The sequence below is a fragment of the Centroberyx gerrardi genome, chromosome 4, assembly GCF_048128805.1.
Source record: "Centroberyx gerrardi isolate f3 chromosome 4, fCenGer3.hap1.cur.20231027, whole genome shotgun sequence".
Lineage (NCBI taxonomy): Eukaryota > Metazoa > Chordata > Actinopteri > Beryciformes > Berycidae > Centroberyx > Centroberyx gerrardi.
Window position 1 is genome coordinate 29,945,495 of NC_136000.1, and position 144,179 is coordinate 30,089,673.

Below are 144,179 nucleotides of genomic sequence, written 5' to 3' on the forward strand. Positions count from 1 at the left end.
ACCTTATGAGGCCCAGTAAAGGCAAAGGAAGCTCATCGTCTTCACTTGTACATTTAAATATTATTGTCCTGTGTAGACCTGGGTATCGTATCTGGGTAAGTATCAGTGCTGATGTTTGAAATTCGATTACCGGTTTTAAAACAATACTTTTTTTTTTTTTTTGGGTACCTTCCTTCTGTGTTAGTGTTCGCACATGCCATTCACCTGCAGCAGTGCCTGTGCAATCTCTGGGTTCTCTGGGCTGTCAAAGTGCAGCATCTGGGATCCCAGGCCGTAGTAGTAGGGTCCCATCTTGTGCAGGTCCACCACAGTGGGGTCGGCGTTGAACACTGTCCTCCAGCCTTCTCTGTACACCTTAGGGAGCTCGACGGACACCACCCTCCTCTTCCTCTCATACAGGCCCTTGGCCAGCCACAGGGGAAGCTCCATCTTTGTGCCCTAAGATGAAGGAGACAAACTGTATCTAGAGGTGGTGGAGACCCCAGCCGAAACTCTGGGGTACCTAGTGCAGGTATATGTGCGTGTGTGGGCGTCCATTTGAATCCTGTGTTGTGGTATGTATTGTGACACCTGTGTGTTTAATGCACTTTGAATTGGATTCAATTCAAAACTGAATTGTCTCTCCTACATTCTTTCTAAGCCCTCCTACTATGTCAATGGCCACATAGTTAAAAGAATGTAAATGATAACAACAAATATTAAAAGGTTTATTGATAATAGTGAGTAGGTGAGTCAGTGCTATGATGTGGTTGTCGCAACAGAAGTAACGTTAATAATAAAGGTTCCCAAAACGGTTCAATGATAGTTTTGAAAGTCTGTAACTGTGTTAGTTATACGGACTTGTAAATGTAGAGTCTTGGGCAAGTGTTATATTTAGAGTCATTATATAGCTAAACTTCCAAGATTTCCATTGTCACAATTTTCTTTCATTACATTACCTCGGGTATGTCCCGTGAGTCACTCGACTTCTCGAGGAATCCAAGCCGTGGAAAAGCACACTCCGTCCGGCTGGAAAGTCTTTCGTGAGAGAGCAAAATATCATCGAGAGAAAAGAAATTCTCCTCCATTCCCACTCCGGGTGGCACGGAGAGATACGACTGCGTATCCATTTATAATTGAATGCGACAAAAAGTGGCTATGTACCAAATAGGTTTGCTCCGACGTTAACCAGAGACTCGTCCTGTTTACACTTCTTACTTCCTCGTTATTTTGGCGCCAGGGCTTGTGAACCAATCAGAGCCCTGCTGTAGAGTCTCGAGCAATCGATTCAGTCCGACTCAAAAAAATACCTATCCTCCACACGTTTACGATGATTTTTTTTTTTTTTTTAGCTTTATTTTGTTTTATTTATATGATGTTTCAATGACATCATGAAAAGGAAAAGTGTTTGGTTCTTTAGTCAAAAAAGTAACACATGATGAGTCATCACCCGTTTCTCATTTCAAAAGTAATACTATATCTTTACTTATTATTCCCAGGGAGTCGTACGTCATTACATTACTCGTTACTTTCCGTTACACCCTTCAAAATTGTCTGACAACGGACATAACGACTTATTTTTAGCTGGTAAAAACTGTACTATTACTACTGAAATTGAATTTGTTTAAACTACTCATTACTGGGGAAAGGAATGGCATTACTGTGCGAGTGAAACGCAGTTTCCTCGCAAAATAAAATGAACTTTTCCACACAAAAAAAAGTCCGCTGCAATTACCAATCCAGCCACCAGAGGTCGCCACATTACCATCAGAAACTGAAAGAGTTCCCTTGTGGCCTACTGTATGCTTGGCAGACATTTGGGCCTGACTGAACTGGCAGACTGGCTGGAAACTAAAAGGAATGATATAATACAGGCAGATGATAATGATGACAAGCATTTCCAATGAACACTTGCAAGTAAACCTCGAATTCCCATTCAAATTAAACGGCAAGAGTAAAGCAAAACAAATAAACATGCTATGGACACTTCTCTCTTCTACAGAACAGGAAGAACAGGACAGTCATCGTGCTTATTTTGACGTTTTTAATATTATAGATTGTTATATATATCATTATCATTACTCATCCCACAGATTGCACATCAAAATCATCAGACATGTTAGTCGGCGCCCCCCAAAAAAGCAGGCAGCCGTTCACATCCTGGGAAAAAGTAAAAGAAGTCGTGAAAGAAAAAGGAGTCAAATGAAATAAAGCCATAGTAAATGAAGGTAACTGTATTATTGTAGCGGTGTATCCGAGCTGAGTGGGCAGGCAGGCGGTACAGTGCCGTCGACTGTAGCAGGAATCAGAGAGACTCGTTGGACATTTTCACATTGTTCGTTCAAAAGCGAAACCGGACTGGAGCGGGCGTCATTTCCCAAAGAGATCATCTCCCCTTCCGTTCGCTTCGGGCCACGATGCACAGGCGACACTTTGAGTCACACGTTAACAGTTACCAGTAGTATTTATTTCCCTTAGCCTGCTGTTACGCACCCTGATGTCGTCCCAGGTGACTCTGCCTCAAAAACCCGCCCAGTGTCATGGCCTTAACAAAGGAACAAGGATGATCTCAGCACTGAGAGGCTTGTAACACTTTATTTGAAGTGTTGCTCATGAGGCATCATAACCACATTAGGATCACATTACGAGCGCATTAAAATCAGATCTGATATAATATAATGAGCAGGCGGGGGGGTGGTGGAATACTTTCTGGGGTAACTGTGTAGCTAAAAACAACCTCATACTAGATTCAGAATGTATTAAAGCTGCACTAGGCGACGTCACACAGTTGGCGCCTCCAAACGGCAGCGGGGGTTAACTGAAAAATTTGCACTTCAATACCCAGAAATCCTCTAAGGTGTTGTCAGTAAACTGCACACAGCATGTTCATGTTTACCGACCCGGCCGCTCTGTGATGCTTTACACCAAAGATACCAAAGAGGCAAGAGAGGAAAAGATCTAACGTCTAGCTTTCTCTGGACGGTTTGGATTCATCGCTTCACCTCAAGTTTGGGTTCATAACGTCCTGTGGGTGGGAAAGTCACCATACCAACACCGGAACTTAATTTGGGCAAACGGGGAGAATCTACAGCGTCTCAATTAGCGGAGATGGGACGCTCTTCTCTATTCCAGCCCCACTTTCTGTTCATCGCGCAGGCGGGATGCGCTTATGATGCCTCGTTCACGCACTTCGAGTAAAGTCTTACCAAGAGGCTAAGAGTCCTCAAGCCGTACTGCACCGGCTTTAACGTCCATTCACTAGAAGACGTAGAAACGCCTATGACCGGCGCAGTACGAGCACAGATCAGCCCTGCTGTGAAAACTTTTGACTCGTAGCGTATCGGAACAGAGACACTTTTTTCCTCTTGGCTTCAGAGCGCTAGGGGCCCCCCTTGGGGACTCGGGGGCCGCATTCAATTGTGTTCAATTCCTTCCTCTGCTTCCTGGAATAAATGCCTATAAAGGGCGACTACAGAGCGATAAAACACAGGGGGTAAAAGCAGTGGTGTCAACTTCGCCGCTCGCCGGATAGTCATTGTTTTAGGTTAGTGAAAAGTTAGAATCAGGATGTGAGTGATAGCTTAAAGAGATTGAAATCGACAGTAGATGGCAGCCAGATACCCCCCCACCGGCGCCTCCTAGGGTACTGGCTGAAATCCTTGAGTTCCACCCCAGGACAATAGATGATAGATCGTCCAGCATCTGTTGTCGGTAAAATGAAAAATAGCCCTTGCGCTCTGAAGCTATTAGGAAGCTTTCGGCTCTGATCGGTGCCTTTCCTGACAACATCCAAGATCTGGTCTGAAAAGTCTCCTGAAGTCTGGGTTTCCCCCAAAAGCATCTTAGCAGTGAGTCTTATCTTCTTTACCCATTGACTTACAATAGAACTGCGGTCGACAGTGTAAAGGATGGGACAACGTGCAGAAGTTTGGCGTTTTTGTTGTAACTGTTTCAACACCGTTTGACACTTTTGCCTCAAGTTGAAGGAAAAATCCACCCTTGAACACTTTAACGCTGTTGGCTATTGGCGAAGTACGTTGCATTTCTGGGTCCATGTTGTTGTTTGGTGTATTTTTCATATTCCGGTGGATAACTGGCCAAACGTGGATGATGTGACGTCATGTTGAGATATTTCCAGCAGCTACAATGCAGATTAATATCAGATTTTCTATCTAAAACATCACGGTAAAATTTTTGGTGTCAGGTTTTGGTGTCAGAATCAAAGAGCGAGGGCTTCTTTCTAGAGCCGCCATTTTGCACCAAGAGACGTTCAACAATCATACAGGGAGAAATCCAGGCTACTGACAGTAGCCTCGATAGACCAGAATGCAATGCAACTACAGACATGTTGTGTTTTTGAGTAAGGGGGTTGGCCGCAATCAAAGATATGCCCCAATGTTCATGAAATAGTTGACTAGCTGAGGGAAAGTTGGCAGGTTGAGGGAAAGTGGGTTCACCCAAAAAGTAAATAACAACACTTCATCACAAAATAACTCCTGGAATACACTGAACATCACAGATTTGATGCTATAAAACAGCATCAGAGGATTGGAGGGTGGACTTTTCCTTTAAGTCAGCCATGTTGCATTGTGGATGATCCCACAGCAAAAAAGACCTACTTGAACGACGTGTCCCTTTAATTTGCACTCTGCACTGTATAACGGCCTTAACACTGAGACATTTTGTGGGGAAACCCAGCTTGATAAATGGCATCTGGGTCACTAAATGGAATATTGATAATAGTGTCTGTCATCTAGCACAAATTTATTCCACCATTTGTTTACAGTAGCTTTGTTGTTGTTGTTTATGCAGTTTGTATGTTTCTTTTGCAGTAGTCATCATCATACATCAGCTCTTCCATATACATAAGAAGCGTTCTGAGGAGTGAGTTACATCTCACATGATTGGAATATTAAACAAATATTGTTAAATATGAATGAATGAATAAATAAGCCCCGTTTAGTGGATCCACAGTGGGACTGAGAAAGTCCTTTTTAGGGTCTATGAGTGGCGTCTTCGGTTAGCCACACACTCGGCCAGACCTACTCCAGCAGAAACACAACGCGGGGGGAAACCGACAGTAGCATAGACCAAGAGGCGCCTCTTAAAACACACACACCCCACACACACGCACGCACAAGCCAGCGCTCAAACACACGTACACGAATACGCGTTTCACGGTTCTCGCGGGGAAAAATGACTATGGAGAACGATCGGTGTCTGGCAGGTCTAAAAAGAAGAAAGGGGGAAAAAAACAAAAAAACGACAAACCAAGAGAGGTTATGTCCTATACAAGATGTCATGTCGCTTCTCTGCAGCTGTAAACATCAGCAAAGTAAAGGGAGGACTGCCAGTCGCGCACAGGGAAACATGGACATCTAAGACTGTAAACATTTCAATACACGGACCAACACACACAGCACTGTCCCCCGTCAGCCCTCTACGATGGCCTTTCAGACTCTCTCTCACACACACACACACACACACACACACTTCAGCATGCACACACAAGCTATGACTCGCCATTCTGCACTCACACACACACACACACACACCAAGTGAAGTCTGACACTGTAGCATCCCCAACGCACACGTTACACAGTAGGAGCGTAAACTACATTGCCTGCCCCTCCCTCCCTCCCTCCCTCCCTCCCCTGAACTGAGCATGCCCATACCGCCCCCCACCCCGCCCCGTCGTCCATCTTCACACACCCCCACCCCACCCCACGGCGCCCTACCCCACCCCTCCCCCACCCCGTAGATACAACAACAAGCTGTTATTCCCCAGTGTCTTTCCCTCCCTCCCCGCCTTCCCCCCGAATGCGCACCTTTGCGGTTTTCCCCTCCGGCCGGATCTACAAAAAAAAAAAGCATGGTGGGGGGTGGGGGGTTGATCGGTGGACAATGTGGGCCTACATATGGGCGGGGGGAGGTGGGAGGTTCGATTCGATTCATTTCGGTCCAAATCGCGCGAGGAGGAGGAACGCGAGGGGGGAACGCAGAAGTGCGCGAGGGTTACATAAGAACAACCGGGGGGGGGGGGGGGGGGGGGGGGGACAGAAACTACAACGACACAGCACACCGGGACCCAGTCTTTGATGAAGGGGGGGGTGTGGGGGGGTGGGGCGCTGTCAGAGTCTGAGTCCTGGCGAGACGCCCCCCCCGCCGCGTCGCGTGTACAAGGGTTAGTCCAGTCTTGTCGCTCCCGCTCCTCCTCCTCTTCCCTCCTCTCGCTCTTTCCTTCTTCCTCGTCGCTCGTCTCCTTCCTTCCTTGCTCCTTTACCGGTGTCCCATCTCCTCTCCTCCTCTTTTCCCAGTTAAGGCCGTGGGAGGGCTGGGCAACAAATGATTGGACACAGGGGCCCGGCTGCGTCAGGGGGGTCAGGGGGTTTGAGACCGACGAAGGCCCCTTTAGGGACTCTGTTAGCCTGGAGGAAGGGGATGGTGGTGCGGTGGGGGTGGCAGGTAAGCAGTCTCTTGAGCAGACGGGCAATTGGGTGGGCGGCGGGGCAATTGGGTGGGGGTGGGGCGGGGGGGCTCTTTAATGTACGATGACGTTGCGTTGGTTTTCGACGATTCACGTTTTTTTTTGGTTCAGTTCACAAGGAATAATTCTCTCGGTTAGGATGACGGGTTTTTCCCGCAAGGATAAGTATGCGTCGGTTTTGCTTCGATTGTTTCGTCTGATTTGGTTTTGCGACGGCGTCCAGATACCCACGGCAGGACCATGAGATGTCCTAGAGGGAGAGAGGGAGAGAGAGAGAGAGAGGCGAGGGAGGATGTATTATTCGTGACTCTAATGACAATGAAGATGTTGAAATGATTGAAAGCGCTGTACTTTTTATATGCTTTATTAAACAACCTATTAATGGATGAACAATTGTCTCAGCGGCTCCGATGACAGGACTGGGTGTCGTCATACAGATATAGTGTGTGTGTGTGTGTGTATGAGTGTGTGTGTGTAAGAGCACTCCCATATGAGTGTGTGCGCATAATGCATGAGTGCTGAAGGTTTGACCGATGTTTTTCAAGACCGATACCGATACTGTTTTGTTGTTTTTTACTGATGCTGACGATAGCCAATACTTTGTGCTGATATTCAATATCTTTAAATGTGACCATTTTCATGCCAAAAAATGTCCAAATTCCAAGTATTCAGTGTTTCCCCCAAGAATTATATTCTTGTCAGGGTGGAAAAGCCTCTGAAACAGCATTTAGACCATCATGGGACACTAAAACTCTCCACTGAAACCCAGGATACTAATTCTAATAATACAATTCCTGCATATTTTTGTGGAATTAGATCAAAATTTGAATCAGCTCAGGTTTGTGCAGAATTTCTTTAATTTTCAAAAATGACAAGTATTCAGTGTTCAGATTCAGTTCAGGTTAAGGTCTTCCCAGAGATAACCAGTGTAGTATTGATCAAGTCTACAATAAATATATAATCAATCAAACTGCATCATATCCATCAAATCAGAGGTGGAGCACACTGACTGGACCAGATCTGATAATTAATTTTAAAAAAAGGCAATATGGGCCTTTATCTCAGTCTAACCCTACACATGCTTCTACTGTATGACAATGCACTTGCAGTTATTTTCATTTATGTGTGTGTGTGTGTGTGTGTGTGTGTGTGTGTGTGTGTGCGCGCGCCTTGCGTCTCACCTTGAGCAGTATTCACAATGGGCCTGGTGGTCAGTCAGTCAGAGGGGTGTTCGGGGCAGGACCGATTGATCTCGAACCATGAGTCTATACAGCTGCAGACACACACACACACACACACACACACACAGAAACATTCAGGGTTTTCTTGTCAACAGGGATCGAAGGGGATTACAGTTAACAAAATAATAAAACGGTATGTAAAGAGGAAAAATACTATAACACATTTGATACAGCTGTTGACACATCAGTCATAAATGCATTCAACAGGTGCTAAAATAGGCATGCTGGAAGGCACCCATGCATTCCCACATAAGTAACATACATGCTATATATAGGCCTAAGCAATTTAGACACAGAACTTTTTACATTTCTCACTGTTCTGTATCACACTGTCTACCTATCCGTCTGTTCTCTGTTGGTATTTTTGTGCAGCCTATATACCTAGAATCTGTCTATAAAAGCAACAATATAAAGGTTATATAAGCTTATTTATATTTTGTGTTGATGGATCCACTCTTAAAGGTGCTATGTGTAGCATTTCAACATCAATAAATCAATCCCACATTAATTTTGAGACAGTGTAATTACCATTATTATAACAATCGAGACCATTGCTGAGAAGACTGATAGCCTCTACCAGCCTCTATGCTGCATTTTACATTGTGTGACACTGGGTCGGATTTACGGCACAAAACAGGAAGAGGGCGCTGGAGCGAAAGCTTTTAGAGTTTCTGGCAACGGCGGATGGTGGAAGGAGCGAAAGGCCGATGGAAAAATCACTTCCAACATGTTGATCCTCTTCAGTAAAGACAAAGACACCGGGGAGGGGGAGGAGGGACAGAAAACGACGGGGTTTATGGGAAATGTAGTCTTCATTTCGAGTAAAGCTAACACTACCACTAGCATGTGATGGAGGCTGCCAATCGTCTCCACCATGGTCTCAGTTATTTACGGTAATTATACCGAGGCATCGCGATTAACTTGACAATGATATATCGCTGTTTAGAAATGCTACAACTCGCACCTTTAATATCCAATGATATACTATGAACAAGCTCTAAATCAAAGCCAATGGGAACATTCCATTTTCAAGCAATATCTTTATTGGATTGCAGTGAGTGGATTTAATTAGAGGAAGTGCAAAATCATAGAATGGGCAGGGATTCATATCCTTGTGTGTGTGTGTGTGTGTGTGTGTGTGTGTGTGTGTGTGTGTGCGTGTGTGCGTCACTCTCACCTTTTGTGGTAGATGCAGAGGCACGGCAGTCTGGCTATGGTGTCCCCTTGCTGCAGTTCCTCTAGACAGATCACACACTCGCCGGCATCCCTCGCCAACACATCATCTGAGGTGGCACGCGCACACACACACACACACACACACACACACACACACACACACACACACAGAGCAGAACACAACAGCCCATCAGTATGCACCAAAAACAGCGACAATTTCAGAGACTTCAACAGCATATCAAACGCAGCAGTGAGCAGTAGTGAGGGCAGACTGGCGCATTATATAGATATAGTGGATATCTACTGCTTGTACCAATGAAAATGCACAGGGAAGAGAGTCAAAATGATTTAGGAGCATTACTCCATACAGTCCTGTATGGAGAGTAAAAACATCTGATATAAAGCAGCACTTGTCGTTTTTGTTTTGAGGATTGGAAAACGGTTGTCTTTTTATGTTATACTATTATAAATGATACAGTATGTTATCATCAATTTCAGGGGTCGCTTACACTAAAACTGCCACAGTAGCAAAACAGACATTTATTTATATGAAAATCCTGTTTGAGGGATGTGGCGGACTAGCAGTGGTCAACTTTTCCTATCTGTCAGCTAGAATATGAATGCTGCTGAAAAAGATGTTAAAGCAGAACCAGTGTTGCTGTAAATGCAGTGCATCGACTTCTCCGGGTCCCTATAGCTCTGCTTAGCAGCTAACAATTACTGGATCGACCACCAATCCCTGGGTTTCAGTTTGAGAAACGCCGATCAGAACATCTCCATACTGACTTTAAAATCATAGACAGATAGATAGATAGATAGATAGATAGATAGATAGATAGATAGATCCGTTGCTGCTTTACAGACAGGCAGTGAGAATATGGGGCAGATGAGGAGGGTGGGGTAGACAGTGTGAGATGAAGTAAGAGACAGAAGACATATGCTCTGACTGCAAATCAGCTTAGTTCCCCAACAAAGTCCCATACCCCCCCCCCCAACTCCTCCCTCTCTCTCCTCTCCTGACCCCCCCCCCATTCTCCTTTTTACTGACTATACAGTACATCCATCCATCCTCTCCCGTCCCCCTAGAAACACCCAGCATCCTTCAACTATTCTCTCCTCGCGTATGTTAACTAACTATCTCATTACCAGCTCTGGCTTCACATGCACATGTATTTAGGTAGGTTGCGAGTTTGGGCATGTATGTATACTTTTCCACCTGGCAGTAAGGTGCATCCTGGGTGATGGGATTGTGTTCGGATAGAGCAAAAATGCATACAAAACCTAGAAAAATGCAGCTAAGACGCACTGAAGATCCAAACATCCAAACCACATCTGCAGAGACTACACTGACTTTTGGGGAGTTTGGCCCACTGGTCACCTTACCCCATATTTTATTAGAGGACTGGCACCAAAATCATCTCTGTGAGTCCAGTAGACAGCTCTGGCTGATGTGCATGCTAACGCTTTAGCATACAGTATGTTAAGTAATGCTAGGCGACTAGCATCATCCAAAGTATGAAGGTAAACCTTTTAGTAATCCAAAGTTGATTTTTATTCTACGGCCTGTAGATTCATAACTCCTGAAAACAAAATCTCACTCTTGATCATGAGAGAAGTCCATAAGGAATCAACAGCGGAAAACTTTAGCTGTCTGGCTAACTTCACTCACTTCCTGTGTAAACAAAGCTAGTTACGCTCAAAGAGATCTTCTGCCTTTGAAAGTGCATTCTTTATGTGGAATTTTATTTGTATTTTACCAATCCCCTACACAACCCACTTTACAGCTTCTAGAAGTTCTCATTTTCTCACTTTTAGGACAATGCTAGTCGCCTACCATTACTTAACATACTGTATGCTAAAGCGTTAACATGCGCACTGGACAGGGCTATCTACCAGTTTCACAGAGATGATTTTGGAGCCAATCTTCTCATCACATATTGGGTAAGAAGACCAATGGGCCAAACTCCCAAAAAGTCAGCGCAGTCCTTCAAAGAATATAAATATTACCAGTGAAACTGACGTGCGCCGCAGTCTGAGTTTTGGCGAGGGAAAGAGGAATCCAATTTTTTTATGTTTATACTGGTATTTTAATGTCAGGTGTAAATGTTTTAAGCTAAATCATATCCAGACACAATCCGGATACAAGACGCATGTTAATGACAGGTGTTCGTTGTTGTTGAAGTTTAAAGAGAAACGTCACATAATAATGACATTTTTGGGCCCAAATCAGAGATTCCGGATCCCGTCCCTTTTCAGTTTAACGTGAAAACAAATAGGGGTGTAAAGGGATTGCCTTTAACTACATCCAGCGCTCATATTATATATTTTTGCTTTCGAGGGTTCCTCTATTATACGTTTCTTTATTTACTGAGATGGATTCTGCTGGATTGTGAAGCTGCAGTGAAAAAATGAAAGAAAAAATCGCTAGCCATACTTAGCTTAGCATTCCAGCATTCGGTGGCTTTGTGAAGCGAGGAAAACGACACTTTCGCACCATGGTTGTTCGCAGAATTATTTTTTTTAAATTCAGCAACACATTAAAATATGTTATAACTTTGTTGCATGTCATTTCTACTTACATTATTTCGCCTATTTTAAGAACAGAACGATAAACGATGGCAAACAGGATCCAAAAATCCCATTCATTATCGCCATAGACTGACAAAAAAAAGAGTGTGTGTCCTGTGTGTGTGTGTGTGTGTGTGTGTGTGTGTGTGTGTGTGTGATGTATATGTGCATGAGTGGGTGTGAAGGAGGTGAGGGTTAGGTAGCGGAGCGCGCTCGGTCCACGTGAGCTGACCACCAGATCTTTTCTGGGCTTCGACTTTGCATGATGATATTTTAATGCCTGCCACTAAATATAGCCCCCCTCTCGCAGAGAGAGCGAGAGGGGGCCACATGCAGAGACAGAGAAGTGTGTGTGTGTGTGTGTGTGTATGTGTGTGTGGGGGGGGGGGTGACACAGAAAGCAAGAGAGTATGTGTGAGAGAGAGAGAGAGAGAGAGAGAGAGAGAGAGACAAACAGTTTGGCTTTTGCAGCTCAGGTCATCGGAGGACACGCAGACAGAGAGACGAGAAACGAGGGGGGGGGGGAGCTGTGATTCAGGGAGCGGCGAAGCAACGACTCCCTTAACTCATAATTGATGCGAAGGTGTTGCATGCCAAATGTCTGTTGGCACGGCGGCGTAATGCAAACGGAGAGGCGGCTGAAAGTCAAGGGGGGAAACGGGGGAGGGGTGAGGAGATAGCTGATGACTTAGAGACCTGCAGAACCTGAGGATATGAGCATATTTTTGTATATATGTTGTCATTTCACATAGTGTTTTTCCTCATATGTTCTATTATATAGTGCATACCTAATGTTATTTTTAAAGGTATATTTTCTATATTGTACATTTGCTTTTCTTTGTCTCGGTAAGTTCTACTGCTGTTATTTTGCCTGCATACATGCTTCAATCCATTCTTTTTTCATACTTTTCCTCCTGCATATGTTTATATACATTATATAATTTGCTATATTCTCATTTCAGTCCTATACTCTACGCCAGTGGTTCTCAACGTGGGGTCCAGGGACCACCAGGGGTCCTTGAGGGGGTTCCACAGGGTCCCCAGCAAATTGATGCATTTTTAAACTTAAGCATTATTTCATTCATTCAGTTAACACAATTAGAGAATGTAGAAGAATGACTGTTTTGATCATAGTTTCACTGTTATCTCTCTACCTGCAATACAGATAGTCATGGAATTCTGGACAAAATCATATCTAACAATACAAATATTTTCAGATTTGGGTCCGAGAGACAAAATCTCATCAAATGGGGGTCCGTGGCTCTGATGTGGACTAAATTAGGGGACCTCGATATGAAAAAGGCTGAGAATCTCTGCTCTACGCTAAAGAGCTATCTACCGGAGACACAGAGATGATTTTGGTACAAATCTACTCGCCTAAAAGTCGGTGTGCTTCTTTAAGTGTCTGATTATGTTTCTGCATCTATTGCATGTGTGTGTGTGTGTGTGTGTGTGTGTGTGTGTGTGTGTGTGTGTGTGTGTGTGTGTGTGTGTGTGTGTGCGTAATGGCCTTGCTCAGAGATGTGCTGATGTGTGACAGTCAGTCGGCCCAGGTGATTGACAATAGACCCCTGAGCATGCTGGGAAACGAGATAAGCTGTGGCTCAGTCCGTTTTGTGGGTCCCGAAACCCAGGAGAACGGAGAGAGAGAGAGGGAGAGGGAGAGAGAGAGGGAAAGAGACCTAGAAAGAACATTACGGAGAGATTACACACACCGGCTACAGAGAGAGAGACAGATCGACTCGTAGGGGGAGAGCGGGACAGAGAGCGAGAGAGGGAGAGAGTCATTTGCCAGAAATAAAGAGTGACAGGACAGACAGAGCCGTGGTAAAAAAAAAAAAAAAGAAAGAAAAGAGAGAGAGAGGAATTATGGGAGTCTTTCTCCTTTTACCCTCTCTCCTCTCGTCCGTTATCAGCCATCAGGGTACTCCATCACTCTGTATCCCATCTTCCTTCAGACAGTTTCACTCTCCTCTCTCTCTCTCTCTCTCTCTCTCTCTCTCTCTGTCACTCAATCTTCTTTTCCTCCCAGTCGGGATGAAACTTACATTCTTTCTTTTTTGCACGCTAGTCTGGTGGTTCTAGTCGACTGCTATTTGCGGAGCAGTAAAATTCTCTTAAAGTATTATGTGCTTATCATTATCATCACTGGTTGATCCGACACCCTCCCCACACACACACACACACACACACACTCCTACAGGGTGACCTTCAGGCCCTGGGCCAGACACACATTTGCAGACAGTTTTAAGTCAAACAAGCAACTGTCAATCACAGAGTGGCTACAGGCAACAGACAGACATGGCTGCTGTCAATCATGTGTCTCCAAGCAACCGGGGATGGCAGCCCCGGCCGTAATTAAGAAACCAGCCTGCTGGGGGGAAATAAACAGTTAGCTAGTAGGTAGAGAGTGTTATAGATAGTGTTAAAATGCACGTATAGTATTGCTGACTCATATCCTTGCTGTTTATGCACATTATCATATCGTGATGAATGCAAACGTCCCTGTATATATATGAATAAACAGAATACTGAAGGTTAGTATGGACACAGAGCAGCAGCGGTAAACATGTCGTCCTCCGTGAATGATGCAGGCGCCCCTTGGGCCAATCGGTAACAAGATGCATCAGCAGTCACCGTCGCCAGTCAGACACCACTGCTCTGATTTTGAATGACATTTGAGTTTAAAATGTTGACCTTTAATTATAGTGCCCTCATTAGGCCAGTCAGTGTAATTAGTCAGGATAGCTAGATGGGTGTGGTAAGTTTCTTGTCAATCAGACCTAATGGAGTAGGAGTAAAAACTTTAATTGTAGTGCCACCAATAGGCCATTCAGTGTCATTGTTTTAACATGATTTTTTTAAAAGTAGAAGGTGACTGAAGTTCTGATGATAAATGACCTGACTCAAACCTGAACAATTAAATGAGGAATTCAGCCAGACCCAACCCAATCCCAGTTGGGTCCAGGCAGCTCTAGTCAGATTCAAGCACAAATGTTAAAGGAATACACCTTATTTCTGGTAGATTGTCCTGTTGGTCAACTTACCTGTTAAGTGATGAGAACATAGACACCAAAATCATCCAAGTGTCAAGTAGCTCATTGGTTCCAGTGCTCCATGCTAACACTTTAGCATACACTATGTTGAGTGATAGTAAGCTCCATGCTATGTTGAGTGATAGTAGGCTCCATGCTAACACTTTAGCATACACTATGTTGAGTGATAGTAGGCTCCATGTTAACACTTTAACATACACTATGTTGAGTGATAGTAGGCTCCATGTTAACACTTTAACATACACTATGTTGAGTGATAGCAGGCTCCATGTTAACACTTTAACATACACTATGTTGAGTGATAGCAGGCTCCATGCTAACACTTTAGCAGTGATAGCAGGACGCTAGCATTATCTCAAAAGTGAGAAAATGAGAACCTGTAGTAGCTCTAAAGCTAAATGGTTACTAATATTAAATGATATGCAGCTAGGTTTGGCAGTGTTGGGTAGCAGATTGGTAACATTTACACAAAATACGATATAAAAATAATCACCTGTTTTGAACTAGCAGGGACTACTTTCCCTGTTTCCATAGGAAGTAAAGGTGGTGGCGATGGGAGACTGTGTACAGCTAAAAATCACTGTGTAGTGAATGAACACGTGGCTGCTCACCTGAAATAGTTCCAAAAATAAACCTGGTGCCATCAGATATATTGAATTAATGACAAGGCATGAAATTAAGCTTGCCCGCACTAGCCCAGTTTGTAAGTGAGATTGGGCAGCACATTCTCATGACTTAACAGCTAATTTGACCAATGGGCCAACCTCCTAAAAACTTGGTGTATTCCTTTAAGATCTACTACAGCAAGTATATGGATATCAGACCCCACAAGAAATGTACTGAGGAGTAGTAGATTAGTCTGTGCCTACATCATATACAGACGACACAGAACAGTGCATCAGAACGCCGAATCACTCCAATGGTGGGCGAATAACGGGGAGAAAGAGAGAGGGGATTGTGAAAGACTGTGAGAATGAGCTAACAGAGTAACACAGAGCAGTACTACACAGACAATCAATAAATCAAAATAAAAGACCTTGACCTGCCTGGCTCCACTGTTAGAGGTGCATCTCAAAGCACCGCGACTGTGTTCAGAAGCCTATAGGAAAGTAGCGGAACCAAGCTGAGAACTGATCTTTGAACAGTATTGAAGGTAAACTCGATTTCATGTGTTTGATGGTACACTAAATGTAGTTTGTAAACCTTGTTTGGACTCATTGTTAGCAGCAAGAGGCAATGGACTCTGGAGCCAGTATTGTCTGTGGGTCCAAGTACTACAGGTATGTAAGAGACAAATTCTATATAGGTCCAAAATCGCTGAATCCTTTACTTATACTTCTGTCTTTGACTTTTTTGACTACTATGTATAAGCTGATTACTGTTGACTGCTACTAGGGTTAGAGCAATATATCAGTTTGCTGCTCCAATGGAATTAAACCTTATACTAAAAAAGACAGACGCTAAACGGCCACAGAGGGGACCGGCAACATCTTGTGAAACCAAAGAGGTTACATGTTTCAGGGAGAGCCGACTGTCACTACGAGCCTTAGGAGCCTCTGCAGTTGGTGTTTGTATTTCAAAAGTGCATTACTGTATGTTTCGGGGCGTGTAAACTCAACTATGAATATTGATGATTTTCCTCATTTCCCCTCATTCATATTTATCGTGATCGTGTTTTGGCGGGATTGACTTGACAACACACATCAGTATCTAGCCCCCCCCCCCCCCCCCCCCCCCACACACACACACACACACCTAGTCATGAATATTTATCAGAACAGAATCTCATCATCTAAAGTAAAAGAAAAACCACAGAAAGAGAAAGAGGCGTTTCTCACCGTTGTAGGAGAGGCGGGGCTTGCTTAGACACATGATGAAGTGAACTTCCATTTCATTGGACGCCACCGACTTGGAGCAGACAGGACACTTGAATCCTGAGAAGAACAGCAGAGGATCGGTCAGACCAAACGGGCAGTTAAAAAGTCCAACATATACACACATAACTCATAATCATCATTGTTGTCATCATCTTTATTTGTACCCTCCAGAGTGGTGTGTATGTGCTTGTATGTGCTTTTGCAGCTAGTTTGTTGTTCTACATGTCTGTTTATACAGTCCCTATCCTTTGATGAAGCCATAGAATTAATATGAATGCCAAGTCATATCCTGGCAAACGCTAGATCTGTCATCTCCATACTGATAAATGCCTCAGTATAAGTGCTTGGGCATTGATTGAGCTGTTGTTTGCATTGTACACTCACATCCAGTCACTGTGAATTTGCAGCCTATTTTTTAAACCGTTCTCTCTGTGCAACGTTGCTCATGCTCATTCTCTTTCTCTCTCACACTTTCCCATGCAATCTCTCTTTGTTGTTTCAGAACGTTTGAGCCGTCTCACTCATCCCCTCCTGCGTTGTTTGGATGGGACCCATTAGGCCTAACTGTATTAGTTTAGCGCATAACAGATAATTAGAACCACCGCTGGGCCACATGAGCCGAGTTTGCGGAGGAGAATTCCAGTCAGATCAGCAGCAATCCTTTGGTAGAAAACAGAGGTCCAGGCTGACATCCTCTAACCCTAAAGCGCCCTTTCCAATTGGAGCATTTTCTGATCTGATCTAAGATTCTAGGATGGAAAACCCTCATCTGGGCCTATCGACCCTGTGTAAACTTTGCCGATGCTTGTGTGATGATTGGAAGAGAACTAGCCCATGCATCTCAGGCCAAAATAACCATGTGGATATATAAACGTAGTAGTGAAAATGCTGCAGACCTTAAATGATACTGGCTTCATGATTGGAAACACTTTGAAATGTCTGTGGTTTTCCTCTCAACAGAGATACACATGCTGGACGACGCTCAATACAATGGGTTCAAAGTCATGAGGCAGGTAGGTAGTTTGATCATTTGATAGATTACACGCAAACAGACACATTTGCCATGCACAGACGACACCCCCCCCCCAACACACACACACACACACACACACACACACACACACACACACACACTCCTCCCCCCCCCATAGCAGCTGACCCACTTTTCCCCTGGCTGCTATTTTCAGACGCTCCATAGGGACGAAAAGACAGAGAAAGGGATGGAGGAAATGAGTGAAAAAGAGGTGCGGAAGAAAGGTGAGAGAGTTCAGGCATTCTAGGAGAGATGAAGGGTTATGATACATGGGTCTGGTAGGATTATGGCAGTGCAGTCGAGGAGGATGTGTGTGTGTGTGTGTGTGCTGTGTTGTCTGTGTGTGTGTGTGTGTGTGTGTTTGCAGTCAGCTCAACCAAGCACCACAAATCCTTGGGGACATTTCGAATTCAAGGAGCGCATAAGGTCAGATAGGGACAAAAATAAATCACAGGACTGGATCATAAATTAATTACGGCGGTGTGTGCGTGCGAGCGTGTGCGTGTGTGTGTGTGAGCACACAGTGGTAGGAATACTATATACTCCAAAGAGCTGGTTTACGCCAAATTGGAACAATTCTCTCGCATTTTTCTTGATTCCCATCACTGTGTAGTTAACTGCAAAAAGGCTTCATGAGTACTTTTTGAGTAACCCGCCAGACCTAGACCTTCGCTTATCACCATGTAGGCCTTCAGCTTTATTTGTTTGAAAGGTTCTTCTTGTCAGTAAATCTGGCCCCAAATCGAACGTCACCTACCTGGTGGGCGAAAGCTAAAGCCGAAAATCACACTTAATCCGCTGAACGCATTGTCTCTGCTAGAAGTTCATCCCAGGGTCTGACCGATATACCGACGCTTTTGAAGGTTGATACAGATATTTTTAGTTTTATAGTGTGCTGATATTCAGCATCCTAGACCATTTTCATGTCAAAAAATCCCAAGTGTTCAATGTTTCCCCCTGGAATTGTATTCTTGTCAGGGTGGAAAAGCCTCTGAAACAGCATTTAGACCATCATGGGACACTAAAACTCTCCACTGAAACCCAGGATGATGAAATTCTTTTAGAGTTAGCAGCTCTTTAAGGCAGGGTGACCCACCACACCTATTCAACGGTCGCAAAACTCTGGGATACATTACAGTCCGTTACCACTGCATCATTGCATTGGGATGCAGGTGTTGCATGCATTCTCCTACTTAAGCGTTGAAGACACACGCTTGAACTCAACTGAATGTTGCACACTCTCCTAGCGCTCTGCGATGTTTTAGTGACGCGAATCAAAGTCTCTAATGAAAACGTACTGTACAGTATGTCGTCATATTAGAATCGCCATTCACCAGGCGGTGGTGTTCAAAGCTGGATAATGACTCGTGCAGAATCGATTCGATCGTTTAGTCATGTCTGCAGCTGGCTCGTCTCTGGGGGAGATAACTCTAAAGTATGATTTCCGTCAAGAATAACATCACATGATCGGGAACCACGCCCGATCTGTTGCGCAAATACATGATCTATGCAGTGTGATGACGGCGTTAGGGAGAGATTCAACTGAAGGGAAAGGAAAAGAAATCATATCATTGATATCACTGTTTTCAACACAAGCATTATGTTCTCTACTGAACAGCGGGCATCCCAAAAGGGGACAAGAAGCACTTATAATAATAGAATAATGCAAATGAATTTTATATAATACGATATTACAGTTATGCAAACAAGTTCTTTTCTTCTTGACTCTGAGGATTGTTGGGACCTTCGCTGGCTTCGACTAGCTATCTACCCACTTATTCCGTTTAAGGATCAAGGGGGGCTGGAGTCTATCCCAGCATGCATTTGGGTGGAAGGCAGGAAGACACCCTGGACAGGTCTCCAGTCCATCACAGATAGGCAGACACTTATAGTCATAGCTGTGGGCAATTTAGAGTCTCCGATCCATTTGACTGTAGGAGGAAACAAGGAGAACACACAGAGAGAACTGGGAATCAAACCCATGACCTTCTGGCTGTGCTGCCCTATATTACTTACAGCAACACACACACACACACCTTGAATGACTATGCAGTAACAACAGTGAAGGAGGCTGAATAGATAGAGCCGTCACACACTGGTGCTATTAAATGGTCCTATGGAGACTTATTCTCGTCAACCCCTGCACACACATACACACACACACATTCTTCAAGCGAGGTCACTCAACTCAATCTCTGGTCTATGCATATTTCATCACCTCTTGGCGGCCTAGCCCAGCAGCCCAGACCCTGACACAGCTCCCCATATACAGTAGCCAATGGTCACTGATGAAGACTTCACCGCCAACAAAGAGACTTGTGCCTGTGAGCGGCAGGTAGAGCCATAATACGGCACAACAAACTCTCCTCCAAGACGGAATATTATTTTTAAAAATGATGTTCAAGTGGCGGTGGTGTGTGTGTGAGAAAGCCAAAGCGACAGAGCAAAACAAGAGGAAAAGAACGAGAGTACGGCTCGAAGAGAGAGAGAGACAGAGAGAGAGAGAGCAAGCCGAACCATTTCTTTTATTCATCTTAATTCAATTTCAATTCAGCAGAATACGGCTTTATCTCTCCCCCGAGCCACAGTTAGAAGGGGAATAGCAAGGCTACACACTTACAGTTAATGGTATCGTACTCCAGTATTACAGCTGAGGGCATAAAGGTTGTCTTCTAGAGTACATAACAACTGAACTCACTGAGCATTCAGGTTCAGCACGACGCTTGTTGATCCACACCTACTAGCATTGTGGTAGCATTAGCCTAAAACAGTTAGCAAACTTTCTAATGTCGAGGACCCCAAAGCAGATCCACTTTTGACCTTAGATAACATTTAGCACACACTATGTTAAGGAATAGGCTCCATGCTAACACTTTAACATACACTAAGGAATAGTAGGGTCAATGCTAACACTTTAGCATACACTATGTTAAGGAATAGTAGGCTCAATACTAAATCTTTTGCATACACTTTGTGTGATACTAGACTCCATGCTAACACTTTAGCATACACTAAGGAATAGTAGGCTCCATGGTAACACTTTAGCATACACTATGTTGAGTGATAGTAGCTCTATGCTAACACTTTTGCATACACTATGTTGAGTGATAGTAGGCTCCATGCTAACACTTTAGCATACACTATGTTGAGTGATAGTAGGCTCCATGCTAACACTTTAGCATACACTATGTTGAGTGATAGTAGCTCCATGCTAACACTTTTGCATACACTATGTTGAGTGATAGTAGGCTCCATGCTAACACTTTAGCATACACTATGTTGAGTGATAGTAGCTCCATGCTAACACTTTAGCATACACTATGTTGAGTGATAGTAGCCTCCATGCTAACACTTTTGCATACACTATGTTGAGTGATAGTAGCCTCCATGCTAACACTTTTGCATACATGTTGTGTGATAGACTCCATGCTAACACTTATATACTATGTTGAGTGATAGTAGGCACTAGCATTATCCAACATAAGAATACTTACCTTTAGGTAATAAAACGTTGTTGAGGAAGGGATAAAGTATTCATTATTCATTACTGCAAAACAAGACCCTGAAGTGATTTTATTAAGCTAAAGTAATTTACAAGCTTCCACCAAAAAAAATTGTCCAGCAGGACTGCCTGCAGTAACCAAGGATGTGTTTTTGGCACAAGGTGTTGCCAATTAATTTGATTAGAAATCAACAGAATTGTGTGTTCTCATCACTTAACAGTTAACTTGTACACTTGTACACACATTTTGCTGGGGATCCCCTGGAACCACTTCAAGGACCCCTGCTGGTCACCGGACCACAATTTGGGAACCATTGGCCATAAGGATAGAGAAGCAGGCTCGAGACCTGAGGGTTTCCCATTCTCCTCCTCAGACCAGATGAAAAAATCTGAGTGGGCAAAACGAACAGGACATGCTCTCACCTTCCTTGACAAGAAAGGACTAACAACAACAGCCAATAGCGGCAACAACAGAAGGTGTGAAGGTGTGTAACTGTGGCAAGTGTGAAGTGGGGTCTCACTGAAAAAGAGCAAGTGCGCTCAGTCTGCCTTAATAGTTCAAGTGGAAACTGAACCCTGCAGCAACGTTTGGGTTTTAAATTCACCCTGCTCTAGCGTGGACTGTGTAGCAAAACCACAGATGCATTGCATTCCCTGGTTTTAAATGAAGAGGGAATACATCAGGTGACTGATTCACTCGTTCATTTACCGATTGACTGATTTTACGTCATTAAAATGACACGGCCACTACAGTCGGAGGTAATAATACCTACAGTACCTAAAGAAGCATGTGAGCGATGATGGGAGTCGGGCCAATACTGCAGCAGACAATGTGACTAGAACATGGATCAGCCTGTCTCATAATGATAAATAATGTCCACGAAGAGGAGGACTGGACTCTGGATGGCCACAGTCGTCGAGAGGAGCCGGTCTAAATCAAACCGGCGCTTGTAAGGATAATGGCTGCACAAACAACTCAGATGGAATCAATAGCGCAGTAAAATCCTAACTGTATTCAAACCTCTCGTAAAATATCCGGCGGGACGATAATTACTGAGGAGACGCAGGCTCGGTTATTGTTTCCGATCCGGGCTCTTATCTGTATCAACTGCGGTTGATACGTGTCAATACCTGTGGAGGAAAGACAGACGTCGGAGGAGGGAAAAAGGGGGGGGAGTCCGGTTGAGCTGTGCAGTATAAAATAAGGATCACAACAGTCCGGGGGCAGAGAGAGAGAGAGAGATGAATCATCCAGCCGTCTACTTTATGGTGCAGGGGAGTGAGGAGGAGAGGACACGGGGAGATGAATAGAGGGAGGAAGGTGAAGGAAGGGAAGAAAGGAGGGCAAGAAAAATGAGAGACAGAAAGTTGAGAGGAGGGGGGGGGGGGGCAGGGGGGGATTGATGAAAAAAAAAAGAAGAAAGCGGCACAAGGGAGCCATCGCAGACTATAAGACTAAGCGGAGAGAGAGAGTGCGGATGAATCATAGGACGGAGCGGGGAGGGAAGCGAGAGAGTGAGAGGTGGAGAGACACCGAGCGGCGAGATAAGGAGGAGGACGACAGAAAAAGGGCGGATCGTCACAGAGGGAGCGAGAGGGAAGACGGAGAAAATGAGACAGATAAAAAACATACAGGAGAGGGAGAAGAGAGCAGGAGGCCGACACAGAAATCATTCCTGACTCGCATCTGAATCCCCCTTGTTATGTGCTTGCTGCGGAGCTGCCAAGTGACCGTCACTCCAGAACGGCACTCGGGCTATTTCCTCCAATCCGTCACCACAGCAGGTCAGCGATGACAGCTGTGGCATTCTCACATTTTTCAAACGCTATGACTGCAAGCGCCGATCTAGAATGTCTTCCCCGTGTCAAATTTTTAGGTATTTGTACTAGATTCTTGAAAAGTTTGGCTTGCTTTTTGGCAACTTTCATAACCCACACTCAAAATACAACAACAATATATCGCAATTCAATATATCGTGATACAAAAAAGTGACGATACGTATCGCAGGGCAGAAAAATTAATCGCAATATTAGCTCATTTTATTCTGCTGTAGTAATCACAAATGACACGGCTTAACCATCACAATTGCACAAGCTCTCCATCCAAATTATATTATTTACATGCTTTGTCATGACTTTTACATTATTGTTTACATTCTAGCGAGCCAATGCCATCACTAGAAAGATTGGTGGCTCAGAAATTAACATAATTCTGCACAGTCAGACTTTGTTGTCATTGAACTTTTATTTATCACATCGCATCGTGGTTGCATTGAATCATGAACCCCATATCGCGTATAGAATCATATTGTGATAACTGCGATATTTGGAGCTTTACCGCAGGATTACGAAAGCCTACCACTAGAACCCATTTGTTCTCCCCTTTCTACAAACATAAATGTTTTAAAAGCAATAAAACACATTTAAAACTCATGCTAAGTTGTCACATACTGTCTGTGTTTCAGGGGCTGAGGCAATCAGTTTGAGAGCGAAAAAATGTCTTCCATCCAGCGAATTCATTCATAAATAAAGACCTTCATTTGTCAATGGGACCCGCATATGGGGAGATTTTTAGTCGTTGTTGATTTAGCATTGAATTATATAACTGTCCACACTGTACATGGGGAGATAATAGTGGTGAGAGTGATGATTTCTAGTGAATTGAATTACAGTGAAATTAAACTATTCCTCCTTTGCTGAAGGAAGGACCCTTGAAGCCCTCAAGGACCCCTGGAGAGCCCCAGACCCTATTTTGGGAACTCACAGCTGTAACAGGGGGCATACGTCAGCTAGGGATGGGTACTTTAATAGTAGAAGTAAGCACAGTGATACAGCAGCAGCAGCTACAAGTTGAACAGTAAAGGTCATGGTACACAAGTCAAATTTAGAGGCAATAGGATAGTCAATATTGCCTTTAGTGGAGATGCAGGAGAATGGTTAGGTTAATGTGGGTAAAGTCAAGTAAAAGGAAGAATTTATTGAGAAAAATGCTGTTGCAAATAATTATTGGCAAAATTACTTTTGAGGCAGTGTACGCAGACAATTGTTTCCAATAATTATGACCAAGAGTATATTTCATTGGATTTGTTCTCTTTATCTCACTATGTTATCCAGATTGATTTTAACAATTTTGCCAATATCATCCACGGTTAGAGGCAATATTGCTCAATTCCACCGCCTCATACTGTTTCCCCTGTACAAAGAAAGCATAGCCTAATGGATAAAGAAGTGGGTCTGTGACTGGAAAGTTGCTGCTTTGAAACCCTTGGACCAACTGTGGGAAAACTTGGTGGGGGAATCAAATACTTAATGCTTTCCCCTACCTGAACAACTACTGCTGAATCGCCCTCAAGCAACACACTCAACCTCCAACTGTGTCAGTGGAGCTGCCGGGTGGCCGAATGTATGAGTATGAAGTTGGGCATGGATGAATAAAAATTCCGCAGCTGGGAAAAGTATTCGCCCCTTGACATTTTGCACATTTTCTTGGGCAAAGTTCAAATAAGTTTGCAAATAAATCTATGGAAAGTCATCTTTTCTATCAAATTTGGAATGGAAGTTCAAGAAGTTAATGTTCCATAAATAAAATTCCAACAACAGAAAAATCTAATTTGCAAAAGTATTAACCCGCTTTACTCACTCGGTCTAAATTGTCTCGCTGGCCAAACTAAAATAAATAAATAAATAAAAAATTCCACAACATATATTATTCATACTTTCATTTTAAAATTTGTATAATTTTAAAATGAAAATATATTCAAAACATACCAGACCCTGTTCAATAGACAATAAAAAATATTTAAAAATGTGTCCTTTCTGTTTTCATATATAGTGAAGGAAGAACAACAATTTATTGTGACTTTGAAGCCCCAGGTAACAGAATCAAATGTCATCTATATGTGACACGGGATTAACTACAACTGAATGTATGAATATGTACAAATGTATTTTGGACTTAATTTGTGGCACACGCAAATATGGATGTGAACTGTTTCTGTGCAAGAACAACAAAGCTGAGAACAAATTCTGCCGACAGGTTGAGCTGAGGCGCCACTGTGAGGCAAGTACACAAAACCAAGTCACTCAAGTCAAGGTAAGCTAAGGTTCCGGAAGTTTTGAAATGTAGCTCTATGGCAGGCAAACCGAGCACAGACTCCGGAAGCTCACATGGCCTCTCCGGAGGTTTTTTAGCGCCATGGCAGGCGAGGCGGAGACGGATTCCGCTCCAGAAGCACACATACCGAGCCACTCTGAGATTTAGCTCTATAGCAGACAGGCTGAAGGCAGAGATTCTACTGCAGAAGCACAACAAAGCCACTCTGGGGTTTTAGCTCTGTGGCATGGCAGACTGAAGGCGGAGATTTAACACACAGAGGCACTCCAGGCAGGCGGTGTCAGGCAGACAGATCAGAGAGGGGGAGAGAGGAGACACCATTAATACTACAGATGGAAAAGTCTGAGAGCAACTCCAGTCATACTGGTTGTCACGCTGCAGAGACGACCAGACGGAAGGAAGGACGGAGGGAGAGGTGCGAAGAGAGAGAGAGGGAGAGTTTGACTTCTGATGTTCATTAATGAAACCTTTTTTTCTAAAATAGCAAACAATACATACAACATGTATGGAGAGATGAAATCTAATGAAATGAAACGTGAGATGAATGAAGAAAGCAAGAGGGGGAAGAGAGAGTAGAGAAGAAAGATACCAATAGAACAGATAGGAAGGTTAAAGAAAATTATATATGCTATATACAGTATGTACAGTGTGTATATTATATAGACTTATATAGCTATATAATTGCATCTTTAAGACATCTGGTTTTAGAACAATGCACAGCACAAAGACTGTGCTCATTAAGATAGTAAATTATATTCTTATGGCAGAAGATTTGGGTGCAAGTTCTATTTTCATCCTTCTTCTTCTTCTTCTTCTTCATCCTTTGACACTACAGATCAAAACATCTTAATTGATCACCTGCGTTGTTATGAAGGACACTAGACTAAATTGGATCAGCTCATATCTTTCTCTCAGAGCCTTCACATTGGAAACTCGACATCCTCAGCAGAAATACCTGTGGCATTCCTCAAGGTTCAATTTTAGGTCCCTTCCTTTTTTTTTAAATATACATGCTCCCTCTTGGCCACACTGCCCATAGACACAATATCTCCCTCCGCTGCTATGCTAATAATATGCATCTCAACCTACCCTTGAAATCCAGAAAGTCAGATAGCGTTGGATGTCGCAGAATTTGAATGAAAGCAAATCAGAAATAGTATTATTTGGCCCTCATTATACCATAAATTTGATTCAAGATGAACTTGGCACTATATCCGCTAACATAAAGCCAGCTGTCAGAAACTTAGGAGTCATCTTTGAAGCTGACATTACCTTTGATGCCTGAGCAAAGAGAGTTGTACAGTCCTGTTTTGTTCAGTTAAGAACCTTATCTAAAATTAAGCTGTTTTCATCATTCAGCAATCTGGACTTTTATTTCCTCTCACCCAGACGACTGCAACTCTCTTTATTGCTGCCTAAATCAAAAGCCTCCAGTGTCTCCAGCCTGTACAGAATGCAGCAGCCAGGATTTTAACTGGTGCTGACAGAAGAAATCACATCACCCTAATTCTGGCGTCACTTCAGTGCTTACCTGCTAGTTTCAGAATTGATTATAAGATTGCTTTAAAGGCACAAATAGCTTTGGCCCGAACATATATCTCTGTGTTTCTTAACCCCTTTTGAGCCTCAGTGCAAACTGAGATCCTTGAGCAAGGGACCTTTGGTAATTCCTAAATCTAGACTTAAGACTAAAGGAGACTGGGCCTTCTGTTCATTTTTTCAAATCTAGACTTAAGACTAAAGGAGATTAGATCTTCTGGTCATTTTTACATCTAGATTTAAGACTAAAGGAGACTAGATCTTCTGGTCATTTTTAAATCTAGACTTAAGACTAAAGGAGACTGGGCCTTCTGTTCATTTTTTCAAATCTAGATTTAAGACTAAAGGAGATTAGATCTTCTGGTCATTTTTAAATCTAGACTTAAGACTAAAGGAGACTGGGCCTTCTGTTCATTTTTTCAAATCTAGATTTAAGACTAAAGGAGATTAGATCTTCTGGTCATTTTTAAATCTAGTCTTAAGACTAAAGGACATCGGGCCTTCTGGTCATTTTTAAATCTAGACTTAAGACTAAAGGACATCAGGCTTTCTGGTCATTTTTAAATCTAGACTTAAAACTAAAGGAAATCGGGCCTTCTGGTCATGTTTAAATCCAGACTTAAGACTAAAGGAGACTAGATCTTCCGGTCATGCTTAAATCTAGACTTAAGACTAAAGGACATCGGGCTTCTGGTCATTTTTAAATCTAGACTTAAGACTAAAGGACATCGGGCTTCTGGTCATTTTTAAATCTAGACTTAAGACAAAAGGAGAACGGACCGTCTGGTCATTTTTAAATCCAGGCTGGCAGAGTCAGTGTCATCTTTGAAATTACTTCTTAAGACCTATTTCTACAGATGTGCTTTTATGTAACGATGTTAGACTTTCTACTGTTGTTCCACTGTATTGGTTTGTTGGTTCCCCATCATCCAGTACCTTAACCAAAGTTTGTATATCCCACCCCCACTCTTAAGGTCTTCGTTTACACCACTGTTCTCTTCCTTGCTTGTGTAATCCGTGTCCCTGTGTCTTTTGTTTGTCTTGGTTGTGAAGCGCTTTTTAAACTTGGCTTTTTAAACCTTCTTCCAGCTCGCAATAAATGGTTTTTGCACAGATTTTGAGTGTGCGGATGCATTTTTCAAATCTATAATTCTCCAGCTCCAGCACCTGAACCAAGCCTTATACCAGATGAGCGGTATCTTCTCTTCAGTTTAAACTTGGTTTTAAAAAAAGTGCTGTGCAAAATAAGACTGTTATTCCACAATATTGGCCTCTTGGGTATAATTTTACCTGCTTCCCCACCTCATTTGCCACCTCCAATTTGTTTCTGCTACTGTGTTCTTTTACCTTGACTATGAAGCACTTGGTAAATAACGCTATGCACATAGATATTTAGAGCTACGTATATGGTATTTATATGTAGGAGTATCTGTGAGAGAAAATTTGTCTTTCTCTCACACACACTGCTGCACACGCACACACACACACAATCACCCGCCAGAAAGCCTCTGTGTCCCACAGTCAGACAGGAGGAAGCCTGAGCGTCAGCAACCTACCACTGTCATGACCATAAACGGCAGCCCTGGAAACTGTTGGTTTGATTACATCACAACTTACACTCCGAACGCAACTCCCTCCAACAAACTCTCTCTTTACCTTACCGGAAAGACCAGCAGTTTCCATGGGAACAGGACCGAATGAGAGAGAAAGAGAAAAATAAAGAGAGAGAGAGAGAGAGAGAGAGAGAGAGAGAGAGAGGGAGGGAGGGAGGGAGGGAGGGAGAGAGGGATTCAGAGAAGGAGCGAGGGATGGAAGTTGGGGGAGGAGAGAGAAGGGTTAGCTTACAGAAAAAAGAGAGAGAGAGAGAGAAAAGCAAGGAACGGGCCTATTGTTTTGTTTTTGCATTTCATCCCGGAAGGTAACGTGGCCTCAGATGGAGGTGAGATTGTCAGCACAAGGGAGAGGGTGAAGTGCGAGTGGGAGGGCGAGAGAGAGAGATGTATAATTAGAGGCAGAATAAGAAAGAATGGGGCCACAGTGCAAAGACGGTGCGGACTGCGCTCTGGGTCCGCCTGATCCGGCGTCACCGGGGGATGAAATTATGATGTTTGGTAAGAGAGAGTCCCTGAATGCCCAATCAACCCCTCAGAGCCCTTCTCTCTAGAGAATACAGCGGTGCCTGGCAAGGCTCAGTAAACAGCACTGAGAGAAATAACTCAATCTGCATGAACGACGGTCACAGCGGAGCTACATGCATGAGGCAGTTGCTATGGTATGCTGTTCCCTCTACAGCGACTGGGTAAAGATGAGGTATCACATGAACAACCCCTCATCCATATGAAGCACAGAAATGATGGCATAACATATGCATCTATTGTAAAAAAAATACCTTGGCTGCTAAGAAATTAAGATTCATTGGCCAGAGGTTTTTTGCCATGATTAGACTGCCACTGTCTTAATTGTTTAAACCCAGACTGAGCTTAATTTCCTTTTAGGTGTAACCTTAAGTCGATTCAAAGGTAAAAAAAAACAACTTTTTCTGTATCTACGTCAGTGTCACGCATTGTCATGAATATTCAATTGAATTGAATGATGTATTTTAACCTGAGATGCCATTTTGCACCACCATTATAAATGTGGATATTTCAGTCAAGTACGGACACTCTTTGGAAATGCTGTTGCCCCACTACTATCTTCGTTTACAAAGTGAATAACTGGATTAAACCATTTTTTTTTATACTTGGAGCTGTTTGAGCTTTTGATACAAGTATACTGACAGTATGTGACAGATAAACATGGGTTTTGGTTTGTTGACGGTGGTGTTAAATCAGAGGTGAAAGAAGAGCAGGGGAAAGTTCTCAATGTCAATGTCATTGGTGGAGTTCTTGCATACCCAAAATGCCACCGATGTGGCAAGTACAAGCTATAGTAGAATGGCTGCGACAACACAAGTAGTAATGAAAATTGGCATCTTGCTTTGCTTTAGGAGCAAACAGTGGAGGCTGCATGGATTTCTTCAAATATATCAGTGGTACAGGGATAGACAAAGAGTAATGAGATAAAGGAGAACCCAACCCAAAACTCTACAACTACTGGCAATGTAATTCTGGGTCCATTTCCTTGTTTGGTGTATTTTTCTTATTCCTGTGGATAACTGGCCAAATGTAGATGATGTGACGTCACATCGAGGCATTTCCAGTGGAGAAACAATGGAATTTAATATCAGATTTTTTTGTAACTATCTAAAACATCAGCGGTAAACGTCAGGTTTTGGTGTCAGCCCTCAGAATCAAAGAGCGAGGGCTTCTTTCTAGAGCCGCCATTTTGCACCGAGAGACGTTCGACAATCATACAGGGAGAAATTTCTCTACGGACTGTAGCCTCAATTGACCAGAATGCAATGCAGCCACAAGGCAAGGCATTTTGAGTAAGGGGCTTGGCCACGATCCTAGACACGCTAGTAGGCCAGCTAGCTATATTTTTATGCCCATATGCCCACCTTTGATAAACAACAACAAGTTCGCGCCCCATTTCGCGAAATGTATGAAATCACTAACTGAAGTAGAAGTAGACAAGGCAGGTTGAGGGAAAGTGGGTACCCCAAAAGAGTAAATTACAACACTTCATCACAAAATCACTCCTGGAATGCATTGAAGATCACAGATTGATGATGTCTAACAGTTGAGTATCTGTGGGTGGAATTTTCCTTTGATATTGCTGATAAAAAGATGTGAAAATCAGTCGGGTCAGGTGCGACACAGCAGTCCAGCCTGTATCATCAGGCAACACGAACAGCCTGTTTGAATGCCGCTGCTGCTGTGCTTGCTGCAGAAGTCAGAGGTTTATCTTTAGAAAGTCTCTTTGCTCTGCCGTGACGCCATTTAGGCGCTGTCCATGGCAACGGTCGCCGTGCCCACCGCTATCACGGTGACCGCCAGGGCGCTCGCTGCTAGGTAATTGTCCTACCACTTGCAATTACATATGGTGTTGACACGCACACGCACAACTGATGCACCCTTGATGAAGCCTTGAGACAGAAAGGTAAAAGGGAAGCAGCAGAAGAGTTTTTAAAACGAGGACCTGTAAGGGAACACGTCAATAATCTACTCTCTTTCAGACTGTCTGTCTCAGATCTCTCCCGGTTTACCTTACTCGCTCTCTTGGTGCCTCTCTCTCTTTCTTGCCTGACCTCATGCTCTGCTTCTTTCTCTGCAAATCTGTGTGTATATAGCATTTGTGTGTGTGTGCGTGCGTGTTCATGGACAAAGTGAGGATTGGAAGAAAGGGAGTTGTGAGGGTGGAGGCGACATTTGCAAAGCTGAAGGGAGCGTGCATGTGCAGGTGTGTGTGTGTGTGTGTGTGTGTGAGTGAGAGAGAGAGAGCGTGCACGTGGGCGCGCGCGTGCTCGCACTTCTTGAAAACAGCAGTGATAGGCAGCTACGTGGTTGTCACAGCAACCGAAAACCTCCCTAAACCTCCCCTTGTAGTCTCTCTTTCATTCAATCCTCTCTTGCTCATCCTCTCATTCTGTACTCTTTTCTGTCCTTTTTTGCCCTTGCATGTATGCAGAATGTGTGTGTGCGAGAGTGTGTGTGTGTCTGTGTCCTCACACGCCTCTGCTTCCTCTGTGTACCCACTGTGCTGAGCTAACAGGGAGGAAAGAGACAAGGAAAGATGGAGAGAGTGTGTATGTGTGTGTGTGTGTGTGTGTATGTGAGAGAGAGAGAGAGAGAGAGAGAGAGGGGAGAGGAAACAGAAATAAATTGCAGCGCTGACCTATATTCTTGAATCCCGCAACCAGACAGTTCAGCGGCACAGATGTTCTCCAATCCCCATGTTCCTAAAAGACTTGGCCATGAAATCCAGCCACAACACCCAACTGTATGGATCTGAGTCGCTCTAATTGTGCCTGTGTGTCCTTATGTGTACCGCGTACATCACGCATCAACAGTCGCATTTACTTGTTGTCTGTGTGTGTGTGTGTGTGCTGTTGCAGTATATATGGGAGGATATGAGGACCAAGTTAGATTATGTAGAATAGGTCATAGATAGATAGATAGATAGATTGTCTGGTAGATTCTCAGCAGGTAAAGCGGTCTAGTCTGCCTAATGGTATTTTCAGCGAAGACGAAAGTGGTTGGAAGTGAGAACTACGGCTTTGCCTGCATACTGTCAGGGAACTGGAACAAGTACGGAGGAAAGCTCGGTACTCACCGTGTCGAGTTTGTGCAGTTTAGCTTTCATGTTGAACGCATGAGGTGAACGTTCCCTCCCAGGAAAGTTGACTATTTATGTCCCTTCATTCCCGAGGGAAAATGTTTCATTCCTTATTTTTCATTATTGAAAAATGAAAAGAGCAAAAAAATAAATAAATAACCAATTTGGTACCAAAAGCTTGTTATGAAAACAGATGGTAAAAATAGTTTCTGTTGACTTACAGTATATTGAGATACTTTTTGTTTACAATTTCCATCCTCAGTGGAATGAATGACTTCCGGTCTCTATCAAACCAGCGGAGCATGAAGTTGTGTACAATAGTTTGACTCTAAAGTTCTAACGTTAGCTAAACTGTCACTAACTAGCTGATCAGATGTTTTATTGACCTACTATTTAGCTTATTCATTTGTTCATATCAAGGTAAGAATATTTAGATCTCAAATATTGTAGCCTATGTGTCTTTCAAATTCAATTGATCCACCATGGAATAGGAAGCCGATGTTGATGTCATTTCCGTCAACCCTACATCAGTGTATAGGAGGTTATTTCATATAAGCAATATGGTTTTAATTGTAGTATGCATCAACACATCTCACTTGGCTTCATTTAAAAGTTGGAATGTTCCATCTCCATCTTCATCACCAGCTAGCTAGCTAGAGCTTCAGGCTACGGTAAAAAAAATGTTGGCAGCTACTATCATGAGCCTGAACTCACACTTTAGTGAAGTCCCAAATTGCATCTCCCTACTCAGGCGGATCAGTCTGCTATCAACAGTTGGTTACTATGTTGTAGTTCGTTACAAAGTCTTTTCTGTATGTTTCTCCGCCATAAAATGAGTTAGTTGCAGTAACAAATACTACTTTGTGGTCAATGGAAAATCGCGCTAGTCACTTAGCTGCTAGTCAACCTTCGGCTCCCTATAGCTATGTGAGTCGAGGAAGTAAAGGGGAGGTGAGAATTGAAAAAATAAGAGAAGAGAGGAGAGGACGAATAAAACAGGAAGAAACAGAAGAGAGGCCAGGAGAAATTAATGAAAGGGGGAGAGGAGGAGATTACAGTAAGAGGAGACAAGAGGGGAACAAAAGAGTTGAGAGGAGAAATAAAAGGAGACGGCGGAAAGTGGAGACAAATAACCAGAGAAGATAAAAAGAGAAGAGTATAAAAGGAGAGAGGAGAAAAATAAAAGGTGAGTAGGCTAGGTCAGGGACAGAAGAGAAAAGAAAAAGAAAAAAGAGAACATAAAGGAGAATTATGAAGAATATGAGGGGAAAGTGTCAAAGAGGAGAAGAAAAGGAGAAGGGAACAGTAGCAGTGGAGGAAAAGAAGGAGAGGTGATAAACCACTGAATAGGGTGAGTTACAATAGTGAGTGAATGAGGGAGAATCTAGTTTTCAATAATCACAAGAGCAGTACATTCAAGTCTCTAAATACATATAGGCTACTTACCCTAATATAATAATATAATAATTACTAAATAATACTAAGTCATTACTAAATTACAAAAACAAGTCCAAAATCGTATCTACATGTCAAATTGCAGGAAGTTGCTAACACTTTAGCAAACACTATGTTGAGTGATACTAGGCTCCATGCTAACACTGTAGCATTGAGTGATAGTACGCTCCATGCTAACACTTTAGCATACACTATGTTGAGTGATACTAGGCTCCATGCTAACACTTTAGCATACACTATGTTGAGTGATACTAGGCTCCATGCTAACACTTTAGCATACACTATGTTGAGTGATACTAGGCTCCATGCTAACACTGTAGCATTGAGTGATAGTACGCTCCATGCTAACACTTTAGCATACACTATGTTGAGTGATACTAGGCTCCATGCTAACACTTTAGCATACACTATGTTGAGTGATACTAGGCTCCATGCTAACACTTTAGCATACACTATGTTGAGTGATACTAGGCTCCATGCTAACACTTTAGCATACACTATGTTGAGTGATACTAGGCTCCATGCTAACACTGTAGCATTGAGTGATAGTACGCTCCATGCTAACACTTTAGCATACACTATGTTGAGTGATAGTAGCCACTAGCATTATCTCAAAAGTGAGAAAATAAGAACTTGTATTAGCTCTAAGGCTAAATGGTAAGTAATTTTAAATTATATGCAAGTCTGGCGGTTTTGTGTAGGAGAGTAGTAAAATTCACACAAAATATGACACATAAGTGGGTGTTTCCAGGGTGCTCTGTTTACATGAAGCAACTCCCACTTGTGATTGGTTGAATCCATTCAACAGCTAAGTGAATGGCGGATATCTGGTATAGCGTGCTACATACTGTTTGAGATTAACTATGACTCAAAATGGGCATCCTGGTGGCTCGCATGTCATCCCTCTCTCTCTCTCCCAATCTTTCCTGTCTCAACTTTGAACTGTCTAATAAAGGTTAAAAATGAAAAAAAAAAAAACTCTTAAGAAAGAAAAACCCCAAAACTATGACTATGTGTCCCCGGCCAATGATCTACCGGGGACACACGGGCGATTTTGGTGTTTATGTTCTCATCACTTAATGTTGAAATTGATTATCTCCCCAAAGCTTGCTGTATTCCTTTAAGGTTAGAATCAGTTTTAGGTTAGGGTAAGGATTAAGTTTATGCATAGCGGTAAGGGATAAGTAGGAGGTAAGTGTTAGGGAATAATAACACAATAACACAAATGTGTGTGTGTGTGTGTGTGTGTGTGTGTCTGTCCAGACGCGTGATTTGTTTTTATCACTATTTACATTTAAATTATAAAGCGCCTGTGTATAGAAGTGGAAGATTTGCTTATGCCTCTCTAATCTGAGAACAATAGCATGGCAGACATCCGCTCTGTGAGAGAGAGACAGAGAGAGAGAGAGAGAGAGAGAGAGAAAGAGAGAGAGAGTGATGGGGTTGCTGAGTAATTTGCTTTGCACCTCTGATGGATGAGTGAACTCCCAGGCAGGAGATTACACCCAACATCGTGAAAGGAGCCACTGGTTCACCTTTTAATCTGGTGTAGGGTAGCTGTGTGCATGTATTTATGTGTGTGTGTGTGTGTGTGTGTGTGAAAGAGGGAAATTGTATTTGTATGTTTGTGTGTGTGTTTGTTTATATGTGTGTGTATATGCGAACATGCGCATTTGTGTGTTTGTGTAAGTGTGAAATGTGTGTGTTTATCTACATGTATGTGTATGTGCGTGTGTCCGTGTGTGTGTATATACACAGGCTAGGCCTATATGTGTGTATGTGTACAAAAGAGTGAAACTGTATGTATTTTGTGTCTGTGTATGTAACTATGGGCACGTTTGCCACTCCAGTTTTTTTTAAGTCTTTGAAACTGAATTTTGCTGAACGTGGCTGTCTCATCAATACCAAACAAACATGGGAATTTCATTTTATCACTGATCAATTTTGTGTTTACATAATGTCAACTAGTTAGCTAGCTAACATAGTATCTGGTCAGCTAACTATCACTGTCTTGTTGTAAAGACACTTTGCACACTAGCATTGCACAATAACATGTGGCTAGTAGTCATATGTCAATATTAAAGGAACACTTCGCCGTTTTTTAACCTTATCTCCATATATTGGTCCTCACTAATACATGCTGTGAGACGGCACCATGTCTGTCTACTCGCTCTGTGTCTCGGAGACGGGCTGTGGGACGTCCCAAAATTCACCTGGCGATGATGTCATCAGCGGGAATTTCCAACTCATAGAAACTACCACTGCTATCTTCCTGGATTCTTGGACTTCCCACAGCCCGTCTCCGAGACACAGAGCGAGTAGACAGACATGGTGCCGTCTCACAGCATGTATTAGTAAGGACCAATATATGGAGATAAGGTTAAAAAATGCCAAAGTGTTCCTTTAATATTGGTTGCTTTGCTAAATGAGCCTGCTGGCTAGTTAGCTAGCTAACAGTTAGTTCAGCTTAACTGAGCTGACTCTTCAGAGTGTTTTGGAGAAGAGACTAGAGCTAAAGACAAAACAGTTTACTGTGTCACAGTAAACTACATTTGGAAACAAATCTACTTTAGCAGACTGTTCACTTTCACTTATTACATTACTGAATTGACCTACACCCACATCACAACAAACTTTTTGAGCTAGCCTCCTGGTTGTTATAGATTTAAACTTGTGCTCAGCCAGTTCTCTAGTGGCACCAGGCTGCTGGGCAATTTGTGACACAGCTGCAAAGCTTCTATTCTATTCTGTTCTATTCTATTCTATTCTATTCTATTCAAACAGGCCATATTATTAAGCCGTAAAAAGTGCTTTTCTACCCCTAGCATGAGGGAATTTGCAGCCAAGGTCAGCAGGGATGAAACTTATTGGTCAGAGGTAGAGTGTAAATGCTGTATTGATTAAGCACTGATGCTGTATTGGCAGAGGGCAGGAGGACGAGAGGCCCATTGGTCTGACGGACGCATCGTGGGTGACTGATAGATGTAATGATCAAAGGCTTGGTAAAGCACTGGCTTGTACTGTACAGCCAGTTGTCTTTGGGTCGGGGGTAGGATCTAACCTGTCTGTCTGCCTGTTTGTCTGTCTGTCTTCCTGGCTATTTCTCCTGTCTCTGTCTGCCTGCCTGGCTGTTGGTCAGCCAGTCTGTCTCTCCACTGGTCTGCTGCCCTGCTAATTTATTCTGACTACTAGGCTTGGGCGATATCCAAAATGTTATATCGCAAGACTGTACCGCCAATATTTTTCTTTTTATTGTATTTATTCTAAATTAGTTTCTAGGCAAAATTTGATCTTACTATTCAAGTATTGGAGGAAACAAAGGCCATATTCGATACCGTCAAAAATATTGCGATATTCGGGAAATATCACGATATTCGATATTATCGAATGTCGATATTATAGAATATCAGCCCAAACCTACTGACTACCTGTCTGACTGTGTGTTTATCTGTCTTACGTCAGTTGAGTCATGTAGTGGTAAATAAAAAGGAGGGTATACTATGACCTCAAGTAGGCAAATCACCACCAAAAGAAATAAAAATCAAATCCAGCAAAGCATTCATTTATGCATTTTCCCCTTAAAAGACCCTATCTTCATATAACATAAATCAGTGTTATGCTACTTACTATGATATGAATTTAGGTCATAAAGGTTTATGTCATTGTAAAAACTGAGTTTAGGTGGCTTTACCCTCCACTACATCCCATGTCTGTCTCATCCAGTCACATTCTAGCGACTACAGACTACATCGAACAGATTTATTCTTTTCTGTCTGTTTCTTTGATGATTCATTCACTCTGTCTGTCTCTCTTCCGGCCTATTCATTCTGTCACATCTGTCTCTTTTGTCGACATATTAATTACAGGGACTCCAGCCTTTAGTGACAGGTCTCCAGGTCCAACCCTTGTCAAACTGTCCAACCTCTCATACTTCCCGCTGACAGCTGGCTCTGGAACATTGGGACCAATCATGAGCGACCAAAAAGGGCAAACACCGGCTATTTGGCGCACAAAGGCCGAGAAAAAGCAAAAAGCAAATGCTTAAAATGAATTCAAAGGCTTCGTTTCTCTGACTAATCAGTGCAATCAAAGTACATGTGTCACCTTATACCACGAGTCGTTGCAATCAAGCAATCTGATTGGTCAACGATGCAATCCAATGTAATCGCTCTGGGCATAGAGAAGGAATTCAGCATGGACAAATATCCACTGCAAATATAAGAACGATGATCCAGCTACCGGCCTACATCTTACCCTCCTTACATAATATATTAATATATTTTCTGAAGCAAGAAATTAAAGCTGTTTACATTATCTGCAGTATCCGCACCGCGTTCCATCTTCTTCCAATGAAAAATGTCCCTGCCAACCATCAGAGGAGGATATCCATTTATGTAATAGATATCTTCCTCTCGTCTATATCAATATACAGGATCTATATTAATGCAGTTTAAAATCAGAACAAAGACATTTATCTGTTTTATCTGTTCTGCATCTTACCCCGAAACGACAATTAACATACAGAAGAGGAAAAAATCCTGCAAGTTTTACCAGTCAAAATAATCAATATACATTTTGCATTGAAATACCATTTTCAGTGCTATTTAATGTACAGAATCAGGTATTGTGTGTTCATTTAAAACTTCAACCTTCAGTGGATCAGGTTTGTAATTCATCATGAAGTGCAGCAGAACTCAGACAGACATTCAAATGTTATTGTCTCTAATAGTTACCAGCCAGTATGGCGGAAGACACTTATTGATTTATCTGCCAAAGACAAATTTTACCAACATGTGGCGCTTGGCGGGTGCCAGTTTTGGGCCCTGCAGACCGCTTCTCCCCCCACTTAAAAAACAAAACAAAATCCCAGCCGTGTTTGTGGCTAAATACCCTATCAACTACAGACACAGCGCTGAACGTCAGACGACAGATCCTCCCTATGAGGTCTCATTCCCACAGATGCGAGCGGCCATATGTTCTGTCGGCGGATGAAGCTGCTGTAAAAAACATGAATGAAGGATAAATCTTCCAACCCATTCATGTTGCTGAATGAGGGAGCAGCCATTTAATCTGCCCCGGCGTGGCTTGTTTGACCTCTACCTGCACAGGACCAAAGATGGATGAGAAGGAGAGGCAACTTGACTGCCACTGCTCTCTATATGCTGTGTGTGTGTGTGTGTGTGTGTGTGTGTGTGTGTGTGTTTGAGTGGGTGGGTGTGTGTGGACAGTATGTGTGTGTGAGTGTATGCGATCTCAAGGGGAGACCACATGAGGCTACATTACAAATGCAGTGGCAAGGCTCTTACTGGTCTGTGTCGTGATTAACATTAGCCTAGTAAACGCATCTCTTAACATCTGAATAGATGTTCATCGCCACACACACACACATACACACACACACTCTTCTGCATCACCACCGACCTTCGTCTTGAATTTTAAAGAGACAATCTGTTCTCCCCTATGACGACGGTTTCGACTTTTTCTTTCTTTCTCTCTCCCTCTCTCTCTCTCTCTCTCTCACACACACACACACACACACACACACACACACAATGCATGCACTAACCTCCCAAGGGCAAACAGGGGGAGAGGCACCTGTGGCCCGCCTGATTAACAGCCATTTTACAGAGAAGCACAGAGAGTGAAGGGCTAAGTGTTCTCAACACAGCAGAGCTGAGTATCTTTTGAGAATCCATCCAGGAGTGGACTGTACGTGTGTGTGCGTGCGCGCGCGTGTGTATATGTCAACAACAATCCCTCCCTATGTCAACAACAACCCCTTTGTGAATATAAAGGTCAAGGCCTGAGTATTTTTCTCTCTGTATGCTCTTTCTCGTTCTATACAAACAAGAACATAATATTAAGCACTGCATGTATGTATATGGCCTCCTTATGGCCTCCTAAGCTTGTCTCCTAAAGGTTTAGGTAAGTATCCCAGCGTCAATAGGCAGATATAATAATCAATTATAGCCCTATTTATATATAGCTATATAGCTGCTGAAAGAATGGCCTCTATGCAGTGAATTGGTCAGGCTTCACTAGATAGATCTCTCTTTGTCTTGGTCCAAACAGCATTTAGACCATCATGAGACACTAAAACTCCCCTTTGAAACCCAGACTAATGAAATTCGTTTAGGGTTAGCAGCTCTTTAAGGCAGGGTGACCCCCATATGCCTTTTTCTCTCTCTCTTTCTTACCACAAGTCATGTCAGCAGCTTGTAGCTTTTTGCCTTGTGAATACATACAAGCTTCAATGTCTTCAGCGTCTTCCAGAATGACAAGAGACAAGCGGTCATGCATGGCTTGAAGAACGTCACGTCAATGTAAGCGATATACAAAGGCTGTCTCCACGACCAGATTGGACCCCAGATTGCTTACTGTACAATCACTATGTTCTCAGTGACTAGCATTGATCTTTCCTTCTGGAGGAGCGGACCAGATGCATGCCAGAGACACGCTGAGGGAAGTCCGGGTTGGCGCTGGCGCTGGTTTTCCGATGTTCCAACCTTTCCCTGTACGCCTTCGTCAACACTGACAGAATGATGGGTGAAATATTGCGAGAAATCAAAAGTCACTGAATCACCCTGTTCCGAAGAGTAACTGACCAGGCCTACAGCTCCAACTGGGAATAGGTAAAGCACCACACTTCGTAAGTATATTTTGACCCTTTTCTTGAAGGTCTCGGTATTCAGGTGGCGTCTCTACGGTCTGTCCTACTGTAAGTCAGCCTCATCCACCAAGCCGCCAACACTGAGGGGAATCTCCGTCTGGATCGGTGCAGTCTGACTCAGCGGATGTTTCAGAGCGGAACAGCGACTTGTACTTCTGGACGACAGTCAGCTCCAATTGCTGTTTTTTGCTGGATCCTTTGGCTGCAACCCCCATTTGTGTCTCGCATCTTCACCGATTGCATTCCGTGGCCCAAACTGATGCAAATGAATGTTAACGAACGCAGACGCAGGGCAGTACCCAAGGTCGTCCTGGACTGTGAAGTCCAGGACAGGCTGGGGGTTGAGTTCTACGCATTGGTTTGGTTACGTTTCACATGGGAACATTTCAAGCAAACCATATTTCGTCATTTCCTTCACTGGTCAGAAAACAGGTTTAGAAAAGTACTTTCTTCCCGGGTAAACAAACATGAAGAATCAGCTTCAGCTTCGTTAGTGGATCATCGCATTTGCTGTCAAACTCTTTGCGGGAATTGTGCCTCTTGTGGTCCTCATGTGTACCAAAGGATTATCCCACTGTTTATGGAATGAGATACTGAATAAATAATTGATACCTTTTCACTTAAGATTCTGCTGACACTGTGAACATTTTCGATTTTCCTACTGAACACATTTCCCGTGTTTAACCCATAACGCACAGTGCTTCCTACAGTTGGGTGGAACCACGGTCAGACCACATCTTCAGTCCAAACAAAGCTCCAGATTTGGTTTGGAAACGTACTGAGAAACCTCCCACTCATCGAGGTCTCGGTCCGATTGCTGTGTTCTCATTTGGACAAACCAACACACCTAAGGAGGAAACTGCTCCAGGGTTTGAAATAACAGCTCCAAACCTACTAGCTGTGATAATGCCCTAAGAGTAGACCAGAACCATGCTAGAAGAAGCAGCCCACAGCATTCCAGAGTTCCTTTACTTTAAGTGTACCATGCACATTTTTGCTGGTGCTTTATTTGTTTTGAGGAATATCAAAGTTCATGCCCATGCAATTAAAGTGCTACCAAATTAGTCAAAATGGATGAATAGGGGTAAAACTCCCTACAGTAGCAACCCACCATTACACGGTGAGATTTTCTTTCTTTACCTCCTGCTTTCCTCCGTTGTTGTTGTTACTGTGACTTCCTGCTCTGTGGCCGCTAGCCTCACCTTGATAGCCACAACCAGCTCCCTGCTGACCACGCCCACACGACACACCCAAATGCTATACGCCCAAAAACATCATTGGAAAGCCAGTTTCAGGCAAATGGGGAATTTAGACATGAACACACAGACTCGATAATGTAGAATGTAGTGTAAAAAACAACATATTGCGAGAAAATTTTCCTAAGCTGGTCTCTGAAGGGAAGCCTTTCTGCTGGTATTGCCTGTATATTGTATAAATGATGCAACTCAAAATAAGCAAAAAAGGAGAACCTAAAAAGATGCATTTCTTCATTAAAACCAAGGCATTCCGGCATATGCCTCCGTCAAGATTTTGTTGCCTGTATATATTGAAGGCCTCGGTGTTCAGCCTGTCTCTCTCTAACCTGAGTTAGAGTTTCTCCTGAGCTGGCCCTGCCATCCCCACAGTGTCATCTCCTCCCACTGATATGAAAGCACATCGGGGTCGCTAGGCGATGTAGGGAAGGAAAAACAGCCGAGATGTTGACGTCCAACTTGCTATTCTCCTGCTGTGAGCCGGTCAGGGCTTTGGTAATGAGAGCCTGGGGACCTGGCTGAGCCCCGTGTGTGTGTGTGTGTGTGTGTGTGTGTGTGTGTGAGAGAGAAAGAGAGAGAGAGGAGAGTGTGTCTATAATCTTCCTCGAGGACTTTATTGCTCGGTGTGTGTTTGTGTGTGTGTGCAAGTGTATATGTACATTTGTGTGTGTGTTTATGTGTATAGATATATGTGTGTGTGTGTGTGTGTAGCTGAGGCTCACGGCCTGACAGGCTCAGTCACACAGAGAAACATATTGTGGAGCGAGTGGTAAGCCGATGATAACCATGAACAACCCCCCCCCCCACCACCACCACCCCTCACCCCACACACACACACACACACACCACCCCACCCCTCAACCCCTCCCAACCCCTTCTCTCCCTCCATCCTCTCTGCCCCCCCCCCCCCCCTCTCTAATCGGCAGGCTAATTGACTCAGCCAGATTTGGCAACAGGCTTATTAGTGTCATTTCACACAACAAGGAATGACCTACGCAGACGGTGCAGCAGTGACAGTCGAGACCGAGCGCGCCCTGCGACGCTGTGATCACCAGATCCCATTTCACACACACACACACACACTGCAAAAAAAAAAAAAGATTTCCCCTCAGCTGACGCGATAACCTATTGTTTCATATGAGGGTTCGGCCGATGCGAGGTTATGAAGGCTGATACTGATATTTTTTTGTGCGGAATTTCATATCGTTTTCATGCAGAACAATTAGTACAGTATTCAGTGTTCAAAATGGCTCATTAGAATCAAGTCAGGTTCAGGGCCTCCCATAAACAATCAGTGTAGTATTGATCAATTCTACAGTAAATATGTAATCAATCAAACTGCATCATATCAGAGGTGGACCACACTGACTGGACCAGACCTGATTTTTACTGAAAGGACAATATCTGCCCCATATATCAGTCTTTTTCATATTGCTGTTACTGTGCATTTAATAAGAACCAGCAGGGATCTCATTGCCTTACCTAGGCCTGCTTGTTTTTAAGCCTTAACTCAACAGTCATGCTGGTTCTCATTCTACCCTTTTCAATCTCTCTCTCTCCCACACACACAGACACAAACACACACACACATAAACACACACATACACACTAACACAGCATCCTGAGGCTGGGGTGAACTTCCCTGGGTAGCTGTGAAATTTAATGGCACCCGCATTGGTGTCATTCAGCAGGCTACCTACAAGTAAGCAAGGTGTGTGTGTGTGTGTGTGTGTGTGTGTGTTTGTCTGGTAAGTGCATGGAGCTGATGGAGATTCAGTATGGTTTTGTCTATTGATTAATCCTTCAAGATTACCCAAATTCTGCCTGATGAGTGTTTGTGCGCGTGCATACGTGTGTGTGTGTGTGCATGTGTGTGACCGCCCTTACCGCTGTGCGCGCTGAACCAGCGGGGTGCGATGTGCAGGGGCAAGGTGTCAGCCAGCGACCCCCGGGACCCCAGATAGAGCACCCCGTCCGTGTGGTGCCCTCCGCCCCCCGTGTCCTGGTAGCCGGTGCCGTGGGGGGCGGCGGTCGTGCCCGCCGACCCCCCTCCGGCTCGGTCCGAGTCCGTCCCTCTGGGGGTGTAGAAGCCGAAGGGCACGGCGGGACTGTGCTCGATGCCCATCCCGGCCACGGAGCTCACCGAGCGGCTCCGCAGGCCCATGGTGCCGCTCGGCCGGTAGTGGCCGAAGTGGGCCGAGGGTGGCACCGCGCTGTCATCCGTAGAGACGCCGGGAAAAGCACCCCGGGGCCGGCCCGCCGTGCTCTGCTTTCCCCCCATCCAAAGCGGGAGGCGAATGGGTGGGGGTTCTCGGTGAAAACAGGCGGGAGGGGGCTCGGCTCGATCCGCAACGGGTCGAGAGAGCCGACACAGGCTGTCGCCCCCCTCCCCTCGCTCCTGTCTGTCTCTCGGCCTGCCTGTCTGTCTGTCTCGGCAGGCTCGTCAGCTCTGACTCTCCGCAGACGCAACAGCCCGTTTCCCTGCTGAGCGGAACATGAGCCAGCCCCGACGTCTGGATTCACCTCGCCCGCACAGAAAACCTCGACACAACCGGGGCTGGGTGACAAGTTGAACGATGCCCGAACCCCAGAACGACGAACCGCGGATGCGTCTCACACTCCCCGTTGATCTCCCAGGTAATCGAGACGGGTGTGTGTCATATCAGTGCAGGCGGGACGCAGCAGCAGCAACACGTTTATCCCGCCCGGCCCGGATCACAGCAGCGCCGCAATGTTCACTCCGCTGCTCGCGCCTCATCTGATCTCAGACATCGTGACAACTGTTGCTGTCTGTCTGACCGCCGACACGACGGTCTGTCTCGTGAAACGACGCTGCCGTCCGCGCTTGTCTGTCCGGTCCGGTAGGTTCCCCCCCCCCGCACCTCCCGGCGGTCGTGAATCACCGGAGATCGGGGTCACAGTGAGCCGCTCCCCTGCGCTCTCGGATCGGCGCTCCGCTCCGCTCCGCTCCTCTCCGCTCTTCTCCGCTCCGCCGCTGCCGCCGCTGCTGCTGCTGTTGCTGCTGCTGGCTAGACAATGGAGGCGCTCAGTGCGCAAACTCGGATCATAAATACAGACAGGACAGGAGACAGCGCTGGGAGAAGGGAGATACAGTTTGTTTGAATTCTCAATCAGGTGGAATGGGTTTGGAGATTGTCTGTAGCTTTATCTTTTCCACAGGGAGGCCTTTAGACGCATTTGGGTTTGCAAGGTGTGGCAGTCGACATACAGTAGGCCTACCTTAGCCCTAACAGACCAAATGTCATCTTTTAGTCTTTATCATTGTAATGGAGAGCAAAGATCAAGCTAAAACAGGCAGGAATCTATTTGGGAGCCATGTCTACAAAGAAAATCACATTTAGAGGAGCATTTAGGACCAATGTTCCCTTTAAGGATGTGTCAGTTAGCATACCTGTGTGTACATTTGTGTTACTTCTCAACACAACCCATGTTAATGTGCCACTATGTGCTGTTAGTACCATATATGCGGTTGTTAAGTTACACATACACACATTATCCCAAAGAAGAGACAGATTTGTTCAAAGTGACACATCCTACCTATATCTAATAATTTATCACACTGACTAAATAATAATAATATGTGGTCAGTCATTAGTCATTGCTCCACTTTGTCCCCAGAAATTTAGTCTGTTTACAGAAGCAGGTTTGGAGGTTTTGGTAATAAATGACATTAGATAAAGGGACTTTGCCATATCTTAAGGTTTAGTGAATTGATGCACCAGAGTTTGTTTATTGTTAATCAGGAAGAATGGAGGTACATTGTCTTTTATCATTATCTTCATTAGGCCTGCCTAACGCTGTCAGTACCAAGTTATACACAGATTTGTCCACCATATGTTAAATTATTGGGATTACAGGCTCACATATTTCGCGTGGGATTACTTGGTCTAATCCCATACTGTATGTGTGTGTGTGTGTGTGTCCAATTAGGCTGGTTGCTTGGCCTTTTGTTTCCCTGCAATAACACACAGTCAATCTTGTGGAGTCCTCTTGGCCTCGCTACCCAATAAGGCAAACTATGGCAAAGTGCTTAACTTCAATAGGCGTTAATATATCCTCCTATAATGACAGCAGGCCTATAAATGGTCTCTGTCTCTTTTTCAGGCACGCACGCGCACACACACACACACACACACACACCAGCAACACAACAAAGCTGAGTATACAAAAATACTGTGAAGTGGCCCACACACACACACAACTGACAGAGAAATACATGCAATCACAGACTTCCAACTATGAAACTACATAACATATGAGAGAGAAAGAGAAAGAAAGACAAGGTATTCAGATGAGACACAGCAGCACTAACAAGAGGCTGTACTGTTTTTATTAGTTTAACAATTCATATTCTGCAACAGAAAAATCACAATCAATCACAGCTTGACTGCACCACATGTAAAATATTAAATTCAAAACATGCATTACATTATAAATATCATAATGTAATATTCAGTTAATACCTACAAGCTGTGAAAAACAAAACTGAAAGGAAAAAAAAACTATGGAGACAGAAATGAGTTAACGGCATTATTTTGTCCATCTTCTAATGCGATTCACATGACTGACTAACAGACTGCATTTGTCCTCAGTGACCTGTCGGCATGCGGCAGCAACACGCTGCACTGCTGACACCTGGAGGCCGAGCGAGGTACTGCACCTCCTCCACCGGATGCGATCACACCTACAGGTCGTTTTCTTTGGGGGAACTAAAGTGGTAATTTAGGTTCACACTGACCCATGGCGATGACAAGCGAACCAGAGCTTGAGCTTGAAAACAAAAGTCACATGACTCACAAGTAGCTGCATCGTGTAATCAAGTCAATTCTGGAAAAGAAAGAAATAAAAAAGGAGAAACCCACAGACACACAATCACTTTGATTGAAAAGAGCAGAACTGAACGTTGATCAGGGGTTCTATCAGGTATGCAGGATAACTAAGGAGCTATACTTCCCCCAAAACAAATAAACTCAACATTGTGAAATGCTTCAAGCGTAAAAAAGTGATTTGAAAACCCAAACTCAGTTCTGTAAATCTATAAACAGGATTGTAACCCACATTTTTCAGGTACAGTCCTCAGTTTACAATTATGAATCATCATTTACATCTATAAAGACAGGCACAGATTGTATTTCACAACTCTGGAAACATTTTATTCACATAAAATATCATATTTTATGTGAATATATGCACATAACATATGCATTACTGGTCCAGAATCAGAAGAATACGGTCTATGTTGGAATCATGTTTTAGGAATGAGGATACACACAGGCAAAAGTCTCACTGTAAAAAAATATTCTGTACACCCATAAATGGAGATGCAAAATGGGAACTGTCATTCGTAGTCATAACATAATAATAAAGTGCCATAAGGATTTCATTTGCAAAAATGGCTTACAATCCTGTTTATTACTAAATTGATTTGGGGTTTTCAAATTACTTTTTTTATGATTGAACCATTTCACAATCTTGGGTTTATGTACAATTTGTTTTGGGGTAAATATAGCTCCATATACAGTATAGTATATAATATAGTTTTGAATGGATATCAGAAAGATATAATCATCAACTTTCCTCAAAGGACATTACCTGCCTCAAAATCCTAAATGATGTTACTGTGCATGTGGTTAAAAACAATTGGTCAGGGAGAGAGAAAGCAGGAGCCTAACTAAGAATGTAGTTCCTATGGGTTATATTTCCTCAAGCCGAGATTTAATTAACATGAATAACGGTAGAAAAATCAATCGAAAGAGCAACTGAATCGAGTTGCTCAAGTCTACTTTGGACTTTTGGCACAGAGCTGCAGAACGGCTCGTATATCCTCAAATCATGTTATGGTTCAAAAGCTTGGAACACACTACACAAGTCTTATTGTCACTTACTCATGATATGGATATGAATTTGAACATGGAAATAAGATCCATTTGCTATTAGGGAGGTCAGGGGTCAGATAAAAAGCTTTATATTAATGTCTTTTCATGAATTCTCACCTCGATTCCATTCAAAACGCATCTCTTAATTAATATTGTTCTGTGTTTACCTCAAATCCAGTGTGGTTTACCTTCCAGTTCAGTTATGACTTGGTGTTAGGGATGGGAATTGATAAGATTCTATTGATACCAATGCCATTATCGATTCTGCTTATCGGTCCGGTTCTTTATCGATTCCCTTATCGATTCCCAATCAATTTTCTGTGTGGAAAAAAAAGTAGGCCTACACAGGTTTTCAGCAGCAACGCAGCTGTTTTATTATCTCTTGAGTCTGAACACAGTGTAGAATGTCTGCCTAATAACATTTGAACATGTTAAAATAAATTTCAATGCTCCTTTTCTTAAAATGATATAAGTTGGAAAACAAATAAGATGGTTAGATGGTTACCCTAAGATGTTTCAACATATTGCTGGTGTTTCCACCTTAAGGCTGCGTTCACACAGCGTTTTTTCCCCAACTGCCAGCGCCCTTTTCTCATTAAAAGAAATGGGAAGCGGCCGCAAGGCGCACAAAAGGCGGCATTTTTTTCATCAGAGCGGAGCGCTTTCAAAAGTTGAGAAATGTTCAACTTTTCAGAAAAGCGCCAGGTGACGTGAAACGCTTTTTCCCAGCCGACCAATCGCGATGACAGAGATGCTGGCCGTTTCCCATAGCAACAACAAATATGGAGAAAGTGAAAGTGCCGGTGGAGAAATGGGACGTTGTAATAAGTGAATTTCCGTTACCGCAACAGCGATCATAAAGGCAGTATGGATTATACTGGACATGTATTGGAAATATCTGGTAAGCCTTTGCTTGTTGCACAACACTGTTCTGTCTGATAGAAGAGCTAACCAGCTGGTTAGTGAGCTAGCAGCTGCTCAGCTAACGTCAGGTGACGTTGCCGTGATCCGCTTCTTATTTCTCCTCACAAAAAGCGCTCCAGGCAGCGCTTTTTCCACATCAAAAAACGCGATGTGTGAACACAGAAATTATAATTTTACAGACGTTACAAGTAGCACTCTTTCTTGTTGCAACGCATGAGTTTTTGCAATGCGCATGCGCAACTGTCAGAAAAACATGCCGGCATCGATAAAAGGAATTGATAAGCTCGGAGGCATACGATTCCGATGGATCAGACAATTTGGAACCGGTTCTCAACTGGAACCGGTTCTCGATTCCCATCCCTACTTGGTGTTGTTGAGCACTGGTATATAAAAAGTTCCCAATTTTTGTGGATCTACACTCATACCGTCTTACTGCCTCTCTGAAATCCAAACGACGGAAATCAAGCCACGATCCTCGGGCGTATCCTCAGTCAGTCGCCTGTGGAAAGTCCCGCAGAATGACTAGGCTGTCTGTGGCTCTCCTAGGAGTCAGAGGGTTACAGGACTTTCCCAGGATTCATCAGGTTCTTGGGGTCGAGGGCGTCCTTGAGGCCCTGCATGGCCTCGATGGCCGTGGGGCCCATCTCCTCGCGCAGCAGTGCCCTCTTCCCCAAGCCCACCCCGTGCTCTCCTGTGCACGTCCCGTCCATGGCCAGGGCTCGCCTACGGGGGGGAAAGCAAGTTGTGACTTTGTTTTATTGCACCAAAATAACTGAGCGCCTATTCGGCTCTTAAAGCAGACCCTGCATGTATACTAGGGATGGGACAATATATCGAAATTCAATATATCGCGATACAATGTGACAATACGTATCGTGGGGCAGAAAAATGAATCGCGATATCAGCTCCATTTTATTCTGCTGTAGTAATCACAAATGAGACGGCTTGACCATCACAATTTCACAAGCTCTCCACTGAATTTTCAATCAACACTTAAAAGTTTAGCACTTGGAATCAATATTAGAAAAGTAAAAAAAATAGTATCGGTGCATCACGGAAGAGGAGAGAGAGCTGAGAGTGAGCGAGGTGAATTTGTCTGGAGAGGTGTGAACAGAGCGGTAAGGATTAGGGAAAGTGGGGGAAGGATTAGGGGAAGAGAAAAGCGCTGGAGAGTGAATGACAGAGGAGATAACGAGGAGAAGTCGGTGCGGAGGGGAGCGGCGAGGCCTGTCTGGCTGGCTGGGCTCGGGGCACAAAATTCACTGGAGCTTGGAGCGTGAACGCCCCTTAAAACACTGGGATTAGTGTTGTCATGATAACGGAAATTTCGATACCGATGCAAGAGATTGAATTCAACAGTGAATTTTACAAAAGATACTTTGAACAAATGTGTCCTGCAAGCTGAAATTCCACTTCAACATCACCTCTGGAGGACGGAAATTTAAAAGAAGAAGAAGAAGAAGTAGGAGGATTGGAGTAGACAGTGCCTCAATCTGGCTCTTGACAGTGGACTGCAGCAGTCGCAGCCAAACAGCTGAAAACATTCAACAGCATCAAACAGTCCACCACGTCTTGAACTGGATCCCAGTCTATTCAAACTGGCTGACCAAACTGGAGCGAAATATGGAACCGACAAAAACCCAACTGACATCAAACCCCATGTGCTAAAGCTACAAAGCTCTCCAAGTAACTATGGTGACACAAATAACTCAGCAAAGGTCAGAGGTCAGCGGTTCAGAACCACACTACCTGGCGAGTCTTTCGGTGAAGAGGTGGACCCTCTGGACCTCGTCCGGGTCGTTGGGATCCAGCACCATGATGCAGTGGAAGTTCCCGTCGCCCACGTGGCCCGCTATGGGACCTGAGGGCAAACAGCAGGCACACACTCATCACCACACCATCGTCACACTGGAAAACATAGGCTTTGAATGAAAAAGGGGGATTTCTTAGGTGTTAGCAGGGTATCTTAAAACCTTATGAATGGATTTCTGTGAAATTTGGACAAATATGCCTTGGGCCAAGGAAGATCCAGATCTGGGATTATCATTCTTAGCCATAACTATGAAACCAACGGAGATAGAGACTTGATTTCAAATCCTAAGGGTATGTTTGCAGGATCAAGAAATCAGTTTAACTTAAAACTGAAGTGATAGGAATGATGTGTTTGTGTGTAACAGCAAGTTGGAGAAATGTTCAGCATTGGTGGAGGTTTGCGCTCTCCGAGTGCAAATGTAATGAACTATAGCTTCTAGTACAGTAGCTAGAAATGTAGCTTGTACTGCAGCATTGTGCAGATTATAAGCCCATTAGAAGCAGAGATAAACTTTTCTTACAATCAGACATCAGACAAACATCAGAAAATAACATTCAATTTAATATCACATCATTAATTAATAAGGTGTTCAACTGCCTAAAGTTATTATTATTATTATTATTATTATTATTATTTTTAACACAAATAAATGTTCAGATCACAGATTCACTTGCTGAGCTGGAGACTCTCCCAGAGGAAGAAAAGTGACGCACCAATCATTCACATAAAGAGACATTCCCCATGTATGACACAATAGTATTGTATGTAGCATGGTCCCTGATGATGAATCATCCATAGACATAAAGCATAACTGATGTCTCTACACTCTGCTCACCCGTGAGTCTGTTCTGAATCAGGTCTTCCTTCGTCTCCACTACGATCTGAGGCAGACGAGAGAGAGGGACACACACATCTGTGGCGTAGGCCTGCGGAACGGACACACACACACACACACACACACACACACTTAGAGGTAAGGTAAGGTCACAGAATTGGAATTGCATCAAATGGTTGTCTTTTACCATCATTGCACTTTAAAGCGTTCATAAAGTGAGACATAAAATTGCCTCAGGATGGTTATGGGGTTAGTGTAGCACAGAGCTATGAGGCAATCCATATCTATACAGCGTAGTAATTAATTACCCTGTTTTCAGTATTAAAAAGCAGTATGAACAGGACATTTAAGTAGCATCAAGAAACTTGGGCTCTAATGGTATTGAGTTTTCCCCACAGTGTGTAGAGAGAGGTGTAATATTGTGGTTAGCGATAATAATGTAATACTGCCAGCTGAAGATAGTTTTCTCCCTTGTGGAATAGGCCTAATGAACAGTACTGCCCATCCCTCACCCAAGGGCAACTTAAAGGAAAAATCCCCCCTCTGATACTCTTACACTGTAAGACATCATCAATCTGTGATGTTCAATGCATTACAGGAGTTATATTGTGAAGAAATGTCAATGGAGGAATTGGTCTCTCTCCTCTTCTACGATGGATTTCTCCCTGTATGATTGTTGAACGTCTCTTGGTGCAAAATGGCGGCTCTAGAAAGAAGCCCTCGCTCTTTCATTCTGAGGGACTGACACCAAAACCTGACGTTTACCGTTGATGTTTTAGATCGCCAAGGGTTAGTGGTCAAAGAGCGGAAAAAAGGGTTACATCTGTGGCTAAAGTTGAGACATGTTCAACTTGGCGCCCAGGGCAGTGCGCCAAAAAGGGCCACGTCCAAAACACATGTCATATAGTTTGAAGAAGTGTGTCACCTGTGACCAAACCATTGAAAATAACTGGTAAAAGGCACAGACGCATTCAAAAAGTTTCCTATGTGATCACGGCTTGATATAGCTCAAAAAACCCAACAGGAATAGGCTTTAGTCATAGAATTTTAAGATTTAAAGAGTAACTAAACCCTAAACCCAAATATATGTAAAGCCTGATATCTTAATGGTAAAAGCATGCTACTGAAATTGCCATCTGCTATTCGCTGATCCTTGGTGCCAGGTGATGTCACCAGCTATTGTACTGTATAGAAGGTGATTTCACCTGGCACCAACTACACTTGGGGTTTAGTTACTCTTTAAATAACAATAGTATTAAATTTTGTCATTTAGCGGCAAGAAGGTCAGTTGTTAAACCAAAATTACTTCCACCTACTACTTCCACCTACTACTATATTACTACCTACTAAGTAAATGGGGGAGACACTCCATTACCATATAATTGTATATCTATCCTGCTTAAGATTTGCAAATAGCCAGACTTGCTCACCTTGCAGCCAGGTCTGAGTGCCAGAGCAGCGTACCAGGCGTCATGACGGGCTTTCCACAAACGGTCGCGTGTTTCTGCGTCTCTTGCCCATTGGAAATCTGAACCGCCATTGGCCTGAGTGACCTCCTCTACAGAAACAAACACCAAAATGCGTGAGTTGTCACACCTCAAAATCTCCAGGCTCTGATGTTGCTGTTTTTATGTTTGCCGGAAGGGCAGGCATCTTCATGTGCTGATATGTCTACTGTAGTATTTTCATTAGGTCCTTGTTGAACTGTCTGAAAAGCCTGTGGAAGTTCCTGCTGCTCCTGACGCTAGTTTTCACTGCAGTTGCATTGGAAGATTGATTTTTCCATTTCACTACAAGTCAAATAGCTTGTGGAAGCATTTGGCTAGCTAGCTGAAGATTCATTTCAAGTTCCCTGGTTTCCTGATAAGGTAAGTCGTGTCATTTTACAACATTAGATTGTTTAATATAGATTTTGCACATTGATTATTTGACTTCTTTGTTGCAAGTTGGCTTAATCCTTGTGGATGTGACATTAGCATAGTAGGCCTTGATAAGTGTATGTTAGCAGTAATGTTAGTTGAGCTGCAGTAGTGAGCAAATATTGATTTTATTTTATTTATAACTTATATTTTCAGGTAGCTTTTCATCTTTCTACCAAACCCTTTGTCTTCTCAATAAGTGGTGTTGCTAAAAGATTAGGGTTGTTCTCTGTATCCATGTGTGGAAAAACACGCATTTATTTGTGATGCTAACAGCTGACAATCATGTAACTAGCACTTTAAATTTAAAACTTCACATGTACAGAGAAAATTTCATGATTTCAGGACCCATGACACCCATTCAAAAACACTTTTGTAATGACAAAAATACATGGCTGGCAATTAGAAATGAATTTTTCTTCATCCTTTAAAAGGTTATTTGTCAGAGATATTAGGTTTTCATCAACAGCAATATTATGCGACTTCAGTTCTAGTTAGAATGTTCCCTCTGCTTTAGCTTGTGACTGAGACACACACACCTGTTGTGTTGACCTGTTCCTCAAGACTCCTCTCGGTACCGTGGAACTCCAGGAAGAGAGTCGGGCTGACGGGGTAGGAGAGAGAATTGAACCTGTTGCACGCATCTATCATCACATCATCTAGAAACTCTGGAAAACAAACACACACAGTCACACACAGGTTTTATCTTTCTTTTATCTTCTGCTTCATGCTGGAGTGAGAAGATGACCTGGTTAGCGAGAAATAACCCTTCACTCACATTCAGATCCCCCCATGATCCTCTTGTGTTTTACATATACGGGCCAGACTAGCCTCAATGGCCTCAAGATGTCGCTGCAATTAATTTGCATTTATTTGCATGTTCAGTCCAAATGCGACCCATTCAAAACTTGGAGGGAATCTTGACCGCATACTGTGTGGCAAGAAGCAGCTGGTCGAATACAGGTTCTGATGTGATCAGAGATAGGGACTCGAGTCGCATGACTTGGACTGGAGTCACAATTTGAATTGCTTGAGACTTGACTTGATGCATGAAGAGAAGACTTGAGACTTGACTTGAGTTCTGGTGACTTGGGACTTGACTCTGACTTGTACTTTGATGACTTGAAAAGGTTTCTAAAGTCTTGACTTGAGATCTTGTGTTTGTGTAAATGACTTAGATTGAAAGTGATGAGATTTGTTCCAGCAGATGACTGAATTTAAATTCTGTTTTCTGAATTTGTATGGAATGAATGAATTTATTGAAGTTGAAACTGATTATAGAAATCAAACTCATGATGCTCTTACCAAGTTTTTATCCTATTAAAACCATATTGCATTGAAAAGTCCTAGATATTTAGTTTTCTTTAAGATATTAAATTGATACTGGAGTCTTGATTTGTTCTGACTTCACTTGCTGTTCTACATTTAGACTTGAGACTTGACTTGAAACTTGTGCCTCAAAACAAAAAGTCACAACTTTTTGTTGTGACTTGGTCACACCTCTGGATGTGATATCTTCCTGCTTGAGTATATACAGATAGATGTGAAAAATAGACACTCAAAAGTTTGATTTTGTTGTTAAAATTGACTTTAAAGGTCTGAAGAAAACGTCATGTCCAATTCCACCATCCACCCTACTGTGCAAGCACCGGTCTCCACATGTGTGTGGCGGGCGGCCAGTGCTGCCTCGAGCACGCCATGAACAATTCCTCAACTTGCAAAGCTGCAACCTCCATAACGGTTTGTTTATCGTTTGTCTTCTAGGTTTGATTTGCTGACAAAATAGCATGTGAACACCACGCTGTTCAGCAGCCCACTTGGAAGATTTTGGACTTTCCCGCGAGCACATGAACGCACCATTAGTCTTGGCTAAAAAAACGATAATCGTCTAATGGCAGAAATCCCAGATCTGGATCACCACCAAAAAGGAATGAATTGATCCTTGGGCCAAGAGCGATCTGTCCACCACATTTCAGCCCAATCCATTCATTACTTTGAGAAATCTTACTAACAGACAGACAGAGAGACAGACAGAGGTGAAAACATAACGTCCTTCCAACTTCACTGGCAGATCAAACAAATAAACATCCTTTTATGATTCAGCATTGTGGCCTTGTATATGTATCTTTGGACCATATATGACTCTTCTTTTCAAGTAGTCCAAATGGTGGACCTGGACATATGGTTTTTGGAGACTTTCTACTGGATTTTAACAACCCACTCCAATTGAATGTCTATTTTTCTCAGATTTCGGTCTTAAATATACTCAGGGAGAAAGCCATTGATTGGTTAATGATCGATTCCCACCGATATGCCCTCCTCACCGATGCGAGCGATGGGTACTCCTGCCTGTAGGATCTGCACGGTGCTGTCCACCGCAGCCTGGACGGAGGGGAAGGAGCAGACAGCCGACACCATGGCTTCTGGGATGCCATAGAGACGTACTGTTGTCTTGGTGATGATCCCCAGGGTGCCTTCTGACCCCACAAACAGGTTAGTCAGGTTGTAGCCTGCCGACGTCTTCCTGAGGGACGATGATGTTGAGGAAAGACGTGAACCTGAATTAGAAGCTTTAATGTCTCATTTGGGAACCTGGCTGAAGTAAAAGTTCCATAGTGGGGGTTTGACTGATAAGGGTTTTTGAAGTCCAATACCAATATTTATTCAGCCGATATCCAAAATCTTTGAATTTTTGAATTTTCATTAATAAAACATATTAATAAAACATATTCATGCATACTTGTGTAGAGTCGGATCAAAATGCCAAATCAAAAGTTCAGGTTAAGGCCTTCCCATAGACAGCCAGTGTAGTATTGATCAATTCTACAATAAATATGTAAACAATCAAACTGCATCATATCCATCATATCAGAGGTGAACCACACTGACTGGACCAGAACTGATTTTTAATCAATATTGGCCCCATATCATGGCAAAACGATATATCAACATAAGCCTATTGCATAAAGAATACGGTCCAATGCTCACATAGCAGACAATCACATTGTACACTCACTGTCCATTTAAAAAATTAAGCAAACAGATTCCTAGCTGTGCTGCCAAATTTTGATTCAGCAATACTTGGGCCATTAAGCAACAACAGAATGCAACTGACAAAAAAATTGTTTTACTCAAAAATTAAGCAGTTGTTCAGCTGAAACTTTAAACAGTTGCTTGCAGTATGGACATTATGTTCCTGTCTTAATCTTATTTCATTATGAGCTAAATGGCAAAACTGAAGCTAGATTTACTCTCTCCAGACAATAAAATGTACAGTCTTGTTTGACTTTGTTTTTGTGTTAATATGTTTTTGTTGTTAATATGGTTGTTCACTAGAGTTTGAAGTATAAATGAAGTCTAAGTATAAATATCATGTGACGTATAAATATCAGTAGTTCATAGGGTCTTACAGCAAGGAACTGTTTACTTGGGAGAATTGGTTATTAATGAATGTAACAGGCCTACAGGAATACCAAAACTACTGAATAAGTAATATTAACTCTTTAATAACCAATTAAAGAGTAAATTATGCATTTCAAGGTATATGCCATAATAAGATCCTCTTTCCATCTGCATTGTTGCTGGGGTACCTGGGTCGTCGGCCCTTCCCAGCCGTGTGCACGACCGTCCCGTCAGCCAGCACCACCTCCAGGTTCAGAACGTTTTCTCTCATGGTCCCGTAACGCACTGCGTTGGTGCCGGACGCGCTGGTGGCGGCCATACCACACAGAGACGCGTCGGCTCCGGGGTCTGGGGACGACAACAGCACATCGCTAGCGTTCCTTTAATTATAACAGATGGAAGGAAAATAAACATAAGCACAAAATACATATATTCTTACCTAATCCTATACCTCTAAGAATACCGTCACTATATGGAAATCTAGTTCTATTTATAGGGAGTGGCTAGAAGTTAGAGCTGCAGGCTTCTGCCCTTAAAGAGTAACTAAACCCCACCCAAATCTGTGGTGAAGCCTGACACCTAACGGTGAAAAGTAGGGTACTGAACTGGCCATCTGCCATTGGCTGGTCTTTGTGCCAGGAGATGTCACCTTCCATAGAGTACAACAGGTGGTGACATCACCTGGCACATTCACTTCAGCATTGAGAAAAAGCTTCACATGCATTCTTGGTAGATGTGAGAATGCACAAGATTAAATATTGAGAAATGCTTTTTACTGTATGTGACTGACCAACAGGGAAATGGCAAAGTGAAAGATATCCACATGCTGGATTGATGTTCCTGGCATACATGACTGACCAGGTTTTCTCTGAAACATTGCTGAATAAACCACAAAGACAGCATCGGTCCAGTACAAGGGGCTTTTTCATTATCCTCGTACCTTTTATATCAAACACCTGGTCAGGTCTTTGGATGTGCATGCACTACTTCCTCATTCCAGTCATTGAGGATACTGTTGAGAACCTTGCATGTCACACCCAGGACTTGAGGGAATGGATGGGGATAGAGAAACGTCTATGACGAAATAACATACATCAGTCAGGGTGGAAGTCCCAGTGATAAGTGAGGTCGTCTCCCAACAGGAGGGCGGGGTTCAATCCCCCGTACGGCCATACCTGTCAAAAGTATCCTTCAGGAAGATACTAAAAGGTGCTGCGTGTAGCAGTTTAAAAGGACAATCAGTAATATTTTACTGGCTCGTTGCACAAAATGACCATAATATATCAGCAGGGGTTCGCAAGTGATGTTGATCAATGCCAGTCACTCCACAGTCCGGTCTGTACTCTCTGTTTTGGTGGAAATGATCCACACCCCCCTTGTGTTCGGAACTTCTTTCAGTTTCATTTGCACAACCATGGAAGAACCAACTGCAACAAAGCCTCAAAAGCCCGACAAAGCCCGCAATGACAAAGCCCGCTCCAAAACCAAGTGAACACTGCTGCAGCATTTAAAGGTCAGCTTAGGACTCTGACTCTATGATGTAGCTAACGTTAGCCACACAAGCTACATAGCAAACGTTATCTCCAGTGTTTCCCCTATAATTTTTTCGTACAGTGGGGGACGGGGCTTGTCGCTCTGTCCGCTCCCACATGTCGCTATTTGTCACTTAGATCATGAAGGTGCATCTCGGTAGAAATACATTTGATTTAAAAACATCTTGCGCATTTTCAGCAGCAGCACCATTACTGAATGAATATAGAAACACTACATAAACTTTAGAAAATACTTTAGCATGGGGGGGGTCATGATTTTAGTGGCGGCCCGTTACAGTGCAATATATATAGGGGATACACTGGTTAGCTCGCTACAGCTTTGCTGCGCATAAATAAATATCTGTCAAGCAATATGCTCACAAACAAACAAGTGGCAAGTAAGTGGCTTAAGGGTATTGAGACTTGTGGAAGACACACATTTGCCGATGTTGTTGTAGCTCCTGTGGCTGCTGTTAGATATTACTGATTGTTCCTTTAAACATCAATATATTATTGTCAAATTAATTCTGATACCTTGGTACCGTAAAAAAATGAGCTCATGGTGGAGACGATCGGTAGCCTCTATCTCACACCAGTGGTATTGTTAGAGCTAGTGTTTCTCAAATTGAAGAGCACATTTCCTATAAATGACCCTGTAGCTTCCTGTTGCAAAGAGGATGTTGCTACTTGCTCCGCTGGCACTTGAAGAATAGCGCCCTCTTTCTGTTTTGTGCTGTAAAGCAATCCAGCAGATTTCCCGCCAAATCTGACTTGGTGGCACACGTAAAATGCAGTGTAGAGGTTGACGATCTTCTCTGTGATTGTCTTGTTCGTTTAAACTAACGTCCCAAAATTAATTTGGTAATGATTTATTGATGAAAATGATACACATAGCACGTAAGTGGCAGTAGCAACCAAACCTGTTACTTTTTTTTTTCCAAAATGATATTTATTGTTTTTTTGTTATTTTAAACCCGTTACTTTAACAGTGTTAGCGCCTTGCTCTACCCACTGAGCTACAAAACTTCAATGCCACTGACCGACAGGAAACCACAGGCCGGTGTCTCGGAGGTAGGAGTTGAGGGCCTTGCGAGTCACTCCGGGCTCCACCGTCACGTCAAAATCCTCCTGGTGGAGATCCAGAACCTGGTCCATGTTCCTCAGACTGAAGCACACACCACCCTGAGGGGAGGGGGAAGAAACTTGTAGACATACACATATAAAGACACACATATGTATTTTCATACTGCCTACATTTCGAAATTTTGGATTTCTTCAAGTATGTTCTACTGCTGTTATTTTGCACACTTCATACATCCTGGAATTCATATATTTTCATACTTTTCATTCATATATATTGTATATACATATTGTCAATTGTGTACCAGGGCAGACACATCCAATCACAGATACACACTTAGACAGACAGACACACAAACAGAAAGGGCGTCTTCTCTCTCACCTTCAAGGCGCTGACCCCTCCCTCCAGGCCTGTTCCGGTGCCAAAGGGGATGATGGGAAGGTGGTGGTGGTAACAGATCTTGGCCAGGGCACTGACCTCCTCCACACAGCGAGGAAACAGCACCACATCTGGGGGACGACATCTGGAAAATCACCCACTTATTATTCTCCATAATGTTTTCGCTGTCACAAATGTCCTATCAGCCACGGATGGTGGCATCGTGGAGGTCCATTTGACAACTGGCTGCGCACAAATACTGTGTAAATATGTAACAACCAGGCTAGAAAAAGAGAGATACCTGAAAAAGATTGTTGTGGTGTGGCTAGGTCAATTCAGTAATGAGTTATGAGTAAAAGTAAATAGATTTGTTTCCAAATGTAGTTACTGTGACACAGTAAACTGTCTTGTCTTTAGCTCTAGTCTCTACTCCAAAACACTCTGAGTTGTAGCTTGAGAAGAGTGTAGGAATGTACTAAGATATTTTGTGAAATACAATTTTGTAGTGCTTGCTGTAATCAGATGACTTATTTCTCAGAACTAATTGGTCATAAGGCATTGATTAGTAGATGAGTTGCACCTGTCTAGAGTAGACCCATGTTTATTTATTCAGCACTGCAAAGTCTTTCTGGATACTTACCCTGATGAAGGCAGCATAGCTGCTGAAACATTTGTGAAAATACAATAACATATGCATTATTATATATAGTATATACATATTTTGCATCAGAGTTACGTGAGTGGGCGACTGACTCCTCTTGTTTTTCCTAGCTAGCTAACAAGCTGACAAACAACACAAAATGAGCAGGTGAACATGGGATTCTCCTTTCCCATATCCTCCACCTTTGAGATCCTCTGGTTGTCTCCTGTCCTAGAACCTTGATTATCATTTCCTTCTACTGTCATACCACTTGTTGCTGCATAAGTTTAGAATAAAATGCTAATCATAAGAAAACAGTGAGAGAGAGAGGAGAGAGGAATATGCATTAGCACATAATGTCTAACTGACTGGTGTTTGTTATACAATGAGGGAGAGTGTGTGGCTGTGTGACGGAGAGAGAGAGAGAGAGAGAGAGAGAGAGAGAGAGACTGACCTGTGTACTGACTCGTCCTTGCCGTGTTGCTCTCTGACAGCTTCACCCAACAAGACGGCATCCTCACCACATACAGACCTGAATGCAGAGACCACCCTCTGCAGACCAGCACTCTGCACACACACACACACACACACACACACACACACACACACACACACACACACACAAAGAATACACTCAGGTGGAGAAGGAATCATTAACAGAGAGTGAGGTGGCGAGAGAGAGTGAACATTGTACACTGTAGTGAACAGTACACTACAGCTGAATTGAATAGTACACTGAAAAGTAACACCAATATGTTCTAGGTGTGCATCAATATACATTGTTGTCATATATTGTTTGGTTTTGCTTACCATATAGGTTTGGAATGCCTAAATTTGGATTCATGGATATGAAATTTTGCTATGAGAATCATCAGGTTAATAATATACCAGTTTTCCCAACTTTTTCACATTAGAGGTATGCATTAGTTTGTTGCTGATGTGCTTACTGAACCCAAACAATACATTTTCTGGACAAAGGAGTGAAATCAGAGTCAATGTTGTCAATCACTAATGTGCACAAGCAGATGTTTGTGTGTGGGCACAGTCAGTGTCTGGATAAATGACGCAGTTTCCAGAGTTCAAACGGGTCACAGGGGTCAAACATAGTCACTTTGTCCCTTATCTTATCTTCCACTGGCTTTACTGTATACAGTCTGTACTGTGCATGAGTGAACACACAACACCCAACAGTCCTGCGCTGCTGTTGCACTGCATTGGCATTTACATTCGCATAATACGTGACCTGATACAAAGTATACACTGATGTAAGTATTTGTATTTGTTGCACTTTGCCGTCACTTTGTTGTAATTTTGTTGCTTTAGGTTAACTTCCATACTCGTATGAAAGTACGTAGCTAGGCTATTTTAAACTGCACTTACTCTTGCAGTGTCTCCTGTTCTGATGTTGCGACACTGCACGAAAGCAGGCAGGTGAGGGAGCAGGCGACGGGTCGGTGTCAAGCCGAGCAACATGGTCACCGAACTACAAGCAACACAGCTCACTGAGCACAGCTGGCATGACGCTCCCGGCGGCAATTCACCGACTGTTTGACAGTTGAAACGACTTTGTTGTCGCTAGCGAGAACAAGAACAAAACCTCCGGTTCGGTTTTTCAGAATAAAAGCCTCAACAACGTACAAACGTCCACTCCACAGCACAAATATTGACAACAAAACGTTATTTTGCACAATAAACAACAAATTAAGAAATAAAATACAACTATAAATGCACCTCATGTTTTCATATGGCAATAACTGTTCTATTATTTTGATAAAGTTACCCTTTAGATTTAAATCGAGAACTTATATTTTTGGCTACACAAATGAAACACTACACAGGTAATTTTTCATTTTTACTGCACCTGTCGTTGTTGTTGCTTGGATAAGATCTTAATGTGCTTCCGGAGCAGATAAGCAGCTACAGTACAACCAGTGTCAAGCTAGTCACAATAAATAAATAGCAACTTCCGTCCAGGAATCTTCAAAATAAATCCCTTATAGACTATTACGTTGTGACTTTTTTTTATATATATATATATATATCCACTATCTTGAAAAAGTAGCTTATAATATGACCAATAGCACTAAAGGCTATAGAATGGAAACACCAATGGCTATGCAAGATGCCACATATGTAGGGCTGCTACTGAAAGCTATTCAAACCTGGCACACATGCCTTACCTCTCTTCAACAGCTTACATCAGCAGTGAGGCTTAAAGGCCACATGAATGATTTCATCCTCTGCATAAAATCATAAGACACTTGACTCCTTCTCTTATACAATCTGTGCAGAAAAAAATGTCTGGCACTCACATCATTAACTGTATGGTCTTGGTCTGAATATGGGCCATATCTTTAAACTAGCATGCCATGCCAATATCCAAAAAGTGATTATTAAAATGCAACTTCACTTGCAGCCTAATAGCCTACAGTTTCACATGGAAATCTAAGCACAAAAAGAATAGAGGAGTGCAGCTTGTGGAGGAGAGTGGAAATTTCAATTACTGAATACCATCACAAGCTATTTTGTATAACTGAGTGACATAAAGTAGAAATACTGTAGTACTGGCTGAGTGCTTTCTTATAAAAAAATTTTTTTAAAAAGATAAATGTTATACTTTTATTTTGAAATGTAAATCGCCTTCTTTCGGCCTTATGCTGGTAAACTCTGGCTAGTTTGACGGATCTTGCAGTAGGACGGCATTACGTCATGCCTCTTTCCTATCAGACGGTGGCGCTGCAACTCCAAGTAAGAAACACGTAGTTTCGAAGTGAAAATACATTAGGGAAGTTGCAGGCAGAACTGGGAGCCTCTTGTCAACATCTGTGAGACTTTACCATTCCCCTTTTTATTGACTCATAAAGTAAGTTGACTCGCAGGGTGTGATAAAGGCTTACCGAATTAAGCCTACATGTGGTTGTAATGGAGTGTTGTAATAACCTGTTGGTCTCCTTAGCAATGTTAGCAGATCAAAGTACATACCTGCCCAGCTGTAGTCCCGATACGAGCCGTTCTCGCTTGTGTGGACAGACTGTAAAATACGCCAAACTCGATACAGTAATCTGCCAATTTAAAGCGGCCTTGCTTATCGGCTAAGTACATACCTCATAAAGTATCATTCCAGATCTTTTCTGAATCGTTAGGAGGCACCTCTTAATTCGGCATTAATATAATCCACCAAGTAGTTTTTATTCCAATAGAATATCAACTTTTATTACACCTTATGCCCAGTCTTCATCCACCGAAATACACCGTGGATGGCGTTAGCAAGCAACGTGAACCGATTCAAAAGTTTAGATTTTCTAGAAATAAAGTGCAGCTTCGTGGATTATCTAGGTGCCGAATTCACCAGAAGACACTAACGATTCGTAAAAGATCTTAAGTAATCTTCTACCAGGTATGTACGTTTCCAGATAAGCAAAGAAACATTAAATTGCCAGATTGTGAACGGAGATTGGCGTGTGGTTCTCTCCATAGAAGAGAGAACTAGACGTATCTGGACTAAATATACAGTTAGAGATGATTGTTTATGATGACACCCGATCCCTGTTGAAATCTTTGCATCTATAAATGTCAAGGAAGTATATTTGTTTCATCAGCCTGTTTATTTTAAACTGTAACTGCCACTTTAACAGTGCATTTGCCGTGAGAGGCCATGTATCCCATTGACCTCCTGCCAGCTGTGGATTACAATGACTTGACCTCAGCATCTGAACAGTACCTCTCTTCTCTGGAGTCAAGACCAGATGAAAATGAATGGTTTCAATCATCACACCCCTCAAAGGTACTTCTCTTTTTCATGCATGGCTATGAATATTATTAGTATTATTATTAGTAGTAGCTTTAGTAGTAGCCTAGTATGGTTAAGTCAAGTAGTATAGTCAATTATACACTAATGTCTGAAAATGAATGTGCTAATAATTTATTGATGTTAAAATGATACACGTAGCATCTTTAACTTGCAGGTAAAGTTGATCTCTCAGCTCATTAAATGTTATTTTAATGGAATAAGTGTAACCATTTTGTTTGTCATTGGAGAAAAGGGGTATATATTGGAAAAAGTACACAGTGTTGGTCACCATAGCAGTGTCTTTAGATCAGGGAACAGAGATGAAGCGCTGTAAGTTGTTTTCCTGTCTGGTCAGGTGGCGGTAACAGAAAAAAATGTGAGCCGGTTGCCGTTGTTTGAAGAGGATCAACCTGACTGTACTCTCCTGGCGCTACACCCCCCTGATGATCAGACACAAGGTTTGGGGGCTACGCACACACACACACACACACACACACACACACACACACACAAAGACTAATGCTTTTTCTCCTCTACCTTCCAGTGGTGGCCTTGTACCTGCATGGGAAGTGGTGGTGTGTGGACGATGTCTTACGGACAGCCAGCAAATCCAGGACTGGCCTTGTGCCGGTAATCTTGCTTTGTGTGTGTGTGTGTGTGTGTGTGTGTGTGTGTGTGTGTGTATGCCAGTGTCACTACAACTGGTCTTGAAAAGTTTAGAAATTGTACAGGAGGTTAAGATGAGTTTAAGTGTCCCTCGATGGTCTAAATGCTGTTTCAGAGGCTTTTCCACCCTGACAAGAATACAATTCTGGAGGAAACACTGAATACGTGGGATTTTTTGGCATGAAAATGGTCAAATTTAAAGATATTGAATGTTGGCAAAAAAGTACTGGCTATCGGCAAATACAGTCAAAAACCCATATCAGTCAAACCTTACTATAGAGTGATATGACATAGTTAATAGAGCCTGGGCAATATTACTACTAGTATAAATCATATTGACTGCCAACCAAGATCTTCAAATAAAGTCAAGAAATTACGATTTTGCATGATATCCCCTATCGTGTAAAACAGGATTCCCCTTGCCTCTTTGATTATAATATATATTTATTATAGAGTTGGATGTGCTATCTAAACATGGTGAAAGTATCAAAACGTACGGTCGCCAGCTAAATCCACCACAATCCATATTAGAAAAGCGAGCCTCTAAACGAGCCGTTTGGACTTCCGTAACTTTGTGGCGTCACAAAGGTTCGCTCATTATCATTTTTGTAAGAAATAATAGACTAACAAAGTGTTTTTTTCAAAGCGGTTGAGCGGTTGTCATTGTCTATTACCGGAGAGTTTTCCCTACCTGTAGCTGCCGGGCTCACGTCTCACGTTTTACTCTTGAAACGGTTAGCCAATCAGAGCAGAGGGGTCGTTAATATTAATGAGCCTGAAAGACACAGCGACAGAAACAGCCTGTTCTTGGTAAGGCTCAGAGAGATGCTGGAAAATGAACGTGTAAAAATGGATTGAGAGTGTTTTTGGTACATGACACCACACACACAGCTTTGAATGGACCTCAAGACAGAAAGTGGAGAATATGGGACCTTTAAGGTCAAATCTGCAATTTTGAAATCAAAACTGCGTAGGAACCACGACAGGTGTAGTTCAAAAAAAGAATAACTGTTTATTTACTTACGTACCATTGGAGCTATGTATGTGCGGTCGCCTCTGTCTTTTTTTGGTTCTTGGTTCCATTCTAAGTGTCTCTCTCTGATCTCTACAGGTGCAGTCGGTGTTGGAGAGGGTGATTCTGTTCCTGCTCAGCCAGCTGGTGGACAGGCTGCCACAGGAGGAGGTGCTCTTCTCCCCTCACCCCCGCACCGAGCCCGGCAAGCTGCTGTGGAGAGACGGGGAGGCGGCAGGCTTCTACACCCTCAAGCAGAAAGGTGAGAGGGAGGAGGAGGATGAGGAAGAGAAAGAAGATGAGAATAAAGAGACGGTGGGAGGAAAAGAAGGAGAAGAAGAGGGTGGAAGAAAGTGGAAGAGAAGGAGAAGAAGAGGGTGGAAGGAAGTGGAAGAGAAGGAGAAGAAGAGGGTGGAAGGAAGAGAAGGAGAAGAAGAGGGTGGAAAGAAGAGAAAGAGAAGGAGAGGGTGGAAGAGAAGGAGAGGGTGGAATAGGATGAAATGGAGAAGAAGAGGGTGGAAGGAAGAGAAGGAGAAGAAGAGGGAGGAAGAGAAGGAGAAGAAGGGGGTGGAAGGAAGAGAAAGGAGGAGGAGAGGGTGGAAGAGGAAGAGAAGGAGAATAAGAGGATGAAAGGAAGAGAAGGAGAGGTGGAAGGGGAAGAGAAGAAGAAGAAGAGGGTGGAAGAAAGAGAAGGAGAGGGTGGAAGGAAGAGAAGGAGAGGGTGGAAGAGAAGGAGAGGGTGGAAGGAAGAGAAGGAGAGGGTGGAAGGAAGGAGAGGGTGGAAGAGAAGGAGAGGGTGGAAGGAAGAGAAGGAGAGGGTGGAAGGAAGAAAAGGAGAAGAAGAGGGTGGAAGGAAGGAGAGGGTGGAAGAGAAGGAGAGGGTGGAAGGAAGAGAAGGAGAGGGTGGAAGGAAGAAAAGGAGAAGAAGAGGGTGGAAGGAAGGAGAGGGTGGAAGAGAAGGAGAGGGTGGAAGGAAGAGAAGGAGAGGGTGGAAGGAAGAAAAGGAGAAGAAGAGGGTGGAAGGAAGAGAAGGAGAGGGTGGAAGGAAGAAAAGGAGAAGAAGAGGGAGGAAGGAAGAGAAGGAGAGCGTGGAAGAGAAGGAGAGCGTGGAAGGAAGAAAAGGAGAGGGTGGAAGGAAGAAAAGGAGAAGAAGAGGGAGGAAGGAAGAGAAGGAGAGCGTGGAAGAGAAGGAGAGGGTGGAAGGAAGAAAAGGAGAAGAAGAGAGTGGAAGGAAGAGAAGGAGAGGGTGGAAGAGGGAGTGGAGGAGAAGGAGAGTGCAGCTTTAAAATTGGTGGTTGTTTTCCTGATGATGAGATCATAGTTCACCCACCTGTTGATTTACTGGCCACACTACTTTAAAGCTACACTAAGTGATTTTTTCTGACCACTAGAGGGTGACAGAAACCGCAACACATTTGTAAACACACACAGCAAACCTGCTGGGCTACAGAGCCCTTAAGGACAAACCGTGCATAAAGGCTAATGGCTAAAATAAATGTACCTACAGAGAATTATCGACGGTTACCAGTCTCACTTTGTCAGATCTTTCTCCCGCTGAAGGTTACATGTCCCACAATGACAAGTGAAGAGGTAGGTAGCAAGTTTACTAGTTGAAAACGTTTACTCGCTCGCTTCATCGATTCCGCCATTACCAGTATTTTTTTCAGGGATGGGAGGGGGAGAGAGAGTGAGAGGAGCTAGTTTTAAAAAAAGGAAAAGCTAAGACTCGGGCCGAACGTGACAACAAGCTTTAGAAAAGAGGTGAAAACACAGCTGGTCCGCATGTGTGGCTATTTGTTTATATCATTACGTCTCACGGAAATCTCCACGTAGCACACGTTAGTTTTCAGGATTGGTTACAGGGTCTGAAATCGCTTATTGCAGGTTTAAATAAAAGCAAAAGTAAGGCACTTCAAACCCTCAGCAGCACGTCTAAGCTCCAGTTCTTAAGACAACAGAAAGACAGTAAAAGAAAGGCTGTAAATATGTCTCCAGCTGATTTCCATCTGTAGTGAGTATGGACAGTACAGCGAGAGAACAGAATGTAGCCTGTAGGTTACGCCGGTAACAAGGCGCTGTGAGACGGGAAAGTTATGTGATCCGAAATCAAAACCAGAGGACTCTCCTTATCACCGGGAGTCTCGGAAAATCCTCTGCCTCTGGCTCACTGCAGCCAAGTGGAGACTTTACACCCACTGCCTTCTAAGTCCCCAAGCAGCTCAAAACCTAAATTAAAAGTGTATGTTGGATTGAGTTTAAATCAATGAGTCATGTTCGTAAGGAGCCTGCGCCTCGGGCCTCTGCTTTTATGCTCAAGGTATTCAGGCTTAATCGAAACTCCATATGTGCAAAATGAACTCAAGCCTCCCTGCTGATGTGTTTGGGGTTCATCTCTGTGTAGCACTGGGGAATAACAGCTTACACGTATATTAAAAGCACACAACATCAGCCAATAGCAGATTGCAATTGCAATAACATGCTTTTTTAACCAGTATATGTCAGTCCAACCTGAAAAGTAGTCCCATTAAGGGGAAAAAAGTAATTATAGACATAAATATCATTTTCCATAACTTTAGATTAAGGTAAACTATTGCTGTAGATGACAATAATAACACTTCATTAATTCCTGTCTAGAAATCTGAGCACATTTTTTGGTTCAACTTAAAGCTGCAGTAAGTGAAATTTTCTGACCTCTAGAGGACGACGGACACCGCAATACATTTGTAAATAACACACAGCAAAGCCACTGCACTACGGAGGCCTACAAAGGACATACGCTGCAAAGCACCGTGCATAAAGGCTAATAGCTAAGCTAAACGTACCTATGGAGAAGTTACCAGTCTCACTTTGCCAGATCTTTCTCCTGCTGAAGGTTACATGTCCCACAATGACAAGTGAAGAGGTAGGTTGCAAGTTTACTAGTTTAACAGGTTTACTAGTGTAACAAGTTTACTAGTTTAACAGGTTTACTAGTGTAACAAGTTTACTAGTTTAACAAGTTTACTCGATCGCTTCATCGATTCTGCCATTACGAGAATTTTTTTCAGGGATGGCAGGAGGGGAGAGAGGAGAGAAAAAAATTGACAATAAGCTTTAGAAAAGAGGTGAAAACAGCAACACAGCTGCTGCTGTGTGAATATTGGTTTATATCATTATGTCTCATTGAAATATCCACATAGCACACATTAGCTTCAGGATTGGTTATAAGGTCTGATATCGCTTATTGCAGGTTTAAAATTTGATCGATTTGGGAGGGAGAGCAACCCATAATCAACTGAGACCAATTGCATGACATTACTCTGTTGGAGCGGACTGTGCTACAGATGATCATTTCACGCAGGTAATCATGAATCTGTGACGGATCACATTTCAAAGAGTAACGCTTCTTCCACCACTCCCGGTGTTGTAGGCAGTTTGTGCGGCCGCTGGACCAGCCAGTGCTACCTGCTGCCCGTTCTGGACACCGTGCTGGTGAGGAGGCGCTGGAGGAGGCGAGGTCTGGGCCTTCACATGCTGGAGGACTTCTGCTCCTCGTTCCCCAGAGAGGAGGTGCTGGGAGTCAGCTCTCCATTGTCACCCAGCATGGCGGCAGGTCAGTCAAGGCCCTCCTGCATTCAAAAAACCCATTCATTCGCCTTCCTTCCTTGAGTATGCCTTTGACTACATTTAAAGGGGCGCTAACTAATCTATGACTTATACTGATCTCTATCAGCAACCAAGGAATTGCAACATTGACAGATTTCTGGAATAGTTTACGGTGGCCTGTAATTGACACAAACAATGAAGTCACATTTTCACAATAGAGATGAGTAAGCTAGCTAATCAGAGCAGAGATCCAACAGAAACATCTTGTGAAGAGGTAATGCATCACCATGCTAAATTTTGGAATAACACGCAGGATCTGAAATTTACGATCCTGTGGAAAATGTTACGAAACAGAGTACAGGCCAGAAAGTGAGTATTTTGTTCCCCCCGCAGATATATCACGGTCATTTTGTGCTATGGGGGGAGCAAACATTGTACTTATTTAACCTTTAATGACCATAAACTATGAATGTGTTTGTAGATATGGTATCATACTCTGGATACTGCATGATGCTGTGTGGCTGTCTGTGTTTTCATTGTGTAGAAGAGGGTTTTTGTCGGATGGCTATATTTGGGGGAAGAAAGAAAAGCGTGGACATTGGTTTTCTTCACTACACTGCAATGTCAACCACAAACCAAAAATCCAGCAAGGAGTTGTCATCACAAAATGACTTATGGGATGAAAAATGGTTAATTTTGTTGGTTTTATTATACAAACCTATCATTCCCTAAACTTGACTACTGATGTTTCCTTGTTGGTTACGTCAGTATTCAGCAAGTCAGAGAAATCAGGAGTCCAACGCCAAACCCCAAGTTCCACGTTGTATTTACCAGCTGAAAGCGGAGGTAAACAGTATTTCAAGTAGAAAGCTTGTATTTCCCATGGGATGCGAATGCAGCATTATGGCCTTTACCTTTGCCCTACTCCTTTCTAGAATTTGGGATGTGTGATCAACCTCTCCGTCCTTTGTATAGGAGATCTAGCTGTACAGGTTATGGGCTCATGTCCGCTGTGTGTCCAGTGTGTAGGAGGTTCCTGCAGCAGCACGAGGAACAGCGAGAGCGCCTGTACGAAGTGGAGGCCCCCGGGGGCTGGACCCAACGACGAAACATCTGGCTCAGCATCCAGCTAGGCCGCTACGCTCACACTGAAGGTTCTGTTAGCTGTTATGTGTTTGAAACGTTAGTTAAGGGGTGTCATCCCCCTCTCTCTGCCCTGTCTTTCCTGTCTCTCTCCACTAATAAAGCAGAAAAGGCAAAAAATATAATCTTATAACCTCATTTGACCTCTGTCTTTCCAGGTGTAAATGAGAAGAACTGCCCAACCTCAGGAGAAACGGTGAAGAATGAAGGAGATGACTCATCTCCAAAGGTGAAGATCTTAATTAGTCTTTATGCCTGTTTAAAGATAAAGGAAAAGTCGACCCTAAAACACTGTGAAAAAACAGCTATTGGCATTGCATTTCTGGGTCCATGTTCTTATTTGGTGTATTTTTCTTATTCCTTTGGATAACTGGCCAAATGTAGACAAAGTGACGTCATGCTGAGATATTTCCAGCAGCTACAACAGATCATCAACATCAGCGGTAAACGTCAGGTTTTGGTGTCAGTCGCTCAGAATCAAAGAGCGAGGGCTTCTTCCTAGAGCCGCCATTTTGCACCAAGAGACGTTCAACAATCATACAGGGAGAAATCCATCGTAGAAGAGAAGAGAAGAGAGACCAATTTCTCCGCCAACAGTACCCTCAATAGACCAGAATGCAATGCAGCTACAAGCCATGATGTGTTTTGAATACGGGGTGCAGCCGCGACAATGCCACCACAATGCTCACAAACTAGTTGGCTAAGTAGCTATATTTAGGTGTCCATATGCCGACCTTTGATTGAACACAACAAATTCACACCCCTTCTCTGGGGATTCTGGGAAATGTAGGAAATCTGAAGATAACACTTAAGATAACAAAATACCTCACAGATTGATGATGCACAACGGTGTAAGAGCATCCAAGGGTGGACAGCAAATGTAAGTGAGTATACTCTCTTCCTCAACATGTTTACTCTGAGGCCAGCTGAATTTCTAACTAACGTTCACGAGGTCAGAGAGGTCAGAGGTCAGGTGAACCCATAGATCCGACTGGGAAATCATGTATATCATCTCAGGATTGTGAGTCATAAAGTCAATAAAACTTTATTTCTCCGGACATTGCACCTGCGTTGCATATGCAGAAATTCAAACAGTTTCCCTGAGCATAATCAGTCATCATGTTGCAATGTAGCAATTACAACTCTTAGGGTCTTCTCGTTCTCTCTAGGAGCAGTATCGACCGGATGCCGGCTCATTGGAGAACACCTGTGATTTGTCCGGCCAAGTCCCCCTGCTAATGGGCTCTTCTGAGCAGCACATTGAGCCTCGTGACCCAAGCCGAGGAAGAAGCAGGTTGGCTGGAGCAGGATGCAGCCCGGCAGCCCACGCTGAAGATCCGGACGCTGGACCTCCCCGCGGGCAGCCGCAGTCCCCGAACGGAACGCGATGTGCCCGAATGTTTTCTGGCCCGCTGAAATCCAAACACTCCGAGTCTTCAGACCCTCTGAGACCAAGACCACAATCGGAGGAAATGCTCAAAAGTGCCAAACGAGCCAGAAGGACGTTGAGTTAAACGTCGGACACACACGGAGGCCTCGTGTTGTCAGCCGACCCTTAGAGAGAAGCCACGCAGCCAGGGATGTAGTGGAGCAATAAGCCAGTTTTTTCACCTTTTTATTTGTGGAATATAGTTTAACGACCTTTGTAGACTAAATGATTTTTGTTTATATTGGTGGCTGTTTGCCTTATTATGGTAACTGGTAGTTTTCCCACCTTTTTATTTAACGCTTTATCACTCCACAGATAAAGCTGGGCTCAATTAGGCTGACTTTATCAAGTGAATTGTGCATTCTGTGGACAGCTAGGGAATAACAAGGGACCAAAAGCATCTTGAAATTGGACAGTAGCCCAGCAAGTCTTTCACAACAGTTGGTATGCATGTTTCATATCTTAACTCATAGGCCATGGTTTTCAGTGTCTTTGAGCATTCTAAATAAGTGCAAATAGGCATACATACATGCATACATACATACATAGATTAAAAAAAACCTTAAGAAATAATGTCCATTGACTGTCAGTATGCATTAATGAGGAAACATATCTATAGGACCATCATGCAAATCACTTTCTAATGTTAAAGATGCAAATATGATCATCATTGAAATACATAAGTAAAGGGGAATAAGCTGTTATGTGACCACTAAACAGTATTGCTGTTACATCCACACAGGATGCAAGAGCTATTCTCATTAATTTTTAACGATTCAGTGTCAAGATTTTACCCAATTTTTACATGTCGAGGACCAGGTTAAACATTTTAATGAGGTATGTTTATCAGCCTTAGATACTATCGCTCCCCTTAAAATCAAAACTCTATCCGCCATCAACCCCATTCTTTGGATAAATGAGGACATCCATAGTCTGAGGAGAGAATGTAGGAGGGCTGAGCATTGCTGGAAAAAAAACTGCAGGTCCATTATTTGCGCATGACAGATCTTCTGTCCTCCTTTTACTCCAACATAAAGGATGCATATTTTGCCAACCTCATATCTGTTAATAAGCATAACCCCAGGTTTCTCTTTTCCACCATTAACCATCTGCTCAACGGTAAATCCCTCAAAGACATCGCTGTAACCGTTTCTCCTAGTCTACTCATCATTGTGAACTCCTCTCTCACCTCCGGCTGTGTTCCAGAATACTTTAAGATGGCTACTGTCCAGCCCCTGTTAAAGAAACCTGGACTTGATCCGTCTTTACCGCAGAACTTTAGACCAATTTCTAAATTACCATTCCTGTCCAAAGTCTTGGAGAGAGTTGTAGCTAAGCAGCTTTTGGAGCTAGCTGAAGGCAATAACATATTCGATAAATTCCACTCAGGTTGTCGCCAGCAGCACAGCACTGAAACGGCTCTTCTTAAAATATATGATATTTCAATGCATGCAGATGATGGTGACTGCTCAGTATTAGTGTTGCTGGTTTGACCATGCCATTATGGTTGATAGGCTGAAGGATTGGGTGGGTATCTCTGGCTCAGCTCTTGAATGGTTTAGGTCATACCTGTCGAACAGAAAATTCACTGTCTCTATTGGAGAGCATGTGTCCTCCAGTGCTCCATTGACTTGTGAAGTGCCCCAGGGGTCAATTCTGGGGCCTATTTTATTCTCTTTATATATGCTTCGCCTGGGCCACATTATTTGCAGCTTTGACCATATTTCCTACAATTGTTACACCGATGACACACAGTTGTACATATCCGTTAAGACAAATTACTGCAATAATCTTATTTCACTGCAAGATTGCCTAACTGCTATAAAAGTCTGGATGGCTCACAACTTCCTCCAGCTGAACTCTGATAAAACCAAGGTACATCCCCTGACCATAAATCCAGCTCAATCAGTCAGCACCTTGGTCCTTTAGCCAGTAATGTCAGGTCATCTTCCAGAAACCTGGGAGTAATTTTTGATTCAGAATTGAAATTTGACAAACATCTCAACACCTTGGTTCAGGCGTGTTACTTACAGCTGAGGAACATTAACAAAATCCACCCACTTCTTTCCTCCCAAGACATGGAAAGACTTATCCAGGCATTTATCTCTACTCGCCTCGACTACTGCAATTCCCTATTCACATGCCGTAGCCAAACTTCCTTGACTCGCTTACAGACAGTTCAAAATGCAGCTGCGAGGGTGCTCACCAAGACAGCATGTCGCTCTCACATCACTTTTGTTTTGGCTTCTCTGCATTGCTTACCCGTTAAGTATCGAATTGATTTTAAGATTCTTTTAATTACCTACAAGGCTCTGCATGGTCTGGCTCCTAGTTATATCAGACCTGCTGATCTCACTAACACCAACTAGAGCTGTTAGATCTTCCAACCAAGGGCTCCTTGCTGTCCCAAGGACTAAATTGAAATCCAGAGGTGACTGTGCATTTTCTGTCGTGGCCCCTAAACTCTGGAACATTCTCCCCACTTCAGTATGAAATGCTACTTCAGTTGAAAGTTTCAAATGAGGTCTCAAAACTCATGTTTTTGCTGCGGCCTTTTATTGAATAATGTAGACTGTTGTGTGATTGTACTGTTGTTACTGCTATGCAAAAGCATTCATTGGTTTGCGCCTATGAATTTGCGCGTTTGCATGTATATACAGATGTGCATTTTTGTGTATATATATGTGCATATGTGTATATGTACACTGTACGTGTGTATGTGGGCATGTATGTGCATATATACAGTACCTGTGTGTGTGTGTGTGTATGTGTGTGTGTGTGTATACTGTATGTGTGTATATATGTGTATGTACAGTATGTATGTATGGATATGATTATATGCGCGTACATATGTATGCATGTATGTATGTATATCTATGTATATCTGTGTGTATGTATGTAGGATGTATGTGTATGTATATGTATGTACTTTTGTATGTGCATGTATACATGTAGATATTTGTGTATATTTTACTCTTTTTATTTAGCTTTTATTCTATATGTTCTCTCTTGTACAGCACTTTGTAACTACGGTTTTGAAAGGTGCTATATAAATAAAGATTTACTTACTTACTCCCATACCTATGACAATCCGTCCGTCGGCATGTCGCGTTTCACAAACCGAGCGCACCTTTCTCACGCTCTCGCGTCTAGGAACAGGAAGTCGGTAGAGAAACATCTTGGAGAAGGGAAAAGTTCTAAATATTATGAAAAATGAGCCGAATTTATCACAACACGTCTTTACAAAATAAACCAGTACACAATGAGAAAATAGATCGTGTGTGGTCTCCCTCTGCGTATGAAAGGTAGGGGCGCAAATGTGTTTGTTTTGAGGGTGAACGGGGCTGGCGATGGAATGAAAAGATTTTGCTGAATTCGCCTCGATGCGCTCTGTTCTCTGTTGGATGTGGAGAACCCCACGCCAAAGTCCTCTCAAAAATCTGTCAGGTTAAAGTCGCCTTGCTTTTCCTTAAAGATACACACCTTGTAGAACATTACTTAAGACCTTTTACGAATCGATAGTGTCTTCTGGCCAATTCGGCATTCATATGGTTCACCAATTAGCACTTAATTTAAATAAAAATGTAACTTTTAGAGTTGATACACACTGCTCGGTAACGCCCTCGATGGTGTAGTTCGAATGTACAAAAATGCACACGAACCAATACTAGAAATTCAAATTCTATTGGAAAAAGTGATGCTTTCTCTGTTGGGTGCATGCCGAATTGTAGAATGGATACTAATGATTTAGAAAATATCTAAGTCCCGTTCTACCAGGTATGCACTTTTGCCGATAAGCAAAGAAGTGTTAAACTGCCCCATTCTTTTAATGGCCCTTGGTGTTATTCTCTCATCAGGAAGAGAGAACGGGCTGTATTGGGGCTGGAAGTTACTGCATGTTTTTCCAACAAGTGAATCAAACATTGGATGTTGTTTATGTAATATGCATGCATACTTATGATTGCCTATAGCTGACACTTCTGCCTCAGTGAGCAGAGAATATGCAAATGCAGGTAGACTAATTGTACTGCGCAATGTTGAGACACCACACCCAAACTAACTGGTTTTTATTCCTGCCAGTGGCCCTGGGGTTCTTCTAGAGGGAAAGCTGCTGGATGTTTCCAGGCATGCCATTACCGATGTCAACAATGACAAGGTACTGTAGGCCAGTCTACCACAATACAAAATCCAGCCTGATAAATAAGAACTAATCAAGAGCCTGTACCTATGAGTCTGGGCTGGCACTCGTCTCATCTTGAGATAACCACTGGAATTGATCTGCATGCAGAAGAAAGATCTTTCTTTGAGTTCTCACATTTATTGAAGTTAATGAATACATGCAGCTTCTTTGATCCCTTTATAGTCTGCAACGGGAAAATTGAAATCATTGCTTGATGCCAAAGTTCACCATTGTGTGTGTGTGTGTGTGTTGGCATCCATTTGATTTTAGGGATCATGAACTATAGTTAAGATAATCCAAAGTTGAATTGAATATGAATACAGAAAAGACTGCTTTTTTATGATAATTATACTAAGGTCTCAAAATGAATGTGATAGCGATTTAATAACAAAATATCAAAGTTAGCATTTTTGACAGAGTCCACACACAAACCAGAGACCACACATTGTGGTTTGCTGTCTTTGGCAGGTCCGTCTCTATGTGTTGTACATCAAACCCAGCCGTGTCCATCAGCGCAAGTTTGATGCCAGCGGGAAGGAGATGGAGCCAAACTTCAGTGACACCAAAAAGGTCAACACTGGCTACCTCATGTCCTCCTTCAGTGAGTTGATAACAACCATTAATGTCATCAGAGCTAGACTCGTTTCACTATCAATTCAATCAATCCGAAATGTTGATTTGAACTCGAATTTCATTTGTTTACGATAGAGCATTCCTTCTTTTCATTCATGGCAAACCTTTCATTTAAAAGTGTTTGAATTATGCATTTTTGTTGATTATGTTGTATTGTTTAAATCATTGTGTACTTTACTCATAATGCTATGTGTGATTCCTGTTTTGAGCTTTGGGCATTCTGGGCATTGGACCTAGGGTTAGGGTTAGACATGCAACTTTATATTCATGATGGATATGGATTAGAACACACATCCACAACAGCTACAGACCCATTATAAGCACCTCAGTGTTATTTTGTTTAGACAGTCACTACAAAAATTTTTTCGATAACATTTTGAACTTTTGAAGAAAAACCCACTCACTGAATTGATTGAAGCCAAGTCTGGCAGTTTTGTGTAGGAGATACTAGGTAAAATTCACATGAGATATGATCTAAAAATAAGACTGTTTTTAACTAGCAGGGACTACTTTCCCTGTTTTCATAGGAAGTTACGGTGGTGGGTGAAGGGAGACTGTCCAGCTAAAATCGGGCCTCTATATGAATGCTCACCTTGGATTATGGCACAAGAAATAGTAACATTATATCCTATGTATTGATGAATACAGCACAGCGGATGAATACCTGAAACACTTCCCAAAATAAACTTGCTACATCAGATATATTGATGATATTTCATTTTTTGGATTTTATGATTTAGGAATTTAGGAATCTGCATTTTTTTTATTAGTAAAAGGTCAGTCTTTCTACTTTGGATTATGCTAGTGGCTACTATCACTCAACGTGGTGTATGCTAAAGTGTTAGCATAGAGCCTATTACTCAACATTTTGTATGTATGCTAAAGTGTTAGCATAGAGCCTATTACTCAACATAGTGTATGCTAAAGTGTTAGCATGGAGCCTACTATCACTCAACATAGTGTATGCTAAAGTGTTGGCATGGAGTGTACTATCACTCAACATGGTGCACATCATGGCTAAGGTGACCAATGGGACAATCTCCCAAAACCTAGCCGCAACCTTACCATACATCTAACCACTGAACCAAAAATGGAAAATGTGTTGCAAATGGAGGGAAATAATCTCACTTCTCCAGTGCTAAACTGGTCCTCATACCAGTCCTCACTTGTAACACAAGCTGACAGTACTTCTGATGTGTGCATTTGTCTCCATACAGAGGTGGAGGCTAAAGGGGAGTCGGACCGCCTCTCTGAGGAGCAGCTGTCAGCGATGGTGAACAAAGCGGAGCTGGTGAAGATGACTGACAAACACCGACCCAGCGGGGCCTTGGCCTTCTGGTACCCAGAGTCAGAGATGGACAAAACGGAGCTGGAGACGGGACAGGATGTGCGCCTGAAGACCCGAGGAAACAGTCCTTTCATCTGTGAGCTTTTCTCAGGATCAGATTGGGCTTTCTTTTGACTTGGCACACCGCTAGTCTGGAGTTCAATGTAGAATAGTGTGATCGGGCCCTTTAATTGCTTAAACTACAGAGGCTGGATTTGTTTGGGAAAGCCTAAGGTTTCTTTTAGTGTTCAAAGTCCTGGGACATTGATCGAGCCTTTGTCCTAGAGGTGACCTCCATTGGGGGGGGGGGGGGGGGGATGGGGGTCAGTGAATGAAATTCAACATTATTTTTTTCTGGTCTCCTTCACAGTGACTTTAGTAATCTCCAAGGGGGACACGCTGAGTTCAAACCCTCTCATATTCAGTAGAGGCATCATCTCCTTTGATATTCAATAGCCAGTTTGGGTCAGAGTGGAATGCTTTGGGCTGTTTTGTTTGAGTAACAGTGAGGAATCCACTGTACTGTGTATGGCCTCTACCTCTAGCTTTTACACTTTTTTACCCAATACCCATCATGAGGTGATGTGACTGTCGACCACAAGCAAGCGATACGGTCCCAAGAGCGTAGGTTGAAAGTCTTGAGCTTAGACAGATGGCTTCTCTGTGTTATTTGTATTATAGAGTTATGTGTTATGGATGGGAGGTTGATGGGCTGGTTAGGAAGGGTACCATGTAGTGAAAGGGTTTCTGGTCCAATCTTTAGTACCCACAGCGGCCAATACTGCCCAAGTGCCTTGGGGCAAAGGCACATATCCCCCATGTAGTACGTGTATTAAAGGACAGGGGTTGAAATTCACCTTACAATAGCTGAACATACTGTGATAGAACTTGGGTAGTTGCTTGGAATATGTTGCTGTGATTATACAGTACGATTCCTCATAAAATATACAGTAAATCATACATGTTTACTGTATTGTGACTTCTACTGTGACTTTGAACAAATTGGTGTAGATTTTGCACCATTCAAAAGCAAAGCTGCTGTTTCTTTTGTGCTTCCAGTCTCCTTAGCTAAAGTGGACGGAGGCACAGTGACCAAGTGTAACTTCGCCGGAGACGAAAAGGCTGGAGCATCGTGGACGGAGAAGATTATGGCCAAGAAAGCAGACGCAGACGGCACTCCGGAGGCTGGAGGAGAAGGGGAGGGAGCAGAGGAGGATGAATGGGTGAGGACCTAAGTAATGCATACCTGACCTAATACTCCCGATCAAGGCTGGATTGTACATATTTATTCAACCTGCGTCACATAGAATTCGCAAATAATTTTGACTTTTTGATTTTAATCTACTTGGAGTTACAAGAAATTACAGGAAAGTATTTCAGCGTCCTTTTAGTATTCTTCTGTGATTCACAACTCAGCTGACAGGATCTTAATTGTCCTGATGTCCTAAATGGATTTTAAGTAATCTATGGCCTGTGACACATCTGGCGAATGACAAAGCAGTAGTTGCGTATGTGTTTGGGTGGGGAGTTTTTGGGCCGGAATGTGAGAATGACTCAATAATTTGAATTAGTTTGCCAGAAAGTAATTATTGAGCTATTGATATTGATCAGCAATCCCCAGTCAAATCCCCACAGATGCTGTATATTATGGCCATTTTGTGCTATGGGACAGCAAAAACCTTACTAACACTACCATACTAATTGGCTCTGCTCTGTTACTTAGTAAAATCGTATTCACGGCAGCCTGGCAAGAGGCAAATGGAACTGCATTCTGAGAGCAAGGAGAGCTAGAGATGAGACGGCAGATTGGTCAAGAAGGCCACATAATAGTTGGAAAGTTGCTGGTTTGATCTCCACTACTGACACTGAAGTGTCCCTGAGCACACTGCATAACTTCAGCTGGGTGCACACTACACAACTTTAGGCCTGATTTTAGCTGTCCCAGACAAGTTTTTGAGATCTGAGACAAAATCCCCATGTTGCAGCTGGGCTTTGAGCCGTCTCCAGACATGAGGACATTTTGAAACATGTTTGATTTTGTCTGAAATGATCTTGAAGTGTGGAATCTGTATTATTTAGGCTCAAATAATTGAGCCTAATTATTTAGGCTCAAACCTTACAGGTCGGAGAAGGCCTGACCCAGTCTTTGAGCCGTCTTGGACATCCAGAGGTTTTCAAACGTGTTTAATTTTGTCTTCAACGCTCTTGTAGTGCGAGATATGGGAAACTGTTGGTTTCTCGACAACAGTGAGCAGCAATAGCCAATGACAGCTCACTCAGCACTCTTTAGCTCTTTTGATTGGACTTCATTATTTGGGCTTTAGAATTTACCTCCAGCTCTCTGTCCAGAATAGATAACCCCTGCTGGCCGCACCTCCCCACCCAATCTCTCCTCCCAAATTCCGCGTCTAGCCCTCTTCTCTTTTTCGGCACGAGTGCAACCACAATAAATGCTGTGAGCTGCTCTACCTTCTCCAGCTTCATTTTAGCGCAATCGTGTGGGGAAAAAAAGTCACATTTGCCGTTTTGTCTTGGCGAAACAGCGGGGTAGCGAGATCCGTCGCGACCAAATCCGAGTGAAGAATCTTTGAACGCGAGACCCCGCCGTAACATGCGCCACGTCGTTTAGTGTGCACACCACAAGACAAGAAGCTACAGGAAAGAAGGTCGCTTCATGTGAGTGCTACAGAGAGAGATTTTAACAGCTGTGTAGTAAGGAAACTCAACCTGCGTGTACATGTGACCCAAGGACAGGTATGGAAAACAAGCTAAATGCTATGACACAACATAACGAGAACTTGCCCGCAAAATCCCAGTGTGGTCGCATCTGTTCTTAAGAATATATACAAAGCAGGTGGAGACTAGGGCTCACTTTTCCCTCTTTTCGTTTGTGTGTCTCCCAGGATGACTGAGGAAGGAATATGACCAAACCCTCTGTGCGATCAGCCTGAACTCCCGGCCCCTGCTCCAGTCCCCCACGTTGAAACGGTCGAACTTGGCTCAACTCGTACCATCTGTCTCACGATCGGGCCCTCGCGTCTCACTCCGGGACCGAACCTCTGTCCAAGTTTGCCCCTGTGGGATTGGAGCCGGATGCCTTCTCTCACTTGGAACCGGACTCATTGTTTTGCTCTCTGGCTGTGTGGGATTCGATCCAGAGTGTCTCTGCGGAACGGAGAACGCTCGTTTCCTGTCTATCTTGGCTTGGACCCCTTACAGCAGGACTGGATCTCTAGCTCTGCTTTTTCTATTGGCTTTTGTCCTCTACTCCTACCTGCCTGCGATTGTCTAAATGTGGATTGTACCAGGGTGAAAACATGTTACTTAGAAGATTTGATATTGTAAATGTCGATTTGGGATTACTTCTAGACTTTTAAACAGGCTGCGTTCCCTGACAAAAGTCAGAACTCTGTTGGTACTCCATCCAAAAGTAAGGAAATGGTTATGTAATAGGGACGGCATATCCAAATTCAGTATATCGCAATATATGTGACAATATGTATTGTATCGTATTGTTACTTCTGGATATATACAGTGTACTCTAATGCATTTATACCGATTCTCTTGGCCTGGACCATATTGTATTATAAACATCTTGATCATCTCTTTATCATAGTTAAGATTCAGTAAATCATATGAACTGTGTTGTCTTGACTATGTAAAACAAAAATGACAGTCAACTGGATTAAAGAACACATTCTTAACACAATGTGCATGTTTTATTATTAAAAATAAGAATTTCAGCAACTCAAGAAATCATTGTGGCCCTTGATTATCACATATAATAAGACACACATAGGTATTGTTTCTATAGCTAAATAAAACACTTTATTTACGCACTTAATTGTCATCAAACCTGAGAATGTTCTGTCTTTTTGCTCTGACACTGCTCAGTTTTAGCAGCTGCTCACTAAGCATCGATTCCACTAACCTGTGTTCAGTCAGTCTTTTTTTACTCTAAATACTTATTTGCTAGGAAATGTATCTGGCTGGTGAGATTCTCAATCCACCAGCCACTGCAGCCAGTTGACAAAAAGTTATTGATTTTAAAATGATTTTGATAATGAGCAACCACAGGAAGACAATTTCTTGCTTTATTTTTAAAAGGAAAATAAGTTATAATTTCTATACGGTGGATAATGCACAACACATGTATTTTTCAAAACATAAGAACGTACTTCATAAAGTAATGCAGCAACTGTATAGTAGTGAAAACTGAGAAGAATGGTCTCAAATCAGATTCACCAGGCATATAAACTGCTGAGTAAAGGTGACTGTCGCTTTGAAAGTGTTTTTTTTAGATAAATAGTGCACATTGAGTACATAAATAATCTTCACCTTTTAGTCTACTCAAGTCTCAGATGTCACATTTCTCTCACTATATGTCAATATAATATGTCATTCTTTCAGTCGGGTAGATTTCTTTGGCGACGTGACAAGTTCTCATTTCGGAGGAGGGATTATTTTTCGGATCCTGGCAAAGTGAGATTCACTCTGGATCCTTTCTGTTTGGTAAGGTGAATTCACTAGAGGGAGGAGTTTCTTAAACATTTTCACCCAAGCAATTGAAATACCCAGGGACCCAGAATCCTTAAAAGTACTGGCACTCTTGATATGTGGGGACCCAAAACAATGAAAGAAGGTGTTTTTTCTTTTTCACTCTAAAAAGGCAGTTTCTCTTTGGAACCACTCCAATACTGTCTGTTTGTTCTCCTTGACCCACTGGATGTTGGCCTGGGTTCGCTCTATGGCCTGTTCCACCGCCTGGCTGGCAGAACCCAGCACCTCCTCGTTGTGGTCCGTCTGGAAACGCTTCAGCTGCAGACACACAAACAAACACAGCAACAGAGGACATAATGAAGTTAGAGCATCATAGGTTGGCAGCAGTATTATACCAAACTATAAACTGAGAGGCATGGCTTAGGGTTAACAAAAAGGATAAGAACTCCAGCGATAAAAGGGACTTTGAGATTCAACCGGGATATCCGGGTGCATATAGTGGGTAATTTGACATGGGTCAGTTAAAGGTACGTGACTGGAAAGATGGGAGGTTTCCCTTGACATCATTGCACATTAGTAATATAATTCTAATCTAATGAGTAATATAGCGTCGATAAATTACCTCTGCGAGTTCAAAGTCTGTTGAGAACCTCTGGGTCACTTCCTCAATCAGTTGGCCAAGGGGCATCACGCCTCCTCCGTACCTAGGGGAGGGCAAAGGTATGGGTGGCCAGCATGAATGTTGCATTCACAGATGCAGGGCAAAATACAAGAAATGTAATTGCATTGGGTAACATTTTCTGACAAAATGTCATCTTGCATAACATTTTCTGGCAATTTGAATTGCATTGTGTAACGTTTTCTGACAAAATTGAATTGCACTGTGTAACGTTTTCTGACCAAATGTAATTGCATTACGTATTGTTTTCTTACTAAATGTAATTGCATTGTGTAACGTTTTCTGACAAATTGAATTGCATAGTGTAACGTCTTCTGACAAAAAGGTGAGCCCTAATGGATGAAATGTCTGTTTTTAAATCTCTTCTAATTACTTATTTCCAATGAATCCATACACCGCCAGTAAACACAGCTTGGTGTTTGTCAGATGCTCAAACTGCAGCTCCCTCTCTTATAGTTCACCACTATAAAAAAACATAATTAAATGTCTAATTCAATGGTCTGACTCCCACTGGGCTCACCCATACTGTAAATGTGTACAGGCAAAGTCCGGTAAAGGCACCCACCAAATGGCATATGTTATGTAAATTGAAACCGTGACACAGACCAATTCCACTTCCTAGTAACAACACAAACAGTAAGGTTTATTAGAGGATAGCTGACGGTAAACACTGATTGTATGAGAGGACCTTTGTACCTGATAATGCTGTGTGAGATTTTTATAAGCCACTGTTCATTATATTCTGTTCTTTTACAGCACTGGCTGTTTATTCAAGTACTCTGATTGCAGGTAACTGCTGTGTCACGAGCCAAACTGGATTAAATGGTAAGCATTTCCAGTAAACAGCCTGTTTCTTTAAATTTCCAATTTGAGTGCCATATAAGGGCTTTATTATTAAAAATGGTTTAAAAATTAATTAATTAAAATTTTTAACCATATATATCATTGTCAAATTAAGTGTGATACCTTGGTATAATCACCGTAAACAAATGAGACCATGGTGGAGACGATTGGTAGCCTCTGCCTCACACCAGCAATATTGTTAGTGCTAGTGTTTCTCAAAATTAAGACTACATTTCCCATAATCCCTGTTGCTTCTTGTCCCCTCAGCATCTTTGTCTTTACTGGAGAGGATAAACATGTTAGAAGTGATTTTTCCATCTTCCGTTCACTCCTTCCACCATCTGCCGTTGCCAGAAACTCTGAAAGCTTTATCTCTGTTTGCTCTGGAAGAACAGCGCCCTCTTCCTGTTTTGTGCCATAAAGCAATCCAGCAGATTTCCCGCCAAATCTGACATGGTGGCGCACAGAGGCTGCCGGTCTTTGCCGTCTCGTTTGTTTACTGTGATTATACTAATGTCTCGAAATGAACGTGGTAATTATTTATTGATGTTAAAATGCTACATGTAGCACCTTTAAATTTAAGGAGGACGTTTTTTATTTCACTTTAACCCCCTTAAATCTTTTGTTAACATGCTGCATAGCTTGCATTATCAAGACGAATGCTGGACAGTGCAGGACATACAAGCAGGCAACAATTTGATGCTTTTAGGTAAGTTATAGTTTGAGCTCACAGTGGGACCATTACTAGTAGACCAGACTAGACCAGTATAGGCCACAGTTTGCTTTGACCACAGTGCCAATGAGGCATAACCACAGCATTCTTTCTAAAATTTCATCAAAAAAGCTCTGGATGTATCTCATGGACCAGCCCTGGTTTTGTCAGCTGAAGCCTGATATTGCGCACAAAATAATGCTGTGCAGCAACAACAAACTATCACAGTTAACAACTCGCACAGCATCAACTGTACAAGTAATTAAGTAAACCCTCTTTAATCCACAGCAGCCCACAGGCAGGAGGAGGACCTCATGTCCCTGTAACATGAGGCGGCATGAACTGCAGCGCTACCCCGCTAGAGAAAACACTGAAACTGTTTCTCAACTGGCAGCTCATGAGAAGTGGGTCAGGAGACAGGGTCATAGACAAACAATAATCTTGATAAGCAAATATTGTGTTCAGTTAGACCAGTTCGGTTAGACCAGTATATCAGTTTTGCTGATATATGGGGCTGATATTGGTCTTTTATTAAATACTGGATATTGGCCAGTCAGTGTCGTCCACCTCTGATATGATGGAGGTTCCTCCCTGATCACAGCTACAGAAAAGCTACCATTGAATAGGTGTGGTGGGTCACCCTGCCTTAAATAGCTGTTAACACTAAAACAATTTCATTATTATGGGAATCAGTGGGTTTCAGTGGAGCGTTTTAGTGTCCCATGATGGTCTAAATGCTGTTTCAGATGCTTTTCCACCCTGACAAGAATAAAATTCTGGGGGACATGAAAATGGCCAAATTTAAGCATATTGAATATTGGCACAAAATATCGGCTATCAGGAGCTACAATCCAAAAATACTAGTATTGTATTAGCCTTCAAAAACCCGTAGCGATCTAAAAAAAACTGGGTTAGACTCAGAGACAGAGGTCAAATCTGGGTGTGGATGCAGAACCAATTTAAGAGGCACTAGAAACAACAAGAACGTCAACCTACTCCTGGCTGATGTAGGTCCAGTGCGCTCGGACAAAGTTCCAGGCCAGCGCCTGCCCCGCCACATTAGCGGCTACGGAGTTGATGGTAGAAACGGCGTCCATCTTCCGTATCTTGTTAGGGTCCAAAGTGTACTCCAGGCATCTGCAAGATAAGGAAGGCACCAGCTGATTTGGTAAATGGTCCTCACTCAGTAAAAACACTGTGGTTGGAATTCATGTTATCATGGGCGAGTCTGTAGTGAAAGCAGTCCCTACGGAGACCGATAGGAAAAACAACATTGATATCATTCCGTATAACTCATCAGGTCCAATGGGGAATACAAAGTTAGTATAGGATTGAATGTTTTGGCTTGGGTCTGTTCGGGTCTAAAGGTTAATATCAACCATGTGTGATCAGCATGTTACAAAGATGATGTAAATGTCAAGGATCCTGCAGTTTGATAGTGGTTTGATGGTGGCTGGTGTGTCAATGTTAGTGATGGTGTCTTGTACAGTATGTATGTGACTATCTTCATGCCATAGCTTTTCATAGTATGCAACTGGGAAAAAAAATAATAGCAGATCAATGACCATGAACTCTTTTTTGCATTTTTGAGGATTTTTGACGCTTAAATCTTGTCTCCGTTATCCAACTCCTGGACTGTTTCATTGGTCTCGCCTTACTAATTTCCCTGATTTGAATGAGGGTTCAGTTGAAAATCTTAATTGTGTCGTTTATTTGTTTATGCATTATTATCAGCTACTCCAGATATTATTATTTGGTCAATGTGATAAATGATTAGTCGTAGTTCACCAAACTATCAGCTTAGAGGGAACATTGGTCCTGAATGCTTCCTGATATGATTTATATTTATTTATAGATATGGCTTCAAAATAGATTTCTGGTGATTTTTGTTTGATCTTTTCTCTGCATTATAATGATAAAAACTACAAGATCAAGTTTGGACTCATTTAGAGGTATGGAAAGTACTATACCCAATTGACTTAAACACTAAAAAGATTTGAGAAACACTGTCATATAAAATATGCATGTCACCGTGCTATTAACTTTGCAACTATTAACTGTGCTATCAACCGGGACTCTTTATATCTCAACAAGCTGCAGAACTGAAAAAAATCCACTCGCAAACAAATAAAAAAAAAACGAAATATAGATGGAAGAGGCAGTTTATGTGCTTCACCTGTTGAGCAGCCAGATTTTCTTGGTGCAGGTGAGGGCATAACGGAGGTGGTCTCTCTCTGTGGCGAAGGTGGAGCTCTGATACATCTTCCAGACAAACTCCCACTCTTTCTCCCCGCCGGCGGCCACAGCCTCGCAGTAGATGACAAGCCGCAGGTTGGCATGGATGCTGAGAGAAACACACACACACGCACAGACACTTAGAGGGTTCCATAGAACACATGCAAACATATACTGTATATACTGTAAGTCCACATGCAGACGCAGGCACGTGCAAATGCATGGACACACACACATGCACCCACACACATATTTGTATATGTTGAAGGCACACACACACATACACACCACATTTTACGAATTTTCACAATGTCTTAGTACTTAAAGCTGCACTAGGCAACTTTGCTCCAAATGGCAGCGAGAGGTAACTGTTTGAAGAACTTCAATTCAACAGAAATCCTGTAAGGTGACGTCAGTAAACTGCACGCAGCAACGCTCATTATTCACCAACCTGGCAATTAGTGGGGATGAGACGCTCTTCTCTGTCGCAGCCCCTCTTTGTCATTTAGGCTGATTAGACGGTGTATTTTTCCATACAAAATTTCTTACTTCAAATTTTTGCATAAAATCTTGCCTAGTGCATCTTTAAAGATAAGAAGTACATTGCAAAGTGGTCAATGCAAACAGCCACCAACATTTGAAAAAAATAAAAAATAAATCACACCTACCTTTACAAAATAATTGCTGGCATGAAACTAAAGCTATGGAGTATGATTAAAGCTATTACAGTATCTTAAGACCCTTGTTTAAAAGCTGGTAACTCCATTGAGAATATAATCATGTGTTTCCAAAATATTGAGCAGATGAAGATCAGGTAACAAGTGTATTTCAAAATGAATATGGATATACAGAGATATGAAATGAAATTCTTGGTATGCAAATAAAGGGTGAATGGAGAAGAGAGGGGAGAGAAAAGGCATTACGTTATAGGCTACATTATGTCCAGTTTACTCAGGAGCAAATACATGTAATGTTTACATTCAAATGATAAATTATACATGCTTATCCGGTATTGTCCATACCTGCTGTTAGTGTCATTCCGCATCCAGTTGTCAAACATCCTTGTAACCATCGCATGGCATTCTGGGAGCCCCTTAGAACATGCTGTCGTTATGGCGTTGATCTGGTTGTGCCTTGGGATGAATCACAATTTCATATTATATAAAGGTAGGGGATTAAAAGATTACATGTAATGAGGGTTTAATAATCTGACAAATCTGACAAAAAATAGTAACTGTAATCTGTTACTGAAAACCACAGTAACCAGATTATATTTAGCACTGAAGATTGGTGGTTATGATTACTCACAAATATTTTGGAATGGAAAATTAATTTGGTCATGCATGATTAATACAAACATCATTTCACATAATTTTACATTTGCAACAGTTAATCGGGGTTTTAGATGATAATAATAATGCTATTCAAATTCAGTCTGGAAAACTGAATAATTTGTCTATGTGACTTCATATTGTTTGAATTATGGAGGCAAAGTAATGGAAAGTGTCAATAGCGTGAACGGGGTGAGCAGGTGGATTACATTACTGATTCCAAATTTAAGCAGGTGTTCAATAATCTGTAACTTTGGTGGTGATATGCTCATTTCAAGACATTCCCAATATTATTCCAGTATGTAGCATGGTGATGCATTACCTGTTCACTAGACATTTCTGTTGGATCTCTGCTCTAATTAGCTAGCTTACTCCTCTCTATTGTGAAAATGTGACTTTATTGTTTGTGTCAATTACAGGCCACTGTAAACTGTGCTTGAGACCTGTTGATGTTGTTGCAATTCCAACTGGTCACCAATACAGGTCAATAATAGTCATAGATTACTTAATGAACCTTTAATGCACCTTTTGGCTGCATCATTATGCAGATGATACACAGCTTTATGTAGCAGTCAGACCCAAGGATCTTGACAAACTAGCCACTCTGCTCTACATTTCATCTTCAATTTATTCATTGTACTGCTATCTTTTTCCTATTCTTTGTTGCTGCAATGATGCTATTTCCCCTCAGGGATCAATAAAGTTCATCTTACTGTTGTGAGTGGTCAGATGGGACTGTTGAGGTGTCTGTGTAGTTCTTGAAGAAGCCGTACAGCCCTTTAACCTGCTCCCGTAGGTACGTCTGCAGGAAGAAACAGCTTCACATCAGGGTTTAAATAAGGGATGCACCTTTTTCACTGTTCATCAAGATTCTGGGTACTAAACTTAAAGTATCTTCTGATAAGGGAGGGAAATTAACACCAGCTACCAAATCAAATTTAGACTGTGATTCCACCAGCCACAAGACAATTCTGTCAAACCTTGGAATCCATCAGCTAGTTTCCTGCTTCCTGCTTTCCTGCATCAATCAATCATCAAGTGGAAGTTTGTGAGTGAGTGTGTGTGTGTGTGTGTGTGTGTGTGTTTCATCACACATGCCTGCATGGGTCCCCAGACCTCGGAGCGGTCAAACATGAGGGTGAAGTAACGGAGGTTCTTGAGTGCTGACTGCCAAGGGAAGTACGCCGTCTCATTACGAAGAAACCGGGTAGAATTCAGTGCCAGTGTCACGTTAACAAGTTTGGCCCTGAGAAAGACAGTGATCAAATTTTATTTTGGAAAGATGGGAGAGAGAGAAGAGGACAGTAATCACGATTTGAACCCAGGACATCGCAGGTTGGCCTTATTTCAGATTTTATTTCAGGACAATATCACCCACATTTTGATTAAAGGATCGCAACAATAAGATAGTGGGCAAAGTTCATGCTGTAGTAGCCTATGTCGGTCACCTGAAGCATGGCACTAGCTAGCATATCAATACCAGTATAAAATATTGGCCATTATCACTCCTGAAGACAATGTGAAGGCCACAAAAACCAATAGCTAAGCATTAGTACAATCCTATACAAAATAACAAAATTAGATCACAGTATGACTTTTGATTAAAATAAGAAATTCTGTAAAATGTAAGTCTTTCACAGATTTCTATAGGATAAAGCAGCATGGCAAAAAATGTTCAATATCATAAAGAGTGTGAATATTGATGCTCAGATTTTTACTTAAAATGATGATTAATGAAAACTTGATCTATACTTAATCTGTAGAAAATGGTATTGTACACCTCTAACACTAACACTGTAAGGAATATGGGGTTGATTCCCAACTGAAGCCATGCATATTAAAAATGCAGGCCAAGAAGAGTTTCAAAGTTACCATGATAAATGCATTTGTGAAATGAACATTAGGTCCAAGGTTCATTGAAAAAGGTTAGGAGTCAAAGGTCAAGGGTCATTACCTCGCCAGATTAAAGGCATCATCAATAAGCTGCCCTCTGTTGATGACTGGAATGAGCTGCAAACAGGAACACGATGAATGTTAAAGCTCCATTTTCAGTTTACAAAGATTACCGAAAAAATCTTTTCTACAGCCTCAAAATATATCTAAGACTTTTGTCTAGCTGTCACATATAGTACAGTTAGTCCTTCTATCAAAAGCATAATCAATCAATCAATCACAATAGTGAAAAAAGGCCTCTGTCCAGCAAATCAAAACATAAACAAAGCCGGTGGTGGGGCAACAGTGGGGCAGCATAATCCAGCTATGAAATGGGGATTGAAGGCAATGAGTTCTCTACTGAAATTGACTTTTTCTCAAGGATCAAAGTAGGAATTCAACCCAACAGTGAGAGTAATTGACACTATTTTAAAGTTATCTTAGCCAAAACTCTGCTTTATGGCTGCAAGAGTGTTTGTTGCCTTGCAGTATCATCTTATTGAACAGATAACAATGGGAATAGAGATAATCCTAGCCTCAGTGATGACTCATTTTGCTTTTCAGTGGAAATCTCCATTGAAAACTCATGTTCATCAAGGATATGACTTAATCCATCTCTGTGAAACCAACCAAATAAATCTTCATACAAAAACAAATAACAGAAAACGTGACAGACACGGATTTAAAAAAATACATCTTTTTTTCATTTCTGCCCCCTTCCTTTCTTATTCAGTCAAAATGAAAAATGTCTAGATGGAGGTTGGATTCTAGATACCTCTCGAATGAAAGGTAGAGGCAGAGTCATTGATAACTCATAGTTGGGCTCAATGGTACTTACGTTTGGGTTTGTCTCCAGTTGAGTCAAGAGGCTCCTCCAGTTCTCTGGGTTGTAGTTGACCCTGAAGTATCCGGTAGCGTTGACGTTGGCCAGAACCCACTCTCCAGGCTTAGCAATAAATTTTTCCATCTTGTCTATTCAAAAGACACAATATGAGCTTACTGTACATGGGTTGACAGGTAACTTGCAAATCACTGGCACAGTAGGCTACCAAAACAAAGATAAATAGGGTATGGAGAGGTGACAAGCAAGATAATATAATTCATATCATAATACAACACATTGCTACAGTCACATGTATATCCAATTTGATGTTGTTTTCCATGTTTTTACTTGAGGTTTACATGATCATTTGTCATTTGAGCACGTGCCATGATCCTGGGGTGTGTGAAACACAGTCAAATTCCAGTGTATAATTTCAGAAATTGATGGTTGTCAAATCTGAAAATTTACTTTTTGGAGATACAAGGTTTTTATTCGACAGCATTAACACATTGACAAATCATCGTGTATATTCTGTTACCTGTGACGGTGTCCAATATGACCAGAGAGGGTTCAGATGTCTTTGACATGACTTTGATTGGGACGTGCCATTCAAGACTAAATAGATGGAAAAAATGAAGACACAGAAGAAGGTACAATCAGCAAAAGTCAGAGCCATGTCTACTACTGGCATGGGAAGGGTGCAAACGATCCAGGAAAAGACCATTCAACTTCAGCCTAGTAAGTGTTCGCGAGTCAAGATCAAGATTCTCTTGATCTTTCAATACTTTATTGTCATGACAATAAGGATAGGAGAAAGGTCTGGCTATGTAAGAAAACCATGTAGTTGAAATGTATGTTGAAAAGAGAGAGAACTACGGACTAAACCAGGGAATCTCAAACATTTTCATGACAATTTTTGTCAATGGGGAAACAAAGGGTACAATGATGTGACATTTTCAGTGCTTGAGGATAAAAAAAAAAAGAGTCACACTGCCATTTCGCAGAAAGAAATGGAGATATTATTCTCATAGTCTGTAAAAGCACCTATTGGCCATTAATGACGTACCCAGATTCTGAAGTCTGGTTGAACAGGAAGTGCCTTTGGTAGATCTCTCCATTGGTGGTGTTGATGGTGATGACAGGATAGCCGATCTGATTGGTCCACGTGTCCATCACCGTGGCAACGTCGATGAGAGAATTATCCTCATCCACTGCCTGCAAACACGGCACCAATGCCAATTAACATCTCATCATATAAATGCCATACCTGGATCGAAATATGGTTATTCAGGCAATGTCGTTATTATTGCTAACACGACACATGTTTACAGTCTGCGGCTTGGAAAGACAGAAAAGGCCAACCGAATCTTTTAAGATCCAATACATTTTGTTCATGTGCCAACTGCCGAGGCTTTACCTTTTGTAAATACTCCCAGAGGTCTTTCTGCTCAGTGTTTTCATACTGGAAGGCATTGAGATACATCTAAAAACACATGGAGGGAGAGAGAGAGAGAGAGAGAGAGAGAGAGAGAGAGAGAGAGAGATGTCAATAGTAAACACAATTTCAATATGTACAACCATTCTTTGTTGCCTTAAGCAGATAGTTAACACACTTTTTTCTGTACTTGTTACACCACATTCCCACATTAATTTTGAAGACCTTGTCTAAAAATCTGAAAAATATTAGTAGATGAGTAGATCCATGTAATAATATTATATCATCAAGAGAAATTTTGCCTCTATTATTCACACTGAGAGCTGGAGAAAGCACCCAAACAGCTGCTGGAAGCGGATCCCCAGAGCATCAAATTTTGGAAGAGGACTGCACCTCAACTTCAATGGAAGTGTGTATGCTGAAGAGTAGAAAAATTCTACTAAAGTGAGGTATCATTGAAGAGCCTTTGCCTTTATAAGTTGTGGAGCAGTTGAATTTATAAGAATAAATGATAAACTTAAATATGCTGAAGATAAACCTGAAGATATTGAAATCCCAATTAACCATGTTTTCCGTGCGTACCGACAATTTTATGTTGGAAGACACAGATTCACACAACAAGCACGTGCAGATAACTGTAGTACAGCAAAATGTGTTTCCACTATTTTGTCGGCTGCTTGTAATTTGTGAATGAAGAGGTTGCATTCAGTTAGTCATTGGTTAAAAAAATGATATCAAGGGAAACAGGCAAACATAGCATTCATAAAAGGGGTTTATGTGATTTCGGAGAGGTTTATGTGCATGTGCACCGTTGCCAACTAAAGCCGTGAAAAAATGCACAAAGATACCAAAAAATTTGTATCTGGTGCATTTCCCCCATAAGTGATGTCATGGTGAGCCGTGAAATGACTGAAAAAGTGCAGGGGGGACTGCTCGCGCCTGATGAAATTGCCGCTTTGCCAGGGCAAGGTCACTGCACTTGATCTGTGCCAGCGTGAAAATAGGGCCCTTAGTGTTGGAGTCCAGACTGAGGGACGGTCAGAGGAATTTGTCAGGCTCTTGCCCAGCTCACTGCACAATTCCAGCCCGTTTAAATGATGTGCATACCGACCACAAGCAGTTATTGCTTACTTTGAGCCCAGCTTGGAAAACCCTGTCACTCAGGAGGTCTGCCAGCATTCTCAGCACAGTTGCCCCCTACAGAGGGAAGACCAAATACATGTGCATGTTAGTATTCATAGTATGTTGACTCTGTGTGTGTGTGTGTGTGTGTGTGTTTCTGGGTTGCCCTACCTCGCCGTGTTAATGAGGGATACTGTGTATTCATTGCTGTATTTTTACATCTCTCTCTCTCTCTCTTTCTCTCTCTCTACCTTACTGTAGGATATGACATTAAACTTCTGGGTGATCTCAGCAGGCGTCTGGATGGCATCCAGCCGCGAACTGAGGGGTTCGGACGAGGCCAGAGCGTCCTCCTCTAATGCTGCGTGGAGGTCTCTCACAGGAAACATGTCTTTCTGAGGAAAACAAATACCGACAAGATCACATGTGGCTTGTTAGATTTGAGGGAATCATGACTCAGGCTGCATGCAGTAAAGAAAAAAACAGCGAAAATCTTTTGGGAACCACATTCAATCCTACCAATCCTGCGGTGGCCCTCAAGTCCAACTTGGAGCGAATACAGCCAATTTTCCATTATTTTATGGAGATATCTGCCAGTAAAGCAAACGTGAGAACGAGAGCGCGAGGCCCTTATTTTGCTCTGATGCTGAATGATTCAACAGTTTAATGTAAGTGTGAGGTTAATGTAGTATTTCTGATTTATTCCTGTATATACAACTAGATTATATACAACTAGAACTACAGTTTATGGAGTAGCAGCTCCATCAAGAACCTTCAATGTGAAAAAGAGAAGTGTGGTCCTCAACAAAGTTAAACAACTCTTATCTAAATGCCCAATCCATGATATTCATGGGATAAAACGCTTCAAGAAACATCCTTCTGCTTTGAAAAACTCAAAGGTTTGGTCAAATACATCGGAAATATTTTAAAACTATGGAAACGAATAACACACCTTCGAAAAGTATCTAGGCTGTAATTATGTCTTAGTTGTTTGCATCAGGCTTTCTTTTCATATGTATTTTTTGTACACAATGACTGTGATTGAAACTGAGCGATAATTCCTCACAACAGAATCCTCATTAGAAATAATCAGAGGTGTGACCAAGTCAACTTTGCTCGAGTCCCAAGTCAGTCTCAAGTCTTGAGGCACAAGTCTCACACTGAGTCAAGTCCAAGTCAAGTCCATGTCATTAATGTCAAGTCAGAACATATCCAGTCCAGTATCCAGAGAAAACTTTTCAATGCAATATGGTTTTAATAGGATAAAAACTTGGTAAGAGCATCATGAGTTTGATTTCTATAATCAGTTTCAACTTCAATAAATTCAATCATTCCATACAAATTCAGAAAACAGAATTTAAATTCAGTCGTCTGCTGGAACAAATCTCATCACTTTCAATCTAAGTCATTTACACAAACACAAGATCTCAAGTCAAGACTTTAGAAACCTTTTCAAGTCATCAAAGTACAAGTCAGAGTCAAGTCCCAAGTCCCCAGAACCCAAGTCAAGTCTCAAGTCTTCTCTTCATGCAGCAAGTCAAGTCTCAAGCAATACTCGAGTCCAAGTCATGTGACTCGAGTCCCCACCTCTGGAAATAAAGACTACTTTTGGTTGAAGTGAGCGTGTAAAGATATCTGCTCTTACTATGTGCCAGGTCGGCTCAATGTGATCCACTGCCAAGTAGGACATGTAGGAGGCAAAGCCCTCATTCAGCCAAACTTGGTTCCACCACCTCATTGTCACGAGGTTTCCAAACCACTGCCGGGACACGAGAGAAGAAAACGTCAACAGAGAGGTGGCAGGGCGGCCTAGTGGTTAGACTGACAATCCTGTTTCCCAATCCCAATTTCCTAGAAAGGAACTGTTAATTTCTTGGAAAGTTTCCTGGAAAGAACCATGAAATGATGTAGTAGTTATATAGAAAATGTAAGCAGCCTGGTGGAGTCGATAAGATACTGTAAATCCCTGTATAAATAAGGTTACATAAAAGGTGTGTAAATGCATTTTTTTTTTTTTTACATGCAATTAGAATTCATTTGATCATTAATATTCCATGGTTAAGTTCATCACTGCATCACTGATCTAATTGATCTATCTTATATTTTAGTTGTTTAGCGCTAACTAAACTAAAAATAATCTCCATTCATTTTCCTTTTTTCTGTTTTTTACTCTGGGTAACATGCAAGACAAGTGCTACTCTCCGACCTGATGCGCCAGTTCATGTGCAATGATAGTGGCGATCCATTCCTTGTCGAACAGTGAGGACACTCCATCTTCATAGAGCAGGGCCGGCTCCTGGTAGGTGACCAGTCCCCAGTTTTCCATGGCTCCAGCACCAAAGTCTGGTACTGCAAATTGGTCTGGAGGAATCACACAGATACGTGGGCAAACAACCAAAGAACATCAACATGAGAAAAATTCAGATTTAGCTTGTACATCTGCAGATTTGAGTTTTAGTTGTACAAACATTTCTTGGAGGCAGATCTGGAGGAAGAAATAATCTCATAGGTTGAGTTAAACCTCAGTGGGCGGAGCCAAAGAACCACAGTTTTTCTGGCTATGTAACTTTAGACTGAAGCCCAGTGAAAAAGACAAGAGGTAAGAGAGGAGAAACCTAATATGAAGCCTAGCGCTCTGCTGCTAACATACAAAAAATACTGTTATCTAGGTTAGCTAGTTAGCCTAGCTGACCTTCCAAGTTCAAACTAGCCATACTAGCCTATCGCTAGCTAGGTAAGCTTGTTAGCTAGCTGCTGACCTTCCAACATCATGAATGCCATGGTACTGAATGAATGAAAAAAGAAGTCATTACCATTTATATTTCTTATCCATATTTTGACCAGAGTTCCTGCTTTGCCATTCAAGTTTGCCAGTTAGCTAACTTGGAAAACTGGTTCTTTGGCTCTTTACTCAACCAATCAGATTATTTCTTCCTCCAGAGCAGATCTTCTGTTCATTCATTACTTCATTCATTCATTCACTCATTCAGCTATTGCCTGAACAATTATTCATTTGTCACATATTTCATAACATAACAAGTTCCTTTATCCTCATATGTGGAATTCTTTATGCTGTCTATTATAACATTAAAGTAGATAGTCTATATTGCATCATCCATTCCTCCATTCATTTGTCCTTCATCCATCCATGCGTCCATCCATCCAATCATACGATCCGGTGCCATACCCAGCTTTTTCTGAGGGAACTCAATATTAAAATAATCCTCATAGTACTTGAGGATCTTTCCAGTGATATCGGCTGCATAGTCAGCCTGTCCTGCTTCAATGGCTTCAGGACGAGCATATGTCTGTATGCAAAACACAGAGGCAGATAAAGATGAGATCCATTGAGATTACTGGGGACTTCACTACACAACAACAAATAACAGTTCCAGGAAATATGTGAATGGTTTAAAGAAGTACAAGGAAAGAGTTTGGGTTTATGGCGCAGTATAATGGTGCGGATTGAAACTTTGGCTTGTGTGACTGTAATTCAGCCAATTAACTTTGTTCATTTTCATGTTTGGAGAAGAAAAATAAACTCATTGCTTTCAGTAAAGCAGCAATTAATCTGCTTGCTTAAACCCTTTTGCTCTTTGGGGAGCATAGGTCATTCAACTTTTTACAGCTGGTTCGGTGTTGGGCGGACTTCTCTGCTTCAATTCATCTGCAGTGTACTTACTGTAATCTTCACTCGCTCGTGTTTGGAGGGGGTAGATTTGAACTCTGACACCGCGAAGGCGAGCAGGTACGTTGACATCTTCTTTGTTGTATGGAAACGGGTGAACGTCCAATCGTCGTCTATAATGCTGGACTCTAAAAGGGGTGGAGAGAGGGCAGCCCAGGACAAGGAAAGATTTGCTTTATTTCTGATATTACTGTATATATAACTATGTAATTGTCATAAAGCCAGCAGCACGACACACAAAACACATTCCCTTGTTGTGGTGTACACTGCAAAATCTATAAAACTTTGGCTTGAGAGGACATTAAGACATGGGCCACATTGTACAATACAGCGGCACTGACAGCTTGTTTGCATTTTATTTTTTCACCTGACTGCTCCCAATTTCCCAGTGCTGTAGTGCCTCGCCTATGGATGATGGTCACATCAAACTCAGCCTTCATCGCTGGTTCATCAAAACAAGGAAATACTTTCCTGGCATCTGTGGGCTGCATTTGGCTGGTGGCAAGGAATCTATGAATACAGATAAAGACATTTACTTGTTAGATATTATCAATGCGGCGGTATTACATTCAAGGCAACACAAGATAAGCAATGAATTTAGAAGCGACTTGGATTGGATAAAGCAACTTAGTTTGTACAGAAACCCTGTTATATTACTTGAATTATGGATTTTCAAAGTGTGGGGATTGTTTCCAAATCAGGGGCAAAACAAACAGGCTTGATATAGAAAGCAGATGTGAACAGAAGAATGGAAGGGAATATCATTAACATTTACACAAACACGGGTACCCATGGGGTTGGATGACTGTCCTCACAACACCCAGCGGGCCTGTATTGCAGTATGAACTTTGAGATTTTGACATCATGTTGTTGCTATATAGCTTAAGGAGGAAATTGGGAGTGTCTTGGAATGCAAATGAGTGGATAGTGTTTGTTCCAAAACAGAGTACGGGCCAGAACGTTTTGAAGGACAGAAATGTCAGCATCTGGTCAAGTAATCGTTGAGTCATGGTATCGATCAACATCCCTATCAATCCCTACAGATATATTATGGTAATTTGGTGCTATGGGGCAGTAAAAATCGTACTTATTGCCCCTTTAACAGTTACAGTAGTCATAATGTTCTAGTGGTTTTAATGTGACTTCATGAAGGTAACCAAAAGTGGAACCAAAGTTGAACAAGATCTAGCAGAAACCTGAATATATCAGAGACAGGCATTCACTATTAAACTGAACTGCACTGTATTGAACTAAAATGTACTATACCAAATTGAAATTTACTGGAAATGAGAATATGAATGGGATTCCTATGTGCTTGTACAGCATGGGCCTATGATAACACCACAGTTTGAAACATTTGCATCGACTACAATGGATGACCAATTTCAATATTGAAGACTGGGAAACAGTGGTCTAGAACAGTGGTTCTCAACGTGGGGTCCGGGGACCACCAGGAGTGCTTGAGGGGGTTCCAGGGGGTCCCCAGCAAATTGATAAATTGTTAAACTTCACCATTATTTCATTTACAAGAAGTGAACACAATTAGAGAATGTAGAAAAATGACTATTTTGATCATAGTTTCACTGTTATCTCTCTACCTACAGTACAGATAGTCATGGAATTCTGGACAAAATCATATCTGACAATAAAAATATTCTCAGATTTGGGTCCAAGAGACAAAATCTCATCAAATGGGGGTCCGTGGCTCTAATGTGAACTAAATTAGGGTCCTTGATATGAAAAAGGTTGAGAACCTCTGGTCTAGAACATTGTCATTAAAATCAATCTGTATGAATCAGAGCAGAGGATTGTATTGAAACAACAAGGGAGACAAATGTTAAACAAATACGTCCAAATGAGTGTGCAGATAACAGCTAGGAAAGGACAAATTGTTGATGTACGTTATGATACAAGTGAGTCTTGAGTTTTCTAGGCTTAGAGGGATATCCTGTTTCATTTCCTGGGACCGGACATAGTATAAATAATACTAAAAATGCTGTGTGTGTAAACCCCTGCTAGCACAGTGCTTATGTACACACACATGTCTCCACTCCATGATTTCATATTCTTTAACCCCATAGGCCTGTCGTGACGAATGGATCAATTAATCAGAGGAGGGAATAGCTAAAACAATTAAAACAATACACTTTGATTACTCTGAATGAAATTTATGTTTCTTATGTCAGCAAACTAACGTTGCATTAAACTGGGATATTAGGAGATCCAAAAAAAACAGCCAACTCCTCCCCAACAGCCGCCTCTTGTCTCCTTTCAGACCACAAGGATGTCCGATGCAGTTTGATATGAGGGGGAACTGCAGAGCCAAGGCTATTACTGTCTTGCATTTCCTATTAGTTTTTGCTTTGATGTTGCTTTTGATTCTGATTTTTGTTTCGTCTGTCAGTTTTTAGACTCAGTGACTCTAATTCAGACGTAGTTTTATTGTAGTTTCAATTACATTTTTGTTTACTTTTAGCTTTTATGTGGTTTAATTTCAGTTCAAGTTTTAATATTTCAACAGTCAAACAAGTGAGCGATGTGTTGGGGTCAAGTCTGTTTTCTCAGCACACTGATAAAAAAATTTGGAGGCCTGTGTTGGACTCAACAAAAAAGTAAAGCCCTTAAAATGGCCTCTCTTGGGTGCTTCTGTGTGAATGATCAGACTAAGCTAATATTTTGTTTTATCACACTTTGGCAAAGATTATAGTTTTCCACACACATTGTTTTTGTCTCAGTTTCCTGCCAACTTTTTTCATGGCTAGTTTTAGTCTTAGTTTTTACTTAACTTCAAAGCTGCAGATAACTTCACACTTTGGCAGCCCTAAGCAGCAGTGGAGGTTTTTCGAAGTTTGAAGTACTTCATTATCCAGGAATCATATAACTTGTCAACAAACTGGACACTCAGACATAGATGTCTTGCTCTCAGTGTGTGGTGGGGTTGGAGGTTCAGCCAACGATCAAATTGGATGCTTTTTTGAACACACCTGCAGCTTGGTTTTTTTTCAGTTATTACCAATGGTTTAATCATGGCAGGTTCGCGTCTCCTCTAACCTGTTTTGGATATGGTGAGTTTTGGGGTGCTGCGCTGGGTGCTCCATGTTGAATATGTATGAACTTCAGCTGAGAAAATGTGCAGCTCCTGGAAGTCAGCAGCCTCTTACAGTTTCCTGGTGAGTAACGCTAACTTTAGCTACATCCTCTGTGTCTGAATGGACTCCTCTTCTTCTTCTTCAAGAGCAAGCAGAGCTATCACGAACTTTCTCTTGTCCATTTTATTTTCAACAGCCATCCCATTTGTTATGCCAGGTTAGCTAGCTAACACTAATTAGATAACTGCATTACAACAAGAACGATGTAACGCTCCTTGCGTACTTTAACCTTTTGCTGTCTCTGTTACCAATGAAACTCACAGCTGCACTTTGCATTTGAGCAGAAGAAAAAAAATCCTATGATCACGGCCCTAGAGGGGTGTATTTATTTACATAAACATTTTGCCTAGAGCAGCTTTAATATCCTTAGAGTTCATTTCCTGGAGACTTTTTTAAAAGGAGCTAGTAGCCTGCCCTTGCTATATATTTATTTGTTCATTTAGACAGACAAAGCAGAGAGGACTACAGATACCGAGGGACCAAGAGACGTAGATTTCCTCCACTGGGATTTGAACCTCGGCCCACCTGCAGGTACCCACACATGGGATAAGAGTCGACTGCCCCATGGGCTGCACCGCACAGTGTTGATCTGTATAAACCCATTTTCATATGTCTGGCACCATTTAAGCCTCATCTTGTGGCAGGGGAAGGAAACAACCTGGTTTGATTCCCAGTATCATCAGTGTCCAATATTTACAAAGTGCCTCTCGGCAGTGGCAGTGTCTTGAAATTCCAATGTGCAGGGAGATTTTGTTCCACAACAGAGTCCAGGCAGCAAAGTGAGTTTAGAGAAAAAACCCAGTTCCTGGTGAAGTAATCGCTGAGTCATTGGTATTGGTCAACAACCCTATCAACCTCCACAGATATATTATGCTCATTTTGTGCTATGGGGCAGTAAAAACCTTAGTTATTGCAACTTTAACTATTGGAAATAAATATTTTAAGTAGGTAGGATCTATAAAATCATTCTAATCCTTAGGCCAGTGGTTCTCAACCTGAGGATCGGGACACCACAAGAGGTTGCAGGATGATTTTGGCAGGTTGTGGGATGATTAGTGGAATGTGGAATGTGTCTTTTTTGTGGGTCACGAGCCAAAAAGGTTGAGGGCTGCTGGTAGAGACTGTGCTGAGGGAGAGGGGGTCCAGCACTATATTGGATAACATCATGGCCATGATGTGGTCATACTGCTGTAGATCATCATGTATTGGCCTGAACCACAAATGATGAGTACTTTGTTGATGGTGATACACTCAGCAGCATCCATCATGGAACATCTCTAACAGGGCACATCCAGCTTCTTATCCTATACAACGGCATCTCTCTTTTTTTTCTTAAAGACATTTTTCTTAAGAACATTAATCACAGTTCATGAACTTTCTCATGATGAATATCGTGTACTTTGGCTACTTTCTTGTGTTCCAACAGACAGCAGCGTATAATCTACCTGCCTCTCCTAATAGATCCTTTCATAGTCTTTATGTGTTTGTTTTTTTTCATACACATTGCATATTTTATATATTTTAGTATTTCAGTTTATGCTAGTGTTTGTTATTTGCCCCTGTACACAAGTCACATCTCTAAAAGTAGTAGTGTTAAACTATAAATAATGCTTTATGCATCTTATTTCCTCTTAAAGCTTTAAGGTTATGTATCTAATTTTTCTTTACTTACCTCTCTGCATTATCTCCATTAGCCGGGACTCCTTCGTTGTATTTGCTTACATACAGTCCGTACAGATCATCCATCATTTTTCCCTCAAAAGCCACAAACAGACTATAATTCCCTCCTTTCACCAACACATCATCCACCTTGATCTCAAGGAAGTCACTTTCATCCTCGTGGTGCTTCACGCCGGCAACAGGCATCTTCTCATTTGTGTCTCTGTTTGTCACCTTCACCACAGGCAGTGCCAGCTCCATCTTGCTGTGGAGGAAGATGGTCTTGGTGCTCTGGACGCAGTGGAAGTGAACTGTGGAGTTCCCAGTGTAGACCATCGTCTGGTTGGGGCTGGTGACGTTCATCTCCTCGATAATGTGGGTGTAGAGGTGAGGCTGGAGGTAGAGCTCGTACCTCTCGGGCACCAGGTTTCCCGGCAGCCTCATGTTGGGCGGGGGTCCTGTGGGGAACGTGGGGCTGGGCGTGAATGTCGGACGGGGCGTCGGATTCATCTTGGCGATCTGAGTCTGGTACACAATCACCATGGTGACGATGCCAGCGATGGCCGACACGGTCAGGATGACGGTGATGATGGCGAGAGCCTTGGATATGTAGAACCCTTTCGCCATGGTGGCCCGCTCCGCTTGGTCAGTCCTGGAGGTCCCAGTGCTTGGAAGAGACGAGTTGGGACTCTGTACTCAAGAGATGAACCTGAGCTTCTGTGCCTCTGGCCCGCAATGCTCAGACTGTACGTGTCCAAGTCACCTCCCTCCCATAAACAGGGCTTGGCCTTAGCAATTAAGGGCCCATACTTAGATTAAGCATTAACTTGGGCATCGGCGAAGGAGCAAAGAGTAAGCGCTATAGTGTGAGGAGGACGATGTTCATTGGCCTTGCTGTAAATAATCAGTCAGATTGCGCTCTCACACATCTGGAGGCGGTTAGTGTGGTCTTGCCACTAATGCAGGGGTTAGGTAAACCTCAAGGAACACTCTCTCCTCACACTGCCCTCTCCAAACCATCGCGCACACACACCTCCTCACATTCCCCTATCCGAAACACAGCAAACACTCCCCGAACCATCATAAATCATATGCCTGACTAGGCAGAAAAGGGCTGCTGGAGAAAAATATCCTTCAGGAGTTACAAGAAGCAGCATCACTATGTCCTGCACTTCTGGACCCTGGAGGCAATCTGGGGTTCTAACGCCGAGGAGTCCTGGAGTTGCGGTGCTCCTTCCTCCACCTCCTACCTTCCACAGTCAGATCCGATTTCAACGCAGGGGGTCGGATCTGCTGGTGTGCTAAGCTACAGGTCTGTATGGATCCCGGAGTCCTGACGAACTCCCAACAAACAAGAAGCATGTGTAAGGAGGAGTACCGAGAGGCTCGGGGAGGAGTGCAGGAGGAGGGTGGAGAAAAGAGGAGAAATAGAGGGGGGGATAGAGAACAAAATTATTTGGGAATCATTGAATCAATTGGAAAGCCCCCACCACCACCACCACCACCACCACCACCACACACACAAACACAAACACATTCTTCACCTCAGGAGGGGAAGCACAGGGATAGAAATGGGCAAATGGGACCAGTCTATGAAGGAGGGCTTGAGCTGGGTGTGGTGGCGGTGGTTATTTGTGCTGAGAACAGATGTTCCTATCGCGGGGTCAAGCAGATCAAAACGTCCCGACCATATTGGAACACTAAGATGGCACAACAGTGAGGGGGAAAAAAGCGACTGCAGTGGGGCCAGACCCAGGTGGAAAAGCTGCCAATTGAGGCCACTTTCCTGCTTTGCATTAAGTATTATCTAGAATATATGGGCTGTTAGCGATGCAATCATGTTTATGACAGTTTCCCATTACGCATGACCACACACTGTAAACTTTTTCCACATGGAGATTTTGGGGTGGCGGTCGGCCTCAAAGAATACAAGTTTATTTTTGCTGTCAGATGAAAAGTCATCACGGAACTAAAGGAAACAGGCTGATTTTGACTTGGTAGGTCCTGGGGTCATTGAACTTTAATAGCCCATAACGGACCATGAACTTTCAATTCAAGATTAGAAATTTTAGAAATAGTCAGTTATGGGGTTTTCACATGACAGCACATGAAACCGAACTACCTGACTAGATTGTCTCATAGAAAAATATAATGAAGACACCAAATTATAGGCTACACAAAATCACTGCTGCTGAGATAAAGAAACACATTGATTATACATCAATGTGTCAATCAGTGAAACACATATATTATATCCATATTCTCATGGAGTTAAACACACACAACAAAGCAAAAGCAAAACCCTGAAACTATTCTCTGGTGCCTACTTCTCCCCTAGTAAAAATTTTGCGTGAATGAACTCATACCAGAAAATGAAAAAGCTCCATTCTTTCATTATATGGAGAAACATGGTACAGAACAGGTGTGACACTAAAAGGTTACACGGCCTTATTCTCAGGGCCTCCCATTCACTATTGGTCAGAAACGAGTGTCTGCAGATTGTGTATGTATTGTTCCCACGAAGGATTCATTTCTTACAATGCAGGAGGGAAGTTTTGGGACCTCAGTTGTCATCAGTTAATCTATCTATAAACTCTTATGTTATGCATGATGTGTGTGGGTAAACACACATGCAAACATGCATCCACACAAGCAAACTAGCTTAAAAAATACAATTAAGATTTAGTTTGGGTCTTTATTCTTCATCCTTTGAAATGTTCTAAACTCAAACTTTCATCATATCACCAAAATCTCAAACATACACTGATATATTTTGAATAGCATAAATACCCTCAAGCAAACATCTGCATCTCTTTGTTACAATACAGAAGCAAAAGTAATTGGAGGCAAATCTATTGGAATTCATTGGTCTAGGAGACAATGTTACACTAGTGCAATTGTAAACACAAGCATGTTTCTGTTGTAAGACCGTGAGAGAGAAAACTTCTGGGCCAAAAGAAATCTTTGAGAGCAAGGACCTCTATTGGTTAGAAGGAAGACTGCAACAGCATCGACTCCATTCCTCAGATGAGTAGCACATGATTGAGGCCTATGGTAAAAAGGAATAAAAATAAAAATGTACAAACTTGCTATACATGTGAAATACATTGAAACCATTATCACAAGAAGACATTTTACCCACAAATAGAAAAGGCTAGAATTCAGTCAGTCACGGGTATTTGAGGAACAATAACCTCCCGTGACAGGAATGGAAGTGTCCAAGGTCCAAGTTTCCAGGTGTAAAGAGTAATTGAATTCCTTCATTCAAAGACAGACACGTCAAATGTTCAAATCCCACACAATCACATCAGCTCTCACTGCTTTGGGGAAAAAAAACACCACACACAATGAAACACAAGGACCACTCAAGTCATACAGTCACACGTTAATAAAACAACCTAAAAGGGGGGAATCAAGTAAAATGTGTTTGGTGCAAACTGGTCCAGTGCTGGAATGAACCCTGATTAGCTGTGCTGCATTCCTGACCGTCTATGATTAGAATTACACCAGCTTAATACTGGCTCTTTTGAATGGACGCTGTGCCAAGTGTCTAGCAACCATTTCAGAGCAGTGATATGGAACCAGCAATCAGCGCTCATCATTTTGCGAAGCCTTCTGGTCTTCTACTGTTACACCAAGTCTTTCATGGCCACATAGATTAATGTCTGTGTTTCTGTATTGCTGAAATGTACATAGTTCAAAAGTCTTGCTTTTTACCGTCCATTTTATGAATGGATTCTACAAGCACATAATCAATTTAAGTCCATTATAAAACATTTACAGCATGTGCATAACTGAACTTATTTGTCGCGACTGTAATCCCTCTGTTTGTGCCATTGTCTAGCAGAGGACTTCGTTTTTCTATGGTCTTGTGCATTCATTGGAAACAGTAGACGACTGTATATCTGTACAGCTGGGGGTAAATGCAACTGAATTCAGTTGACATCCAAATGTAACAGCACTAGTTGAATTTATGCATCAGTTTTCTCACTAAATTGGCTGCATTTAAATTTTTATTTTCACAACTTGGAGAAACTACCACATTCTGTTATCTGGTTCTCTTTTCACAATACATGGGCTGCCTAGAACCAAGCGGACCCGGCTCGGGTAATTCTTGTCAGTTTGGTCATTTTTCCAGCACAGAGCTTGAGTGGATATGAATCTAGGCTAGCACAACACAGTGCAATTAGCATGAAGCACCTTCGCTTTTTGGAGATATCAGACTGGAACAGCAATTAGCTGTCTGCTTGTTGGAAATACACCTATTGTCCACATTTAGGAAACAGCTTTCTGTTTGGGAATTGGAAACAACAGCCCACAATCCTTTGCTTTCACTTCATGCCTCAGACCCCTCCTGGTAAACAATCATTTAATTCAAATGGGGACACAAATTGCTGCATGTAAAAGCAATGTACTGCTCTGTTCTGGCATCTACCAGCCAGAGCCCAGGTATGTATTTATTGTCCAATCCAAACAGTAGACTACCAAAGCCAGCTATCTAGATGCTGGACACAGTAACAGGACTGCTCTAGGATGGCCGACAGCTCCCCGTAGCTCTCTTCTCTCCAGGTGGGGAGGAGTCTCTCATTGTTGAGGGCCTGGAGCTTCGGCGTCCCCTCCCGGAGGACATGGTAGAGGCACGGCCACCGGCTCTGGATCCTCAGCCTGGTCCTCCTGTCCAGCGTGATACCGCGGACGATCTTCTTGGCCCGGAGCTCGCGCAACGCGGGCAGGTTCAGGCAGGAGAAGACCAGGCCTCGGCTGGGCGACACATCCAGGAACTCCAGGGACTGAGACTCCAGAGTGTAGGAGATGCCGAGGTTCCTCAGCGGCACCAGGATGTGTAAAGTCAGAGACTTCAAGTTGGGCAGGGATTTGGTGAGGGTCTGCAGCGTTGAGGGAGTCACTCCCTTGAAGACCCAGAAGTACTTGAGCTCGAGGACTCGGAGGTGCTGGAACTGGGTGAGCAGCGACACGGAGACGTCAGACCAGTCGAAATGCAGCCGCATCTTGGAGATGCGAGGGCAGCTGTGGGTGAGCTTGGTGAGCAGCTCCTGGAAACTGGCCACCTGTCAAATCAATCAAACCGTTAAACCATCTCCCTATCGATTTGTCTATATAACAAATGACATACACTAGCAGAGATTAGACAGCCTTCCATATCCTCACAGAGGCAATTAAAACATAATCACAATCAGACATATTGATCAGGTAAAAACGGGCAAGGCCTTAAGATTTTTATGTGAAAATCCACCCATCATATCAGCGTAATTCACAAAGTGGGGCTGGGACAGAGAAAAGTGTCCCATCCTCATTAATTGAGATGCCATAAATCCACCCTACTGAAATTCTGGTGTCAGATATGGTCACTTCTCCACACACAGGATGTGACAAATCTAAACATTAAAGTAAAATCCAAAGTGTCTCCTAAACAGCAGTGAGCAGCGCTCCGTCCAGAGAAAGCTGGACTCACCAACATTAGGCTAGATCTTTCTCCTCTCTTGTCTCTTTGGTATCTTTGGTATAAAGTAGGGCTGCCCCCTAATAGTCGACCAAACGTTAGTCGATGAGAAGAGTCTTAGTCGACCAAGTTTTCATTGGTCAGTTAGTCGCAGGGAAACCCCCCCCCCCCAAAAAAAAACCCCTCAAACTCCATTCGGGAGCTGCGCCTTGTCGTGAAAAAGTTATTAGACCAGGGTTGCACTTGGCGGGTGTATTGCTGGGGACCCAAGGACGTGCAGTGTCGGATTTGGTGCAATTTGGACATGCGACACGTTCAATATTAATAAACTTTGAATAAACAAGCGGACGGCGCTCTGTGCAACAGCGGGGCTCAAAGCAAGCGACTGATAGCCTACGCCTATTGTGTGTTTTTTTTGGGTGAACCAGAGTGTATTTCACCGGTGTTTCTGACAGCGAGAAGCCGCGACTTGGGTGTGTTTTTTAAAAAAAAAAACCATTTAAATAATTAAATTATTAATATCATAAACGCGCGACGACTAGTCGACTAATGGCTTGAACTAACGACTACTAGTCGACTAGGAAAATCTTTGGTCGGGGGCAGCCCTAGTATAAAGCACCACAGACTGGCCAGGTTGGTAAACATGAGCGTGCTGTGTGCAGTTTACTGACCTCACCTTACAGGATTTCTGGGTATTGAAGTTCATATTTTTGCTGCCATTTGGAGCCGCCAACGTGCAAAGTTGCCCAGTACAGCTTTAAAAAACCCTGACAAAACAGGCTACCTGATCCATCTTGGTAATGCTGTCCTGGTGGGAGCTGGAACTGGAGTGCACTCTGAGATCCAGGGGCTCCAGGAGTGTAAAGGTCCAGTTGAGGTCCAGGTGGCTGAGGTCTCGGCAGTGGACGTTATCCAGCAGGTGGCTGAGCAGCTCGCCCCACTTGTTGCAGCGATCCCCTAGGTCGAAGCTGGCCTTCATGGTGAGCAGGCTGGCCCGGCGGGAGACGAGGTGGTGGGTGTAATGGTGGACCCAGGCTTTCCATCGCTCGAACTCCCGGTTGGAAACGAGCAGCCCCTCCTGACCTAGATGGAAGACGCCGCGGCGGGAATAGTCGGCCACCCGCCACAGCTTCCACGAGCGGACGAGGCAGCTCCAACTAGAGCAAACCAGGGCGCAGCTGCACTTGTCCACCTCATTCAGGAAGGACAGGACATGCAGCTGGCACTCCACTGGCAGGAAGTTGAAAGGGAAGAAGTCGTCCACTGCTTTCCTGCGGCTGCTTACAGGAACCAGGGGCCTCTTCCGTGGTGACATGATCAGAGATGGGCAAATAATGTTGGTGGTCATTGGTGGAGGTCAGATTCTCCACCGGGAAGTCTTGTGGTCTGGCTTTGCCATAAATATCTCTGGCCTGGTGGAGTCTTGGGTTAGAAAGAAGAAAAAAAAGAGATGGAAAATGTGTCTATAATGTAGACTTAAGGACTATACCGACTTTGGGGAAGTTGGCCCATTGGTCAATTTACCCTTTATGTGACGAGGATTGCCAAAAAAAAAAAACGCCACCAATTATGGATTACTAAAAGGCAGAGGTGGGGACTCGACTTGAGTCACATGACTTGGACTTGAGTCGGACTGGAATCACAATTTTAATTGCTTGAGACTTGATGCATGAAGAGAATACTTGAGAGTTGACTTCACTTGGGTTCTGGTGACTTGGGACTTGACTCTAAAGTCTTGACAAAAGATCTTGTGTTTATGTAAATGACTTAGATTGAAAGTGATGGGATTTGTTCCAGCAGACGACTGAATTTAAATTCTGTTTTCTGAATTTGTATGGAATGATTGAATTTATTGAAGTTGAAACTGATTATAGAAATCAAACTCATGATGCTCTTACCAAGTTCTTGTCCTATTAAAACCATATTGCATTGAAAAGTTTTTTGTTTTCTTTAATATATTAAATTGATACTGGATTGATTTGTTCTGACTTGACTGGTGTTCTACATTTAGACTTGGGACTTGACCTGGGACTCGAGCAAAGTTGACTTGATCACATCTCTGCTAAAAGGTCAATCTTCTTACGTCAGACAAAGCAAGTTAAAGCACTTAACGTACTGTATGCTAATGTTAGATATCTACCAGAGACACAAGAGATGATTTTGGTGGTACTCCTAACATGTAAAAGATATGATGAAAAACCAGCTAATTTCCCCAAAAGTCGATGTAGTCCTTCAACACATCCTGCTGGACAACACAAAGTATGTTATGTGTGTATATACAGTATACACGTCTCTTCACTTTTACCAAGACATTCTAATAAAGTCGCGAAGTGATACAGGTGGTTAGCCAACACATCAGTTTACAAACGTAGGTCCTTTGATCTGACATTCTGTTTTGTTGGTGACAGTTAGCTGACTGTAAGCTTGTGTCAAAATAATGGATGCAGGTCTCTTAGCTGCTAGCTACATTATCTGGACTAGCTGATTGTGTTACGCCATTGTTCAGAGATAAGAAACGTATCGTTACCTTTTGGTCGAACAAGCTGACGTCCCGTCGCTAGTTAAAAAACTAACCTAATGCTACTAGGTAGCACAGAGAGGAGACACGGCAGCTTAAAATTAAAATGAATTTCTTTGTATTATTGTGAATTTAACACACTCAGCTTTATATAAAAACGTACTAAAACATATAGTCACTTAGACAAAACCAAAGTACAAAATGAAAAGTGGATATATAATCTAGCAGCTAGGCCAGCTAGCTAGCTAACAGCTGAGCTCTGTTGTTGTTTTTGTTTGGGCTCGCTGATGATGGCGTCATCAACATGCGCTGTACCGCACGTTTTGTAGTCCGACGTAACACCGCCGGGCGGAGTTTCGTCGTTTCCAAAATGAGCGTTTCTGGATGTATTTTTTCTTTTTTAGAATAATGGTTCATACGGCGATGCAAATCATAAACTGCATTGCAAATCAAAACATACGCCATAAGACATGACGCTGCCTCAAAAATATGATTTGAAGTGGATATTGCAATAGTGAAGAAGCGTCAGTGCCCCCTGCTGGTTGCATTTAAAACTCCAAGACAAAACACTGAGACGACAATAAGACGACGTTGGAGTTTACCAACTAGTACCATAATGATGCTGCTGCTCATGATGATGATGATGATGATTATTATTATTATTATTATTATTATTATTGGTAGAAGTAATGGCAGTAGCAGTAGTAATGATATATATCCTAGGTGACTAGTAGTGGAAATATCTAACGAGACAGATTTACGTATATAATGTAAATTAACATATTTTCTTCATATTCCTATTGTCTCTCTCATTTGTATGTATTGAATATATGTCGATATTTTTTAAAACATTCACTTATGCTATATGTTTCACATTTTTGGCATATGTTCATATTATGCATATTTTCATTCAAAATTTCTTTGTCTCAGTATCTATTGCTGTATTTTGAACGCCCTCATAATAGTGTAATTTTATATATATATACATATATATATATGTATATATATATTCATTTCCACTTCATATGTTCCTGACACTATGGAATTGCCCGATGCATCATGTTAAATACCCCGATTTGTATCTGAATCATTTTCTATCTTTTCTACTTTGACTGAAATGAATAGCAGCGTATCAGATTTCACAAGTAGGTGGCGCTGTCTGCATATCAATGCCATAGACAGGTTATGTGAAAGTAGGCTTGTAACCGCTTGTAACACTTCGAGAACAAAACAGTTATCACAGTCAGGGCGTCAATTGCATCTAATATCATTTGCCACCGAAAACTACGAATCCCACTTATATAAATTTAGTCAGTGTGATAAATTATTAGATGTATGTCACCAAACTATCATCTTAGAGGGAACTTTGCCCATGAATGCTCCTCTGGTGTGATTTATTTTCAGAGATATGACTTCCAAATAGACTTTATTATTATAATCATATAGTTATAATGATATTATAATGATATAAGGACTCCCTTAAGATTGAAGTCATCGTATATCGCCCATGAAATATCACATCGGGGAGTAGAGTCTCACCCGAGGCTGTATTGTGACACAGAGTGACTTTTGAGAAAAAAGAAAACGTCATATACACTCTGGATAGGCCACTGACAGTAACTGACCGAAAATAACCTACAAATGACAAGTATGAAAAAAATCATGTCCCTCAGGCTCCCTTTTTTTTTTTTTTTTTTTTTTGGCTGAATGTGCGAAGCCAGCCAAGCTTATAAAGACATTTTATAATGACCAGATTGAAATAGAATAGAATAGAATAGAATAGAATTGACTAGACTAGAATAGCATAGAATAGAATAGAATAGAATAGGAAAAGCTCATATTTTCCTTGAAACAACAGAATTTGATGTAGGCTTGCCCACCATTACCCTCTAATAAATAGCCTAGCTATGTTCTGCCGTAGAATAGAATAGAATAGAATAGAATAGAATAGAATAGAATAGAAGCCGTCCTCTATGGATTTTCTGGCCAAGCCTAGGTGACGGAATGTGAGGGTAGAAATGTGCCAGATGTTTATGCTGCCTTCACTGACTCCTCGGATAATCCTGCTTCTGATATTCAGAAGTTATAGATACGACTTGTCCCGCAATCAACTGGCTTTGGTCAGAAAATAACAAAATGGACACGGTTTCGTTTATAAATCAGTTTAGATAGTAGCTCTGATATATGCATTTATTAATCAGAAGACAATTTATAAAGCAACAGTTTTGCTGCAGCAGCGGTATGAAGAGGAGAAAATGCACGTCAGACTTGTAATTCATTCTTTAATTAATTTCTCAAAAACAACATGCGTGACAAGTCGCACAAAGACTGAAAATACAAACATACAACAATAATTAATATTTCATAGAAACAACATAAAATACATCACTTCTACTAGTAATTGTTGACACAACTTTTATGGTCTAACCCTAACCCTAACCCTCTAAACATCACATCTCGGCAACTCAGGTATCAGGAAAAATTCCCACTTCATACATTGGAGAATTCTTTTGACAAAATTTCACATGCATAAATGTAAATACACCAACAGCAAATTGTTTTTGCCAAAGAATGTGAGCAGTGCACTGTCATTATTAATACCTCAAACAATGACAATGCTGTGAAAACTGTAAACATTTGTAATCTACAAAATGTTTGTATAATAAATATACACATACTCTACCATAGATATTTAAATAAGATCATCTAAGGTTTCTAGCCCTATTTTTTTTTAACCTCCTGTTGCCTTTCCTTTTTGTGTGGATTTGTTTTTTTTCTATATACTTGATGTATAGCCTACTTGTGCCAACACTACTACTACTACTACTACTACTACTACTACTACTACTACTAATAATAATAATAATAATAATAACTTAATAATAATAATTAACGCTTTCCCAGTTTTATATACCACTTTGTTTTTTTATTTATGTGTAGCTGAAATAGAAATCCCTATATTTTCCACAGCACATGAAGGCGGCATCAGGTTTGTTTCGGTTCCTGCTGGGCTGTGTCTGGGCCAGCCAATGGGGAGAGAGAAAGGGTGCGGACGTGTGACGTGATATCGACCCGACCCCCCCTAACCCCACCCCGCCCATCCTCTCCGTAAATCGGCGCGTCGCTCTTATTTTATTCATTCGCTGCCAGTGAACGGTCCTCCCTCTAGCTTGTCTACGTTATCTCTCAGTACAGAGCGCGTTCTCACCTTCGAACAATAAAAAAAGAAAAAAAAGAGTAGAAAAATCGTATCACTGTGTTCTTCATAAACCCGGTTGACGTCCAAGAACCAGAATAAATCCTGCTTCGACACAAACCGGAAGATACACAGCACCTTAATCACTCAAAGGGGGCATTTCACTCGATTTCTTTCCAAAATGAAAACCAAATTCATCAACGGGGTTTCTTCGTCTCCCTCCATGTCGCTGGGGCTGCTGGTCACCGAGAACGCCTTGCAGGTCCAGCCCAACACCGAGGAGGACTGCAAGGACCTGACCCGCCCCGACCAGCCCGACCTGGACACCAAGCGAAAGGCCTATCTGTGGTGCAGGGAGTTCCTGCACGGCGCCTGGAAGACGGTGTCCGAGGACCACTTCCACATCACCATCATAAGGTACAGGCTCGTGCTCATCGTACTGTCATGAGACGTTGAAGGGGATCTGCTTGCTAGGCCTCATGTGGTGTGGGGTGCTATATGCAGATATTAACCCCACAGTATGGTCTAGGTGTTCTTATTTATATGTTGTCTATCCAGTTTCATGTATTTCACGGTCAAAAATGTCAGAAAATGTGGTCTTTAAGAAGCAGAATCTCCCAGGAGACGTGTTTTTACATTGGGTTGCTGCTGTTATTATTCTTCTTCTCCACCCTACTGGATAAACAGCACAAAGTGTACATATAGGCCTAGGTAAAGCTACCATACCTGTACTTCTGTGAGGGAATAGGGGAATCATGGGCGTCAGCTGGGTTTGGCAAGATGCGGCAGTAGCCATACATCAAGCCTAAGTGAGTCCCCATCAGATTTTGTAGTTTTTCGCATCATATTAAATGGCAAAGATCAAGCGAAAATCCCCAGAATTCATGACAGCAAAGTCTGACTGCAGAATAATGTTCATTTCTAAGCCACAAATCTTTCTAGCAATGGCATTGGTTTGAAACCGCAATGTAAAAATGTCATTACAAAGTGTAAATAATATAATTTGGATGGAGAGCTTGTGAAGCTGTGATGGTCAAGCCGTCACATTTGTGATTACTACAGCAGAATAAAATGCAGCTAATATTCGCGATTCATTTTTCTGCCCCACGATACGCATTGTCACAGCGATATATTGAATTTAAATATATCGTTCCATCCTTAATCATTGGAACATTTAGGATCAATGCTCCCTCTAAATTGATAGTTTGAGGACCTAGACTTATCACATTGACCAAATATTATCTCATCAGTCCCAAAATCTAACAAATATCAATCTTGTTTTGCTGACAAATTATATTAGATGTAGCGACTTCGCCATACCTCAGAGTTTTTAGTGGACCGACGCGCCTGTTAAAGGAATGATTCCGTCTCATATCTCTTTCTGGCCTTTGCAGGGGTGGTCTGAGCAACAAGCTCTTCCTGTGCAGCCTCCCCGACAGCCTGGACAGTGTTGGGGATGAACCCAGGAGCGTCCTGCTGCGCCTCTATGGGGCCATCCTACAGGTGGGACGCAAATCTCTCGACACTACACCATAACAAACAGAGGCCGCACCACTATACACACACCGAAAAGTCACGAGTCAAGCAAACGCCTCTAGGCTGTGTTGTCATGTCCGGAAAGCAAATTTCCCCCTTGCTAAAGCAATGTGTAAGCAAGTATATTGAAGTGCTTAGTCAGTATTAAGATTCAGCAGCTTTTAATGGAGGAAACAGTGCTGCAGGAATCTAAAAATCAAACATTGATTGTCCTGTTAACTAAATCTATGACGATGTTTGGAATGTCCACCATATCACAATGATGAGTCATGTATCTGGGGTGAAAGTTCACTTTAGTATGCAACAACAAAAAACAAACAAATGTAACTGTGATGTGACAGTGCCACCACCACAGATTGTTGTGTGTGTGCGTGAGTGTTGTGTGCGTGCAGATCATATGCTTATGTGAGTGTATGCCTGCATGTATTGCCTTTACGTGTGTGTGCGTGTGTATGCGTGCGCGCATGTTCGCCATTGTTGTGCGCGGTGATGTACCCCCATGGCTGTACATGCATGTGTTCTTTGCCGTAGGCTTCCCAAAGGAGCGTGCCTTGAGCACTCTTGTTCCCAGGTGAACCCACCAAACAAACACGGTACAGTATGAGATCTCTGAAATCTCAGCCTACTACAAAGACGTAAACACACACTCATGTAGCAGAACCCCCGGCCGTCCCGCTGGGAAGACACAGTATGGAGGGGGGAGAAAAAAAAAGTGCTATAACACCTCTCCTGTCTGTCTGTTTTTTCTCTGTCTAAATCCTTGGCTTGTGATTCTTCCGAGAGTCCGAGAACGAAATGTGCAGGAATTCTGCTCGCTCAGCTGGAAACGCCAAAACAACAACCCGAAACAGTCATTGCGTCCGCGCCGTTCGGCTTCTTGTTGCTCCACAGTGTGCACATAAGAGGGGAGATAATGTATTTTTGTGTGCATAGTTAACACCCAGTGATAGAAGCGTTTTTATCTCCCAAGATGACGTGGCTCGTGTGTCCAGAGTTCATGATCCCAGCCACCCAGGGCCAGACGCATTCGGCATTGTAGCTAATGTAACCGAACTGCTCCAAAGGTAGCAGCTTTAGTCACCGTCCGAAACCGCAGCGGATTGATTTCACTCTCACAAAATATCGAAGGACTTCAAAACATTTTCACAAGACTTGCGAAAACAACACATTCTAATCGTCCGATAGCAAGAATGCTGGCATTTCAGTTTGAGCCGTTTTTTTTAGCATGTACTGTCTGTTTGTCCCACTGTGAAGCAGAGGTGGGGGCTCAAGTCACATGACTTGGACTCAAGCCAGACTCAAGTCACAATTTTAACTGCTTGAGACTTGACTTGGTTCTGGTGACTTGGGACTTGAATTTGACTTGTTCTTTGATGACTTGAAAAGGTTTCTAAAGTCTTGACAAAAGATCTTGTGTTTGTGTAAATGATTTAGATTTAAAGTGATGAGATTTGTTCCAGCAGACGACTGAATTTAGATTCTGTTTTCTGAAATCTAATGGAATGATTGAGTTTATTGAAGCTGAAACTGATTATAGAAATCCTGGTTCAAACCATATTGCATTGAAAAGTCCTTGATATTTAGTTTTCTTTAAGATATTAAATTGATACTGGACTCTTGACTTGGTGTTCTACATTTAGACTTGAGACTTGACATTAATGACATGGACTTGACTTTGACTTGACTTAGTAATCTACATTTAGACTTGGGACTTGACTTGACTTGGTAATCTACATTTAGACTTGGGACTTGACTTGACTTGGTAATCTACATTTAGACTTGGGACTTGACTTGAGACTTGACATTAATGACATGGACTTGACATGAACTTGACTTGGTAATCTACATTTAGACTTGAGTCTTGACTTGAGACTTGTGCCTCAAGACTTGAGACTGACTTGGGACTTGAGCAAAGTCGACTTGGTCACACCTCTGCTGTGAAGTGATAAACAAGAGTAAGAAAATCCCCAAAAAGCCAAAACAAAGACCCAAATATGGGCAGTCTATTATTCTCGACCCTAGGTCGGTCCACCGGATCGGTTAACGCTTACCCCATTCTTTGCCTTTTAAAAATTGTCATTTGCGGCCATTAAGTGATTCATTTTCATGTACGCATTAACCGCCGGTCTAATGTGTCCTACATTAAGTATTAACTGAAGTCTGTGTAATTGCTAATGGATGTATAACTCGGTTAGCTTTTATTGCTAGGGATGTCTGAGAGAGCAAAAGCACTGTGTCCTTCACCAAGGTAACTGCAGCCATCTCCGTCAGGCCAGAGCAGCCGCGCAGGAATTAATGATGTCTAATCAAAAAGCTAATATGATTAAGGAAGCTAGAGATGGTTATTGTCAAAGGGAGTTTGTCCTCAGTGACTAATGATTAAACGAACCCTAAAACATGCTGGAGACAATGTTTCTCAGCAATGAAGATATGCGAGTAGCGAGTTGGATAGTGAGCAGATGCACCAAATACATACGTTCGTCTTTTTTCCCTGCTAAAATATGTACACCTGATGAACCGCTAACGAGAGGAGTATAAATAGCCTCAAGCCCGCTTTGCCTCACCCATCTGTAAAAAAAAAGAAAAAAAAAAAGAGTTTCAAGTTTGAATTTTGAGCTGTGCAATGTCTCATAGACATCCTGAGGATAGGAAATATGTTTATCTCTCTCCTCCTCAGAAATAATACCTGCTATCTCTGCACTATCTGCCTTTTTTTCTCTGCTCTTCCCTCTCTTTCTGACTGTTGCGTCATGCAGGTAGTCGGGGGGCCTCTGCACTGTCATGTCCTAAAGACTTGGTGTGTGTTTGAACTCATACTGTACTGTCTGCACAGCGGGCATGGTTAGGTTTGTGATGTAACGGTCTTGGACGACTTCACGTGTATTCATGGATAGTTCTTTCCTTTTTCTTTTGTTGATAGATGTCCTGTAATAAAGGGGATTCCCGACAGTCAAACAAAGAAAATCACTTCCAAGTAAGTAACTGATGGGGCCACCGTGTGTTTCTCTGCACCAGATCCACCCAGCTGTTTCAGTCCACACAACACTCACCATCTCATGTTTCAGGTGCCCCCGATGTCTGAAAATGTTCTTTTTTTCCCCTTCACTAATAAGTCTCTTGTTTCTCATGTTGAGCTCTCTGTCCATATGGTTTTCATTATGATCTGGCCAAGTCGTGTGAACTCCTGAGGCAGCAGTCACTTCAGGGGAATCGCTGGGATTGGCTGAACCTTCATCCCCATCTGGGGTTTTGAACTCCAGTTCAGAATTGATTTAACGCCTGTCTCCACCTTCCAACTTCTGCCACAGCGGAATTGTGTAATGATTGAGTTGGGAAATACTACAGTCATTTATATAATTCAGTGGAGGTAGCTAATTCAGCAAACAAACCTGACTAAAGTACTCTGATTCTGATAAAATGAGCCTGTCTGGCTGACTTGAACCCATCTGAATTGTCCAAAATGGGGAAATCTTGGAGACAGGCTTGTTCAAAAGCATCAAAATGATCTGAAAAAGATCTGTGAACCAATTCGAAGCAACGCCTGAAGTGTTTATTCATGTTTAATATGTTCAGAGAGTCACTGTAAACCTCACACCCAGTGACTTAGAAATCCCTTTACCCTCCATCCCATCATGTGATCACGACCCTTTACCCCGTACAATGCGAGGGTGACTCACCGATCCCCGTCATGTGACCGAGGTGAGGTCATCACTCAGCTATTGTTATCATTCTGGCACTCAAGCATGACGTTAGTCCAGAGCACTGACTTGGCATCAGCTTCCGTTCCCTAAATCCAACAGTTTATCTAGTAGTGAGGGTAGTGCAGAACTGATCCCATGCCTGTCTTAGGGTAACCTGGCCTCAATCCACCTCCTTAAACAATGATGTCTGGTCATGGTAAATCCTATTTGGAACTAATCCCTCAATTTAACGTGACATTGACCTGACTGTCTGCTGTCCACTGTTTCACTTCAGTTTTAACAGTACCTGTTTGCAGCCTATACAGGTGTCCTTATCACATTTGTCCTTAGAAATGGGTTCACTTCTGAGGATGGATGAGTGGAACAAGGGCATCAGACCGGTTCCGTTTGGTTCAGAAGTCGAATGTGGCATGTGGCAAGACAGTCTAATATAATCTACCCCTTATGGGCTTATTGACACACATAACAGAATAGATAAGTATTGAGGACAAAGCAGCAGCAGCAGCTGGCGGGCAGTTCACGGTGCACCTGCTGCATCATTCCAAGGCCAGTCACTAAATATCTCAGAACAGCAATGGTGATATGAGACTCAAAAAGATGCAATGTGGTCACAGATCCTAGATCAGCCCTCGGATTGGTACTCTCTGCTATTCTTGTTTTGATGGTGCTATGTGTAGCATTTTTAAACATCAATATATCATTGTAAAATTAATAGTGCTACCTTGGTACAATAACCGTAAACAAATGAGAACATGGTGGAGACGATTGGTAGCCTCTGAGTGGTATTGTTAGAGCTAGTGTTTCTCAAAATGAAGACTACATTTCCCATAAACCCCATTGCTTCCTGTACCCCCTCCCCCTCCCTGAAGAGGATCACTCCTTTCACCATGTGACATTGGCAGAAACTCACAGAAAACTAATAGAAAACTTTAGCTCCGTGGAACCTCAAATAGGATACTCTTCTTCCTCTAAAAGAGGAAGTATCTGTTTCCTGTGAAAAAACGTTGCATTAGAGGAAGCAGGTGCCTATTAGGAATGTTGAAACTCTTCTGTGTCTGAATGGTGAGCTGGTTCCACAGCTATTACTTGTTGATAATTAACTTTTAAATGGCTGGAAGACTTGGTCTGGGAGAGTGAGCCAAATCAAACAAACCGCCAAACGAACCCTGGTATTTAAAGTAGGTCGTCGGAAATGAAACCGGGGGGGGGGGGGGGGGGGTTAGTGGAGGACTGCCAGTCAATATGTGCATGGGATGCTGTCACAGTCTGCATACAGTAACTCAAGGTGATGACTGGCACAGTCTATTCATCTAACTCATCTAGAACTGCCATTGTCTATGACCAGAGTATACATAATGGAGCTTAGTGTAACATCTAATGCCCAAAAGAGAAGTCTAGGACAGGAGTAGAATTGTTTTTAGCTTTTCAATTTATTTTCAACATTATGCCAATGAATTGCAGTTGAGAAGTAGCCATGTGGCTAACTCTGGCACATTCACAGGCCCACTGAACGTTGTCCCTGTAAAAGTAAACGTAATTGAGTAACACTATTGGCATGCACCCAATTTATCAATGCTGCGAAGGCTGAATTGAAAGTGCCACGCTCCACGAAAGCACAGTCAACATTGTTATCGCTGGCACAGTTCTGAACCGAGATAACAGGTTACCGCACTGCCACTGGTATATTCTGCAACATCTGTCTTCAAGCCCCCAGACTACACCGCGTTTGTTAAGATTAGCACTATAATAGAGATCATGTAGCAGCAGAATCCCTGCCTTGATACTTTGCTCTGATCCTTTATCGTCGACTTGGCACATCTGATATGTAGGTTAGTTTATGCTTCCATAGGCTCTGAATGTAGGTTAGTCCACAGTTGCACTTTCTGTGCCAGTGCAATTACCGTAATAAAGATGACGTACTCGCTGACTCGCGTCAATATTATTAAAGGCGTGATGCATCCTATAAGCTGGTCACCCCATGGGGTTTTGTATCTACTCTCTGCTTCGCACACAGGCCTGCAGTCTGGCAGTATGTGTGTCAAGATGATTACGGTAATGGGGATCACTCATAGTGGGGATTTGAAACAGCATGTGATCAGCACTCTGCAGATAAAGTATTACATAACATGGGTGTGTATTCTCTGAGCATATACCACATGAATTAAACGGGATGTGCCGCAGAGGTCGACTTCTCATATGCTCAACATGTTCATGCTCTTTATATATTTTTTGCACTTTGCCCTTGTATTTTAAATGTTTCTAGTGCATAGTTAGATAGTGATATATGACTCTGCTGTGTGGTTATTTGCCTTAATTTTTTCCTTAAATAAAAATGTAACTTGACTTGATTCAGATGATTAATCTACTGGATAGATCTTTATGTATGTTAATCTGGTGAGGCACACATAATCCTGAAACTGGTGACTCCTGCAGGCAAAGATGTGCTCATTGATTTCCTGGACAAGTTCAAGGTGTTCAAGTTCAAAATGGAATGTGAAACTGGAATTTGATCTCAAATGACGAAGCCTTCATTCTCAGTAGTGTGTCAATACAGTGTAAAGTTGTTCCTTACTATGTTTCACAAATGCTGCCGTTGCATTTCGGTGCACCTTGCTGGTCGACTGCTGTTTCAACTGTGAGCGTTTTGTGACAGTCCATTTACTGGTGATAGATGGTGCCTCCAAATAATTAAGAAGTTTGGTGACCTGCCTGGAGAAAAAAAAGGTCAAATAAAAAAAATACCAGTCTATAATATCTCCTAAGGCGAGAGATCCATATTGAGTTTCTCTGTAGGTGGCGCAGTATAGTTTATTTTTCAGAAATATGCTCATAGCACGTTTCCGAATAACGTGCAGCATCTAGGAGGCCACAAGCCGGGCAGTATTGTTTCCTTTGAGCTGGCTTCCTGCTGGACGGCTCGCATGAAGCGCATTCCCTGGCTCATAGCCAAAGAGTCCAGATCCAACTCTCTCTCCAACAATCTATCTGAGTGTTATTTACTCTAGTTAAGGTAGGAATATGGCCTACAGTAACGTATGCCTAGGTTACTGGAGCGCAATGTTTTTTTATCACAGCTATTTAGACAGCTATGTATTCCACACTAGAGTAATTTAGAGCCGGACGATATCTAGAGCAGAATTCTCTCTCTCTCTCTCTCTCTCTCTCTATATATATATAATATAATGCGGTAATGCGCAGATTGCAGCATTACCTGGAAAGGTAACTAAGTGAAATATTAAGACTCTGTTGCTGGGTTGTAGACCTGTAGAAGCATTCAGAATTTTTGAATCCAAATACTTGCAGGACTTGGAAAATGCCCTTAATTTGAAGTTTGTCTGACTAGTAAGCTAATTTAAGAATCATCTGTTTGATAACCTTAAACGATATGGACTTGAATCTCATAATGATCGTCACCTGACTGCCATTTAATTAATATGACAGCTTAGGTGTATAAATTTGTCAGGACTAGAGTTAATTCACTTTCAATTCAATTAATTCAGGAAGTAGATGGAAATTCAATCACTGAAAGTCTTTTGCTGCGAAATAGGTTCTTAAAACCAGTCAATGAAGAAATGATTGAGGATGAAGGCTCTGTCGTTTCAATTTATATTTTCAGTAGAGCACACACTGAAAGGGAACAACAGTGCATTTGTGGCGATCATATACAGATCTAATTAATGAACCTTAACACAGATAGAGCATAGTCTATCTAGCCATATATAGCTTTTGGCCTGTGTTCTGTCAAAGATAATCCCTCCTGCCACATTACATGTCAATCTCACTTTTTCCCGTTGTGAGAGACTGTTTTTTTCCAGTTGTGCGAACATTTCTCCAAGGCAGAAATAATCTCATTGGCTGAGTTAAACTTCAATGGGCGGAGCAAAAGAACCACAGTTTTCCAGAACTCAAGTTAGCTAACTGGCAAACTTGAATGGCAAAGAAGAAATTCTGGTCAAAATATATGAATAAAATATAAATGGCAAAGACAAAGATCAGCAGGCTAGGTTGCTAGCTAACCTAGATAGTTATAAGTGTGTTTGGCTAGTTTGAACTTGGAAACTAGCTAGTTAACCTAGATAACTTAGTTTGGCTAGATTGCATTTTTTTCCAGTTAGTAGCAACAGCGCTGTGGTTCTTTAGCTCCGCCCACTGAGGTTTAACTCAACCAATGAGATTATTTCTCCCTCCAGAAGAAATATTTGTAGAACTAAAACTCCAATGTGCGTTTCGGTTGCCCACAGAATAAGCCTGCTATATAATGAGTCGCGGACCTGTTGGCCTCATTAGCCTTGTTCCGCTAATTAGTTCACGATCCCAGTCCTCTCTGCTAATGACCTCCAGCCCATTTGGTACGAAGCCCAGTCCTCTGTCTTCCCAACACAACAGAACCAAGTAAAATCAAGCTAGTATAGAAATCAGTAGAGCTGTAGAGTAACTTTTCCGCCAGGCTCCTGGTCACACGATTGTGTCGGTGGGAGAGAGGGTTTAATTTTCCCCAGTAACCTTGGGCCCCTGTTGAGCTCTAGGCTTTGTCCATGTATGTATGTGTGTGTCCCACTCTAAGATAAAGGGAGAAATACAAAGCTGTCTTCTCCGCTTCGGCAGCTACAACAGTGACTGGTGCGCTCAGTGGGCCAACTTGGCCCGGAGTTTACAATCCACCTCTTGTCTTGTCCTCACCGCTCCCGACGGGCGAACCCAACTAACCCTAACCACAGCATTTCTCCTTGTTCTTCCTCCTTCACCCTTCCCCCCTTGTCTGGGTTTCCACTTAGAATGAATGTGGCTGACAAAGAGAATGTCTTCATCCGTGGCTGTCAATCCAAATCTCACTCCCACCTTCCATGTTTTCAGACATCGCTACCAGTAAAACCTTTTTTGTCTCATTTCTCATGCTGTTCCCATTGCAGTTTACAGCACTGGTGGTGGACTGCAGATGTAAATGTTGTTGTACTGTGAAGGTTTTTAACTCTGTGCGTGTGTGTGTGTGTGTGTGTTTTCAGGGGGCAGAGGCCATGGTGCTGGAGAGTGTGATGTTTGCCATCTTGGCGGAGAGGGAGTTAGGACCTAAACTTTATGGCATTTTCCCTCAGGGCCGACTGGAGCAGTATGTCCCTGTAAGTGACCATGTTGTTTTTCTAGCTGCTGTTTGTGTCTACATGTGTATGTGTTTGTGAATGTTTACTTGTATTATTACATTTGATCAATATACACTACCAGGCAAAAGTTTGGACACACCACATTTTTCTTTATTTTTACTATTTTCCACATTGTAGAATAATAGTAAAGACATCAAAACTATGAAATAACACAAATGGAATTATGCAGCGACCAAAAACATATTAAACAAATCAAAATCTTATATTTTAGATTCTTTAAAGTAGCCGCCCTTTGCTTTGATGGAAAGGCAAAGGCTTTGGAAAGAAATTCATACATAGGCATCAACTTCACTATTTATATTTGTCTAAGAAACACATTTCAAGCATTTGAGCAGAAGCCTTTAGATCAAAATGGCTTTAAGAGAATGAAAAACGTAGTACATTCAATCAGGTGAGTCCAAACCTTTGACTTGTAGTGTGTATATGAACTGAATTTAAGATTGGAGGACTTTTTAGCTCGTCCTCGCTATGAAAAAAGGCTCATTTTAAGGTTAGGAGTTAGCCTTAGGGTTAGAATTAGGGTTAAGGTAAGGTTAGGGCAAAGGTTAAGGTTGGGCATGTAGCGGCAAGGGTTAAAGTTTAGCATCAGGCGCTTGGGAACAAATGATACAGTGCAATTTGTGTGCACGATGTTCTGTTCAATGATGCACGATTGATTGATGTTCAGAGGAAATTAATAAACCATAAAACATCTGCTCTCCTGTAGCGAAACAGTAATGTGTTACGCAATTCATTTTACACACAGAAGATAAGAACATTATCTGGCTATTTGGATATAACAGGACTCAGTCAGAATGGAATGTCTCTCGTAGCAGTTAAACTGGTTTTTAAGCCCGTCCATTTTTTTAAACCCAGAGATCTTTGTTTTTTTTAAAATGCGGAATGAGTTTTGTTTTTAATACAAAAGGTTCTGAACATATTATTTTGACCTGAGCTGACTACATGTAAGCTAACAGCATTAAACTGTGAGTGTATTCCAGAAGGCAAGCAAATTCATATTAGCTCATTTGAACATGGACATATACAGTATACAGTACATGTATTATTTAGAAATTGTTTATGGAGGAGGTGATCAGATATATTTGCAGGGTCTTAATCAGAACATCATCCTAGACCAGTTTCAAAAGACTCGAAAACAAACTCCTTTAATTTAGGAGTTCATAAACTTCTTCAGCTTTTTACCCAAATTTAAGCAATTCAGTCTGTTCTCAGAAACTAGGCTCATTAAAACATGTACTCTTGTTATGTGGGGATGGGATGCTCTTCTCTGTTGCAGCCCCACTTTGTGATTTAGGCTTATAAGCCGGGTGTATTTTTACATAAAAATCTTGCCTAGTGCAGCTTTAAAAAAATACAATCTCATAGAAATCAGTGGTTCTGAATGAAACAAATCACCTGTTCTATTAATCTGTTAAAACGACAGAGCCGTAAACTGGACACCTGCGAGTTAAGTGACCTCAGCATCTCAGCGGAGGTCGCAGAGAAGATGGCCAAGTTTCATGGTATGAGGATGCCCTTCAATAAGGAACCAAAATGGCTGTTTGGAACCATGGACAAGTAAGTCTTTTAAACTTTTTCTTTTTGTTTCCTTTCTTCTTCTTCTTCTTCTTCTTCTTCTTCTTCTTCTTCTAATTTTCTAGAAAAGTAAAGAGAAAGAAAAGAGAAAATACTATATACACACAATCTGTAATTAATTCTTATGGCAGACGGTAAGAAAGACCTTCTGAAACATTCGGTGGAGCATGGAGGCAAGATGAGGCGTTCACTGGCTGCCAGGTTAATAACTTAAGGCCTTCTATCAGTATTTGAATCCTCAGTTAACACATAATGGCAATGTTTACTTGTTATTGTCAAATAAAGAGGTCGAGGTTACCCCATCATAATCCATTTCCGTTTAAATTGCGTTAAAGTCTATATTGTTGGATGTTTACAAGGCTTACATTGCACAATGTCTGTCAACAGGCTGTGATAAAGTTCCTGGTCCCCTTCCTCTGACCTTCCCTGTAGGAACCCAAACACTAGTTTACAAGTGGCCTGTGTCCGGTTTGCAAGATTACCAATGTTAGTCAATTGTCTGGCTTGACATTTTTATTGGAGAGTTTTGTAAAGTTTAATGTTAGAACAGGATGAAGCACAGAAACATAAAAGGTAACATTAGCTTGTCGGACCTTAGGCTGGGATTCTAGTAGTGATTTTAGTGACAGAATTTAGATAATCCAATTAGATTAGATGAAAGCTTAATGGGTTGTTAAAGCAGTAAACAATAGGTTACAGTAAAGAAAAAATAAGATTCAAGTAAGAATAGCAATAGGGCAATATCAAACCTAATAAATGACAATTACAATAGTAGAATGTAATGAATAGAGATATAATTGTCAAAAGATCTAGCTGTATACGATATATAACAAATGAGAACATGAGAATTGGAATTAAAAAGGTTTTGAACAAGGAAATCATGTATTTTTCACTGCTGTGGTATTGCGTTACATCGAGTTGAGTTAACATAGCTAGCTAGCAAGCGCTAATTAGGTAGCATTAATAAAAAATAAACACAAAAAACTCAAAGTGATTCAGAGCTCACCAAATACGATCCTTGGAGAACGGTTCCTTGGGGTCTGAAGTCACTTTCTGTTTATTTTTGACTAATGCTATTAGAGCTTGCTAGCTAGCTGTGTTAATTCATCAAATCAATATCAAAGCAGCAAAAACTACATGATTTCTCTCAAAACTTTGTACTTGGACCACTACGTAGCATTCAGAGCCTGTCACACCATCCACAACCAGAGTCAACCAAGTTGTTTGCAGTGTGAACACAGTGTTTCTCACAACTAGGACAGGAAACTATTTTGTCAACAAGAGTGGCTGGTAAATACCAAAACTCACGTGCTTTCACCATATTATTTACCATTTTATATAGGTGGTGATGATATTTTTTTTACCTGTCAAAGTGGCTGGTGCAGAAGGCAAAGTTTTGCAACCACAGCCAATTTGGTAAATGTGGTGATGGTGTTAATTTCTCACCCTGCCCACTGTACATTTCCTGAGTGCTCCTTGTCTCCATGTGATGATTTGTCCTCCAAGTCCAGTATAGCAGGAAGTTCAAGTTGACCAACAACTCTTATCTGAGAGACATGTAGGTCAGAGGAGAGATTACCTGTTTCACCTGTTTTATGACTCACAGTTACTTTTATCTCTGATATTGCTTCCGTTCCACTGATAAAACCTTCTTTGGCCATCTTGTAAATCCCGAAAACTGTGCTAATTCTATGAATCATACCATTTGCCATGACCTTGTGAATGGTGATGTATCCAAATGACGTTTGTCATAACCTTGTGATCGATGATGCATCCTGAGTTTAGTGGACTAGACCGTTTGTAAAGACCTCTTGGTTTATCAGTGTCTGTGACTGGGCCAAGAGATTTGAGTAAGCTCAAACCGCCCTATACTGTAAACTCAGCTCAGGCTATATGGTCATACTGATGTTGTCAAAATCTTTAAATGTGACATATATGATATTAATAGTGATAATGATACTACTACTACTACTGCCTCTACTGCAACTACTACTACTACTACTACTGCCGCCACTGTCACTACTACTAGTACTATTATTACTACAACTCCTACAAGTACTACTATTACTATTACTACTAGTGCTACAACTACTACTGTTATTACCACAAACACTACTACTACTACTACTACTACTACTATAATTACTACTACTATTAATATTACTACTAGTATTACAACTACCACTATTATTACTACTATTATTAATTGTAATTGTAATATATATGTATACTGTACATAGTCGAAATAATGTGCATCTAGAAGTGGAAAGACAAATTTCCATTCCCTTGTGTGATTGACAATAAAGAAATCATCTTTTTTGTCATGTCATGAGTACAAGTCCGGCCTTTATTAAGCTCTTTATTCTGCACAAAGCGCATAAACTGCCTCTCTTACTTTTATTCTTAGTGAGTCAGGATGACATTAAAGTTTCTTGAGAGCACTCTTTCCTCTCACATGCATATCAGTCAACATGATTTTGATGTATTTCAGTCACTTTGCGATATCAAATGAAGCAGAAATGTCTTAGAAATGAATCTTTGAGAGAAGTAGAGGGGTAACTGTGTGACTGTAACACTCTCACCAGGTACCTGAGCCAAGTCATGAGGTTGAACTTCACCAGAGAGTCCCACCTGCGTCGGTTCAACCGCCTGCTCAGCTACAACCTGCCTCAAGAGATGGATATGCTTAAGTATGCAAACACACACGCACGCAAATATACTGCATACAGAGTCAACAAACACTCAACACATGCATGGAAAGTTTCTACTCGTGGTGTTATGTAACCAATGTCTAGGTCCTATGATGTTGTTTACCTCAGAAAGTAGATTATCTAACAATAATAATTCCTTTCCAGTCAAGGCCTGTTTTGTGTTAGTGCCAGATCAACTGGCGAGCCAAAGGGCTGAGATCACATTCAAACAAACCACTAATTAATATCACGAGAACTGGTTATGCTAGCATTTTAAACAGTGACGGTTCATTTATGTATGGAAATGCTTGCTGTCTGTATGCGTCCAGAAAGGCAAAGAGGGTCTTGCAGCTAGTCAGCTAGTAAAGTGAGAAAAGGTTGATTTAATAATAGGCATGGGCCAATATTTGATAATACTGAATATCCGTGGTATCGAATATCGTGTGTTATGTTGCTTAGGTCATCAATTGGGCAAACTTTTAACTTATGAAGCTATAAGGATAGTAAGGATAATAATAAGGATAGTAAAGAAAAATCATAGTTGTAGTGAAAAATGTATCATTTTATTTCAAGTGGGTTCACTTTGCCACAATCAGCCCATATTCCTGGAAATGGCAGAAATTAGCAAATTACACCAAATGGCCATTGTTTTTGCTTGAATACTAAGTAATCATTATTATTATTATTATTATTATTATGAATTGCCTAGACATTTGATATAATTTAGAAGAAATAAAATAAAATAAAAAAATAAAAACCTTACTTAGTGCCCCTTTAATCATGTAAAACATGCAAACCTGGTGACGATTTCTCAGCTGCCAATCTTTCCCACTTCCACATGACCCAGACTGTCAGGTAAATGGATCAAGCCTCATGTTTGTTCCAGCTCCTCTTTTCGTTTTAAGCTGAATTAATCCAGGCCTGGCTTTGTGCTTTACCAGACACAAACCAAAACAACCACCATCTGTTACCTTTGGAGACCTTTTGCTTGCATCACCGACACATTTTTTAGTCTTTGTATATTCAGTTTTGCAGTGTTGTCACCTTGGCGAACATAGAACCTAGACATAGGTTCAGCTTCCTTGGTAATATTCAGAATATTTTGTTCATTCATATTTACAGGGATGAAGTTCTTGAGCTATAATCCAGGACACATGAAACCCCGCTGATTGAGTTCATTTTTCCTGAGCTGTAAATCTTCCTGTGTATCTGCAGGTCTCTGCTGGAGTCCACCCACTCCCCTGTCGTGTTCTGCCACAATGACTGTCAAGAAGGTAAAACAACCCCTTATGCTGTACATTTGCTTGTCACTTTAGTGACTTAAATGTCTTTTTATGTACTTTCTTTTATTTACTCCAACTGTGTGTTGTTTTCAGGCAATGTCCTACTGCTGAAGGGCCGCCAGAGCTCAGACAGACAGAAGCTGATGCTCATTGACTTTGAATACAGCAGCTACAATTACAGGTAAGTTAGCAGCATGCGGTTATTGTAACAGCTGTAACACAACTTACTACCACACCACATCTCTGATAAAGTATATTGAAGACCTTCCATATAGCTAACTCTGTTGCTAATTGTACAGTTTGTTATATTGTTAACAATTTAAGTTTTTGCATGTGATATTTCAGAGACGCGTTTTTAGCCCCATTGACTTACACTAGCATTGTTAACAAAACAATTTTTGGTTGGAGTCTGGTTCGAGGTTTTGCTCTTTGAATCAACTGAAAGGACACCAGCTTGTGATAAATCAGAGAGGCTTCTTAAAAGTCTGACCGATCCCTTTAAGTGCCAAATTTGCTCTGACCAATATCTTCAGAATTTGCGTAGGATGGGTCTGAGTGGTTTTCTTTGCACTGATTTTGGAGCATCAGCAGAGAACCAAAATCAGATGTTTTTAATTTCTCTGGAACAGCAGTGGCCAAGGAGCCGCTTTATGGCAAAATTACTTACAACAGTGATACAATGAATGCAAACTAAGCGCGTAATTTTGCCACAGTAGGGGCATACAATTCCAGGTGCATGGACAACATACTACTACATAGTCCAGCTGGCCTCTAAATCACACCCAATCATAAATCTCACACCTTTTAAAGTCACACTAGGGGCAATGTGGTACAGCGGTGCATTTTGTTTCCATTTTTGTTTCCTTTTCCTAAGACACCGTGGTTGTGTCCCGGTGGCTGGAATTAGAAGCGTCAAATGACATGTCAGTTATCACTACCAGTGCATGTGGGCCTTAATTGACCTTATTCACACGGCGGCCATATTGAACACTTGGGGTGGGAAACTCTACCCGGAAGTTTGGCATATATACAAAAGTAGCATTACTTAAACACATAAGTGAGGACAAAATACAGATAACTGTTACCAAATTAGCTAGAAACCTCGAACAACAACCAGAACGACTTTTATCAGGAAAGTTAGCTAGCTTACTAGCAAGTTAGTAAGCTACTAGCTGCTATGTAGGCTAGCAATAATGGACTAAATATATTAAAATGTAAACATATGCCTCTGGATTCTTGAGCTCCATTCATTTCAAATATGTTTTTCAGTGGGGAATCTGTGAAATGATAAATATTATATGATGTATCTTGGTACACAACAGTAGGACAGAGCTGGGCTGCACTTTGTTCTTCCAGGTAGAGTTTCCCACCCCGAGTGTTCAAAATGGCCACCATGTGAATAAGGTCAATTGTGTGAGTTTGTCGCAGGGTGTGAGGTTAGGGCAGCCCCATTATATCACCAGTAAACAGTAGGGGTATTTTTTAGCACCTTGATTATCCACATTTCCCCATTAGCTTGCATTACACGTTTGATATCATCAGAAACCCTGGAATCTCTGCTTCATTTACAAGTACAAGTGAGTTTAAAGTTGAGTTTAGTGGGTAAAAAAAAAACACAATACGCCACAAGTGTGTGAATAAAACGCCCTCTGCAGACTGCGCTAACCAGAGGCCTTGCTTACGTCAGGGGGGTTTAAATCCGCCTCGGCTGCCTCTGCTGTGTCACCCTCGCTTCGTCTTCCACATTTCATCTGCTCATCTAAGCATCCCAGCGGAGTGGACCGGTGGACCGCAGCCAGTTCTTTTTCCTCCCATCTAATCTTGGCTCTGCACTCCGGGGGAAGAAGAAGGAAGGGGGGGGGGGGGGCAAATAGCGAGCCAACTCGTGAGAGAAAGAGAGAGAGACAGAGGGAGTAACCTAGATATTGAGATAGCGAGGAAGCAAAACAAGAGGAAAAAGGCTGGAGCTTGGCTTGTGGCTGTCCTCCATCCATATTCCCTCTGGCATCTATAATTCACAACCGCCTTCCCTCTGATGAAATATTCACTGCAGCTGTTATGTAACCGTGATTTGGCAGGCCAGCGGGAGCAGACAGGATAGAAGCAATGGAAATGTTATTTATGGACAAGGTGCTCCAGTACATTGTCCATACAGTCCTGTACATTGTTCATAGTCTCTAGCCAAAGATACCAGGAATGGAATGATATAGATCGAATAGAATAGAATAGAATAGAAAAAAAATGGATGGAACCTTATTGCACAGCTAGAAATGCAAAATCGCCTCTGTTGAGTGAAAACCAGTAATTCCAGTTTTGGTGATTTTCAGGTTTCAACTTCCATTGAAGGATTACATGCTCCTCTATGGGTTGAAAAATCTACAACCTTTGGGTGTATGAAACCTTTTTAAAACCAATTAGATAAACTCAAAAATGCATCGTCATCAAGCTGAAAACAAAACTGTTTTTCTTAGTTCCTGATACAAGGTTTTCACCTGACAACAGCAAAACATTGTCTGCACTCTACTAGTCCACTGCTTTACTACCCGTACCTCTGAGTGCATGTTAGTCATTGTCTTCAAGTGTGTGTGTGTGTGTGTGTGTTTTTGTGTGTGTGTGTCTGTGAATTCCTGAGTGGCTCATTTATGGGAAACAGCGTAGTTCACACTGGCCTTGGTTCACAGTCGATTCCCCTGCAGGGCAGCTCCCCCTGACAAAGCACTCTCTCTCTCTCTCTCGCTCTCTCTCACACACACACACACACACTCTTCCAGGCCCCCTCCTTTTCCCCTCAGCCTTAGTCTCTTAGCATGTCCCCTTTAAGTCTCCTCACATGTTACACGGCAAACACATGTTCCTCTGTGTACAAATGACATACTACCCGCACACACACCCAACATGTGAACATGGGTACAGTAATGCATGTATAGGCACAGCACACACACACAAGCAAGGATGCACACATTTATACACACAGATTTTCTCTCTTTTTCTCATTGTCTGACATGAAATAGATGTGGAGACAGAGCCAGATGAGACCAGTTCATTGCATCAGTTAGGGCTCCTAGGCTACAGGCCTGGCAGGTGTGGGAGGCTTTGTGTTGGAAAGGTTTCCCAGCTACATGATAATACCGCGGGAGTCATCGTGCAAGTGTGCATTTAGAGCATTTGCATTTGCTTTGGTGCGAATCAGTTACTTTGCTGCATTTACGCATCGGTTCAATTACGTTTCACACAGCAAAATTTCATAAAAACGAACCGTAATTCATCAGCTAAAACCACGTGGGAGCAGTCATTTCCTTCATTGGTCATAAATTTGGTGCAGGACTTTCTTCCAGGGCGAAACTTGTTCTTAATCCATAATTCACAGCATGCTCATCCCATAATGCATCCTGCTTCCTGTAGTCCGGTGGGATCACTCTGAACAAAGCTGTGAGAAACCTGCGTCAACAAGGTTTCATGTTCTCATATAGACAAACAACCCAACTACTAAGTAGGACAGCACACCAGGGTTTGAAATAACAGCTCTAAACCAACTAGGTGTGAAAACACTCCCAACACACACGTGCACATACCTATAGCTATGTTTCCATTCAGGTTTTGTGCAAATTCTAACCGAATTTTTGAAAAGTTAACAAACTTAAAATGCAAATCAGGTGCGTTTCCATTAACGGCTTTAAAGTGAATAAGTAGGTTTGCGTGTGCGGGGTGAGACAAGATCACAAATCTCCCGAATAAAAAATGGAGAGAGAGGCTTTCCAAGAGTTACTTGCCATCAAAGTAATAATTATTTTGTCATGTAATCTACTGGTGGCTGTATTTTTTCCTTCCTGGCGGCGAAATTTTTGCGATACTCTGGGATTTTTTTTTTTTTATTTGGTGTTTCCATTCAGCTTATTCCCATTCGAAACTTCAGCCTTCACATAAAATGGCTTGATGGAAACATCACTAGTGTCCATGTGGAGCTTTGGGGACAGGACAGCATAGATACACACCGAGAGGCAGGGCACAGTAAAGCCTAGGTCACACCACCAGACTGTAGAAAGATGGCTGTCACACACATGAAGACGAGGGATCACACACTATCCGATTCTGTCATTCCAAAATCATCCAGAACAATTCACTGTTACAAAGTAGGTGTATCGTTGTTTGTTGGTACAAAAGCTACAGAATTTTGTATGAGACTGCTTTACTTTATCTAGAGTGGAGCATGTGGAGTTGGGAATCTTGCTGATATAAACTACGTGGGTGGACGTTGCTGTTAAAAGTGACTTGTCTTCCGGTTAATTTTCTTTTTCTTCCCCCTGTATCTAAACTCCAATTGGCTGTTGCCAGTGTCACTCTCAGATTAGAGTCTTTGCGAGTCTTGAATTGCTTCACACTACACGAGCCCAACCAGACATCAAATCTTGTGGTGCTCCATCCTCCAGTCTTGAACCTGTTCACACTGCAGGATAATCAGCGTTAAAATCATCTAGTGTGACCTAGTGTTAAGTAATCAACGGAGTAAAAACAGGAAAACCATGCCAGCAGCGTACACACCCCTCCCCACCTTGTAAATGCCCATTCAAACCACAGATTTATAGATCATAGATCAAACAAATCTCTATTTTTGATGTTTGCCATGTCGACATTCACATATGAGTCTGTACTCTACAAGTAACAAGTACTGAATCTACACAGTAGCATTTTCTCTCTACTTGTTAGTTGCCTGTACACACTCACATACACACCCACAGTTTCTTTTTTCTGTGTTCTTAAGTCACACATACAGCACACAAAGGCATTTTATATCCTTTATCTCATTCACATAATTCCTATCTTCCCAGACACAGTGAGTTATGTAACATAAACCCCAACAGATGCCACTGACAAACAGATAGCTTTACCTGTCTTGGTGTTGATGGTTGATTTTTTCATTTATAGTTTCTCTCTCTCTCTTTTGTATCTTACAGGGGATTTGACATTGGCAACCATTTCTGTGAATGGATGTATGACTACAGCTGTGACAAGTTCCCCTTCTTCAAGGTTGATGCTCAGAACTACCCTTCCAAGGCTCAGCAGGTGTGTATGGAGGGAAGGCTTATGTCTCTGTCCTGACAGTAAATGACAATAATAAATGGACAGTTTGCCTGCACTGTTTTCACCGGAACTTCATGGTGGACCGTGTTCAGATTTATTTTGTCATATTGCCAATCCTCCTTCTCACTGCTAGAAACAGTAGTCAACTCATAACTATTTGCCAGTGTGCCAAAAAGTTACTGTTACACTGTTTCTTATGTAACAAATTAAAAAATAATAAAATTACTACTACTAGTAGTAGTATTATAATTTTAGAATTTATTTTTAGAATTGACTTTGTATTATTTTTATTTGATTTTTTATATTTTTATTATACATTTATATTATTATAATTATTTATTATTAGTAGTGGTAGTAGTAGCAGTATATGTATTATTTATTTTTAATTACATTTTTTATATTATTTTATTCTACTTTTTGATTTTATTTTTTAGTCTGCTATTATTATTATCATTATTATTAATTCGAGAAAACTTTATTCAAGATTCAAGAAAACTTTATTGTCCATTAGTGCAGGCAATAATGGAAATTTGTGTAGTAGTAATAGTAGTAGTAGCAGTAGTATAATTTTATTTTTTATTTTTACTATTATTTTATTATACTAATTACTCATAGAACATACATAGCTTGTATGTATGTAGGTATAGGCTCCTGTTAAGCCAATTACTACATTAAGAACCCAGAATGACCTTTTGCCATCTATCTACAGCTGCATTTCATTGAAAGCTACCTGAGGGAGACTGACAGAGGGTTTGACAACCTGAGTGACGAGGACCAAATGAAACTGAAGGAAGAGCTGTACGTGGAGGTCAACAGGTGAGCACTGATATAGGATATAGTGTGATGTGACATGACACGATATGAGACAGTATGGTACTTTAATAAGCCTACTACAAAACAAATTGTATGGTCTGTTTGATTTTAGGTTCTCCCTGGCATCCCATTTCTTTTGGGGCTTGTGGTCCATCATCCAGGCCAGGATCTCCACCATTGAGTTTGGATACCTGGTGAGTGCCATTGTTGGTTGTTTATACTTCGTTAGACTTAGTTAGGTTACTTGTATGCTTTTTTGTTATTTTTGATGGTTATTCTGCATGAGGGCCAAAGTAAAATATACCACACAGTTGGCTGCAGTTGACATCATTTCTGTCAATCCTTTGGTTAACTTTACCCTATGTCAATATACGGGCGGTATAAGCAATCTAAAAAGATTTTAATTTGATTTTGATATATGTTGCAGTAAGCATCAACACATCTCGCTTGGCTTGTCCATTCAGTATTATTTACATGAATGACAAATTGGTTACTGAACTACACTACCCAGCAGGCTTTTAGTTAGTGGGAATGTTCCGTCTCCTGCAAAGGGAACAAGCTATGTTAGCTAGCTAGCTAGCTACAGCTTCACAGGCTGCAGTGAAAAAATGTCGGTAGTTACTATCACGAGTCTGAGCTCATACTTTAGCAAAGTCCCAAATTGCAACTCAAGAGGTGAAAACCTAGCCATGCGCGGTAGTTCTCCATCGTTACAAAGCCTGTCCTGTACGTTTCTTCGCCCTAAAATAACAGAAACATGCAAATCGTCTAAAAGCTTATGCTACATAGTGTGCCGAGAGGTGAATCTCAACACCATTTGTTGCTTTGTTTAGTTGCAGTAACACATACTACTTTGTGGTCAATGGAAAATCATGTTAGCCACTTAGCCGCTAGTCAACTACGGGAAGGCTTCAGCCTACACTTGTTGTTGAAAGTTGCGATGGTCAGTCTTGTCCTGTAAGATGATGCAATGTCAATATTTACTGTGTCAACGTTAAGAACAGGTCAGAGCAGGTTAGGTCAAACTGCCATACCAGCCTGGCAAGATATCAGGGAGCTAAATAGAGGAAGGTTGGCTGTTTCCATCACAGCTGCCACCACTTGTTGTACAGGTTACCAATGTTCCGGAAGATTGTAAGCCCATTAGAAGCAGAGATAAACTTTTGTTACAATATCATTAGACAAGCATCATAAAATGACATTCAATATGTCATTAACTATGCAGTTCCACCATAAAGTGTTCGTCCTCCTAAATGTCTATGTTTATTGTATCACGCTCAGTAATTATCAGTCACTCACAGTGTGCTTATTATGCGCTTATGATGCCTAATGAGCACTGCGAGCATTAGCAAATATTGGTAGTAGTTGGTCTTTTTTATTAATTCCATTGTTTAAACATGGTTCTTTTTAATATTTTTTAAAAGCAAAGTGGCTTAAAGACAGAATGAATATTGATCTCAAATACATACATACTACATACTTTCATTTTAGACGTGTCACCACCTAAAACTCTAACTTAAACTTGCTGTGCCATTATTTTTACTCTTGAATGTATTTGTATATGCGGTTTTGCACATATGTACATGTATGAGACTCATATATATTGAATTGTATTCTAGGATTACGCTCTGGCCAGATTTGATGCCTACTTCCAGCAGAAGAAAATTTGGGGTGTCTAATGGAGGAAGATGCAAAGACCTGGACTGACAACACATTCAGCCAGTCGGCGAGAAGAAGAAGAGATAGATTGAGAAGAGTCCACAACCATGCTTTACTTAGACTCCCCTGCAGTGGGAGGATTTGCTGGCTAGTGTTTGTGTTGTGTTGACCAAAGCCCAAACTGGATCTTCTGGCTAGGTGCTTAAAGTACGCCCCACAATCCATTGCAGCTCAGAGTTTACATTGCGTAGCTCCCAGAGGGCCAACAAAAAAAACAAACGAAACATCGACTAACCTTCATCACTGGTCAGAACTGCTCTCTGCTTCTGCCTTGTTAAAACTATATCACTAACACGGGGGTGAAGCTGTTGAGCTGGAGAGTGGGTTTCAGTTACAGGTAGATTCCCATTTGGAAATGTTAACATTGCATCAATGTATATCGATCTATCATTCCCATATGGAAATGTGCTGTGGGGAAAGAACCAAAATGTGAACGTCTCTTGGTAGAGCCTTGCTTTCTGAAGCAGCCAATAGCTAACTACATATATTATATATAGATCTCAATGTGCCAGTAACCTGGCCCTATCTGTTACTGAAGGGCTGACTTGTTGGCTGCCCTTGTCACCAAACAGGGTGCAATCATGACTGCACTTGTCTACACTTCTACACACACTTTTACACACTTCAGTTATTCATTGGATTTTCTTTTGGTTGCTTCTATTTACATACTCATCAGGCCAGGGCAAATGAAAGTTTACTGTATTTCATATGCTTTCAAATATTTGAACAATTGAGGTGTGCTTGCTTGTCTGGGCGGTTGGTTAAACTCCACCAAATCAAGCTGACATCAAGTTTTAAGTGTTTCAGTTGTCAGTAATCCGCATAAACCAGGTCTTATACTGGTTCTTTCTGACTTCCCAGCTAATGCAGCTGCTTTATGCTCTTGTTCTGATCAACTGTGACTCTTGTTGGACGACCTGTTTACGCTTTAAGACATTCTCAACCGTCCTGTGAATATTCTGTGATCTGGGGTAGCTTCAGGCAGCGCCCTTATGGTGCGCTTATATCATTAATATGGAACATTGTACCATGACAACAAGTGGAGCCACGTAACCGTGTGGTTTATACATCGGTTAGCTCCAGCCACGTTATTTGTTTCAGCCTTTCATCAGCTTTATGAGGGTGGGAAGTACATCTAACCAGGCTAGTGGTAACAAGGGAGCTAATTAACCATCTTTATAGCTTTCACTTGTTTTTTTTCCACTCTTATGAATACTGCATTGAAGAAAAATTCATACAGTACACAATGCAATGGTAATAACCATATGGAAACCGTAATATCCTCAAGGATGTTCCTTACTGTGGTAATGGATTCTTTGGTGATGCCACTGGTACTTTGGCGCGAGTGCCTTCTACCAAGTTGCCTCATCATTGTACCCATAATCCAGAATAATGAAACACTTGGGTATTATCACTCAAGTATAACCTGAAACACACAGCTACCGCACCATACAATACAGCTGAATTTTGACTGTGACAGATTGTGAAAATGACTTTGAATGAGTTGTCACTGGACAGCTGTATAGTAACTCTGTTAAAGGGGCATTAAGAAATTGATGGCTTTTATCAACCTCTATCAGTCACAATGGAATTGTAGCATCATCGACAGATGGCACAAGTTACGGTGGCCTGTAATATATACGGTGGCCAGAAATATAAGACTCACAATAGAATGAGTGAGCTTGCGAATTAGAGCAGAGATCCAACAGAAACCTCTAGTGAAGGGGTAATATATCACCATGCTAAATACTGGAATAATAATACTGCTTAATACTGAAAACAAAATGTGTTGCGACACCGGTATGATTATGGACAATACAAATCTTACTTATTGCCCCTTTAACAAAGGGATTCAGCACATGCACTGTAATAGAAAAAAAATCTGTGCTCTGTGTGCATCAGCCTTACCTCTTTCATATAAGAGTATAAGCTACTACTCTGCTTTTAGGCTTTCTTAACAAGGGAATCTCATTATTTGTAGATGTTTGTGCTCACATGGGGGATACCATCCCCCTTCAACCTCTGTCAGATCACCCTCTGCTCTTATGCACTGAGCCTTGTTCTGAGGTGTACTGTGTCTAGCAACTCTCAATTCATCCAAAGATCCTGAGACTAGCTCATAGGTCTACCTTACCACACCAAATCATCATTAATACAGTGAACACTCAAATATTGCTGCCAGGAAAGCCCTCAGTTAGCCTATAAATGAATACCTTGATATTTTCAATTTTAGCTTATTTTCCTTGCTGGGCACTTGTGACATTTTGGTGCGAAAGTTTCTGTATTATTTTCCAAAAAACAGCTTGTTGCCGTTGTTAGCATTCATCATTCAATCCAACGGGTCTGGCTAGCCGCAAGCTAGTTTCTCAGCTTGCCGCTGCAGTAATGACACCAATTAGACTCAATTAGAAATGCTAACCCATTGTTAGCATATTCCTCATTCAATCCAATGGCTCTGGCTAGCCACAAGCTAGCTTCTCAGCTCGCCGCTACAGTAAAGACGCCCAATTAGACTCAATTAGAAATGCTAACAATGACAGCAAGCCTTTTCATGAAAGGAAAAGGCAGTTTATTTAGTCAAATTATTTATGTGAAATTCAAAATCAAGGCAAGGTAATCTGACCACATAACCAAGGACATTGCTGCATACGGACTGCACTTCACTGGTAACAAATACCTAGCCTCATTTGACACAAATGTATGGCTATAGCTAAAATGTATAGCAAGTAACAGGAAGAAATGCAGTGCGTTGGGCATTGGCTGAAAAACCCCGTGCTATACTGTGTGTACTCTATCTGCTGCTACACAAAGGCGGATATGCATATCCACATTTTTTCCCAGCTTTATAAACTCCAGCGTACACCACCAATGTGTGTACCTTGTTTACCCGTCAGGCACCTGAATTTAGCACCAAAATTAGCGCACGACTGTAAAATCATGGCTTTTGTCCCAAAGTGCGTGCTAGGCATTACCTCTTACCTCTCGTCAGAGAAACGGGAGGTCCGCTATACAGTGTTATGCAGTACACAGAGCTAAGGGAACTGAGCTGGATGGAGAACCGTGAAATGAAACCAGATTACTACACCAGTCACCTGATACTGGGATCCTCATCCAGTGTTTGAATGTCTACTGTAGCACCTTTGATCTGAAGAGTGAAAGAATTCTTACGTACTTGACTGTTTTCATGTTTAAATATTTTGGGGGTTGTTGAACTGTGATTATTAGTTTTATTTTATATGCAAATGTATTTTGTTGTATGTTTTGTTGTTATATTTCTTTCGGGATGTTTTTAATGTAGAAAATGATCTTTTTGAGACACTATGAGACCGGGGATGCACCAGTAGCCAAATGCATACCTGCTGCACTTAGCTGATAGGATATTGGTATTAGAGAATTTCCAATGGATTGGATTGGTACTCAATACCAGTCGATACTTAAAGTTTAGCACTTGGACTTACTAGCAGCAGTGAAAACGTGTTATTGGTGCATCCCTCTTGAGACAATAATCACTAGTCTAGTGCCCTTTGAGCTGCCAGTGGTTTTTCAGTACCATGCAATGGCACTTTTCAGAAATGTTACAGTAGTATTGCAAACATTTTTCTTCTTCCTCCTCCTTAAATGGAATTAGTATTTTTCTTAATAAGAAAGTTTTGTCTTTCATTGTTGAAACAAGTGTCTCCCTATTGCTACATGCTACATCAAACTGTTTTGATTGTGATTTTTACATTGCATTCCATGAACAGAGTCATTAATGGACATCCATTTATAACTGCTGTACATTCCATAACCCATATATGTATATACTGTATGCCACTTGTTGTTATTCAGCTTCCATAGCATGTACATTTCGGACCAAAAGAACTAAGATCTTAATCTAATTGGTTCTTCCAATAAACTGTAATTTGTCCCCAATGGAGACCAACCAGGTTTCAGAATAGACGCCCTCACTTCTGTCTCTGCTTCAATGCTATCTAAAATTCACTAATACAAAATGTAGAGGGTACATTCTATAAAATATCCAAATATAAGGAATGACAAACGTGTACCTAATCACTTTAAATATTTTTGAGAATGTACATTGTGTTAATGTAATACACTGTGTTATATTATTATTTGAATAAAGAACGTCCTACTATTAATCAATGCTGTGACAGGACCCAACTACGCTATTATGTGACTTACAATGTTAACCCTTGCTATCTATGCAGCTATACTGTATGCACAATGTACTCTTAGAAAAGAAATACTGTGCGAAGACTTACTTTGTAACTGAATCGGTGACGGGGGAACTGCATTGTGCCACTACAGCACAGAAAGGACCTTGGCTGTAAATGTACTTTTCTGCTTTGCACAAATAAAAAAAAATAAACAGAAAACAGTTGAATCTGGCTCCGTTCTATATTTTTGGACACATATGGACATTGGGCACATTGTTGCATACATCCATTCATTGTAAAACTGGCATTCTCACAATGCGTCTTCAACATGTGAGATGGGAGATATAAGAAAGGCCCTTTGTTAATACTGGACGGATGCTGTCGTAAATAACTCCTTGGGAAGAATACTCATAGAGATAAATGCTCAAAGTTCTCATTAGCTTCATTTACTTATTTTTACCTCTATGTCATCTGCTCATTGATGTTAAAGCTGCTCTCGGCAACTTCATACTTCGGCGTCAGTGAGAGATTACAGTTTACATTTTTTGAAAATTTTAAGGACTTCATTACCCAGAAATCCTGTAAGGTGAAGTCAGTAAAGTAAGTGTCTTCTTCCTAGTGTGTGGTGGGGGTGGAGGTGGTGAAGAGGTTCAGCCGTTGTTGGTGAGTCCGACTTTCTCTGAATGGAGCGCTCCTTCACTGCTGTTTAGGAGACAGTTTGTATTTCGATCTTAAGTTTTGATTTGTCACTTCCTGCGTGAAGAAAGACCAGCCAGGGTCCATAGATAAGAATGGCGTGACGTTTCAAATGGGCCACGCCTGCAAAGTGCGGTACAAGTGATATGCCCCGCTCTATATTTATGGGCAAAACAAAAAAAATCAACGTTTTCTGTGGTTACTTTTTCTGTGATAATCTATGTGAAATGTATATGCTGTAAATAATTTGGCATTACCTTTTCACAGTTATCAAAGAACTGCATGATCATTAAAATGCTTATTTTCTGTAAGTCACAAAATGCTAACAAGCTAGCAAACGTCCGTGCAAACTTCATGCTAGCATTTTGAGACTTCAAGAAAAACATTTTAATGATCATGCTGTTGTTTGACAACCGTGAAAAGGTAACGTCAAATTATTTACAACATATACATTTCACAGAAATTATTACAACACAACAAAACAACCACAGAAAATGTTGATTTGCTGTTTTGCTCATAGATACTGAACAGGGTTTCACACTTGTACCGCACTTTGCAGTCGTGGCCTTTTTGCCACGTCATCGCCCTTCTTATCTATACCAACACCAGAATTTCATTTGGGCAAATATGGTGAATCTACAGCTTCTCCATTAGTGGGGACGGGACGCTCTTCTCTGTTGCAGCCCCACTTTGTGATTCAGGCTAGTAAGACGGGTGCGGTTGTACATAAAAAAAATGTGCCTATAGTGCAGCTTTAAGCAAGAAACAGCTAAATGGAATCCGATTTTCGCTGGTGAGACAACTGTGAAAAGATTCAAAGCCATCAAGATATTTTTAAGGAGAGCCCCGAGGTGCACACTAGGACATTCAGTACAGATTTAGGAAGAATGCTCATTGAGATAATGGACATTGAGATGAGTGGGATGGTGGAATGCTGCAGTGAGAGCAGAATTGAGTCAGACTTGGCCTGGCAGACTGGAGCTGCAGCCTTTGTCCACTGCCAACTGCACCATCCATACAGAGCCAACGAGATCATCTCAGCCAACATCGTGATTCTGCCAAAAACAGCATCCATTCACGTTGTCCTCCTGTCCGACACGTTGTTAGTAGACGCTTTGTACTTTGACGGCACAGCTAGGTCAAATTCAACAACAAATGTAATTTTCCCCGCAGTAAAAGTACAACTTGCATTTTAATTTTTCAGATAATTAGAAAAGCCACCCCAAAAATGATGACAGAAATATGTCATTTCTGTCTACTTCACCTTTCTGGAGCTTCATGACTCTGCAATACCTCTAAACAGACAGATAAAACACATTACATATTGTGCAACTCGTGAAAAAAGTAGGTTGGATACACATTTGCCAGTGTTTGGTTTATGTAATGGCCTAACATCTGCAGTGATGTAAGCCAAGCCACTCTCTCAGGAGGATTTATCAGTGGTTGACTCTGTACTTTTCCCAGTAAGGACACTAGGCCAAATGCCCATAATACACAATAAAGCTGGGTTGGTCACTGGCAATGCTGCTCTTATCAAAATGGCTTGAGAAATCCTGTTTATAATACAACCCTACACTTACCCTACACTATAGCCAAGTATGATGACACAATTAGGCAACTGGACCAACTGACTTCACCTCTATCTTCTGCTGCTGTAATCCGATCACTGATGAATATCTGAATATCTTAACTTACCGATATCTTGTTAGATTTTTCTTGCAGGAAGCAGCATGTATATGGAATTTTTAGCTTTTAAATGAACTACACTACAATTACTACCACCACCACTACTACTACTACTACATTCCAAAACAGCTCAAACCTGCCAAAATGCATTTTACCATAAAGCAGATCCAAGTTCTCACTCACACTGGACCAATGGAAAGTTACTGTGCTAAGACAAAAGTTAGAGAGAAAGTCTGAAAGTCAGACACTTGGCACAGTAATAAAAGGGTTGTAAAATGTGTGTGTGTGTGTGAAAGGTTGAAGGTACTGCTGTAGTAATCAGCATGAGTAGGATACGCAGGGGCAAGCCAAAAAATGTGGATGGATGGATGGATAATTCCACTTCAGTGTGATATAGATGCCAATGTCATTACATTGATGTGCTCGCATTTTGGCAACAGAAGTACTGTTTTGCTGCAGCCAATGTAATGGAGATACATTGAGATACCTTGCTCTAAACACTGAAATCGATCGGTTTGGAAGGAAAAATGGCATCCAGCACTGCTCATGCATTCATGTCATCCCTGCCATCCCCTCTTTCTCATTCCCAAGTTCACTGTCACTCTATACTGCCTAATGAAGTAGAAATGCTTAAAATATGCACCAAAAAGGGGAAGAAATGGGGAAGAAAGGGAAGAGGGACAAGGAGACGGGATGGTGGGAGCAAACAAGAGAAAGGAATACTGAGGGAAAGGAGCGGGGGAGGATGAATATTGGAGGTGTGTGACTGTGTATGTGTGTGTGTTTATGTATGTGTTTAGGTGTGGATTGATAGGAATGCAGACAGGCGGAGCAAGGAATGGGGGAAGGGACTGAGGTGAGAGGTCAAAGCCTGACTACTACAACTTACTGAGGGTTGGAAATTCTTTCTTGCCATATAGCCAGTATGTTCCATGATCCTCTTACTGCATGTTTGTGGGCGTGTATGTGAGTGTGTATGTGTGTGTGTGTGTGTGTGTGTGTGTGTCCTATACTGTATATTCTGTGTTGTGAATTCCTGGTAGTATTAACAGCTTAGCGTGAAAAACGGAAAAACTGGACACATCCTCTTCGTCTTCATCGTCGGCTCGGCGTTTTACTCACAGAGCATCGCTAGCGTTCCAGACTGATGACATCACCGAGGCGACTCCATAAAAGGAAAAACAAAAATGGGAGGGGGGTCCCGAATGCTACAATAACACTGGATGTACACATTGGGGTAGAGCACGTGCATAGACCGTTCATGAGCGTGGAGGGGCCCGTGTAAACACTGCTGAAGAGGAAAAACACTGAACCAAGCATGCTTCCTCATTGTGTAACAGAGTTGTACTGTACTTTGGTATGAGATCCAGCGCCAGAGGTGGAAAGTTACAACTACTGTGGTAACTTTATTTTAGTGCGTTCTTTCATTAAAGTCATAATCTGCAACAT

General features: G+C 42.0%; 8 protein-coding genes across 10 annotated transcripts in view; 3 read left to right on the forward strand and 5 right to left on the reverse strand.

The window, feature by feature from the left end:
- gins3 (GINS complex subunit 3) overlaps positions 1 to 1,193 on the reverse strand; it is a 4,666-nt gene extending 3,473 nt beyond the window's left edge. The window contains exons 1-2 of the mRNA XM_071905423.2: positions 939 to 1,193; positions 205 to 438 (exon numbers count right to left, since the gene is read on the reverse strand). Coding sequence (XP_071761524.1) covers positions 205 to 438; positions 939 to 1,109 — 405 coding nt within the window. The 5' untranslated portion in view covers positions 1,110 to 1,193. The remainder of the gene's footprint in view (positions 1 to 204; positions 439 to 938) is intronic.
- A 6,488-nt stretch (positions 1,194 to 7,681) lies between these two features.
- On the reverse strand, positions 7,682 to 43,448 carry znrf1 (zinc and ring finger 1). Its single transcript, XM_071905414.1, has 4 exons — positions 43,055 to 43,448; positions 16,346 to 16,441; positions 8,885 to 8,990; positions 7,682 to 7,739 (listed from the first exon to the last, which is right to left on the reverse strand). Exons 1-4 carry the CDS (start codon positions 43,446 to 43,448, stop codon positions 7,682 to 7,684), a joined length of 654 nt encoding a protein of 217 aa, XP_071761515.1.
- Positions 43,449 to 48,305: 4,857 nt separating this feature from the next.
- ldhd (lactate dehydrogenase D) lies at positions 48,306 to 61,113 on the reverse strand. The gene is made up of 11 exons (XM_071905422.2): positions 60,969 to 61,113; positions 60,043 to 60,155; positions 58,952 to 59,093; positions 58,530 to 58,671; positions 56,146 to 56,305; positions 54,880 to 55,079; positions 53,095 to 53,223; positions 52,067 to 52,194; positions 50,637 to 50,727; positions 49,738 to 49,849; positions 48,306 to 48,711 (listed from the first exon to the last, which is right to left on the reverse strand). Exons 1-11 carry the CDS (start codon positions 61,059 to 61,061, stop codon positions 48,546 to 48,548), a joined length of 1,476 nt encoding a protein of 491 aa, XP_071761523.2. The 5' UTR covers positions 61,062 to 61,113; the 3' UTR covers positions 48,306 to 48,545.
- A 2,128-nt stretch (positions 61,114 to 63,241) lies between these two features.
- On the forward strand, positions 63,242 to 71,738 carry fam169b (family with sequence similarity 169 member B). The gene is made up of 8 exons (XM_071905425.2): positions 63,242 to 63,372; positions 63,734 to 63,836; positions 63,923 to 64,008; positions 65,156 to 65,318; positions 68,466 to 68,648; positions 69,664 to 69,795; positions 69,943 to 70,013; positions 70,954 to 71,738. The coding sequence occupies exons 1-8, from the start codon at positions 63,244 to 63,246 to the stop codon at positions 71,296 to 71,298; spliced, it is 1,212 nt and encodes a 403-aa protein (XP_071761526.2). The 5' UTR covers positions 63,242 to 63,243; the 3' UTR covers positions 71,299 to 71,738.
- Positions 71,739 to 74,370: 2,632 nt separating this feature from the next.
- arpin (actin related protein 2/3 complex inhibitor) lies at positions 74,371 to 81,044 on the forward strand. The gene is made up of 6 exons (XM_071905413.2): positions 74,371 to 74,518; positions 75,294 to 75,369; positions 75,862 to 75,994; positions 77,244 to 77,450; positions 78,413 to 78,576; positions 80,257 to 81,044. The coding sequence occupies exons 1-6, from the start codon at positions 74,427 to 74,429 to the stop codon at positions 80,263 to 80,265; spliced, it is 681 nt and encodes a 226-aa protein (XP_071761514.1). The 5' UTR covers positions 74,371 to 74,426; the 3' UTR covers positions 80,266 to 81,044.
- A 168-nt stretch (positions 81,045 to 81,212) lies between these two features.
- Positions 81,213 to 102,118, reverse strand: anpeplb (alanyl (membrane) aminopeptidase-like b). Its single transcript, XM_071905409.2, has 20 exons — positions 101,475 to 102,118; positions 97,021 to 97,163; positions 96,648 to 96,781; positions 96,153 to 96,273; positions 95,172 to 95,326; positions 94,611 to 94,724; positions 93,217 to 93,360; positions 92,975 to 93,040; positions 91,826 to 91,891; positions 91,475 to 91,623; positions 90,947 to 91,023; positions 90,424 to 90,557; positions 89,608 to 89,663; positions 88,752 to 88,899; positions 88,367 to 88,455; positions 87,345 to 87,455; positions 86,264 to 86,431; positions 85,084 to 85,224; positions 82,476 to 82,557; positions 81,213 to 82,171 (listed from the first exon to the last, which is right to left on the reverse strand). Exons 1-20 carry the CDS (start codon positions 102,086 to 102,088, stop codon positions 82,010 to 82,012), a joined length of 2,874 nt encoding a protein of 957 aa, XP_071761510.1. The 5' UTR covers positions 102,089 to 102,118; the 3' UTR covers positions 81,213 to 82,009.
- Positions 102,119 to 104,157: 2,039 nt separating this feature from the next.
- Positions 104,158 to 109,704, reverse strand: LOC139916509 (uncharacterized). The gene is made up of 3 exons (XM_071905420.2): positions 109,450 to 109,704; positions 107,707 to 108,344; positions 104,158 to 106,530 (listed from the first exon to the last, which is right to left on the reverse strand). The coding sequence occupies exons 2-3, from the start codon at positions 108,268 to 108,270 to the stop codon at positions 105,943 to 105,945; spliced, it is 1,152 nt and encodes a 383-aa protein (XP_071761521.1). The 5' UTR covers positions 108,271 to 108,344; positions 109,450 to 109,704; the 3' UTR covers positions 104,158 to 105,942.
- A 2,966-nt stretch (positions 109,705 to 112,670) lies between these two features.
- chka (choline kinase alpha) lies at positions 112,671 to 137,435 on the forward strand. 3 transcript variants are annotated; one of them, XM_071905411.2, is made up of 12 exons: positions 112,671 to 113,053; positions 114,031 to 114,139; positions 117,093 to 117,146; positions 122,877 to 122,990; positions 124,456 to 124,589; positions 127,193 to 127,297; positions 128,513 to 128,571; positions 128,674 to 128,761; positions 133,533 to 133,641; positions 134,369 to 134,475; positions 134,585 to 134,666; positions 136,092 to 137,435. In XM_071905411.2, the coding sequence occupies exons 1-12, from the start codon at positions 112,818 to 112,820 to the stop codon at positions 136,149 to 136,151; spliced, it is 1,257 nt and encodes a 418-aa protein (XP_071761512.1). In that variant the 5' UTR covers positions 112,671 to 112,817; the 3' UTR covers positions 136,152 to 137,435. The 3 variants fall into 3 exon arrangements, with proteins under 3 accessions (XP_071761512.1, XP_078139269.1, XP_078139270.1); XM_078283143.1 differs by lacking the exon at positions 117,093 to 117,146; XM_078283144.1 differs by lacking the exons at positions 112,671 to 113,053; positions 114,031 to 114,139 and adding an exon at positions 116,510 to 116,652 and having other exon boundaries at positions 116,850 to 117,146.
- Positions 137,436 to 144,179: the final 6,744 nt, after the last annotated feature.

Bases quoted from the DNA above. Each gene is read 5' to 3' on its own strand.
- ldhd (XM_071905422.2), bottom strand. From the start codon at position 61,061: ATGTTGCTCGGCTTGACACCGACCCGTCGCCTGCTCCCTCACCTGCCT. The intron at 49,850-50,636 runs GTGAGCAGAGTG...GTTTGCCCTCAG, and splicing joins GATTCAGAACAGACTCACGG to GTCCCATAGCGGGCCACGTG. The intron at 48,712-49,737 runs GTAGTGTGGTTC...TCCCCCCCGTAG, and splicing joins TTCACCGAAAGACTCGCCAG to GCGAGCCCTGGCCATGGACG.
- anpeplb (XM_071905409.2), bottom strand. From the start codon at position 102,088: ATGGCGAAAGGGTTCTACATATCCAAGGCTCTCGCCATCATCACCGTC. The intron at 96,782-97,020 runs GTGAAAAAATAA...CACCCCTTTTAG, and splicing joins GGGAAATTGGGAGCAGTCAG to AGTCCAGCATTATAGACGAC. The intron at 94,725-95,171 runs GTCGGAGAGTAG...GTGTCCCGGCAG, and splicing joins CACATGAACTGGCGCATCAG to TGGTTTGGAAACCTCGTGAC.
- arpin (XM_071905413.2), top strand. From the start codon at position 74,427: ATGAGCCGAATTTATCACAACACGTCTTTACAAAATAAACCAGTACAC. The intron at 75,995-77,243 runs GTGAGTTGATAA...GTCTCCATACAG, and splicing joins CTACCTCATGTCCTCCTTCA to AGGTGGAGGCTAAAGGGGAG. The intron at 77,451-78,412 runs GTGAGCTTTTCT...TTGTGCTTCCAG, and splicing joins AGGAAACAGTCCTTTCATCT to TCTCCTTAGCTAAAGTGGAC.
- fam169b (XM_071905425.2), top strand. From the start codon at position 63,244: ATGTATCCCATTGACCTCCTGCCAGCTGTGGATTACAATGACTTGACC. The intron at 63,373-63,733 runs GTACTTCTCTTT...CTGTCTGGTCAG, and splicing joins AATCATCACACCCCTCAAAG to GTGGCGGTAACAGAAAAAAA. The intron at 69,796-69,942 runs GTTCTGTTAGCT...CTGTCTTTCCAG, and splicing joins CCGCTACGCTCACACTGAAG to GTGTAAATGAGAAGAACTGC.
- chka (XM_071905411.2), top strand. From the start codon at position 112,818: ATGAAAACCAAATTCATCAACGGGGTTTCTTCGTCTCCCTCCATGTCG. The intron at 127,298-128,512 runs GTATGCAAACAC...GTGTATCTGCAG, and splicing joins CAAGAGATGGATATGCTTAA to GTCTCTGCTGGAGTCCACCC. The intron at 134,476-134,584 runs GTGAGCACTGAT...GTTTGATTTTAG, and splicing joins CTGTACGTGGAGGTCAACAG to GTTCTCCCTGGCATCCCATT.
- znrf1 (XM_071905414.1), bottom strand. From the start codon at position 43,448: ATGGGGGGAAAGCAGAGCACGGCGGGCCGGCCCCGGGGTGCTTTTCCC. The intron at 16,442-43,054 runs GTAAGGGCGGTC...TGTTCTTCTCAG, and splicing joins CTGGTTCAGCGCGCACAGCG to GATTCAAGTGTCCTGTCTGC. The intron at 7,740-8,884 runs GTGAGAGTGACG...GTGTGTCTGCAG, and splicing joins CTCTGCATCTACCACAAAAG to CTGTATAGACTCATGGTTCG.
- LOC139916509 (XM_071905420.2), bottom strand. From the start codon at position 108,270: ATGACCACCAACATTATTTGCCCATCTCTGATCATGTCACCACGGAAG. The intron at 106,531-107,706 runs GTAGCCTGTTTT...TTGATTTGACAG, and splicing joins GCATTACCAAGATGGATCAG to GTGGCCAGTTTCCAGGAGCT.